Source organism: Rhineura floridana, chromosome 12, assembly GCF_030035675.1.
Source record: "Rhineura floridana isolate rRhiFlo1 chromosome 12, rRhiFlo1.hap2, whole genome shotgun sequence".
Taxonomy (NCBI): Eukaryota; Metazoa; Chordata; class Lepidosauria; order Squamata; family Rhineuridae; genus Rhineura; species Rhineura floridana.
The window spans coordinates 11,041,925-11,163,820 of NC_084491.1; the positions used below are offsets into that span (position 1 = coordinate 11,041,925).

At 44.4% G+C, this 121,896-nt stretch overlaps 1 protein-coding gene across 5 annotated transcripts; it reads right to left on the bottom strand.

Annotated features, from left to right (window-relative positions):
• Positions 1 to 11,727: 11,727 nt before the first annotated feature.
• Positions 11,728 to 121,668, bottom strand: PLEKHA2 (pleckstrin homology domain containing A2). 5 transcript variants are annotated; one of them, XM_061592955.1, is made up of 12 exons: positions 121,584 to 121,668; positions 85,525 to 85,746; positions 73,600 to 73,656; positions 69,732 to 69,780; positions 62,244 to 62,341; positions 49,138 to 49,245; positions 38,828 to 38,968; positions 37,187 to 37,255; positions 33,220 to 33,290; positions 30,245 to 30,308; positions 22,873 to 22,950; positions 11,738 to 18,920 (listed from the first exon to the last, which is right to left on the bottom strand). In XM_061592955.1, the coding sequence occupies exons 2-12, from the start codon at positions 85,663 to 85,665 to the stop codon at positions 18,573 to 18,575; spliced, it is 1,224 nt and encodes a 407-aa protein (XP_061448939.1). In that variant the 5' UTR covers positions 85,666 to 85,746; positions 121,584 to 121,668; the 3' UTR covers positions 11,738 to 18,572. The 5 variants fall into 5 exon arrangements, with proteins under 5 accessions (XP_061448944.1, XP_061448939.1, XP_061448942.1 ...); XM_061592958.1 differs by lacking the exon at positions 121,584 to 121,668 and adding an exon at positions 99,341 to 99,444 and having other exon boundaries at positions 85,525 to 85,688; XM_061592956.1 differs by having other exon boundaries at positions 11,739 to 18,920; positions 85,525 to 85,688; positions 121,584 to 121,667.
• Between the last annotated feature and the right edge of the window lie 228 nt (positions 121,669 to 121,896).

Genomic DNA, 121,896 nt, shown 5'->3' on the forward strand with positions numbered 1-121,896 from the left:
GTTTTGAAATGTTCAATAGCACACATGTGTACAGTTCCAACAAGCAACCTTGACACCCCTTGTACAATCTTTTGTTATTATCACTTGAATACATTCCAGAATTTGGGCACCCAAGCGTTAGCCAGGAAAGCAAAGATAAACCCAGTGTTCATTTAATTATATGAAGAGGGAATTAGCATACATATCTGAACATATGTTAATCGACAGGCACAGAACTTAATAGTGTTGTGCACACCCTTAATTTTGTGGAGGGTGAGAGACTTCCAGGGGTTCCTGCACTTACCCTGGGTTTGTGGAACAGGAACAGGTTTTCGACAGCTATGCACAAAACAATAATCAAGCTATGTAGAAAATGCATAAGGAACTGTGGGTTTCCACCATCAGACATGCTTTGGGCACTGCAGGTCATACACCCCTTCATTCTGGAGAGGTATCCCACCCAATTCAGAATGTCTTGTGTCTGTATGGCACAGACAAGGGCATATATGTACTAGAAAATATAGCGAATATGTACAGGAAAAGAATAAGGAAATGAAGTGCCCTTCACAAAAGATGGTTTGGGGCACCATAAAACATGCTTCATTGCATCTGGGAGAGTGTGTTTTGTATTTGATTTTGTAAACATCTTTTGTTTTTAAGATGTTTTTAAAAGACGGGGGGGGTATCACTTTTTTGCCACCCTGGGCTAAAGCTGGAGGAAGGAGAGGATAGAAATATAACAAATAAACAAATATATACATATGTACATACAAGCATACTTTTAGACGTACTTTTTTGTTTACTATATATACATTAAAAAATTAACAAGTCAGTAGTGTTGTTGGCTCGACTATTCAAAGAAATAACCATCTTGTTTATAATCAAAGATAAGTCTCCAGGTGGGAAACAACACCCAGGGGCCAGGGTTGTAGGTCAGACTCTCAGCTGATTGCCAAAATAGCCATCAGTTTGCTGTGTGTATCCTGAAACACCAATCGTTGTTTCATGCCACCACACCTAACTTGGCTGCAATTGAAACCTAACTTTAGTCATCATTCCAGTTCACCTTGCCTAATAGTTAGCACCACAGTTATATTTGCAAATGTGGAGATTTCCTTTAAGATGTCACGGAAGTATTTAAGTTCTGCATTAGATGCTCAAGAAGAGATAATACATGCTTTCATTCAAAAAGTGCAGAATTTGGACAAAGGTTACAGAAATTAGACGTCTTGTTGGGGCAGAATTGTTGGAAGTGGGGCAAGAGGAACTCCCGTTTTGTTCTTTTGTATGTGCTCCAGAAGGAAGATAGAGCTAGAGTCCTCCAGATGGATAGGCTTGTTTACCTTTTACCTGTGATGCTCTGACTGACTTCCTTCTGTTGCTAGACTGTGACGCCTTTAGGGAAGCTTACCTGCCCCTCCTCCTTCCGCTCTTTCCATTCCATTCTTCTCTGGCTGTCCCTGAGAGAGGACACATCTCTTTGTCTCTGCTCTCTCTCCGAGCATGGGGCTGACTCCAACTTAGCTAGTTAGTAGCTTTTCTTATTTTACTTAGTCTACAGTCTCAGTGATGCTGTTGCAGGGTAAAAGCCTTCTTTCTTACGCAAACGCACATACACGCTAGCACACTCGCATTTCAACATCTGCTGTTACTCTGCTGTTGTGGTGCTGCTTTTAAACGAAATTAAGCAACACAACTACACACAGCGCAACTAAACTTTACAGAAACACAGAAATGTAAGAAAAAGGTCTCCTGCTCCCCTGGTGCATTCACTATAGCTGTCCAATTTCCCTGCTTTTTAAAGTTTGATAGAAATATCTGTGGGCTATTGGTACATTCTAAAACCGCAAGGTTTGTTGCCTATGAGTGAATAAACTTATAGTACAGCAGCATGTATGTCTATTCAGAAGTAGGTCATTTCGTGTTTAACTCCCAGGTAGGGATTTATTTATTTATTTATTTATTTATTATATTTCTATCCTACCCTTCAATAGGGCACTCAGGGAGGCTTACAATAGGTATGGAAAGATCTCTCAATTTCTCATATTTTCAGTCTTAAATTCAGTCTTCCACATTTCTGCAGCAATTTGCAATATTTTTAAAACTAGGAGGGCTTCGCCCTCCTCCTGGCTCGCTCACCAACCCCGTGCTTGCTCTGCTCACCAGTCAGGGACTCAAATATGCACACATGGACACCCAAACGCACACACGCTCAGGGACTCTCAATTCCCCGACTCTCTCTCTCTCTCTCTCTCTCTCTCTCTCTCTCTCTCTCTCTCTCTCTCTCTCTCTCTCTCTCTCTCTCACACACACACACACACACACACACACACACCTCTATATCTAGGCAAGTCCCAAAACAGACCCACCCCCAAATAGGGATGGGGGTTTCTGCCTAGTTTTGATGTTTGTATTTTGATAGTCTGTTGTTCGATCCCGATCCACCCTTTTTTTGTTTCTGCTTGCTCTGGCACTTGCTGATTCGATATGCTGTTCAATATCCAGGTATAGAGCCCACCACTTCCTTAGGTAATTAGTTCCATTATCGTACTGCCCTAAAAGGAAGTTTTTCTTGATGCTCAGTTGACATCTGGCTTCCTGAAACTTGAATCCATAAATTCTGTGTCATGCAGTCTCCGATGATCAGGAAGAGATCCTGGCCCTCCTCTGTGTGGCAACATTTCAAGTAATTGAAGAGTGCTGTCATATCTCCTCTCAGTCTTCTCTTCTCAAGGCTATATGCACCCAGTTCTTTCAGACTCTCCTCAAAGGGCTTTGTTTCAAGTCATCCTTATTGCCCTCCCCTGACCCTGTTCCAGTTTGTGCGCATCCTTCAGAAAGTGCGGTGTCCAGAACTTGATGCTGTAATCAAGATAATGCAGCCCAAAACAGCATATCAATAAATGAAAGGACATATCAATATTTTGAAAGGAAAGTGGCTTTGTCTCTTTCTCTGCTATTACAAGCTTGGTTTGCTTCCTCCCTGCTTGGAGATTGAATTATTTGAATGGAGGGGGACTGGCAGAGGAGAGTGCATGCTGTACTGCGCATAACATCAATAAAAAAACAATATATTTGAGGGAATATTTGAGGGGGGAAATGTGCTGTCGGAAGAAAGCTGCTGAACTTCAGAGCAAACAGGATTGCTCTGCAAAGTTGAAGAATATGTAGATCAATTTTTAATCTGGTGCTAAATCCAAATTCAGCTGAATTCTCGCCCATCCCTATAAGGAGGAAGAGAAGAAAATTTTATTATGGTCAACCGGCCATTAAAAACTACACAACTGAATAAATACACAATCATAAAATCAAAACAGCAAAGGATTTCAAATGGACTGCCTTCAAGTTGATTCTGACTTATGGCAACCCTATGAATAGGATTTTCATGGTAAGTGGTATTCAGAGGTGGTTTACCATTGCCTTCCTCTGATGCTGAGAGGCAGTGACTAGCCCAATGTCACCCAGCTTCATGGCTGTGTATAGATTTGAACCCTGGTCTTCCAGGTTGTAGTCTAGCACTCTAACCACTACACCACACTGGCTCTCTGGATTTAAGAGCTAACAATCATTTAATGTCTAAGAGATTATATAGCCACAAGAGTGGCTGTATACTATAGTCTGCATGGATTGTTCGCATTCGGCAGTGTTAAATTGAAAATTCTCCCCATACCATTCTGATGCTTCCCATAAGCTCATTTCAAAACAAAACCTTACAAAGCTTAGTCCTGAAATCAGAAACGCTTAATCAACCCTCTAAATTTTCATGGCGATACACAAAACAGTCAGAAGGAACCGAGAGTTCAAATTGTAAAAAGAGAGAAAAACCAGACCCCTTTTGGACTTTTTTCTGTCAGAGTTCTCATAATGTGTTGAAATTAATTAAAAATCAGCCATGTTCACAGAGTACCTGTACCTGTAGCCCACAGATATTTCTATCAAACTTTAAAAAGCAGGGAAATTGGGTGGCTGTAGTGAATGCACCAGGGGAGCAGGAGATGTGATCTCCTCTCTGAGATATTGGACTGCCCTACAAATTGGTCAAAATGCAAACACCATTTGGGTTGGTCTTTCACAGTCCAATCCGCTTCCTGTGTAGCTTGGAAGAATTTGGTAACGTGCCTCTGAGCATATGGTGAGTGGTGGCAACACCTGCCATCTCCAATCACTGAGACTTAAAATAAGAAAAAGCTACTTTATTTATAGAAATACATAGTAGATAGGAAAGGTGTACCTAATTCTAACTAAGTTGGAGGCGCAATGCCCAGGCTTAGGTATTGCCCTCATGGTTCAGGAGAGGGAACAAAGACAGAGATTTCTCCTGGGAGAGCTGAGAAAAAAAGACAAAGGAAGGAGGGGCAGGTCAACTTCTCTGAGCATATCAGTTTACAATGTAAGGAAGTTAGGTAGAGAAGAGCACAAGTAAAGATAAGCAACCCTAGCCAGCTGGAGGACCCTAACTCTTATCTTCCTACTGGAATACAAACAAAAGAACCCAAACTGGAGTTGCTCTTACCCTACTTCCAATGCCCTTCTCAACAAGTGTTTGGTTCAGCCCACAAGGTTCATCTTGTCTCACAGCTTGCACTATCTGACTTTGCCCAACACCTTTGTCAGAGTGTCTGCAGTCATGTCTTCTGTTGGACAATACTCCATCTTGAGTAGTCCTCTGCATTGGTATCTCTAATGAAATGGTACAGTAGGGCCCCGCTTCTCGTCGCCCCCTTGTTGGCGTTCCGCTAATATGGCGCCAGCGGGGTGATCAGCTGGAGGGGGAACTGGAGCTCCCTGTTCTCCAGCTGATCGCACCAGAGGAGGGGGAAATCAGCTGTAGCATGCTACAGCTGATCTTCTCTTCATGCGATCAGACTCCCCCACTGGAGCTGATCGTGCTGGAGGAGGGGAAGATCAGTTGTAGCATGCTACAGCTGATCTTCTCCTCCTCCGGGGGACAGACTCACCCACTGCAGCTGATCACAGGAGGGGAAGATCTGATCTTCTCCTCCTCTGGTGCAATCAGCAGGTTAGGTTTCAGACCCCCGCACTACAGCTGATCTGCTTTCTGGTGGTTTTCGCTTTCCGATGGGGGTCTGGAACCTAACCTGCCGAATGAGTGGGGCCCTACTGTATTTCATGTCTATGTGCTTGGTTTGTGAACTCACCCCTTCTGACTCCTTGGTTGTCTTCATGCATCACAACAGGCCCAGCCTAATTCTTCAAACAGTTCAAGTAGCCATGTCAACTGTCTGCTTCCTTCAGAAGCTGACACATACTCTGCTTCTGTGATAGAGAGTGCTACAGTCTCTTGTTTCTTACTTGCTCAGCTGATCACTAAATCTCCATAGTAGAAGATGTTTCCACTGGTGGATTTTCAATCTGTAGTGTCTTCAGCCCAATCAGCATCAGAGAATAGTATTGGGCAATTGTCTTTTAAACAGCATGGGGGGCAAGATGGTATCTGTGGCTCCCCACAGCACAACCGCCAGGGGGACAAAAGACAATTGCCCAATACTGTTCTCTGAACACGACTCTGTAAAATAGTGTCTCCCATACCCATTTCACCAAGTCGGCCCAGAAGGATACCATGGTCACTGGTATCAAAAGCCACCAAGAGATCAAGTAAGAATAACAGGGTTGCACTCCCCCTGTCCTTCTCCTGATAAAGGTCATCCATCAGGGCTCCCAAGGCCAATTCAGTCCTGTAACCAGGCCTGAACCCAGACTGGGATGGGTCAAGATAATCTGTTTCATCCAAGAGTATTTGCAATTGCTGCGCCACAACCCTCTCTTGCAATTCTCCCTTCCCCCTGCACAACTTTTAAAGATACAGAAGACCTCTTGGTTGCCAGGCCCAGCCTCCAAGAGGTCTTCTGTTATCTTTAAAAGTTGTGCAGGGGGAAGGGAAAATTTAACCTTGTGGTTTTTCTCATTACAGTGTTGTGAAAACCTGCACTCGGCTGAATGTTCTCCTCTTAAAGATACAGAGTCATTCTCAGGCTCTGAGCCTGGCAACCCTATATAGGATATAATTAGGCAAGATAAGGTCTGGTTGCAGCTGCACCAATTTGTGTGCGGGAGGGGGGAGAGAAAAAAATATAACCCTTTATAGTACAAAGATGCATCAATCTGGTTAAGGCAAGTAAAATGTGATGCATGTAATACAAGGACTCAGTGGCGTCCCAAGAGGGGGCGGGGGACCCCCGCCCCAGGTGTAGTCAATAAGGGCACCCCTTATATAAGGGTGCAAGATGGAGTAGGGTTACCAGGTGTCCGATTTTCAGTGGGAGTTTCTGGTTTTGGGGGTGTCCCCTCTGGGTCTCCGGCTAACGTACCTTAATCTCCAGACTCTCTGCTTCAATTAAAAAAAAAATTAGGTTTCTAGGTGGTCTGGTTCCTGTGATATACACCAAAACGTCAGCCACCCCCCACAACTGTTTAATCTGTTTATTAACGGATCTGTATAGCAGCTCTTAGCAGAGCTTTGAAAATTTACTTTTTTAAACTACAACTCCCATCAGCCCCAGCCAGCATGGCCACTGGATTGGGTTAATGGGAGTTGTAGTTCAAAAAAATAACTTTCCCAAGCTGGGGCTCTAACCCCGCCCTTTCAGGATTGTAGCCAATAAGGGAAGCCAGGGTTGTGATTTGTTGACCCAGGCAGTGCTTGGGCTTCATTGCAACGTCAGAAAATGGTGGTTTTCAGATCTTCAGTTTCAGTAATAAGTAAGAATATGGCTTATAGTATTTTTTCTCTTGTGTGCCCCAGGCTGACCCTGGGCTGTTGGAGAGGGCAGTGCTTTGAAACCTTGGCAATATGGAAGTATTTAATCCGATACTTGCTTTTAATGCTAATCCCATGTACCTGGAGTAAGCCCCATTGAATTCATTAGGACTTACTTTTGAGTAAACATGGTTAGGATTGTGCTGTAAATTAATGTGAGTAAGCATAACAAAGAATTGTGTTTGTGTTGTTAATCTTTCCCTCTCTCTCCAATCCAATTTTTAAAGCAATTAGGCAGGGTTTATCTAGGTATCACATTTTTTATTATGTAGGAAACTAATACTGATCTTTTAAAAAAATGTTCTGCAATGACCAACTGGTTTGACAATAAGCTATTATATGGGGTGTATTTTTACAAGTGTGTGTGTGTATGGAGTCTTTCCAACAATCCTGTGAGGTAGGGTTGGTGATTGGAAACCAAGGCAGCTCACAATAAGAAATAAATCCCTTTAAAAACCAATAACCATAAAACAAGTATAAACAGTTGCAAAACAGCTGAAAGTGGCATGATTCTGAATTTTGGGTTGGGTGAATGAAGTTTATTTATTTATTTTGCCAGGGCGGCAAACAAAAGCACTAAAACACTTTAAAAATCATAAAGACAGACTTTAAAATATATGAAATCAAAACTTATTTAAAAACATTTTTAAAAGCTGTGACTCCAAAAATTATTTATGTATTTCATTTACAACAGTTATATCCTGCTTTATTGTAAAAAATCTCAAAGCGGTTTACAGAAATAATTAAAACAATAAAATTATTGGCAAAAACAAAGACATGTATTGAAAAACATTCAAATTAATAAAACCAGCAATGAGTTAAAAACAGATTTAAAAACACAATAGCTTTTACATGCGTGGATAGGCTTGCCTAAAGAAAAATGATTTTAGCAGGTGCTGAAAAGGAGCGTTTGCCTAATGTCAATAGGCAAGGAGTTCCAAAGCGTAGGTGTGGCCACTTCGTTGTTGTTGTTATGTGCCTTCAAGTCAATTTTGACTTATGGCGTCCCTATGAATCAGTGACCTCCAAGAGCATCTGTCATGAACCACCCTGTTCAGATCTTGTAAGTTCAGGTCTGTGGCTTTCTTTATGGAATCAATCCATCTCTTTTTTGGTCTTCCTCTTTTTCTACTCTCTTCTGTTTTTCTGTATTGTCTTTACTAATGAATCATGTCTTCTAATTATGTGTCCAAAGTATGATATGTGTCCAAAGTCAGAGGAAGGCAATGGTAAACTACCTCTGAATACCTCTTACCACGAAAACCCTATGAACAGAGTATCCAAAACGCTGCCACTTTACAGGACTGATTTCTTACAAGAGCAGAACAAGTACTATGTGGCACCCATAACATGGAAAGCACAGCTTGAACTTGGCCTGGTAGCAAATCAGCAACCAATGCAGATTTCAGAGCAGAGGTATTATGTGCTGATAGGATCTCACGCATGTCAGCAATCATGCCGCAGCATTCTGCATTAACTGAGTGGTTACCACACCAGGATTTTTTTAGTTTTGGTTTTCGGTTATGAATCCTGACTGGTTGTGGGATGCTAAGTTGTCTGCCTTACTCATAGGAATCTTGTTGTGGTTGGTATGGTATTGCATTTAGGAAAGCATCACTGTCTTTTGTTTTTCATTTTCTGTTTGCATTTCATTTACCTTTAACCTCACTCCCTTACATCCATCGAAGCAACAGCAGTGGTTGAATGTGCTCAGCTCAACGCCCTAAAACCCACTGATGATGCACCTTGTCGGTTGCATGGCAGTTTGTTTCTGGCCTAATAGTGGTAAAAGAGAATTCACATATTTGAAAGTGTGGCTGCAGTTGTTGTTCCCAAGCTGCTGCCTGTTTTCTCTCTGTCCATTATTACTCACTGGAATTGGGTTGGCTGTCAAAGTGAGTTTATAGCAGCCCACAGGGTAGGCAGAAAGGGTAAGAATCTTCTTACTCTCACTCATTTCTCAGACCTCTTTCTGAAGTGAAGGGTCAAATCTGTAAAGAAGTTTGGAGCAGCCACATTAAAAGATAAGGGCAGGGCATTCCAGGCAGGGGGTTGCCAACCCTGCTTGGATACGGATCTCTTTGCAAAGGATCCCTAGTCAAGCTTTACCAACAGCACAATCCAAACTGCTCAGAAGTAAGTCCTGTTGAGTTGTATTGGGCTTAGTCCCTTAATGCGTGAGCTTAGAATTGCAGCCTTCAGGGGCATCCATCTTTATTCCCGAATGCTCCCATCTAACATCTCCACAACACTAGGCTCCTTTCTTCCTACAGTGGCCTTCCGGTGACTGGCCTGGCCTGAAGGCAACTTAAACCCTTCTTGCCAAAAGCAAGTAGGCTAGATTAAATGTTCCCTACCCAGGCTCCATCTTTTAGCTAAGATTTCTAGCTTAATTTCCAATCAGATATTTTTTTTAATTGTATGCTCCAAGCAACTGTGATTGATGCTTAATGTATCATGCTTAATGACATCACTTGGGCCCGCCATGTGACATCAGGCCCACCCCCATGACATCACTCAGGCCCGCCCCTAAAAACTCAGTTTTGGGGATGCTTCTGACCTGGCAACCCTAAGATGGAGTGTTCATTATAAAGCTGGACGTGCAGCTATGGAGGCTGAGCCGGGTGGCGGTGGCCTGAGCCAAGCTGTGTGCATCGTGACAGGCGCCTTGTGGGGCTTGGGCCGGAGCCTGGCATGCCTGCTGGCCCCGTGGCTGGCGCCCGGCTCGGCCCTGCTGCTGGTGGCTTGCTCGGCCAGTGCCCTGGGCGAGCTGGAGGGCGAGCTGCATGCCGCCTGCCCAGCACTGCACGTGTAGGGCCTGCCTGCCAGCCAACCTGACCTCGGATGAGGGGTTGCAGCGCATGCTCCAGGCCGGGTGGGCGCTCTGCGGCGGGCTGGCCGGCTCCAGCGGCTTCTTCTCATCAGCAACGCTAGTGAGCGCCCTCCCATTTGAAAGAGGCGCCTCTGAGGCTGAGCGAGTGCAGAGTGCTTTCGCTCTTCACAGTTTGCCACTCCCCCCCCCCGCAAGTTCCCTTGCCCTGCTGTAAGTAACCCTCCATGGGGTGCCTTCTGCTTCCCCAGCCCCTGTGGAAGTTTTAGATTGGAAGCTCCCAGGGGCAGGGACCTCTCTTCTTGTACCCTGTAAAGCACTAGGCACAATGATGCCATCATATAAGCAAATAAAGTACCCCCCCTGCGCGCATGGTTTAAGTGGGATGGGAGCTTGTTAAATAAATTCCAAGACAGTTTTGAGGTCGGCGGCAGGAATCGCATTGAGGTTGTTACTGTGGGAATGCCACAGTATTTGCCACAGAGTCAAATGTTTCCACTTTTCAACGTGTCTGTTTGTAGTTCATGGGGGGGAAATCTAGCGCAGAGGTTCCCAAACCTTTTCCCCCAAGGACCACTTCAAAATTGCAGAGGGTCTTGGTGGGAGGGGACTATTAAGAGGAGGGGGGTGTTTAAAATGATCCGCCCCGGGTGTCAGATATGCTAGGTACACCACTGCAAGGACTGACCTGCAATCCAGTGCTTGTTTACTCAGAAGTAAGTCCCATTGGGTTTAATGGGACTTACTCCCAGGCAAGTATATATTACCTGGGAGTAAGTCCCATTGAACCCAATATAGCTTACTTCTGAGTAGACATGTATTGCATTGCAGCCTTAGTTTCCTTTCCCCCTATTTTAATTCTGCCTTCTGTATCTTCACAACAGCCCTGTGAGGTAGGTTAGGCTGAGAGTTAGGGACTGGTCCAAGGCAATAAATAAGCAAAACCAATGATGAGTAAAAATTTAAAATGTGAAAATGCTCATGCTCAGAGTATTTTTGTCGGTTTTTGTCAAGGCTTTGTGCATGGGTTTCATGTCTACTGTCTCATAACTTCCTTTTGCCTGAAAATGTCATATTTCATACTGTTACAGATGTTCTTTTTTTAAAAACAATTTGCCCAAATTCTGTGATCGTTGGTTTTTTTTACTTGAGTTCTTCGCATGGTTTAGGGGTGGCATTGCAAGAGATCAGACTCTTATGGACATCTGTGGGGCAGGTAGAAATTAAATGGAGTAAGCCTTTTTTGTATGAAAATACAATTATGGGGAAAGCTTCACTTGTGACCATTCTATCTATCAGACATCTTATTACTTGTGTGTGCCCCCCTTGCCAGACTTATTTTGATTTGTGCATGCCACGACTATTGCCATTCCCTCCCCCTATTTATCTTTGTAACAACCCTGTGAGGTAACTTAGGCTGAGACAATATTAGGGTTGCCAGGCTCAGGGCCTGAGACTGATCCTGTATCTTTAGGAGAAGAGAAAGTCAGCCAAGTGTAGGTGTTCTTGCAGCACTGTAATGGGAAAAACCACAAGGTGGAATTCTCCCTTCCCCCTGCACAACTTTTAAAGATACAGAAGACCTCTTGGTTGCCAGGCCTGGCCTCCAAGCAAGACTGCCTCAGCGGTGATGGACGCTGTAGTCCAGCAGCATCTGGAGAGCCACGGAGTGGCCACCCCTGAAATAGAGCATCCAGAGCTCATAAAAACGCTCCTTGGAAGCCATAGCTCAGCATCACTCAGCATCTTCACTCCATCTCCCGGCGCTTCGCTCATCTGCACTGGGTTCCATGACATGGCATCAGCCAGCAGGCAAGCGGGCGGGCAGGCTGGCAACATTGCATGCCGCGGGGCGGTGAGTGGCTCCTCCGAGCGCCCCTCCTCGCCCTCTCCTCCAGCATGCTGGGGGCAACGGCCAGCAGTGTTGACCACTGGCTTCAAGCTTCAAGCCCTCTGTTAGCAGCTCCTTCAGGCCAAGGTAACAGTGCATGAAAACTCACCCAATATTTATTTATATTTTATTATATTTATTATTTGATTCATATCCCGCCCTTTGTCTCAGGAGAAGCCCAGGGTGGCAAACAAAAACACTAAAAACACTTTAAAACACCATAAAGACAGACTTTAAAACAAAACATATTTAAAAACATTTTTAAAAATGCTTTAAAAACATCTGTTTAAAAAGGTTTAAAAACATTTTTTTTAAAAAAAAGGTTTAAAAACGTATGAAAAAACTATTCCAACCCAGAGGTAGTTCCCACTACCCTTAACAAACTACAGTTCCCATGATTCTGTGGTGGGATTCATGTGCTTCAAATGTATGTTGAATGTCCTTTAAGTGCATGGTGTGGATCTACCCTAGGTATGTTGCGCATTCATTAGTTAATTGAAAAGAGCAATTAAAAGAGATAATTTTTAAACAGAGCCAATGCTAATCCATGTCATCAGTACTGAGCTACATGGTACCAAATGGCCTGAGCCGGTATAAGGCAGATTCCTTTGTTCCTAAAAGTGGAAAGAGACCCAAGGGCCACAGGGACTCCAAACTTTATTTCTGTATTTTATTTACATTTATATATCACTTTATTGTAAAAAATCTCAAAGCAGTTTACAGAAGGAATTAAAACAATTAAATTATTGGCAGAAACAGTTAAAGACAAGTATTTAAAATTCAAAATAATAAAACCATCAATGAGTTAAAAACAGATAAAAAACACAATAGCTTCTACATGCCTGGGTAGACTTGCCTAAATAAGAACGTTTTTAGCAGGTGCTGAAAAGAGTACAATGGCAGTGTCTGCCTAATGTCTATAGGCAGGGAGTCCCAACCGGTAGCTGCTGCCGCACTAAAGGACTGATTTTTTACAAGAGTAGAACAAGTACTATGTGGAACCCATAACATGGAAAGCACATCTTCAACTCGGCCTGGTAGCAAATCGGCAATCAGTGCAGAGGTATTATGTGCTGATAGGGTCTCACTTGTGTCAGCAATCGTGCCACAGAATTCTGCACTAACTGCAGCCCCCAGGTCAGGGAGGGGCAGGGCATTCTAACCCTGCTTGGATATGGATACCTTTGTGGAGGATCCCTAGTCAAGCTTTACCAACAGTACAATCCAAACCATATCTACTCAGAAGTAAGTCCTATGGGGGTAAGTGTGTTTAGAATTGGAGCCCTCAGGGGCATCCATCTTTACTCTTTGACTGTTTCCATCTAACACCTCCACGACGCTAGGCTCCTTTCTTCCTACTATGGCCTTCTGGTGACTGGCCTGGTCTGAGGGCACTTAAACCCTTCTTGCCAGAAGCAAGTAGGCTAGATTAAACGTTTCCTACTCAGGCTCCATCTTTTAGCTAAGATTTCTTCATTTCCAATCAGAGAAATGTTTTTGTTTGAATTGTATGTGCCAAGCAACTGTGGTTGATGCTTAATGTATCATGCTTAATGACATCAATTGGGCCTGCCCCTGTGACATCACTAGGGCCCACCCTTGAAATCTCAGGGTTTGGGATGCTTCTGACCTGGCAACCCCAATACCCTAACCCTGGGCTCCTGCTGGGAGGAAGGGCGGGATATAGATCAAATAATAAATAAATAAATAAATAATATGCACACATATGAAAGCAAAAGTGGAGATGGAGTGGTGGGGTGAGTTCAGCACAGAGACACACTAGCCTGCTGTCTCTCATGGCTCACTTTGCAGACTAGGTCTCAGTTGTGAGCAGCTGGGCAGGAAGGCCCAAAGAGGGGCTTCTGAAACACAGTCACACACAAAAAGACAGGCAGAGGGAACAGATGTGGAGTCTACGGTTTATAGGGTAAGGACCTCCAGAAGACAGAAAAGGAGCAAGATGTATCTTTCCTAGCCCTGGTGGGCAATCCTGAAGAAGTAGAGCACGGGTGTTTGAAACTCCTGGGTCAGGTAGGAAAACAGCAAATGCAGCAAACAGGAAGAAACCCTGAAAATGGCTTCTTGGATCTCAGCTTCAACTAACCAAGGATCCAGGGGAAGCAGGAACTGTAGTGGACTTTTGATGCAGATGCAGCAAGCAGGAAACCAGAGACAGTCAAGGAAAAGCAGGGAGGTCAGACCTCTGGGTTCTGGCTGCCTAAGTGATTCAGCAACAGACTACAGTTCCCAGGATTTTGGGGGGGAAGCCACAGTTGTTTAATGGGCATGATATTGCTTCAAATGTATAGTGCAGTTGGGGCCTAGAAGAGAATTCTTAGCTGAGATAGGCACCCCTGTAATTTTGACACCTCAGACCATTGCTTAGTTAGTCTCAATGTTAGATTGGCCCTACACAGCTGCAAAAGGCTCAGAGCTTTTTCAAAGCACTGCATTAGTAATATTTGGCATATCTACTGCACATCCCTGAAGTCACCCTACACAGCCATTACATTATGGGTTGGGTTCTTAGACAGGCCACCCACGCGTGGTAGCAATGGGTGTCATTTAACAAAATTGTTTACTTATTAATGCAATCCTAGCAGGGATTTCTAACCTAAATGTTTTTGCTTCACATTAAATGAATAGATGCAAGGAAAGGCAGATGACAGCCTCTCACTGGAACATGCTGATCCTAAGCAGGTTTACTCAGAAGGAGGGTGTACTGACTTCAGTGAAGCTTTCTTACTTAGTGTGCTTAGGATTGCAGTTTAGGGCTACCAATCCTATGCAAGCTTAACACGGGAGTGAGCCCCGGTGAACTCGTTAGGGCTTACTTCAAAGTAAACACACAGAAGATTGGAGCGTAATATGCTTTAGGCAGCCTTCCCCAACCTGGTGCCCTCCAGATGTTTTCAACCACAGCTCCCATCATCTCTTACCATGGGCCATGTTGGCTGGGGCTGATGGGAGTTGAAGTCCAATATTTCTAGAGGGCACCCAGTTGGAGAAGGCTGGCTCAAGGTTTCTCCCTGACATTCCAACCTAAGAACATACGAAGAGCCCTGCTGGATCAAGCCAGTGGCCCATCTAGTCCAGCATCCTGGTCACACAGGGGCCAGCCAGATGCCCATGGGAAGCCCACAAGCAGGGCCTGAGTGCAACAGCACTCTCCCCCCCTGCAGTTTCCAGCAACTGGTAATTGGCATACTGCTTCTGACAGTGGAGGTGGAATGCATAACATCAGTTCCAGTAACCACTGATAGCCTTAACCATGAACTTGTCTAATCCTTTTAAAGCTAATCTAAGCACATTTAACATGATAATAAGAGAGTTCCACTGAAAGACATCAACAGGATTTCAAATTAAGGATGCAAGCCTTACTCCACTGAACACAGTGGGATTTGCTTCTGAGTAAAAATGCACAGGATCACACTGCACGTGTGTCTGGAACACAATACGGGCAGGAAAAGCATCAGACTCGCAAGCCTGTTGCAAGGTGCATATCTACATATACATGTGACAGACCAAACAAAAGGCAGCAAGCTATGTTCCCCCTAGCAAAGTTGTAGGGCAGGCTGAAATGGAGCAGGGAAAGAAGGGGTGGGCAATGCTTTCCCTGTTAAACACCCACCTAGTTATCCATCCATTAAAAACAGACAAGGACTTCCAGACAATTATTGGCAACCTTGACAAGTTAACCAGTGTTAAAAATACTCTGGCGATCATATACGTTAGTGCAAACAAAGATATATATCTTTAAAAAAAGAAAACAATACTGGTCAAATGTACATTTTCATAAGCAAAGAAAAATAAAAATGTCCTGCTGGTTGAATACTACTCCCATTCAGTCTAATGGATTTTCATATTTTCCAGCAAGGTCCACTTGTTCCAGCATAATTCTCTTTTAACAACTATTTTACATGTATTTGTAAGAAATACGCAATACGCAAGCCTTCTTTCTCTCTCTTTACACAAGAGCAGGAAGTTAAGGTGCAGAATCCCAAAGCATTTCCCATTCTGATCCTTAGGCCAGATTCCAATGTGAATTTAATTTATCCATTATTTTGGGGACAGGGGCCCATAGCTTGGGAGTAAATTTTGCTTAGAGTGTTTGATTACGCTTTGCATGCAGAAACGGGCCAGGGCTGTGGTAGGCATGCTGAGATTCTGCAGGTGCACAGACAAAGCACAAACGTGGCACTAGGATGCACAATTCAGCTTCCTGGGAAACTCAACTTTCATTTAAAAAAATGAGAGCACGATTTTGACTGATGCAGCTGCCAAGTGTGTTGGCAACACCCTGCCTCATTCCTTGTCTTTCTCTAGTCTCCTTCACACATTCAAAATGAATGGGGGTAGGGGAGACTGGGGTCGCACACGTTAGCTTTGCCCTCAGGATCCACATCTCAACTGGTGGAAGCTTCAGGCCAGAGATGAAGAACTGGTGGCCTTCCAGATGTTGCTGGACCCCAGCTCCCATCAACCCTGACCATTGCTAAACTTGGAGTGGTCTGACAGAAGCTGTAGTCCAACATCATCTGAAGGGCCACAGGTTCTTCCACCCAGCTTCAGATTGTTGGGCGCTGAATGTGAAAGTCTGAAGAGACATTCTAAGCGTAGCCAAACAGGCATACAAGCAGTGGCAGCTGGTAGCTCCATGTCAGTGGAATCCGCTCTGGGTTTTAGCCTGAACTTTCAAGGAATACCTAAAACCCGGAGCAGATTCCACTGCCCCCGGACAAGGAGCCACCAGCGCCAATGCTTCTAGCCTCCCTGCAATCGGGAATGCTGCCTTATCAGGCAGGCTCAGAGAGGCCTCAAAGGTAGAGCTGACATGTGCAGAGAAACTGGGAGCAGGGCTTGCTTGTGCCCCCCCCCTAAATTCAGCCTTCAAGCATCCCACAAAATGCCTGAATATGTCTCCCACGTCTAGGACAAACAGAATACATCGTGCAGATAGTACATAAATTTCAAAATAAGTTAGGCAAATGGCTCACTTTGTATAATTTATACCAGCTGCAATCCAGCTTTTCATGGCACAGAACGTTGGTCAAGTTTTAATTTAGTTTTAATTTTATTCTTTTACTGCGGCACAGACACTGCTCTAGTTATGAGAGTTCCTGAATTCTCTGTATCTTATTGCTTCACATCCCAACTTGAAGCTGTTGCAGGTTAATGCTAGGCATTAAAACAACATCAACACACACACATATACAATCTGTCTTGATGCAAGTTCTTACATCCCATTAAAAAAGAAACATATTTTGTGTTTCTGAAATACTAGCAATATAAAAAGGCTGCATACCTGAGTATATTCTTACCACAGACATTTACACAGTTTGTAAGAGTTTGTCCTTGCACAGTTGAATGTAATGTTTAATATTGTGCCCTGATCCTGATCTAGTTGCACTCACAACAGATGCCTTAAATGGGGACACAGATCCCCAATCACATCAAAGGATGTTTCCAGACAATTGAATGGGGTCCAGATAAAACATGAATTTGGATGCACATTTATATCACATCTGCTCCACATGCAAAATCCTGCTTGCTAAATGTTCCTTGCTAGACTGGGTTGTTTGTTCGTTTTAGTCAGGCACCCCTAACAACTTAGAAAGAAATGATTACAAATCCCCCCTTTCTTAGGTTTAAGGGCAGAATATTTTGAATGGCACACATGATTTAGATTACTATATTGTTCAATGGAAATATGCGAAGAGGCAATTTTTAGAGAGAGGAGCTAGTATTCACAATGAAACATAAGACCTTTCTTGTGCCCTGTACTCACCATTCAGAGACAACAAGTTCATTAATGCAGATAAGCCATACCACACCATGCATTTAAGGCACTCTTATATCACTTTAACAGTCATGGGTTCCCCCAAAGAATCCTAGCAGCTGCACTTTGTTAAGGCGGTCTCCTAATAACTCTCAGCACCCTTAACAAGCTACAGTTCCCAGAATTCTTGGGGGGAGAGGGTCACAGGTTGCTCATCCCTCGTGTATGTTTAGCCAGTTTAAGACTGTGGACCCCCAAAGGTCCCCAGAGCAGAGTTTGAGAATCACCCTTCTAGAATTATTAATCCAGAATAAAAACCTGCCAGTACCCTCTATGCTACTGTATTTGATGCTGATGGTTTTACTGTGGGAAGGGCCATGGCTCAGTGGGAGAGCATCTTCCTTGCATGAGAAGGTCCCAGGTTGAACTCAGGATAAAGCAGCTTGTGTTCCTTTCTGCAGAAAACGCTACCGTATTCCATTGTGCCCTGAAAAAGGGCGTGCATGGACTCCCCATATCAGAAGCATGCCTCACTGATGTCTACTATAATTGTGCGGCAGTGTTATGTTTTCTGAAATTGTTGAAACCCCATCATTATTCCATGCTATTTCTTAAGTCAGTTTTGGAAGAACCCTAAAGGTCGTTTAGTCTAACCTTCTGACACAAAAGCAGAAGTCCTCCCCTTAAATCCTCTGCAGATCAACCATGCAAGCCAGACTACCAACATGCTGCTATCAAAACAGTGGGGTGCAACTGGGCACATTGCAGTCAGGTCTAGATGACTCCAGTAGGCGAGACATGCCCGCGCACACACACATACAGAGGCCACACTTGTAAGTACCATGGTTTCTAGCTAAATTTGGCAAATGTGGTCTCCCCTTCAACTAGAAGGAAAAGAGTCCCAGTGAAACAAACTGCATTGCACTGAGAACAGGCAAGGTTCCTGCTCCTGGTCTCCATCTAATGGAGGGGAGGGAGGGAAAGTCTTGATGAATTTCTACCAAGTTCAACGGGGGTCAATGATGGATCACACTTTTGCATTTCTTTTGCAGACTTAATGGACTGGTAATGGGGATGAGTCTAACCCCCTGGGCATAGTAAGTTCATTGGTGCCTTGGCCTTGAGAAGGCCTCACGGCTTGTGGTCCCATTTTATGTCTTTTTCCAACTTTAAGATCATGGCGTCGCAGTGGCTGCTCCAGTCTCAGCTTCCTGAGCAAGTGCAAGCTAGCTAACTCTCACAGGATGTGTCGAGGATCAGGGAATCTTAAGTGTCGTCGTCTGTGCACCTGTAAGCACCGTTCTGTTGTGCATGGTCACACATCTGAGGTCCGGATGCTCTCGTCATCCAGATCAAATGGAAAGGGGTGCTCTTTAAAGTTCTGGGGTTCCGACCTGTGCCGAAGACGGCCCCCCTGCGTGGCTCTGGGGGGAAATTCCGAGTCTTTCAGTTGACTGGCCTTCTCCTCTGTTGAAGGCTGCTGCTTGCCTTCTGACTGTGGCACCGGCATCCAAGGCAGCCAGCATGAAGTCGAGGGGCTTTTGGTGGTGGCCTTTGCCTCCACTCCCAGCTGCTTCAGCCTCTCGATGGAAGGCATGGCTGAGCTGGAAAAAGTGGGGCCTCTGCGCTTGTCCACTGACCCAGATCTCACAAAGGGCAATTCCTGTGTGGGGTGGGGAAAGTGGGAGGGAGAGAGAGAGAGAGAAGAGACACATGTTGCAGGTCTTATTTTAAAAGGAATATATTAAGAGTTGCCAAAGTAGTGCCCATGGGTGCAATGGCACCCATGAAGCCTAGAAGCAACACCACCACCGCTGCCCCCTTGGCCACATATCGTGAGAGTGGTTATCTTTCTCTTCCTTGAAAAGTACTGTTATAGAATTGGGGGGGGGGCGCAGTTTGGATGATGTCTGTGGGTCCCCTCCAGCCTGTGATCTGAAGAGATGCAATTTGTATTGGAGAGACTTGCTGAACTAGTTCCTTTCATAAGTTAATAGTTCTGGCCAAGCCAGTCTATGACTTAATGGGCTTGTTGAGTGGCTGACCTACAGTATGCCAAAGGATGTGGTCCAGAGCAATCCTGTTGCTAGAGGAACTCTGGCAGGAGAGCGATTCCCCCCCACACACAAATCTTGGGGCCAGGAGGTGGTCTGTGTGTGTTTGTCTGAGGCGAGGCTGGAAGCTGGAAAGACACAGAGGTTCTGTGCTGAATCCAAATCTATAGCTTTGAGGAATCCTTGAGAAACCTAATGGGGAAGCAAGTTCTGTTGGCCTATTGATGCTGAGAACCCGTCCATCTTACACTCACATTGTATATGTGTGTAAATAAAAACATATATCCTGAAGACACCATAGTCCTTGCTGACCTTCATTCTTAGGAAACTGAACTCTGGGTAAGCGCAGGAACTACTGGAAGTCCCGCACTGCTCAGAGATTGAGGTGTGTGCAACAGTACATAGAACTGAAGGAGGAAGTTAGAAGAGTGACGCTGTTTCCAACTTTCAGCTCTCATTCTAATGGACCTGACTTTTAACCAGATCGCTTGGAAAAGTGAAGTGAGAGAGTGTGTGCACTCTCTCTCTCTGACTATGGAGCTAATTTGGGGGGGAAAGTACGCATGGCACTCACTCAGAAATGCAAGGGTCGCATCCAATGCTATTCCTACTCAGAGTAGACGTATTGAAACTAATGGACATGATTAACAAAGGTTCATTACTTCAGTGGGTCTACTCTGAGTAGGACTTAGTTGGCTACAACCCCAAATGTGTCCATGGGCCTTAAAAGGTGGCAACCCTGGATATTCTACAACTCTCAGCCAATGTCAACATCAGCGTTATCCTGAGCAGCCCTTTCAGGAGGCAGGGACCAGAGGAAGGAGAATTTTCTGCTAAGCCTCACTGAACTCGTGCCATTAAATAAAAATGCATGGAAAAGGGATTTCATTTCGGCTTTTTTGTTTCATGTGCACATCAAAGCCACTGCAATAGTCAGGGTGGCATGAACACTACGATTCCACAGAAAATCCATGGCACTAAGAGCAACATTCAGCTGCCTGAGAATCTCAGCTTTTGCATTTTAAAAAGAAGCAAATTTGTAACCCTCATTATTGCAAAAGAATAAATGAAGGTGTGCGAACAATGACTGGTGAATCCCAGAAACTAACAGGTTAGCCAAGTAAAATATCAGGTGGCTGGGGATGACTCAGGCTTCAGTGCCCCTGCAAGCTCTTTGCTCTTCCCAAGGTCTAGCAGAAACAAAATTACACTGAGTTTTAAAAGTGCACAATAAGGTATGCAACATCATGCAAAAGTTGCTCAATCTGCATTATTTATGCAGGTTGCAAAATTCAGCCTTGTATTCATTTATTTTTGTAAAAAAATTAATATATTTCAATGCAGAGTAAACTCATCCTTGGCCCTACTGAAGCTTTTCTGCAGTGAGGTTCCGTTATGAATGCTCCTCCATGCGGTCAGAACGCATTGCAGATGGTTGAACCAACCTTCTTCAGATTGTGTTTAACATGGATCTGACCTTGTAGAGATGCATTCATAAGAACCCTGCAGAGTAGGAAAGTAAAAAGGGAAAGTTATTTTATTGTCAAAAAATATTATCTACATCAGGGGTGGGTAGATTTCATCCTTGCAGGATCTACTTTGCTTTTTCCTACAACCCAGAGTTCCAGAAGCTGGAGATAAGTACAAAATAGTGCTTAGAAAGAGGTGTGAACGGATACTTGGAATTAAAGAACAGGACACCTCCAAGTGGATCTCAACCTAGGAAACCTTTTTGTACAAAAATCCATTAGGAACATAGGAAGCTGCCTTATACTAACCAAGTTAGACTGTTGGCCCATCTAGCTCAATACTGTCTATGCTGACTGGCAGCAGCCTTCTAGGACTTCAGGCAGGAGTCTCTCCCAGCCCTACCTGGAAATGCAGGGGACTGAACTTCTGCATGTAGGACAGATGCTCTACTACTGAGCTATGTCCCTTCCCATTCCTGATTTCCCTCAAGCTTTTTTCATTTCATCTGCTAAATCTGGGGGGGGGGGAGCTGTTGCTATTGTTAAACAATGAGGAGTGAGAAATCCTCAGTGATCACCAGCAAATCACCCAGAGATTTGAGTAAGGGCTATCGCTCCATGGTAGAACCTTTCCTTGGGCCACAGAAGGTCACAGGTTCAATCCCCAGTGTCTTCAAGTAGGGCTGGGAATGTTCCCTGCCTGAAATCCTGGAAAGTCACTGCTGCCAGTCAGTGTCGACAATACTGGGCTAGAGGGATAAATGGCCTGACTCAGTATGAGGCAGTTCCCTGTGTTCCAGAGATCTACTAGTAGATCCCAATCTATCTTCTGCCCACGCTTGCTGTACACATTCTACGCTCATCTATAGTAGAAAACAGAGCTGAAGGTTGATTTCCAAGATGACTTTGATTTTTTCCACTTATCTATCTCATCACCTTGGCTTTTCCAGGAAACTCGGGTGAGGTGAAACAGTCTTCTGAGTGTACCAGAAAGGAACTGCAACTGTGGTTTTGATAATGTGGCAACGTCAGTTTGGCCAGTCACTGCCAAATCTCTCTTTACAAGCACCCCAAAAACTGCCAAAATGACTTGTGAACTCATGCTGATTTTGTCATGTAAAACACGTTCACCTTCACTGGAATACTCCAACTTCCAGAGGCCAAACATTAAGCAACTGTTTTAAGCAAGAAGAGTTTGAATGCTGCAAGGCCATGGTTATGCCATAAGTTGTAGAATATGACTTCTCTGATCACAACAGTCTCTACTTCTATTACTTCCTTCTGCAGAGCAAGTCACTAGCTCTCATTGATTATGAAGGGCCACATATTTGAAAGGCTAAAGTGATGCATCTAATAATGGAAGCCAGAGGTGGATTGTGTGGGATATCTAGGATAGGGCATCTCAAGCGTGGTCTCTGAGAAACAGACTTTTTGATTGGGTGATTTGTATGGGAGATGGTCATTCTCTGGTCCCACCTGAGGCCCTGACTAAAGACTACTTGCACAGCTATCGATCCTGGGAACTAAACAAAAGGAAACATATTGAATGAAGTTATGCCAGTGTGCTTTATCTAGGCAATTTATTTCTTTGTGTAAAAAAAGAGAAAAATACAGTATTCCAAGTTCTAGACGCCAATTTATGCTTAATTTCTAGGCCCCTAAATAATCCTTTATGGATTGTATTCAATGCTTGTCTTCTCAGAGCAGACCCATTGAAATTAATAGACATGGCTAACTTACGTCAATTAGTTTCCATGGGTCTGCTCTGAGCAGAAGCTAACTGGACACTGTCCAATGTCCATTTTTCAAGAGAAAGCTAAGCAAATTCTGCCAAGTCCCTCGTTGCAGCTCTAGGGAGGTGCAGACAGCTCCATGTCTCCCATCACATGATCGTTATTACTTTCTCCAGTCTCCCCCGCAGCCCATTCCAGGTTTTCTGTGGGAAAAATCCGGAGACTAGAAAGCCATCTCCTGGAAGTGAGCTATTTCTCAAATGTTTGGCCAAGACATTAGAACAGATGATGTCTGCTTAAGAAAACAAACACGAAAAGTTAATTGATGCTGCACTCAAGGCAGAACGGATATGACCTACCCTTGGGCAGCTCTTTAGGGCCTGCACCGCCCTGGTGATCTCTTTGATCCAGCTGTGCATGTCCGCAGGGCTATAGGCCTGCAGAAAGAAAGAACAAAGACATCAGCCAAAACCAAACCAAAACATGACGCTCCTGTCCATACACATCTCTGAGCTGGGCAATGCACTAGAGCAACGTTTCGGAATTAGAAGATGGTCTGCTGGTGATTGAGTTAGGCAGTCCCATCCACCTGTCAAATTTGACCTCTAGTGGATAGGAGATTGTAAGGATCTGGCCCACTGGCCGCATCCAGTTTCCCAGTTCTGCTCTAGATGGAAGCCAGGCAGCTGCTTGGCTCTGACCAGCACCGGGTGGCTACCATGTTAAATTTCCTTCTCACCATGTTAAATGTGGGGGGGGGGGAGGCTGGTTTGATGTTGAAGTCATGAAGTCTGTTGAGGAGACAGCAGACCTAATTAGATTAGGCTCTAATAGGTACTGTGCAGGTTTCAAGTTGAACCTGGGGAAGCTGAAAAACATACAACAGTTGATCTCCTGTTTTAGGACCCCTCCAATTGACCCTTTTGATTAAACATTCATCCTGATTTGCTTGCAAAAGGTTTACATGGTGGTTAGATTATATCCAGTTTTTACTGAGCATCTGTTCTGATTTGTTTGCAGGGCGGTTATACAACAAAGAGCATTCATAGTGCATTCATCCTCATTTGCTTATAGGACGTTTACAGGGTCAACCTGTCAATCATTGGTTCATTCCACTCTCTTCAATACATTTTTGCTCACTTTCCAAACCACAAAAAGTCCATGTGTGTGTGTTTTTAACTGGATTTGTTGCAGTAGAGTGACAGAGCACTTTCATCCACGTTAAACGCAAACCTAGATTTTCCAGTATTCACTTGAATCCCTCCTGCAAAATAGTGACAGTCCACCAGTTAACATGCTAACTTCCACCAGAGGGCAGAAGTGAGACTTAAATTTTTTTTTAAAGCACACATTCCCAAAAGTAACAAATCCCCAGGAGTTTTTGATAAAGCTCTCTGAGCAGCGGAGACAGTTCCCATTCAGATAAGCAGCATGTTCTTCCCTGTGACTGGCAGCTGAATTCCATGCGTAAGCCCCACTGAAGTTAACTGGATTTGCCCATAACTAATAGCCAGATCACATCACAAATATCCAGGGAAGGGAAAGTTTGTGTCACTGACCACTACATATCACAGCAAGGGGGAAACAAAGCACTGAACAATAGTGGGCATCCTTGCTCTGGCCTTGAAGGATTACACTGGAGAACCACCGTGGTGTAGTAGTTAGATCAAGGGTTGCCAACATGTACAATGATGCCCCTGATGTCATCTGCTGATCATGAAGTGGTGAGGATGGTTCCTTTTTTCTCCCTTGAAAAACACATAGTGCTGAAAAAGGAAGGTGGAAGAATGACACTCTTTCCCATTTCAACTCTATGTGCCTTACAAGGCTCAGTTTATTGCATTGAATTTTTACACAGATCACATGGTGTCTTCCAGATGTTGTTGGACTACAACTCCCATGATCCCCAGCCACAGACCATACTGGCTAGAGCTGATGGAAGATGCAGTCCAACAAAATCCAGAGGGCACCTTGTGGGCTACCCCTACACTGCAATGTGTCAGGCCTACTTCCTGTTGATAATATTATGTAATGGGAGATGTCAAGGCAGAGATGAAGAGGTTCAGGCAAGCGCAAGAATCAGCAAGAGCAGAAGCCCCCTTTTGTGTACAGACCAGAGAGCAAGCTGGACCCACTCTCTTATATCTTGCCTTTCCGCCAAGGAGCTCAGGACTGTGTTACTTTAGAAGGCTTAATAGTAAACACATTCCTATTCTTAGCTGCTTGCTAGGGGGGAAATCCCCAGCAGTTCTGCTCAAGGGGCTGAGTTCTGGCAGACACCTGGCCCTGGCATTTTCAGACCTTGTAGGCCCATCATCTACCATCTAGCTCAAGAACGGAGAACCCTGGCCCAGGAGCTGAATGCGGCCCTCCAGGCCTCTTTATCTGGGACTCTCCTCAGGCTGCACTGCACACAGGTCCTGCTTTGCACCCCGAACGTTTTTGCCTGGGTGGAATGTGTCATTGAACTCTTTACCCTGGCTTTTGACACCTGAGATGTATGTTTTCAGGACCCACCCTATTTCTGTGGCTGTAATTTGTTTTAATTGTTGTTAATATTAAATTTCAGACTGTTCTAACCTGCGCTGGGATCTGCTGGTGAAGGCTGGGTGGTAATAACAACAACAACAATACCACCACCTCTTGAGTATAGAAACTACCCTGTGGTACTAAAGTAAATTTTAGATTGCTTGCTCGGTCCACTTTTGCCTCTGACTCTGCCCACCACAGTCATGTGGCCCTCGAAAGGATGCCCAAAAGGGAATGCAGCCCTCAGGCTGAAAAAGGTTACCCACTTCTAATCCAGCTCACCCAGGTGTGGCAGAGCCTGTCCCAGCTACTTACTTTTAAGACAGCATTTGCTCTACTGGAACAGAACTTCCTCACACAAAATGTCCCCAATATCACCAGGGGCTGACAACATTCTTTCAGCCCATTTCAACTGCAGATTTGCTACTCAAAGGCGTAAAGCAGGGCTGGGCAACCTGTGGGATGATGGGAGTTGTAGTCCAAGAACCTCTGGGGGCCACAGGTCCTCCATCCCTCTTGCAAATAAACAAACACATTTTATTCACTTATTCTAGCACACATAAATCCTCCCTTTCCTTGAAGGAGTTCAGGACAGTACACATGGTTCCCACCTCTAATTTTATCCTCACAACAGCCCTGTGAGATAGGTCAAGCTGAAAGAGAGGGGGAGGGCTAAAGAACATCCAGTGAGCTTCATGGATGAGGGTGGACTTGAACCCAGGTCTCCCTGGTCCCAGTCTGACACTCTGACCACTACACCATACTGGTTGAAGTGAATTTGATAGTAGTTATTCCAGGATAACATCTAAGTATCTCCAGGGTGGCTCTTGGTTTGGACATCTATTGCTAGAGCAGGCAGGCTAAACCTCAAGGCTCTTAGAGGGCAGATGGGCAGCAGACAAGATAGAAGGAACTGACTTGTATCTTAAAATCAAATCGCTGGTCCCTATAGCCCTGTAGCACCTGCTCCGACTGGCAGCTGCTGTCCAAGCCCTTAGCCTTGCTTCCCAAAATATATATTTTTTAAAAAACTTGAGGTCCTGGGGGTAGATTCTGTGAACTTGTACAGACAAAACATGTGCTCTGTTACTGAGCCATGGTGCCTCCCCAAGGTGATGGAGGTACGCTGCCTTGCACCAGGCCTTACCACATCGTTCTGTGACTGATAAACAGAACTCAGCCAACTGTAACTCCTTGACATGTGCACCAAAACAGCAACCTGCTTTGCAAAAACCATTCTTAAAAATATCCTGCCCTTCCCTTCCCCACAGCCCCTCCCCATCCCATATTATTCTGCTCTTCCCTCCACTTCAGTCCATCTTCTTTGCAGCAGAGCAGGGGTGAAGAACCGCTGGCCTGTGGACCACATTTGGCCTGCCAAGCCTCCCCATTTGGCCTGCTCGCCAGGCCGTTCTGGGGAAGCACCCCTACTCGCCCTATACCTGATATTACACATGACATCAGTTGTGGGGCAGGGCTTCAAAGTAATAATTGGGAGCTTAAAGTGGGTTCCTGATTGTTCCTTTGCTGGAACAAGGCACACGTGCCTTGCTCAAGGGAAAGGAAGGAGGAGCACGCCTTGAAGCCACCCTGCACACCTCTTTCTCACTTCTGGGGATGGAAAGGGGAGGCTTGCAAAGGGCAAGGATTTTAACAGGCAGGCAGGACAACCTGCCTATCAGCCATGTGGCCCATGGAGCCAGAAAGGTCACCCACCCCTGCAGTAGAGCATCTGAAGGTCCCAGGCTCAAGCCTTGGCACCTTCAGGTAGGGCTGGGAAAAATCCCTGCCTGAAACCCTGGAGAGCTGCTGCCAGTCAGTGCCAACAATACTGAGCCAGATGCACCAATGCAGGAGTTTCTAGGCGACAGCAATTATTTAACAATTTAGCAATTAACCTTGGAATACCAGTGTCTGGAGAACCCAAGCAGGAGATAACTGTCTGTGTGAGCTTCCCATAAGAATCTGGTCAGCCACTCTAGGAAACAGTGTGTGGTATTCCACTAAGTCCTACTTAGGGTAGACCAACTAAAATCAATGAACCTAAGTTAGTCACATCCATAGGAACATAGGAAGCTGCCTTACAATGAGTTAGACCTGGCACCTTCGCTGTATAGCTTCTGTCATATGCTGAAGACACACCTCTTTGCCCTAACCTTTGACATCTGAGGTATAAATTTTCAGAACCCACCCTATTCCTGTGATTGTCATTTGTTTTAAACTGTTTTTAGTATTGAATTTTACATTGTTGTAACCTGCCCTGAGACCTTAGGGTGAAGGATGGTAAGAAATCAATCAACCAAACAATCAATCAAATCAGTCAATCAATCAAAGATCCCCCACCATTTTATCCTCACAGCCCTATGAGGCAGGTTAGGCTAAAAGAGAATGCCTGGTCCTACATCACCCAGAAAGCTCCATGGTTGAGTAAGGATTTGAATCCAGATTGCCCCAACCCTGCTCTGACACTGTAGTCACTACGAGATGAAAGAATAACCACAGGTTCACATGCAGACAGCTGCAAGCACATGAATACCAAGGAATAATGCAGAGCACAGCTTGCCATTCATTTCATACAAGTGCCGCTGCTGACATCTCCACTGTTACATGTTGCTGAAGGCTCTAAGCCAAGGAAAGGGGAATCTGGTGCTTGCCAGTGCCTGTTGGACTACAACCATCAGCCCCAGACAGCATAGCCAATGGTGAAGGATGATGGGAATTGTAGTTCAGCAACATCTGGAAGGTCACAGGTTTTCTCATCTCTAAACCGTCAATTTGTACAGTTCTTGTGTATGGCTCCCATTCATTTTATTGGGGTTTGCGCAGGATACATTTCTGGTTCAGAGGTTCCCAAACTGTGGCCTGTGGACCACCAGTGGTCTGTGCACCATAAAATATTCATATTAATTTTTAATTGTATTTTATTGCTTCTTTTATTGTATAAAGTACAATATAGGAGAGTGAAAAATCATTAAGTGGTCCGCCAGGACCATTAGAAATTTTCCAGTGGTCTGTGGGGAACAATGTTTGTGGACCACTGTTCTGGTGGATCGTGTCCAGCTTCTTTAAGATGCTTCCTCCCAACTGCATAGCCTGAACACAGGAAACATAAATGGAGAAGTCCTCTCCAAAGATGACCCTGGCCAGCTCTACCACACACCCCGCATGTGAACAAACCTCATCCTTATGGTTCTCTATTGCACCTGTACAAATAACTTTCACTATAAATATGATGAAATGGAGAAGTGAAATAGCTGCAAAAGCAGGCTCCCCTTGGTATGCGGGGCCCCCAGAGGCCAAAAAAAAGCTGTGTACGAAGTCTCACCTCACTCATCCTTTCTGCTTGAAGGATTGTTAGCAAAGCATCCTGCTTGGCAGGGGCAAGACCAGCGTTAACTGTCAAGAGCTAAATTTGCTGCCTAGAAAAATAAACTCAAAAACAAACACAAACACACCCCACTAGGAATCCATTTTGAAATGGCACAATATATACGGATAACTTGAAGACCAGTATATGCTGATATATACTGATCACTTGAGGAATCTTCTGTGTCCATAAGCAGGGATGGACAAATTTGTCAATTTTGGTTTCTTTCCATTTTTCATTTTTTCAGTCTTATGTTCAGTCCTCCACATTTCCACATCAGTTTGTGATTTTAAAAAAAAAGTCCTCAAGAAAATACATCAGCCTTTCCGTGCAAATTTCTCCTAATTTTCACCTTTAAATGTTAATTGAATTTCTCACCCATTCCTAGTTGATGGTTACAGTGGAGTCTTCTGCGGAGATGGTCAAGAGAACCATGACTCATCAGCTGATGACGCAAATGCACCACAGAGAGATTCTGGGCAATGTTTCACGATAGGGGTTCCCAAACTGTGGCCCGTTCACCACTAGTGGCCCATGAAATTCATTCAGGTAGCATTAAATATTCATATTGATTTTTAGTTGTATTTTTATTGCTTCTTTGATTTCTTATATTGTATTTTCTTGTATTACAATTTCAATTCTACAGAATGCAAATTGTGATACAATAAAATGTAAGAAATAAAAGAAGCAATCAAAATGCAATTAAAAATCATACTGCATCTAACACAGCACAATACAATTGTGGCAACAGGCAGAAAAATAATTAAGTAGTCAGCTAAACCCTTGGCAATGTTCAAGTGGTCCGTGGCAGAAAAAGTTTGGGAACCAGTGATCTAAGGCAACGGTTCTCATTTCCCCCCCAAATAGTCTGGGGGAGGGAGAAGTTTGGGAATCACTGTTCTAAGAAACACAGTCAAATTCTGGCTATGTGTGAACAGTAACTACATGTAAGTCAGGTTCTGATTGGTGGGAATAATAAGTTTCCCCTGAAGAGACAGCCAGAGAAAGCTGAGGAGGGACAGAGTTCCTGGCCATCTTCCCTCATTCCTGCTTTATCTATGCCAGCTTTCCTTAACCTGGTGTCCTCCAGATGTTTTGGACTACAACTCACATCTGCCCCAATCAGCGCAGTCATCTGACTTATGGCAAGTCTCCACCCTGCAGTGGAAGATGAAGAAAGAGAGGCAAGGAGTCCTGCACTGCGCAGGGGGTTGGACTTGATGGCCTTATAGGCCCCTTCCAACTCTACTATGCTATGATTCTGTGAAAGGCAAGACTGATGCCATGATTGATCTTTGCTTTAAGGGAACCCCAAAAAGCTTCCAAATAATTGCTTCCCCCACTCAAAAAAAAATTCCTGGAACTTAGTTGGGAAGTGACTGTTCTACAAGTAGGGTGTATTATTATTATTAATAATTCATTAATTAAATCTATGTTGCCCTTTCTCCCAGAAGGAGCCCAGGGTGGCAAATGAATGGCAAAACACTAAAAATGCCTACAAAACATCTTAAGAACATCTTTTTCGTTGTTTTAAAAAACCACATCATTAAAACATCTTTAAAAACAATTCCAACACAGATGCAGACTGTCTAAAGGTCTCTGCATAAAGGGATTGTTGAAAGAGGAAGGTCTTCAGTAGGCGCTAAAAAGACAGCAGAGACGGTGCCTGTCTAATATGTAAGGGGAGGGAATTCGAAAGGGTAGGTGCCACAACACTAAAGGTCCACTTCCTACATTGTGTGGAATGGGCCTCCTGATGAGATGGTATCTCCAGGAGGCCCTCAACTGCAAAGTGCAGTAATTGACTGGGTATATAAGAGGTGAGACAATTTTACCTGGATATAGAAGGTCCTGTAGCTTGTTATGATTTCAAAGAGATTGTCCCGCATCAGAAGATCACTAGAAACCACAGAAAGAAAATCAACACGGGATTCATCACAGACACTGAGAACTTTTTTCTTCTTTATGCCAGTTATTTAGCGATAAAGTATTCTGTAACTGAGACTTGAAATGGCTAATGCGTAATATAGCCGAAATAAAATACATTTCCCTCACCCAGTCTTTCCTGGGAATTCATATTACTTCCCCCTCCCCACATACATGCCAATGGAGAGATCTTTGTTGTATCCCCAAAAATCCATGGGAGGGGGTAGAAGCCCACCCGCCCACACACACTGCTAGCTTTTGGGGTAATATAGTCATTGCTGGGGGGATGACATTTTCCCCACCATTGTCTTTCCTAGGGATCCAGCTATCATTCTGCAATTTGTCAGAATTCATTTTCTCAGAAGAGATGAGCATGCCTGCAAATTGCATCTAATTCTGGCAGAAAATGAAAACCTTACTGTTTTCCTTTGTTTGTTTTCTCGTTTTTTTAAAAAAACCTGACTTTAAAGATGCTCTGAATGAAAACTGCTGGATTTATCTGCCTACAGTTGGCGGCTTAATCCACTCTGGAGGGGCTGATATGCCTGCAAATTTCATCCACTTCTGTGAAGGGGGGGGGAGAGAATTATAGCTGTTATTAGATTCCCCATTACAGTGACTGGGAGGAAAGCAAAGCTTAGTTTTTAACACATCTAATAGTTGGATTGGAAAACAGAATGGCTCCAAAACAGATTGGGGACTTTTCCAGGTGGCCAATTTATTGTGCATTCAACCTGATTTGCTTGCCCAGTGCAGAGGTAAGATTATATCCGGTCTTTCCTGTGCCTGTGTTCCAATTTGTTTGGGGGAGGTTATATAACAATAAGCATTTCTCCTGCATTTATCCCAATTTGCTTAGGGGTGTTTACATGTCTTTCCACGAGTCATTTGTCCATCCCAGTTTTCAACAAATTTCTCTGTCCCTTTCCTAGCCACGTGAAGTTTCTTTTTTTTAAAGTGGATTTGTTGACAGAGTGCTTTAATTGCTCAAACCTACATTTTTCAGTATGCTCTTGAAGCCCTCTCACCAAACACTAGCTATTGGGAGGTTTACTGGGCTGCTTCCCAAAGCTACAGATACAAGTCAAAGCTTGCGTCTGGTGCACATCCCTAATGAATATATCTCTGACATCTTTTGGGGAGGGGCTAAAATCAACCAAGGGCTCCCCAATTTGAAGCAGGGCAAACTTCTCTCACACACCCAGGAGCTGCTATTAGCTGCAGAGCGGGAAACATACAAGTCACCAGTATTGTACGGGGTGGGGTGGGGTGTGTGTGTGTGTGTGTGAGAGAGAGAGAGAGAGAGAGAGAGAGAGAGAGAGAGAATAAATAAAAGTGAGACAGAGACAATGGCCTAATTTCCATGTCATGGCAAGCCAAGGTTTATGACTAACTGAAGCTATCCTAAAGCACAATTTGGAGCAAGAAACCATGATCCTTGGCTTAGAGTTATGTCCAAACTGGGGGTTCCTAGTTTGGATACGCTAACCTAAGGATCAAGGTTTGCTGCTCCTACTCAAACTAGGAGAGGAATGAAGTAGGAATAATCTGCTTGGCTTACCTTACAAATGAGCCCCCCCCTCTCTCTCTCTCTCTGAGAGAGAGAGAGATTTGGGTTGTGGGCACACTAGTCACTTCAAAAGCAGTGAGAATGATTTTTCTGGCTACGTTTTGAAGCAATTCTGCTCCTGTCTGCACACATCTTCCTTCCCCGCTGCTGACTTCAGACCTTTCAAAACTACCCACATCAAAGCGTTGGACCAATCAATGTCTCTGCCTGAGCCTGCAGCAAAGCATTTCCATTGGCCACATATGGAATGGTAGTGGGTTGATCTAGCAATCAGCTGTGAAATCTGTCTGAAGTAGAATTTTAAAAAAAACAACACCCTGGAGCTGATCCGACCAGGTTTTAAAGTAAAAAGGGGTGGAGTCTGACTAGCGTTGTGTGCCCCCGTTTTCAGAAAACAGAGGTGGAGACGCACTGGAACCGGCACAACAGTAAGTGTGTCTCTATCCCTAGTTCAAGGCCAGGATGTGTGCGAGAGTGTTAAAATGTCTATTCCTTCCTTATCCAAATCACCCACCCTTGCAGTTTATATCAGAGAGAAAGAGGGAGAGATGTTTAGTTTGGTCTTGGGCTATCCCATTATCAGGAACTTGACTACGTAAGTTCAAACTACTTTTGAGTTAGGCAAGAGGAACTGCAAAGGAATACTAAAAAATTTCTTAGCAATCTTAGCTACAGTTTTGTTTTGTTTTAAAAAACTCCTACTCAGAGTAGACTCACTGAAGTTAATGGATATGACTAACTTAAATTCATTAATTTCGAGGGATCTATTCTGAGAAGAGCGCAACAAGGATTATCAGGGGACTGGAAACAAAGCCCAATGAGGAGAGACTAAAAGAACTGGGCATGTTTAGCCTGGAGAAAAGACTGAGGGGAGATATGATAGCACTCTTCAAGTACTTGAAAGGTTGTCACACAGAGGAGGACCAGGATCTCTTCTCCATCATCCCAGAGTGCAGGACACAGAATAATGGGCTCAAATTGCAGGAAGCCAGATTTCGGATGAACATCAGGAAAAACTTTCTGTTAGAGCGGTACAACAATGGAACCAATTACCTAGAGAGGTAGTGGGCTCTCCGACACTGGAAGCATTCAAGAGATAGCTGGATAGCCATCTGTCGAGAATGCTTTGATTTGGATTCCTGCATTGAGCAGGGGGTTGGACTTGATGGCCTTATAGGCCCCTTCCAACTCTACTATTCTATGATTCTATAAGAACATAGCCGGTTACATCCCTACAGCTATATACTGCTTTTCACCCCTGTGCAGCCACAAAGCAGATAAAAGATAAAATCCAACCAAAGAGAACAGTCATACCCAGATTTCACTAGACATTCGTGAGTCTTCAGCACATCTTTCAGGAGGATTGAACGCAATGGCTCTTTATCCTATGGAGACAAGTAGAACAGATATTGGGGTGGTTAAAATTGTCAGTAATGACAGCAGCTGCTACGTTGGCAGATAAAATCCAGGAAATAGCACTTAAGGGACCCACTTAGTTGGCAGGTTAGCAAGCTTCCAGATCGCACCTGCCTGAAATATTCTTTGCTTTCTGGAAGCTTGCTATCCTAGCAACACAATTAAGCCAACAGACAATTATATCAGCATGTTGCTGTTCATATATGCTAATGTGTATACATTTTATTTGTTAGTTGTCTAACAGAAGGCAGTTTCTGAGTGACTTACTAACAAGTTTAAAAACATACAAAATTGTCAACCAAGAGCAACTCAAATATAGCTTCAGCCTTGACACAGCTGGATCATATTCCATCAAATATCTGGGAGAAGAGGAAAGTCTTAACCTCATGCTGAGAAGATGGCGGTGGCTGGTGCCAGGCAGGCCTCCACTGCTGCCACTTGAAAATTAATGTAAGTATGATGAGCTGGCATGTATCTGCTTTGGGGTTTCTACTGCTCAGATGGTATTCCAAACTTCCCTGCTGGAATGGGCTGATTTTGGAATTCCTTTTTGATTCAACACACGTCATTTAAATTTTGCAATGTCTGGGACCCAGTTCCAACATTTGAAAGAGAAAATATATATATGATGGTGATTAGTTAGCCAGATAGCACATTTGTAAATAGTCTTTAAATGCAAGAATATTTTGCATACTAGAGTCCACTCTATCAGATGGATGAATATCAGAAGATGGAATCTAGTCCACTTCAGCAGATGCAATAACAAACATGTTAGTCCTTAAGATGCCACAAGACTTTTACTTGCTTTTGGTGCAACAGACTAACATTCCTATCACTCTGGAAGTTGTCTTCAAGCACAGTGTTCAGCACGCAACTATGTTTGGTGCATAACAATTTGCAAATTTTTAACTCTCCAAATGTTCACAATGATTGGGCTAATTAGTAAATATTAAACAAATCATCTTGTTCCCAAACCATGTATCTCCTTCCTGAACCTCCATTTAGTGCCCCCCATTTAGTGCCATGGCAGAACACAGCGGGTGCAGTGGTTGTGTTGTGGTCCAGAACTCTCACATCTCACCTCAACTATAAACTCCTTAGGAGAGGCTTTAGGCAACAGCCACACTCTCACAGCTTCAGTATGTGACCTGCAACCTTGGGGATAAAAAATACTGGCCTACCTTACGGGGCTATTTTGTACAGTTTATCAAAATTAATGAACATGAAGCCATTTGAAGACTTCAAAACATGCTACAAAAAGTTAATTATCACTATTATTGTTACAAACGCACACAACACTTTCCTGAGTGGTCAGTGCTTTCCTGGACTTGGCTTCCATAGAAGGAAAGACTGCAAGAAACTGTAGCTGGCCAGATCCTTATCACCTTCATCCCTTGTGGGCCACATTTTTACAGGTGAGTGGGGCAGCCTGCCTATCAATAACTTGACATCACAATGATCTAGGAATGTGCTAGAATTCGGATTCAGATTTGGTACCGAATTTTCTATCAGCTTGCTTCTTCACTATCACTGCAGACTGGATTTTTATGTAGTGATTTTCTGCGGCTATTTTCGGAAACTTTTTTTTAAAAAAAACTATGTCTAAAATATTGATATTAGCATCTATATTTGTACTGATATTCCCTTCAATTTATCAACATTTCCTTTCAATATATTGATATTTCCTTTCAAAATATAGATGTGAACATCAATTTTTTTCTTGGGGGGTGGAATGGACTGGTAAAAGCAGTGGCTAGCAGACAAAGGACAAACTCAAATCAATAAAAGCCTGTTTAGGTCGATGGATTGCTTTCAAACTGGTTGAATTTGAAATCAAACTGTGTGGGCAAAGTGCAGGGCTTTGTAGAAACCTCTGATCAACTGATCAGCACTACCTGTAAACCCTCTTTCAGCAGAGTTGTGTACCTGCCCACCACCTGGACAGGTGTGTGTGTGTATACTGTATATATATATGAGATCAGATGTAGGGCAGGTCTGCCACCTGGCAGTTTCTCACCACTGATATTAGCAAATTCACATCATCATTGCCTCCGTTTTCTCCCAAAAAGGGAACAGTGTGCAACCTTGCATCGGTAGCAATCTCAGTAAGGGGTCGGGATTGCAGTTCAAGATTGATAAGGAGATAGTCAGGAAATACCTAGTAACCTAAATGAGTTCAAATCTCCAGGGCCTGATGAACTGCATCCCAGAGTATTGAAGGAACTTGCTGATGTACTCTCGGAACCTCTTGCTATCATCTTTGAGAAATCCTGGAAAACGGGAGAGGTGCCGGAGGACTGGAGACGGGCAAATGTCGTCCCGCTCTTTAAAAAGGGTAAAAAAGAAGATCCGGGGAATTACAGGCCGGTCAGTCTGACTTCACTACCGGGAAAGATATTAGAACGGATAATAAAAGAGTCCATTGGCAACTATCTAGATGACAATGCTGTGATTAGTAGGAGCCAGCATGGGTTTGTCAAGAAATCCAGTCAAACTAATCTCATCTCTTTTTTTGATCGGGTCACTAGCTTAGTAGATGGTGGAAATGCTGTAGATGTCATCTATCTAGATTTCAGCAAAGCGTTTGACAAAGTCCCCCACGACCTTTTGATTAGCAAACTCGTCAAATGCGGACTACATGGAAATACTGTCAGGTGGATTCACAACTGGTTGGAAAACTGTACTCAAAGAGTGGTCGTCGGTGGCTCTGCTTCGGACTGGAAGGAGGTTTCGAGTGGAGTGCCACAGGGTTCTGTCCTGGGGCCGATACTCTTCAACATTTTTATCAATGACTTAGATGATGGGGTGGAGGGAAGCCTTATGAAGTTTGCAGATGATACAAAACTGGGAGGGATAGCTAACACAATGGAAGACAGGAATAAAATCCAAAGGGACCTGGATAGACTAGAAAATTGGGCTGAAATTAATAAAATGAAATTCAATAAAGACAAATGCAAGATTCTGCATTTAGGCCACAAAAACAAAATGCACGGGTACAGGATGGGAAATACCCGGCTTAGCAGTAGTGCGTGTGAGAAGGACCTTGGAATTGTAGTGGATCGCAAGTTGAACATGACCCAGCAGTGTGATGCTGTGGCAAAAAAGGCAAACGCGGTTTTGGGCTGCATAAACAGAGCTATAGTTTCCAGGTCGAGGGAAGTAATAGTCCCACTACATTCTGCATTAGTCAGGCCTCATTTGGAATACAGCATTCAGTTCTGGGCGCCTCATTTTAAGAAAGATATAGACAAGTTAGAGCGGGTTCAGAAGAGGGCAACGAGGATGATAGCCGGTATGGAGAACAAGTCTTATGAGGAAAGGTTGAAGGAACTTGGCATGTTCAGTCTGGTGAAGCGAAGGCTGAGGGGTGACATGATTGCACTCTTTAAGTACCTGAAGGGCTGTCACATAGAGGAGGGTACAGATTTGTTCTCTGCTGCCCCAGAGGGTAGGACTAGGTCTAATGGTTTTAAGTTGCAGGAGTGTAGATTCAGATTGGACATTAGAAGGAACTTCTTGACAGTAAGGGCAGTTCAGCAATGGAACCGACTGCCTAGGGAGGTGGTAGCATCCCCTTCGCTGGATGTCTTCAAGCAGAGGCTGGACAGCTATCTGCGGGAGATGCTCTAGCTGTGGATTTCCTGCTATGAGCAGGGGGTTGGACTCGATGGCCTACAAGGCCCCTTCCAGCTCTATGATTCTATTCTATTCTATGAATTCTATGAAAATCATCACTATTGTCATTATTATCCGCCAACATCATTATATCCTTTTTTTTTAACTTAATGGAAAACAGGGATTTGTCCCAGAGGACACGGGATCCTCCCCAGTCATGAGAGAAGCTGAGAGCAAATGGCTTACTTACTTGCTCACACTTGAAGTAACTGATGGAAAAGTCATCCAGGGTGAAGTATCGGCGCTTCCAGCTCTTCCTCTAAAAGACAAGAAACAACCCCTCTGTGATGTTGATACTCAACCAAGGTCTTCTATTGCTGTCCTAAACACTCCACATTTTACAAGGGCCCGTGGCTGCTCTTCATACAACACATAATTAACCTACGGAATTCACTGCCACAGAGTTAGATGGCTTTTAGCAACAACAAAAACCAGGCCAAGGGTCTATCTATTCAGAGGAATGGGGCAGTTTACCTTTGAATACTTGGTGTCAGAGAGAAATAACAGGAGGAAGGATTAGAAAGAGAATGCTGGACAGGAAGACCCTTGGCCTGATCCAGCAGGGCATTTCTTATATCAGGCCTGAGAAAATCTGCAGCCTTCCAGATCTTGCTGGACTACAATTCATATCCATCCTGATTGGTGGGAATGCTTGCTGATGGGAGCTGCTCTGGAGGGCCACAAGTTCCCCCACCTCTGCCTTATCTGCAAGCAAGCACACTGAAGTGGTGGCAGCGGCTCCTACATAAGTCCTCATCCGGTCCAGATAAACTAGGCCACCCTTTTCCATCTTGCATCTTTCATATCAATGCAGGCATGTCAAAGCTGCCCCAGTGGCACGGAGAGTAAGGCACCTGCATCCTGCTGCCACATTCCTTGGTTCAAGCCTCTTGCTCCTTTAACTTCTGCTTCCTGCCTGTGGCTCAGTGGTAGAGCAAATGTTTTGCATTCAGAAGGTCCCAGTTCAATCCCCAGCCCCTCCACTTAAAAGGATCTTTTGAAAGTCTGGCCCTATTATTAGGCAGAATGTGGCAGCTGCCTCAGGCAGATTTTTTTTGTTAAGAAAGGGCAGCAAATCGGTAGTTATTTTAATTTACTACTGATGTATTTTTACTGCCAGAGATGGGGAGAGGCACTTGTGAGTTTTTCTGCCTCAGGTGCCAAAATAACTTCGGTGCTACGACCATAAGCTGAGGATGAGGGGTTGGCATAGGGATGGTGTATCTGTCTTTTTTGGTTTCTCTCAGTTTCTCATGTTTCCCATCTTAAATTCAGTTCCCCACATCAGTATGTGATTTTTTTTAAAAAAGTCCTCATGAAAATTTATCAGCATTTTAATGCAAACTTCTAACATACCCATTTTTGTATGCAATTCTGCCTGATATACACACTATGTTATTTTCACTAATATATGTATTTCAATGCACACTTTACACCAGTATATGCATATTCGTACACATTAATTGGCTGGAGAACTACATTGCAAAATTCAGAGACGTGTGAATTTCAAACGATGTCTGTGTTTTGGCAAGTGCGAATTAGGTACGTTTGCTTTTAAATGGAAACAGAACTGAATTCCTCCCACCACTCCTAGGCAGGCAGCATCATTTGCTGCTCCACCTCATGCACCAAACTGTGGTGGGCTAGTCCTGAATTCTCTTAGGTACCATGGCTGCCGCTACCACCATCCATTTCAGTCATCCCCCTGGGCCACACTGAGTAATTTACCACCCACAGCAGAAGCATCAGAAATCAACACCCACCTACCCACCCCCACTAGATATCCAGGAGCACCACATCACCACAAAGGCAGGCCAGTACAGATACCTACCACATTCCCCTGCTTTACGCAGTAGCCGCTCTTGAGGATGGGTGGCCCAATTGGCGTTTTGGTACTGGGGACATAACTGTGGGATCGTTTCAAAAGAGGGTGAACTGCTGGCTCGCCGCCTTCGGAGCCATCGCCTCCATTCTACGAGAGAAGGAAAGAAAAAACACGCACAGTCAAAGTACTGCATAGGGGGTGGGTAACTGAATGACTTTGGTCCTGACACTCTCTGTCAGCATAACCCAGATGTGAGAATGAAATGGCACAACCTCACATGTTGTAGTCTGTTGGAGATTGGATAGGATGGGATACAAAGTGATATCCAATAATTCCCCAGCTCACTAAGTTGCCACCAATGGTATGCACTCAACCCTCGGAGCCCTCTCTAGGCATGGAAGGGAAGACAAGCGTGCAACAGTGATGGCCACCAACTTGGATGGCTTTAAACGAGGGTTAGACAAATTAATGCTATCAAATGGCTACTAGCCATGATGGCTATTTCTCCCACCACAGTTGGAGGCAATGGTGATGAAGATCAATAGCAAGAACTCAACAGCAAGGTAGCATTGAGGCCCATCTCTTCATCATGTTCTAGTGTGACCAAGAAGTTGAACAAGATAATTCTCTTTATTGTTGTTATACCCTGCTTATCAGAAGAGAGCAAAGTCCACTGCTGGAGGCATTGTGCTTCTGAATACCAATTGCTTGAAATCACAGGAGGGGAGAGTGCTGTTGTACTAGGTCCTGCTTGCAAGCTTCACATAGGCATCCAATTGGCCACTGTGAGAATAGGATGCTGGACTAGATGAGCCACTGGCCTGATCCAGCATTCAGGCTTTTCTTATATTCCTATGAACATCAGCCCCAGATGGCAGCAGCATGAAGCTTCTGAATTGACTGAGCCTGGTGTGAATAACCTTGCCATTTGCCTGTGCCTGGAGACAGGGATGAACGAATCAAGTTAGTCTGGCCCATGTTAGTTTCACATGTGTTCATTCATATTCCGCCCTGTTTCCAGATAGTTGGTGTTGTTTTTAAAAAAAATTTTTTTTTTTAAAAACTACATTTTAAAATTTAAATTATTTTTTCAGTAATTAAAAACCTGCACAAAAATCACATCTAAATACATATTCTCTCCCAAAGTACACATTTCTAAACATTATTTTTATCCTAAAATACACATTGTAAAATTCAGAGAGGTGCGAAATCCAAAGGACAACTGCATTCCGATATACATATTAGTCCAGAATTACAGATCAGATTAGTTTGCATTAGAATTTGCAAACAAATGAATTCCTCAAGCATCCCACACTGGTCTCAGAGGCCGTCAGTGAAAGCTCCACATTTGTCACAGTCCCAACCTGGTCCCATCATCGTCTCATGGTGGAAAGCTGAATTCTGAGCTCAGAAACAAACATGGTATAGCCCTCTCAAGGCAGTACCACTTCAGAACAACACACAATTATAAGCAGTATTGACCTGCTAAACAGCCTCCTTGCCATAAGTATGCTCCACGCTGAAACATATTCACTCAGATTCGATGAATTTCTTAATTCCAGACACGATTCATATGTCACTTCAGTCATAAACAGACAAGGTGGCCTTAAGCAAGCCACCGTCCATTCAGCCTCAGCCCTGCACAAACTGTAAAACTGAAATAGTACTGCTGAGCTACCTCATCAGGCTATTGCACTGATTACTGAACACCTGAAATGCACTATATAAAATGAAATCATTACATCTGCAAGCTTATTTTTAATGGCTCAAATTCATTCATCTATGCTACTTCCACTTAAAGATGTCAAGCAACCCCTACTCTTGTGCCTTTAACATTAGTAGGTGATAAAACTCATCACTAAGCTTTACCTGCTCATTTCTGCTGATCAGCACTTTTAAAGCCATGGGGCAGGTCAAGCTCAGTTGGCTTCTACAACTGTTCATTTCTTTACAGGTACAACTACATCCTGTATGCTGTACAACACAGAGAAGAGGCTGTATTGTTCTATCCATTGGGTCTTGCATCAAGCTGTGACATTAAAAACTGCCAATTGTGCAATTGCAACTTATTCAGCAGGTAGGAAGGGCTGTACATGCTGCACTTCCATGGGAGTTTATAGAAAACACAGAATGTGGTATTGGCTGCAGAATGCAGCTTCCTGAGAATCTCTGCTTTCATTTTTTTTTTGTAAAAAAACCAAAACCAAGCCAAGCTTCTAGGCCCTTATGACTGCAAAGATATGGTTGATTATATGTAGGCAAAGCCTGCTGAAATTTCAGAAGCCAGAATGGTGGATGAATAAAATTTCCAGTGGTCAGGGAAGGGGCTTGTCCCTACTCCTGAATTAGAAAACCAGGGGAAATTATGCAACGTAAGGGGAAATGTGCATAATTCATCCAGGTAGCGGAATTAAGTGTTTCTTGGTGAAGGGCACCTGGATTTGCTTGGGCCCAGAATTTTAACCTTTTTTTTTTTTTTTTTTTACAGAGATAAGCAAGAGCATAGGCCCCATTGCCCCTACTTGCTGGAGGTTGCACAGCTGGATGTGTACCATAATGTTTTCCCCAAGATGACAATGGCTGATCACTGACTGCAGATGCCACTAAAAAGAAAAGTGGGGAGGGGAGAAAGAATGTTGTGGTGGTGGCATCAGTGGAAATGGCACAAGAAATGTAATTTTCCACCCACAAACAATTAACAGAAATGCAGGAAAATAAGCTTGTGACAAAAATGAGGCCTTCAGAAGCTCCTCCTGGTTAAAGAGAGAATGAAGCAAACTGTTCAATCGATGCAACTTTGACTTCAACCAAACGAGCACCAAAGGCCTTGCTCTTCAGATAAGAAAATGGGCTTTTGCTCACTGCATAAATTTCATGGGTGAATGCCTGCCTATTGCTTCTTATAAGTACAGTCCCCAGTAACAAAAGGGGGCAGACACAGTGTGCCATTGTGTGGTGCATTTTGGGTAGCCACTTGCTCTGTCGGGGCATCAGGCTTCCTCAGCACGGAGGGTGCACAACAAAGCTATGCAGTGTTTGTGCCAGGTTAGAGAAATATGACCTTTGTCCCTCTTTGAGCATCAGGCATTTTGTCACAATGAACAAGCACCACATGCAGGTTGGCAGGAACTAAACAGGGAAGAAAATTTCTAAACAGAGATAATAAAAAAAGGCTTGGCAAAGGAAGAAGAAAAATTCCCATGTGGTAAGCATCCCTGAGGCTCCCTTGAGAAAGTTCCTCAGAAATTTATGGCACAAATTGGCCCAAGTTTAAAAAATGGTCCCAAGTGGAATCAACAGCTGTCAACATTCTAGAACCCAAGGCAACTTTAGGCTGCATACAGATGATACATTAAAGGTGCATTCCCACCCCCAAGAATCCTGAGAACTATAGTTTACCCCTCACAGAGCTACAATTGCCAGCACCCTTAACAAGCTACAGTTCCCAGGATTCTTGAGGGAGGGGAGAACGTGTTTTAAATGTCCTTTAAATGTGTGGTGTATTCACAGCCTTATTTTAAATAGTAATAATAATGAAGCATCCTTCTGGAGTCTGAAGTTGCTTCACCAATCTCCAGAGCTGGGTCCAAGCTCAGCTCTCCCAAAAGTTTTCCAAAACATATGAACAAAAAAGAGTTCATTGGAGGGATGGAGAATTTTGTTTGGTCTGCATTTTTAAGCGAACCAACCTAATTTGCACTCCTAATACCTGGATTGAAAAGTAATTATCCTTTGGATTTTGCAAGTCTCCAAATTTTGCAGTATAGTTCTTAGATCAAAAACTTACATTTAAAAAATGCCTATTTTTTTTAAAAAAAAAAAGTTTGTAGAAATGCATACATTGGGATAAAGTATTTATTTAAAAATGTATTTTGATTAAAATGCATATTTAAATACAAATGTTCTTATGATTTTGAAAAGATAACACAGATCAATGTGGAAACAGGATGGAGTAGACTTATGAATGGACACATGTGAAATTCAAATGGACTGGAAACAGATTGTTTTGTCCATCATTAGTTTCTAACGTACAAAGTGCCTTTTTCTTACCACTCAGTAACCAGAGCCAGAGGCTCTACAGGGTTTTTTGTTTTGTTTGAGGGGTGGGGTCCAGATGAAAAGATGGAACTTCCAGTCTAATCAGATGTCATTTTAATTGGCTATGCTTAATTGCTCTTGCGGCCTGTGCTGAGCAATGGGGATTTCTGTTCCCTGCAATTCCACAGCCATGTCAGCCAAACCTTGACAGCAGAGCTGGGAGGGGAGGAAACATCTGTTTACAACAGTATATAAAAACAGTGGGGGGGGAACAGCAGCAATTAATAAAACATCTTCTACTGCAAAATTAAAAACCTGGAGAAATGAAAAAAATAACAACCTCTGCCTGTCACTGGAAGGGCATCAAAGTAGGCATCAGGCAAGTCCCTTTTGGGAGACCATGTCAGGTATCATTTTTGAATGCTCCCTTGTGTAAAACCATCCACCAATGGAAATCTAGCACTGGGTCAGAACCTCTCTGTTTGAGGTGACTTTGTTATTATTTTCTTGCAGGGGGTTACCTCAGGGTGACAATGGCCATATTGCATGGGCTGGGTTGCTCATCTGTTCCCTTCACCCACAGGTTTTGTGATGTTTCTGGTTCCCAGATGAGAGAGGGGGTGGAAGTACAACTGTGCAATACAGGCATACCCCACTTTAACGTTCGCAATGGGACCGGAGAGTATACTTTAAGTGAAAATCTACTTTAAGTGAAGCAATTGTCTTCACTTGTACTGCACACAATCACCACTAGATGGCAGCGGCGTCATGCCAATAAAATGTACGTTACTGCGAAGTGCGCAAACGTTAAGTGGGGTATGGGGACGTATGGAGCATATACGTTATAGCGAGGCAATGTTAAGTGAAGCAACGTTAAGCGGGGTATGCCTGTATTTGAAGGGCTGGACGGTCAACTCTGTCAGGTCTGCTAAGCCACCAGCTCTGTCAGGGTTTCCCTTTCCCTCAATTCTCCTCTTGCTACAGCCATTCCATCAGACGCAGTAGAGGAGAAGATGGGAAGCAGGGGCACTCCATCGGCTCAACTGAGAAGCCAGCTCTATCAGACACCTCTCTCCATTGAAGTCACCTGACAGCAGCCATTCCATCAGGATGCAGCAAGGGAGAGAAAGGAAGCTGGGCCACTCCATCGGCTCAGCAACGTTTGGCTCCTCCATCCCAATCCAGATAGACATTACGAAGAACTAGCACCTTGAGGTTGCTTTTTCCACCTCTCTCCCAACAGCTTTCCCTTTTGTGTCATGTCTTTTAGATTGTAAGCCTAAGGGCAGCGACTATTTTATTTATTCATCTTTTAAAGCCAATTTGGAGCTCTTTTTACTCAAGAGTCGGTAAAAATGCTTTAAACAGATCAATAAATAGTTTTTAAAAGGCATTCCACTGCAATCTAAAGTGGCATAGTCCAGTCTACCACCTCTTTCTATTGTTTGTGTAAACTAGTCCCAGGTCAGCAATTTAACTGGGACTGCTAATTGTGTGTGGCAGCTCAGGATACCCCCTGCTTGTTCTCCTCAACATGGAGCATATCACCTAGAGGCTGAGCAAGAGGGTGATGTGTACAGCCAAGCCATTTAATTAAACATGCAGGGCCAAGCCCTCACTATGGGAGACTCTCATAAAACATGCCACATGTTCTAATGAAAAGCTGGCAAGACTTCCTTCTTGTAGTTCAAGTGCTCAACACCTAGCATGTTGGTTTGTACAATTTATTTCATTCCCTAGCCTGCCCCATCCTGAGGGCTCAGGGTGGATAACAGCCCTAGAACCACAGCCCCACAAAGCCAGTAATTAGGATTCTGGGATATAGGACAAAGACCTGATCTGTGTTCTGCAAAAGTACATGGTATAGTCTCTCCTTGGACTGCACCATTTGTTTGAATACCAGGGTGGTGAGAAAAAAAACAAAAAAATGCACAGGGCTTGTTCCTGCATCTTTAACCAATATGTAGCAGTTCTCTACAGTTTCTGTAATTTTGCTTATGTTGTTTTGATTTATTGCATTTTAATTGTACTTTGAGTGTACACTGCTATTGCAGGGGTGCCAACGTTTTAGGTCTGTGGGCACATTTGCAAATCAGATAAACTGTTGTGGGTACCACATGTGTGCCACAACTCCCCAGCTGTAACCATCCTGAAATCACGCCCTGCAATTAGGGTTCTATTAACTATTTTATTATTTATAAATAAAGCCTAACTTCACTGTGGAATGGAACCCTGTGGGCACCAGGGGAGGTCTCTGCAGGCACACATGCCTATATTTCCAGAGGTGGCACACTGGCAACCCAGGTCTCATTGTTTTAATAAGCCATTCATCATTTTGGGGGCATGGAGCCAAAATGCAATATGTAAGTAAACCATAATGATGATACTAATAGGAATAGAAGGAGTTTCAGCAGATGTGCAGCTTGACATGCAACAACACCTGCTTAAATTCCCTCTCCTACACAACTATTAAAGGTGCAGAAGCCCCATCCTCTTCTGAATTGTCATCTTCTACGCAACTATTAAAGGTGCAGGAGCCCTATCCCAGGCCAGTGGACCTCAAATGATGTCTCACTGGGGGGGAGGCTTGGGGGGAAGGAGGAGAAGAGAACTAGTGGGGAGGGGAAGGAAGGGAGTATTCTGGAACAGGGCATGGCTGCTTGGCTCCCTGAACAGAAGCACTATCCAATGCAACATTTTGTTGCAGGTCCCACTGTGTTTCACTTATTTGTTAGCCACTTTTCAAGCCACAGCTCTCAGAAAAAGCCAGGCTTTTGCTCCTCCAGCAACTTCCCCAACCTTCTATTTATTTATTTATTAATTAATTAAGCTTATAAACCGCCCGACTAGCAATAGCTCTCTGGGCGGTGAACAAAGTATCCCTGCATTGCAGGATAAGCAGCTTTCCTTCATGCGTGTGTGCGTGCATGCACATGTGTAAAGAGCAGACTATTAAAAGGAGGAGGGTGGCACATTTTCTCTACCAAGTTAATATGGCATGATGGGCCAATTGTGTCAGCAAGGAGGCTAAGCAGCTGCTACACCTCAGATTTTGTGATGCCCAAGGGTTGGGCAGGGTGGCGTTCTTGCTATGATGCTTTCATTTAATTTTAATTTTACCTATGCCTAATTGTAGCCAGGATTAGATGGCCAGTGGTAAGGAAGCAGCTGTGGCCCTCCAGATGTTGCTGGATTCCCAACACCCTTCAGTCCCATGGTCAATAGTTGGGGAACTTGTCAGAAGCATCTGGCTAGCCAATGTGGGAAACAGGCTGATGGTCTGGGCGGCCCTTTGGACTCATTCTTTTGTTGTTATATGCCTTCAAGTCAATTATGACTTATGGCGATACTATGAATCAGTGACCTCCAATAGCATCTGTCATGAACCCTCCTGTTCAGATCTTATCAGTTCAGGTCTGTGGTTTCCTTTATGGAATCAATCCATCTCATTTGGCCTTCCTCTTTTTCTACTCCCTTCTGTTGTTCCCAGCATTATTGTCTTTTCTAGTGAATCATGTCTTCTTGTGATGTGTCCAAAGTATGATAACCTCAGTTTCATCATTTTAGCTTCTAGTGATAGTTCTGGTTTAATCTACAGGGCTTTTTTTGTGTTCTCATGGCAGGCATAGCTAACCTGTGCACACACACCCAGCATGGCTGAACTAAAATTGACATAATCCCTAACTATTGGCCATTTGAGGCAGATAGGAATCTAGAGTCCCAACAACACCTGGAAAGCCACCCGCACTCTTGATGCAGAGCAAAAGTGGGGAACCTTTGGCCCTCCAGATGTTGCTGAACTACAACTCCCATCACCATTGGCCATGCTTGCTGGGGCTGATGGGAGCTGTAGTTCAGCAACATCTGGAGGACCAAAGGTTCTCTACACCTTATGTACACCATATATGCCAGGAGGATGCACTGATAAAATCATCAATCATACTGAGTGTTTTATCACCCTTCACTGCTGCTGTAAAAGGTTGCTGTGCTTATCTAGCATACATCCTTGCTCACCGGAACTATCACTATCTGTATTTTGTTTGCATTTTGTTGCCCTCTGACCTCTCTGCTTCTCATCATACCCCCAACTCACTCTCTTTCTCACGCGCATGCATGTCTCTCTCCCTCTGCCTGCAACTGAGGGTAAAGTTTCATAGGGTTGCCATAAGTCGTAATGGACTTGGAGGCATATAACAACAATCAGATCTTAATTAGGGCCAATAAACCATTGTCACAACTAATCATGCTTAAGTGCTATATGTACACCAGGCTTGTACATGCACTCCATGGGCTGTTGCAAGACCCCTTGTTGGTAAGGATCAAATCCTTGGAGCTTTTTGGTGAAAACAAATAACTCCCCATGATTCTGTATGTGACTTTTTGTCCCCACCTCTACTAGAGATGGAAAATTATGCAAATATTTGTTATCTCAGTTCTCATTTTTCCAATCTTAAATTCAATTCTCCACATTTGTGCAGCAATTTGCTAATTTAAAAAAAAATCATCAAGAAAGTTCTCCAGCATTTTTGTGCTAATTTCTACTAATAAAACACATTTTTGTAGGCAGTTTTGACTAATGTACACATTTTTGCAAGCCATTTCTTATCATATAATGCATTTTTGCATGTTAATTTCACTCATATATTATTTTTTATGCACACCTTCCCCTAATATATACATTTTTGTAATCACTGCTTGATTGGCAAACTGCATCACAAAATTTGAATGTGTGAACTTCTAAGGGTGGCTGTGTTTCGGTTCTCATATTGTTCTGGAAACTGCAAATTTGATAGATGCGGCTTGAAATGCGAATGGAATTGAAATTCTCACCCATTCCTAACTACTATAATAGATCAAAGCAGACATATAACCTGTCAGTTTCATGCCATCACCCAACTAAACATTTTCTCCCCTGCTTCTGGAGGCAGAAACCCGCTCCTTTGAACCATGGCAATTCTGAGGTCTCAAGTTGCTGCCTTGTGTATTTTCATGCTAAAACAGCTTCCTTCACACCACAAAATGGAAAAACCAAACTGCAAGGAATGTCTAAATATTGAACGGATAGGGCCTGGTGTTTGCAAACATCCACAATAAATGCAAAATTCCCATGAACGTATGAAGATGCCTCAGACTGAGCCAGACTACTGACCCATGTAGCCCAGCCTCTTCTGACCTGGTGCCCTCCAGATGTTTTCAATTACAACTCTTATCATTCCCCAGCCAGCAGCCAGGGATCATGGGAGTTGTAGTCCAACAACATCTGGAGAACTAAGTCTGCAACAGGCAGTAGCCTTAGGAAGAGGTCTTTCCCCAACCCCGCTATCTGAGATCCTTTATCTAGGAAGGTCAGGGACTGAATCTGTGACCTTCTGCATGCAAAGCGTGTGCTTTACTGATGAGCTATGTCTCTTCCTTAAACAGAACCTGAACACTATCTGAAGTTCTATGAAAGAAGATCACTGCTTATTCCAGAGTCCCCTCCGCCCAGCTCCACCTTGTCAGGATCATAGATACACTAGTGGTATCTATGACTGGTGTGGCAATTCAGATATTCTGCATCACATATTTGTTTTCTCAAGGCCAATGGATTGTTTCCCTGTTCATAATTAAGTGGTTAGAAGAAAATGTTGGCTGGATTAATAAAATCTTAGTTGGAGGGGGCAGGCCGGCCTGACACCAGCACACAGCCAGGTTGGTCCCTCTTTAGGGTGGGAGGGTGGAGCCCACTCTGCAATTTGCAGCAGCACACACATACAGCGTTTACAGACGGAGTGTGCTGAAATAAGCCGCCTGCCTCACTTACTTGTTGTGCTAGCGCATCAGTGTGTGCGCTCCACACAAAGTGTGCACATGCCTGCCATCACCGAAGATGGTGGCAGAGGCATCCCTAAGGGGTTGATGCCCCCGCCACCATCTTGGGTGATGGCAGGGGTGTGTATGCAGTATACAGGGCATGCACACTGACTGTATAAGCCCTGCGCCACTTGTATTGGAAGGGAGTGTTGGGGCAAATGGCGCTATAGGCCCGGGCAGGCTTGTGCCCAGGGGCCTAGTCACCAGTCCTGGGAGGGGGTCTGGTAGTCATCTTGCCCAACCCCTGCTCCATGCAGGAAATCCACAGCTAGAACATCCCACCAGAGGGCTGCCCAGGGAAAATCAGGGACCACTGGTATTCCACAGACCACAGTTTGGGAACCCCTGCTTTGAACAAACATAACTTTTTATCTGCATCTCTCCTCCCCAGCAACAAATTTGGCTAACCAGCATTCCCTTCTCACCTGGCTGACTGATATTGGGGTCTGCACAACTACCCCACCAATGATCTCAGTCTTGTACGGGCGTTTTACAACTTCTGTGCTTGAGGGCAAACTTCCACCCTTTGGTACCTAAAACAGAAAATAGGCCAAGTTATGTCTGGCACATGAGACTAATCAACTGCCCACTCAGAACCTGCTAGACTCTTGCTACCAGAGACAGCATCCTTCTACATCCCTGCAAATGCACTATTTTCTAAGTGCTTGTGCCAATAACTAGAGTGTTCTGACGCAAATGCAAGTACTATAAAAGTTCTAGAATATGAATGACAGCTGGGAATGTATAGGAAATCCATTGGGGACTTCCTGTGGTACTCCAGTTTGAAATATTGGTGCATAGTGAATATGACAGCCTGCATTTATTTACCTGCTTGAATACCAACTTTCTTGCCTTAGTATAAGATCTAATAATTTTGCTAGTATATATTGACACATGGACTAGCTGGATTTTCATGACATTAACAACCCCCATTCTATCCCAAAATTTTGGTATACATTTTTCAACTCTTTCATGGTATGTATGGTATGGTATATCACCTTTCTGGTACCAGAGAAAGAAAAATTTATTCTCCCATACATTTGGATAATGCTAATGGTCAGGCTTTTGGTCATTCAATTTTGGTGTCCATTCTTATGTGGACAGGGTGGTTATTTTATGTTGCTGAGTGATTTTTGTGGATGAGCACTTTTAGTATTTTTGCTCCGTTTTGCTGGATGTTTATTGTTTATTATCCCTGGAAATCACTTCTGGGCTCTTTATGTGTGTATGAAGCAATTCATAAATTGAATAAATCTAATCTAATAATTTATATGTTTGTGTTCTACCGCCACGTCATGCAATTTTAGAACATGGTAAAGGGACAGCCTTTTTTTGTTTGTTTTAAAAGAGCAAGTTTCTAGTTCTTAAGGCTGTGAGGAATGAATGCAACATCCACAGGTTTAGTTAAATGTGTCTCACACCACCTGCATTTTTTCCGCGTGGAGTCCAGTCTCAGCCCTTTGAGACCCACAGCTTGTCTTTTTCTAAGTACAATAATTATTGTGTAAACCTTAAGCTACTGTGTTGTCATACACTGTTTTTACACATCAAGCATGTACTAATTAAGAGATAGATAGATAAAAAATCTTGACAAAAAAAATGGAGCAACCAGTTGCAAAGCATTTTAACATCGAGGGTCACAGCCTGTTGGACTTTTCCATTACAGTGATAGAGATGCCAGCAGATCCAGCAGCATTGACTAAAAGGGAGAACTTTTGGATTTACTCTCTGGACACATTGGCACCACATGGCCTGAACCTGGAGGACAGTACCAGCATCACTTAGCTTCTGCAAATGAAGCCCCTCTGAGCATTTCATCCTCAAAGCGCTATAACTGCCACCTTGGTAACAGCATTTGTATGTTAGCAGCTGATGAAGGCGGAACCTGAAACGTTTCGTTAATACAATAAAAACCTCTGTTTGGTTAATCACAATTACGTTCTCACACACACTGATAAACTAGTCTTGCAAAGAAGTCCACAAAAAAGGTTACATGTCTATATATTACTCCTATCTCACATGCCCACATATATCCAGCTAGATGAGATACGATTTCATGCAATTAGCCACTGTGTGATGTCTTTTTAAAAGTAAATAGCAGGCACGAGGTGATAGTGATCCTTCCATGCTAGGGTCCTAATCTGGTATGAGCTTATTAATTTATAAAAAATGGTGTTCTACTTTTCAATGAACTTCCTCTACAAAGTGCCTTACAATCTCCAATAAAAACAAGCTCCACCTGACAACAAAAGATAACAAAATGCAACTAAACAGTAAGTCACCATACAAATGCACATGACAGACCTAGCAATGACCCTTCATTAAAAGACAAAGTGAAGAGTTAGGTTTTTAAAGGGTCAAAGAGATCCTTTAGCCCAGCTTTCCCCAATCTGCAGAGGTTACAAACAACCCATAATCCCTGACCATTGGCTATGATATCTGGGGCTGATGGAGTTGCAGACCAAAACATCTGGAGGGCACCAGGATAAGGAAGGTTGCTTTAGCCCTTTGCTGCCAGCTGAGGTCCCAATCCAGATCAAGCCCACTGTGCCTGCTGGGCGAAAAGCTCTGACTTGCACCAATGGAAGCCTTTCTTCCAATGCAAATACTGCATTGCAATGCAAATAACAATCCAGACTGGGACCACAGCAGGGAATGAAAAACCAACTGCGTTCTAGCCAAAAAACATGGATACCAGGCAAGTCTCTCTGAGGAGGACATTCCATAAGGATGTTTAGACGTGAAGTTCAAAATCACAGTGGCCACAATCCAACACAATACTTATTTAATTCCACTGCTTTCAATGGGCTTATCTATGCTTACTGTGCCTTTGTAGAAGTAGCTCCCCACTTACGGAACTCTCTCCCCAAGAAAACACACCCATTGTCAGGTTTTAGGTGCCAAGATTACACACTGCTGTTTACCCAGGTTTCTGGCATGTTCTTGTGTCTTTCCATCTTTTAGTGAGGTGAGGCAAGATTTCTCCTTCTCATAGTTATTGTTGGATGAGCACTTTTTAAATATTTGGTTTATTGCTCTTTTCTGTGTATTTGATTTGCAATTGTTTATCAAGGTTTTTCTGTATTCTATGGATCTGTAAGTCATTTTGATACATCTTTTTATGAAGAGCAACATGGAATAATAATACATTGCTAAATAAATAACTTCCTCTAGGATGCACACCTTAATGTGATGAGGGGTTTGAGTGTGTCAAAGAAGCTGAGAGCAATGCCATCAAGAGTCTAGACCAGCCTTTCCCAACCAGTGTGCCTCCAGATGTTGTTTGACCACAATTCCCATCTTTCCTGACCATTGGCAATGCTGGCTGAGGCTGATGGGAGTTGTGGTCCAACAACATCTGGAGGCACACTGGTTGGGAAAGGCTGGTCTAGACTAAGAGGCTAGACTCCTAGCAGGGGCACCCAAGGCGGAATGGTCAAATCTGAGACACCAGACTAAGATGCATCCAAACTTAGAGGAAGGCAATGGTAAACTACCTCTGAATACCTCTTACCACGAAAACCCGATGAACAGAGTATCCAAAATGCAACACGAGATAGTGCTGGAAGATGAGACCCCCAGGTCAGATGGCACTCATCGAGCTACTGGGGAAGAACAATGGACAACCATGAGTAGCGCTGTGACTAATGACGCAACCAGGTCAAAGCCAAAAGGAAGCCCAGAGGCTGATGTGCACAGATGTGAAAGGAGAGTCCAGAGTTGTATGACATACACAATAGGCACATGGAATGTGAGAAGCGTGAATCAGGGAAAGTTAGAAATTGTCAAACAAGAAATGGAATGCATCAACATTACAGTACCTAGCGTAAGTGAATTAAAATGGATGGGAACTGGACACTTTCAACCAAGCAACTACAAAGTATTTTATGCAGGAAATTAGAAATTAAGAAGAAATGGGATTGTTTTAATAGTGAGAAGTGATGTAGCAAAAACAATTAAGAGCTATAACGCATGGTCTGAGCGAGTTATATCAATGAGATTTAATGGGAAACCTATTAACATAACCATCATTCAAATCTATGCTCCAACAGCAAATGCAGAAGAATTGGAGAGATTTTACGCAGAAGTACAGAAAGAAATTGATCACACACCAAAACAAGATGTTCTGATAATCATGGGGGACTGGAGCTCAAAAGTAGGGAACAGAGAAGAACTAGAAATTTGTGGGGAAATGGGGCTTAGGAGATAGAAATGAAGCAGAAGAAAGACTTATTGAATTCTGTGAAGCCAATAATTTGTTTCTTGCAAACACATTTTTTGAGCAACTGAAAAGATGACTGTACATGTGGACATCACCAAATGGTCAATACAGGAATCAAATTGATTATATAATTGGTAGTAGAAGATGGAGAAGTTCCATACTTGCTCCTGGTCTTGTTTTCGCAGAAGACTGTGGTACCAATCATGAACAGGTAATATCGGAAATCAGAGTAAAGCTAAAGAAGAACAGCAAAGCAATCATAATGCCAAAATACAATCTATATTACACCCCAGAAGAATATAAAGATCAAATAAGGAACAGATTTGAGGCTTTAAACTTAGTTGATAGAGAACCAGAAGAACTATGGATTGAAGTCAGAGACATTATCAGGGAAGAATGCAAAAAGACAATACCTCTCATTAAAAAGAGAGAAAGATCTCAATGGATGACTGACAAAACACTTAAAATGGTTAAAGAAAGCAAGAAAGCAAAAGAAGATGGAAACATGGTCAGAACCCTAAATGCAATACAGCGACTAGTACGTAAGGACAAAGAGAACTATTACGATAGTTATTGCATAGAAATAGAAGACCAAAAAAAGGTAGAACAAGAGCCCTATTCCAAAAGATTAGAGAAAGGGAAATTTAAAAGAAGAGTAAGGATGTTGTTTAATCAACAGCGGAATGCACTGACTGACCGAGATGAAATAAAAGGAAGATGGAAGCAATACACTGAAGAACTCTATAAAATAGATGCAAGGAAGACAGATTAATTCATGGAGGAACAATATGATGAAGAACCAGAAATTTTAGAATGTGAGGTGAAAGCTGCTCTTAAAATACTTGGAAGAAACAAATCATCAGGAACAGATGGCATACCAATGGAGTTGCTACAAGCTACTGAGACTGAATCTGTCCAAAGTTTGACAAAAATTTGTCAAGAAATATGGAAAAGAAAACAATGGCCCACAGACTGGAAGCATTCAATATACATCCCATTCCAAAGAAAGGGGATCCCAGGGAATGCAGTAATTATCAAACTATTGCCTTAATATCCCATGCAAGTAAAGTAATGCTCAAGATTCTACAACAAAGGCTCTTACCATATATGGAGCAAGAAATGTCAGATGTCCAAGCTAGATTTAGAAAAGGAAGAGGTACCAGAGATCATATTGCAAACATGCGTTGGATAATGGAATGGAGCAATGAATTTCAGAAGAAAATCACCCTGTGCTTTATAGATTACAGCAAAGCATTTGATTGTGTAGATCGTGAAAAACTATGGAATGCTTTAAAAGAAATGGGGGTGCCACAGCATCTGATTGTCCTGATGCACAACCTATACTCTGCACAAGAGGCTACTGTAAGGACAGAATATGGAGAAACCGATTGGTTCCCCATCAGAAAGGGTGTGAGACAGGGGTGTATCTTATCACCCTATTTGTTTAATCTATATGCAGAACATATCATACAGAAAGCGGGATTGGACCAAGATGAAGGAGGTGTGAAAACTGGAGGGAGAAATATCAATAATTTAAGATATGCAGATGATACCATACTACTAGCAGAAACCAGTAATGGTTTGAAACGAATGCTGGTAAAAGTTAAAGAGGAAAGCACAAAAGCAGGACTACAGCTGAATGTCAAGAAGACTAAAGTAATGACAACAGAAGATTTGTGTAACTTTAAAGTTGACAATGAGGACATTGAACTTGTCAAGGATTATCAATACCTTGGCACAGTCATTAACCAAAATGGAGACAATAGTCAAGAAATTAGAAGAAGGATAGGACTGGGGAGAGCAGCTGTGAGAGAACTAGAAAAGGTCCTCAAGTGCAAAGATGCATCACTGAACACTAACGTCAGGATCATTCAAACCATAGTATTCCCATTCTCTATCTAAGGATGTGAAAGTTGGACAGTGAAAAAAGTGTGTAAGAGAAAAATCAACGCATTTGACATGTGGTGTTGGAGGAGAGCTTTGCAGATAGCATGGACCACGAAAAAGACAAATAGAACAAATTAAACCAGAACTAACTAAACCAGAACTATAATTAGAAGCTAAAATGATGAAACTGTGGTTATCATACTTTGGACACATAATGATTCACTAGAAAAGACAATTAATACTAGGAAAAACAGAAGCGAGTAGACAAAGAGGAAGACCAAACAAGAGATGGATTGATTCCATAAAGGAAGCCACAGACCTGAACTTACAAGATCTGAACAGGGTGGTTCATAACAGATGCTATTGGAGGTTGCTGATTCATAGGGTCACCATAAGTCGTAATCGACTTGAAGGCACATAACAACAAATAAATAAATAATGTGGTGTTAAATTGTGGACCAATACATAAAGTCCTTTAATGTATTAAGTTAAACATCACTGCCAAGACCTGTGATTTCTACAGGTGTTCTTCTCAAGTAGCATCTTAGTTTGTTTCCAGTTTTAATATTAAATAACAATTTTTCTTTTCTCTTAGGGATTAGTACCATCAGTTTGCTAAACACAGCACCAAGGCTTCTCTGGAGATGCTGCAGCATATATAGTCATTTGCCCATCTTTTGCCACCAACACTGACATTCTCTAATGACTGAACAATTATACCAGGCACCTCCCTTTACCCTTTCCAAATGCTTACCGTACACAAGAGCACAAAGATGCTCAGACATCCTCCCACAGGTTACAGCAGCATCTGCGTGGCCCTCCACATGCCCAATCACACAGAGACACCTAGCAGCTCTCAGCATTCATCAACGCTTGTCTTTCTCCAGTACATAAGCATAAAAGCTGGACCTGTATCAGATTCAGGCTGACCCTGTGGCTTTCAGGATGCAGGCCCTTCCTGCATTTCTCCTGTCCAATAGCAGAAATTCTTATCTACAATCTGGTAGCAAATCCTGGGCGGATTCACTTCCAATTGAAGAGGTGAAGGTACTCTGTGGGCTGGGCAGGCAAAACTGGCTTTTACGAGGCTAACACCCAACTGGCCTAGATCTCTGCCTCAACTGGTCCAACATGCAACATTCTGGGGCTGATCTCAAACCACTGCATTCACACAAGGCAAAAGCGTGTTAAGCCCATATGTGAATGGAGATTGCAGTGGCTCTCTCTGTACAAAGAGCTACCCAGAAGATTTTAAGAAGAGCCCTGCTGGATCAAACCGAAGCTGCCATTTAATCCAAGGCTGGTTTTCCCATAGCGGTCAACAAGAGACATCCAGAAAACCCACAAGCAGAATATGAAGGCAACAGCCTTTTTCTGATGTCCCTCCAAATGGTGGGAACGGGTACCAAGTAGATGTGTTGATTCTTGTTCACCTCTGCATATGGATTCATGCTGATCCTTTGCTTTTTGACTTGTTAAACATGGTGGCTATTATCTTTTTACTTAATGCAAGGTTGTGTTACATGCTAGACATGCAAATAAATCTGAGAAGAAAAGGGCGATTGGTGGAATGACTGCTGATAGTTGCTAGCCATCCAAATAGGTCTGGTATGAAAGTGGGGACTGGTGCAATGACTGCTCATGTCTCAAAGGCACTGATTGCTCCCTAAAACAGCAATATTGTCCTATACCATACTGGGGGAATAGAGGCTTTTGAAGGATCCTATCCAGGTGAAAAGACACAGGTTATCCTCAAAAACGATACTCTTTCCTCCTCCTCAGCATTCTAGCAACACCTCTCCTGCCCACGCTGGTAAACTGATTCAGGTGGAGATGCCAGATTTATAGATGTGGGGTGTTATTGCAAACGATCTGTAGACATCTTCAAAAAATACTAATCACTTTACGTTAATCTTTGAGACTGTACAGAACTGCACAAACAAAAGAAGCTAGGAAGTGTATGCGTGGGCATGCACACACGTGCACACATTTACCTCTCTGTTTGAAACATAAGATCAGTAGCAGTTGGCAGGGTGAAGCAGCATTGTGGCTTCCCAGGAGAGGGAAGGCAAGGCGGTAGCAGGTTCAGTACAGTGGAAACACTGTGCTGGTGTATCTTCACTGTGCCAACCTTGCTGCCACCTCGCCCCTCCCCTTCTCTCTCTGCAGGTAAGCCACAATAATGCCAGAGATGGGAGGTCAGGTAGCCATGTGACTATGCCCTGTTGACTGCTTACTGCATAAGATGTAAAGTTCTTAGAAGAGAATTTTTAGCATGAGGTGGGGTGGAAGAAGGAAGGACAGGACACAAAGCACCACACTCCCTTATTTTACTAATATATCCAATGCTAGCCCTACTCAGAGCAGACCCATTAAATTAATGAACACAAGCAACCGAAGATGATTAATTTCAATGGGTCTACTCTGAGTAGGACTAGCATTGGAGACAACCCATAGAGTGATATTCAATGCTAGCCCTACTCAAAGTAGACCCAATGAAATTAATGGACTTGACTAAGTTGTGTTCATTGCTTTCAATGGGCCTTCTTCGAGTAGGACTTACTTGAGTACAACCCATAGGCTTCAACAGCTACTGTGTGCCATGTAACTTGCAGGTCTGATTGAAGTCAGTACGTTGTTCTTATCTATTGCTGCAGAAGCAGTGATTCGTAATCTACAAAATGCATTAATGTGATTGCCCAGGAAGGACCCCTTTTGCACCTGCCACAGAAGCAGAAGGATTCTCTGGGTCACAATTTAAGGTGTGTTCTCAGGTAGAGATGGAGGAGAAATTCAATTTTGTTGCATTTTAACAAGCTACCTAATTTGTGCTTCTTGAATTAATATGCAAACTAAAACACAGCTATTTTTTTGAAATCCATGCTTCCCTGAATTTTGCAATGTAGTTCTCCAGCCAATCAGTGAGCATGGAAAATACATTATATTTGGAGAAAGAGTGCATAGAAATGCATATATTTGTGAAAATAACACACACAAATACATTATGGAAAACTGCCTACAAAAATGTGCTTATTAGATTAAATGCACTCTAAAATGCTGATTAATTTTTAAGAGGATTTTTTTTAAAAAAAAAATCACGAATTGCAGCAGAAATGTGGAGAACTGAATTTAAGACTGGAGACATTTGAAACAAATTGACAGATCTGTCTACTGCTACTCTCAGTCCATGTGAAGTATCCTGACCAGGCCTGTGAGCCTCTCCATTGCTCACCACAGAATGAAAAGATGCCCTTAGGCTTCCAAACACACCCAATCCTCTCCCTATGGGTGCACAATGCAGAGGAAAATCTAAAAATGGTAGAACAGCTGCCTTTTAGAACTTTCTACCCCTGCTGATCTTCCCATTGGGGAGCCACTGGTATGTTTCCAAGGAACACAGCTGGAAAGAAATCACTGGCTTAGATCATTCGAGCTGCAGCCTGGTACTCGGTCTAATATAAACCAAGCTCCCACAACAGCCACACAGTCAGGAGCATAGTCAAAGACAGCAGGTAGGGACATTTGATCTTCCAACCACAGGTGTTTGTAGTGGCACAAGCTGCAGCACACACACACACACACACACACCCAAATGCCACACAGCCATCACTACGAACAGCAAGGCATCCTCCCCCACAGGCTCCTTTTGATGTGGCGAGAGTCTGCCGTCACTGAGGGAAGGAAATACATCCATCTGAGAGGGCCTCTAAAGCAAGATGTTTCCTAGGTTTGGTTTGAAAAGTTTTAAGTCCCACATATGTTTCTACTGTTAAAAGAAAATAAACTACCAAGGGAGGTAAATTTGCATACAGCCTCCACTTCTAGGTGATCATGCACACACACAGAGAAATGTGGGTAGTTGCTTGTTGTTGTTGTTTGAAAAAAATAACCCTTAGAGCAGGAATGGGGAACTGGTGTCGCTCCAGACAACTGTAGGACTCCAACTCCTATCAGCCCCAGTCAGCATGAGCAATGTTCAAGCATGATAGGAGTGAGAGTCCAACAGCATCAGGAGAGTCCCAGGTCCCCCATCTCTGTCTTACTGGGAAGAAAAATTTGTGTTTCTCGTGTCCATGTCATGAATTATGGGGACAAGCTTGTTCACATTCTGTAAATCAACATGAACCATGTAAAAGGAGGCGTATCCACAGCAGCCAGTTTTTATATGATATTCACTAACAGGCCAAAAACACTTGTGGTTTAAGAATGTTCCTAAAGCCAACAGATATTTATAGCAAACTTTAAAAAGCAGAGACATTGGACAGCTATAGTGAATGCACCAGGAGAGCAGGAGACCTGACCGCCTCTCTGAGATATTGTGCCTACAAATTTGTAAAAATGCAAACACAATTTGGGTTGGTTTTTCACAGTGCAATCTACTTCCTGTGTAGCTTGGAAGAAATTGGCAATGTGTGCCTCTGAGCATATGGTGAATGGTGGCAACACCTGCGATCAGGACTGTATCTCCAAAGACGTAGAATTACATTTTTTGTATGTTTGATGGTGTATTTTGCTCGGGGAGGGGGGGGTGTCTTTACTTTTTAAAGCCAGATGGGAAATGTAAAGGGGGGGATCCACAGTATTAACAAAAGAATAGTGAAAGAATCCAGGGGAAGAGGAAAGGCAGAAAAGCACACCCTGTGCCACAACTGTAAGCCCCTCTCCTTCCTCCTAAATTAACTGACCCTGCCTTCTCTATTTTGTTTCAAGGTTCTGGCCAGGAGAACCCCATAATTCAACTGGAAACCCCAAGGAAATGAAAGACAAGCCCTAAGGTCTACCAAGGTCATGTGTATCAATTTTGTACTGGCGAAATGCTTGATATTCACAGATATTCCTGTAGTATTTTCTGTAGTAGTGTTGACATCAACTTGAGAAAATGGAGTTTTAGACCCTTCGGAAGCCCACTGTGAATTGTTTGCAAGGCACTTGGAGGGTAAAGTTGGTCGCCTCCATAGCAGTCTTGATACCCCCCCATCCACATCTACTGTAGTCCCCAATGAGGTGTCCAGTGCAACGTCTGCTGCAACTTCTTGGGAACGGTTTCAGTTGATGCGGCCTCATGATGTAGACAAGGTGCTTGCGTTGATGCAGCCAGCAACATGTCGCCTCGACCCTTACCCTTCTTGGCTTATTAAAGCTTGCCGAGGGGGTTTCACCAAGTGGATCCATGGTGTGGTCAATGCATCATTGCAGGAGGATGTGGTTCCAGCTGCCTTGAAAGAGGTAGTGATCTGATCACTCCTGAAAAAGCCCACCCTCGACCCATTGGTTTGTGACAACTACCAACCGGTCGCAAATACCCCCTTTTTAACGAAGGTGATTGAGAGGGTTGTGGTGCAGCAATTTATTATTTATTTATTACATTTGTATACCGCCCCACAGCTGACGCTCTCTGGGCGGTTTACAACAATTAACAATTGCAAGTACTCTTGGATGAAACAGATTATCTTGACCTGTTCCAGTCTGGGTTCAGGCCTGGTTATGGGACTGAATTGGCCTTGGTCACCCTGATGGACCTTTATCGGGAGAAGGACAGGGGGAGTACAATCCTATTATTCTTACTTGATCTCTCAGTCGCTTTTGATACCATTGACCGTGGTATCCTTCTGGGCCTACTTGGTGAGATGGGTATTGGAGGCAGTGTTTTACAGTGGTTGCGATCCTATCTCCAAGGTCATTCTCAGAGAATAGCATTGGGTGACTGTCTTTCAGCCCCTTGGTAGTTGTGCTGTTGGGTGCTGCAGGGTACCATCTTGTCCCCCATGCTGTTTAACATCTATATGAAGCCCTTCGGAACAGTCATCAGAAAATTTGGGGTGAGATGTCAGTAAGTATGCTGACGATACCCAGCTCTATTTCTCTGTAACATCTGAATCAGGAGAGACCGTGCAAGTCCTGGACCGCTGTCTGGACTCGGTGGTGGACTGGATTCTAGCAAGACAGAGGCGCTGTGGGTTGGTGTTTTCTGAGTTTGGATAATTGGTCAGTTGCCTGCTTTGGATGGGGTCATGCTCCCTCTGAAAGAGCAGTCTGGGGGTGCTCCTGGATCCATCTTTGTCGCTAGAGCCCCAGGTGACCTCAGTGGCTAGGAGTGCCTTTTACCAGCTTCGGCTGGTAAGACAGCTGTGGCTGTTTCTGGACCAGGATAGCCTGAGCACTGTTGTCCATTCACTGGTAACCTCCAGGTTGGATTACTGTAATGCACTCTATGTGGAGGTGCCCTTGAGGTTGGTTCGGAAGTTGCAGCTGGTGCAAAACGCAGTGGTGAGACTGTTCACTGGGGCAGGGTATCGTCAGCATGTCACCCCGCTGCTGAAAGAATTGCACTGGCTGCCCATTTGCTACTGGGCCAAGTTCAAGTTTCTAGTTTTGGTGTACGAAGCCCTATACAGTTTGGAACCAGGATACCTGAAAGACTTGTCTTATCCCTTATATACCCAGTCGATCACTGTGGTCTGCAGGTGAGGGCCTCCTGCAGACACCATCTTATCAGGAGGTCCATTCTGCACAACATAGGAAAAGGACCTTTAGTGTGGTGGCACCTGCCCTGTGGAATTCCCTCCCCTTAAATATTAGACAGACGCCACCTCTGTTATCTTTTCGGCGCCTATTGAAGACCTTCCTCTTTCAACAAGCCTTTTAAGTTGAGACCTAGTCCATGCGTCTGTGTCAGAATTGCTTTTTAATATGTTTTTAAACCTTCTTTTTTAGAAAATGTTTTGAATCTTAGACAATGTTTTGAAAGCTTTCTTTAAGAAACGTTTTTAAAGATGTTTTGTTTTAATGTGTTTTAAAGTTTTTAATGCTTTTGTTTGCTGCCCTGGGCTCCTGCTGGGAGGAAGGGTGGGATATGAATCAAATAATAAATAAAATAGTAAGGGGATTAATGGCAGGTTGACCAAATTGAATTTTTTTGAAGCTCTATGGTTGCCAAGAGACTTATTGTTTGAGCCTGGAAGTATAAACACCCACGCTCTATTACACAATGGTCTGAGGACCCTATTGCCCTTGTTATATTGTATATATTTCTTAAAAACATCAACTTCGTGTGGATACTTGTCTGGACATCTGGACGGCATATACTGATTTAAATGTTTAAATAAAGATGAATATATCAACGGTTGTTGTATTTTTATTATTTATTTATTAAATTTGTATCCTGCGCATCCTCCAAAAGGAGCACATTTTAAATATGGTCTGATTTTTTTCCCTTCTCTCACTTTTTTCTGTTTTTCTTTGTTAAATTTGTTATAAAAAAACCAATGAAAAAAGATCTATCCAAATAAAAGCTTGAATCAAGGGAAACCAAAATGCCCCCTTCTTTCCCATCAAATATAAAAAGCCACCTAATGATGCCCAAAGGAGCTTTGCTTGACTTCTTCCCATGAAGGTTGGAAGCTGCACACAGTGCAAACCTACCGTAATCTTGCTGGCCCGATTTAGCGCTTCCACCCAATCCTGCAGATCATTTTGGTCATTGGCTTGCAAGACATAGCGCTGGGACAATGCATTAATAACTGCGGACACAGAAATCAGTGTCAGAGTTTAGCATCATTCAAGGTAATAAGCATGTTTGATCTCTGCAGCAACCTTTCAGCTTTTGGAAGGAACCCCTTTCTCCTGTTATCTCCCCCACCCTTCCTGCCACAAGCTGAGATCCTCTGAATAGATCCTGTTCAAAGGCCTCTGCCATCTGGGTCCAGTGGATGACTGCAAGATCTAGGGGCATCTCCATGGTGGCATCCCAGGCATAGAACACCTTGGCTACATCTATACATTTAAAGCATCCCCAGCTTGGGAACTGTACTTTTTAAAGAGTGCTGAAAATTTATTTATTTATTTATTTTATTACATTTTTAGACCGCCCTATAGCAACAAGCTCTCAGGGCGGTGTACAACAGGGTAAAAACAGATTAAAATACATGTGGGTATGAGTACAATACAATAGAAAACATTTTTAAAAACAAAATTAAGACAAAAGATTAAAATTAAAATAAATGAAAATTAAATTTAAAATAATGACGTAAAATTTAAAATTTAAAATTATGGAAAATTGAGGGGTAAAACACAATTCCTAGGATTCTTTGGGGGAAGCTCTGTGCTTTAAATGTACGGTGGGGATGCGACAGTGAGGGTCACCTGGACAGCTCTCATTTCACCTTCTCTCAATTGGTAAAAATTATTCTTTTCTGGAGTGCATCTGCCCACTCAGAATCTAAAGATTTAGATCTGGTCACTGACTCAGATCTAGTCACTGCCCTTAGCAGTTATGTTTGAATGGAAGTTTAAACCAGAGAATTTGAAAATGAATTTAGCGTTAAAGCTCTTGCTTTGGATTTTATGGTTGGGTTCATATATTCTACAAGTGGGACCCGCTATAAAAAATGGAAATTTTACTTACTGTGAATTTCTATTTGTAGATAGGGTTGGAGGACATTCCTGATTAGGGATGGCTCCTCCTACTGGTTGTGACAGGCAGGGTCTAGAAACTTCTTAGTCTCCTCTCCTGGGGGAAGAGTCATCCCGCTCTCCAGACCGAGCTGACAGAGCAGGAACTCCTCGACCCCATCAACGCCAACCATGCAGACGTTTATTAAACAGACACCTGTACAAAGTAGTAACTAGAAAAAGGTAATAACCAGAGACAAAACAGACAACTGGAGAAAAACTTCCCACAAAATGAGATACACGCAGTACTAGACATCGTGTGAAAATGTAAGACGCTAGCAGAATGCTTCAAGCTCCCAAACCCTCGCTCCAGAAGGCCATAGCAGAGGAAAGAGAGGTGGGTGGAATGTCCTCCAGCCCGATCTACAAATAGAATTCACAGTAAGTAAAATTTCCATTTTTGCTAGATAGGGCTGGAGGACATTCCTGATTAGGGATATAACATAGCAGTATCCACATCCCCAGGGTGGGCTTCCTCTGTGTGAAACTAGTGATTTAGCCCCTTTTGGAATGCCTTGCTACCAAACATGGCATCGGCTAGGGAACAGAAATCTATTTTATCATATCTGATGAGGGTGTGTGGAGAGGCCCACATGTCCCCCAGCAGATGTCCATGATTGGGAAACCGCCCTTGTGTGATGCAGAGGCAGCCGCCCCTCTAACAGAATGTGCACTCAAACAGAATGTGCTGCAGGGTCCTTACCCAAGCCTCTTAGGCCTGAGCTATGGCTGCCCTGAACCAGAGAGAGATGGAAGAGGTAAACACCTTCTTTCTCTTAAGAGTACCCCAGGAAAGATACAAATGATGATTCGGGATGTCTAAACTCCAGTGTGTAGCACCCCCAATGTCCAGAGAGCTTAGGCTATGGGGCGGTATACAAATGAAATAAATAAATAAATAAATAAATAATGTCCAATAGGTGCCACCTATGCTCCTGAGTGTAGGAAGGAGATTGTCGGAAAAGACGGTAAGTCCATTTCCTGAGACCTATAAAAAACTGATGTGGTGGCCACCACAATACTGTCATTTAAGACTAGGGGTTCAGAAGGCAGGTGGCCACAGGGTCTAAGAGTGAGCCTGCTAGTGCCAACAACATCCAGTTTAGGTTCCAGGTTGAAAATCTGTGAACTGTCCGTGGAGAAACGAGAACCACCCCTTTAAGGAAACGCTTAGAGCAAGCGGTTTGAAGACAACAGGGAACCCCCCAAACTAGAGGACATACTACTGAGGGAAGGTGCTTGGCACCTGAAGATGGCTGCACTGAACCCTTGGTCCAAACCTGAGTGTAAAAAATCCAGGAAGGCCTGAACGGTTCAGGACAATGGATCCACCCAGATTTTTGAGCACCAGCTCAAAAATACCCTCCAGGTGGGAGAGAAACCCCTATTGGTTGACTGTTTACGTGAGGCCAATAATATATCCAGGACTTTCCCTGAAAAAACCTTGTCCCTCGACCCGATCCGCTCAGCCACCAAGCTGTCCATCGTACACTCCATTAATTGGAGAGCAACAACTACCACTATAGCTCCCTCTAAGGCATGTCTGGAATGGACGTCTTAATTCTTCCCTTTTCTGGAGTGGGATCTTGGAATGGAAGCAGAAGCTACTGAAAGGACTGGGGGACGAGATTCACCCATCAAATTATAGCCCGACACCCCCCTCCGATTAAGTGAGAAAGAGCATGCCCAAAGAACACTTGTAAAGGTCATTATTTATATGACAGAATGATTTGACCTTATACCAAACTCTGAGGCAAAAGCTTCTGCAGCTAGATGCAGCTTCTCACACTTGTGTGTGGTGGCAGATACTGGCAATGTCACATAGAACTGTGCAGAGCCAACCATCCCCATAATCAAACTGTGATTAAAGGGACATAAAAGAGTAGAGAGATAGGGGCTGCTTTTCCTCTTGATTAGACAATATAGAGGCAAGCATGTTCTGCTCCCTGATTCTATTAAAACAATCCTCGGACAGGGATTATCTATGAAAGAGAGGAATAAAGAAATTTATGTTACGTTTAACACATAAAAGGAAGTGGACTGCCTCCAAGCCGGTTCCGACTTATAGTGACCCCATGAAACCTTTGGTTGAGTTCATAGGGTTTCTGTGGTAAGCGCTACTCAGAGGTGGCCCACCACCACCCTCCTCCAAGGCTGAGAGGCAGCGACTGGCCCAAGGTCACCCCATGATCCCCATGGCCATGTGGGGATGTGAACCATGGGCTTCCATGTCATAGCCAAACACTCCAGCCACTGTCCCACACTGGCTATCATTGAAAACGTACATTTTAATTAATACTGAACTGCCAAGGCTCAGACAGAAAAACCAGAATAGTCTCTGAGGTTGAAGGGGCCATTATGTGCAGGCCGTTACACCTATGGTATAGAAACTGAGCTTTTCTGAAGCTGTGTATACCATAAGCCAGTATACTGAAACCCTGACAACACAGAGGCAAGTGGAACTTTTTCAATGTCTAGGGATATAGCCTCATGAAACCAGAAAAAGAGACAAGCCCATCTTTCAGTTTCATCCACCAGGACACTTAACCACCATCCTCTGGGGGGTGCGCTCAGGCTCCACAAGGGTTCCTAAGGTCGAAGGGGGTTGCTTTCAAGTTGATTCCGACCCATGACGACCCCATGAGTAAGGCCTCATGGCAAGTGGCACTCAGAGGAGGCCCACCATTGCCTTCCTCTGAGGCTGGCAGGCAGTGACTGGCCTACACCCCACTGGCTCTTCATAAGGTAATTATCTGAATTTATTCCAAACTGTGGCTATAGAGGTAAGACAACTGTTCTTGCAAATACTACCACATGTAAGGGTTGTGGGCCTTCTCCTGGGGGGAGGGGGTGTAATAACCTTTTGAGGCCTCAAGAAAGGCTTTGAGGCTTTCCATATATATGCTTTCTGGCTGTGGCTCCCTAGAGGAGCTAACAAGCTCCTCTGTTGTCCCAGCAACGTTCCCTGGGCCTACCATTTCAGGCCTTTGAGAGAATCACCTCTCTAAATGTCTCAGCCCAGATTACACATGTCCCTGTCTGTTCTGAGGAGGAAAATCTAACGTTTCCACAGGAACAAACCTGAAATACATAAGGTTTCTTCCCAGATTATTTCACCCCTTATGTTTCTGAGGGAGGAGGGAACAGACATAGCCACCCGGAAGGTTGACTAGGAGACTTTGTGTAACCCTTCCACATAGAAGGAACACACTTTCTCCAGGGAGTACACTACATGTATGCACTGCCCCCCTAAGCACCTGGTGTCAGGGCTAGAACACAGGGAAGTGGGAATAGCTTGTCACCTAAGCTTAGGCATCCCCAATCCCCCCAAAAATCTTGATAGGCACCCTTTGTTCCAGCTGACAACCTCTGGGTAAAGGGGCCTCACATCAACCATCAAGGCAGAAACCAGGGAAGCTAGACCAATTCAAAAACATTGTGAAGAGAACCCACTTGGATCATCCAAATCAGACAATGCCCCCTGTTGGCCATAGACCTGCTTGGGCAACTGTCCTTGTACCTGCAACCCCTGGACCATAGTGGGTGCAGGGTATGAGTGTGTCTGGGTGTCTGATCAGTCCTGTTGACTCATAGCGCACTTTACCAGTGAGATACTTGTCTCCCGCCATGGGCGCTGTCTGAACCCCCGTCCTGCACAATATGACAGGGAATAGGAGTAGGACACCCAGGTTGATGTCGGGGTGTGTGCCACCCCAGCTGATGGCTAGGGTACAATGAGAGGGGGATCTGGTATAGCTGTATTGCTATGGCAAACTGCTGTATCACCTCTCCCTGCGTGAGTCTCTGGAGTGATATCTGCGCCTCTGTTTTCCTTTATGGGATCACCTACTTGAGGGCCTGTCCTGCTTACTTTTAAGGGCATGGTAAATGGGGCCCCTGATTTCAACAAAGATAAGCTCCTTGATGCCAGACAAGAACTTAAGAAACTGAGAATGGGAGGGGTGGAACGTCCATACCTTCAGCAGGAATACTCACCCCCCCCCACTGCCCCCGCTTGGGGTTGGGTAGAGCGCAGGCTGATAGCTTGTTGAGCCCTGCGCTGGCAGCTCTCGAGAATCCATCACATCTCCCGTGTAACAGAAGTCTTGGGGGAGAACGAGGAAGAGGCAGGCAAAGCCATAAAGTGGCAGCCGCAGCTGTTCTGCACTTAGGAAAAAAGTGCGGGAAACTGCTGCAATGGCAAACCGCCGTAGCAGGCGCCGCTCAACCCCCTGCTGCCATGCACAATAAGATTTTGGGGTAGATACCCCCAGGAAGCACACCTCACTGGTTCTTCTCCTCAGAAAGGGGAGGGGGGAGCCGGATCCTGCGATCTTGCTCAGCATGAGTGTGGACTGAACAATCCTCCCAAGCCCCCAGACCCATGATGTGAAGGCAGGCGGGGGGGAGAAAACAGTAAAGGATGGAGACAGAAGAGAGAAATAGCTGACATTAAGGAGAGAAGAACGACAAAAAGCAGAAAAAATGGAAAAAACAGCAAAAAAAACACAGAAGTAAAAGGAAGTTCTGAGCAGAGAGAAGAAAAGACCCAACCTTCACAGGCCGCAGGGAGGGCCGGTCTGGAGAGCAGGATGACTCCTCCCCCAGGAGAGGAGACTAAGAAGTTTCTAGACCCTGCCTGTCATGACCAGTAGATGGAGCGATCCCAAATCAGGAATGTCCTCCAGCCCTATCTAGCAAATGTTGCAATATAACCTCACCTCCTGTTCAGGGTTCCGGCCAGCCAACCAGCTGCATCCTCCTTCAGGAGAGTATAAACTTTTAGGACAGAGGTAGTGAACCTGCATACCTCAAGGTATTGTTGGACTAAAGTCCCATCAGCGTAAGCCAGCATGGCCAAAGGTCAAAGATAATGGGAGTTGTAGTTCAGCGTCATCTGGAGGGCCACACGTTCTCCATCCCAAGTTACAGTCCCAAGTAGACCATTCCATCCTCTCGCCATCCCAGGTTTTCTGTTTTACTTTTCAACTTGACACTCCACATTCTGTGGTTACTGAGCAAGCTCAGTGTTCATTGGGCTGTTTTGGTATTTTAAAAGGTTGTGGGTTTTTTTGGTAGGAAGTGTGACAAGAACAACTGTCTGAGTTCTCTTTGCATACTAAAGGAGAGATAGAGAGGGGGTCCTCCAGCTAGCTAGACTGCCTATCCTTTTTTTCCTGTGTTACTCTGCCCATCTTCCTTCCATTGTAAACCGATATTCTCAGGGAGCTGGCCTCACTTCCATCCTTCCTTCCCCATCCAGCCAAAGGAGAGGAGAAATTTTGTCTTTGTTCCTGTCCTTTAGCATGGGGCCAACGAGCATTGCTGGTTATTGTGCCTCCAACTTAGTTAGTTACCTAGAACTAGTTATGCTTTTCCTATCAACTATGTACATCTATAAATAAAGTAGCTTTCTTATTTTACAAAGTCTAAAGTCTCAGTGATTTGAATGCAGGATAAAAGCCTATTCAGAATGCAGCCCGACATTCTACCTATGCTATCTAACTGGCATAGTGATAGTTCTCCTCTGCAACCAGGAAATAGAATCAGAATGCTTTTGTGGACACTTGAACAAAGCAACTTAATTATTATTACAGCACCATTGATGTCCAACTTAAGAAAGACAATTCAATACATCCACGCCCATCATCTGATGGCTGCAAGCAACATGCGGCAAAAAAGGCAAACGTGGTTTTGGGCTGCATAAACAGAACTATAGTTTCCAGGTCGAGGGAAGTAATAGTCCCACTATATTCTGCATTAGTCAGGCCTCATCTGGAATACTGCGTTCAGTTCTGGGTGCTTCATTTTAAGAAAGATATAGACAAGTTGGAGCGGGTTCAGAAGAGGGCGACGAGGATGATAGCCGGTATGGAGAACAAGTCTTATGAGGAAAGGTTGAAGGAACTTGGCATGTTCAGTCTGGTGAAGAGAAGGCTGAGGGGTGACATGATTGCACTCTTTAAGTACCTGAAGGGCTGTCACATAGAGGAGGGTACAGATTTGTTCTCTGCTGCCCCAGAGAGTAGGACTAGGTCTAATGGTTTTAAGTTGCAGGAGTGTAGATTCAGATTGGACATTAGAAGGAACTTCCTGACAGTAAGGGCAGTTCGGCAATGGAACCGACTGCGTAGGAAGGTGGTGGGATCCCCTTCGCTGGATGTATTCAAGCAGAGGCTGGACAGCTATCTGCGGGAGATGCTCTAGCTGTGGATTTCCTGCTGTGAGCAGGGGGTTGGACTCGATGGCCTACAAGGCCCCTTCCAATTCTATGATTCTATGACTCATGAGCCATACATATTAAAAAGCCACACATAACACATTCAGCATTGCTTTGTATTTTCCAAAGGAGTCAGTTCATACGTAGCTGCTAGTTTTCAAGTGTAACATTAATCACATGACATACATGCATGTGTGAACAAGATTTTCCCTCTCCCACTCACAGTAGTTTCTACTTACCAAAACAGAAAGGTGTTTTTGGCTTTTGTTTTGGGGGAGCCACGCTGACCTGCAAGGAAAGAGTGATGGCAATAAGATGGTAGATGATGCAGCCCTGAGTAATTTTGTTATTGTTGAGATAAGCTGCCAAGTTTTTTTCAGGGAGACTGGCAGGTTTCTTGTGCCTTTAGATGTATAGCAGGCAAACTCTTAGCAGCTGGAACCTTTTCTCAGACATAGACATGACAGGCAGAAATCTAACAGGTAAAGCCTTTCCTATCACACCATTTTAAAAGCAGGGGCAGGGAACCTTTTCCAGGTCAAGGGCCACATTCCTTTCCAAGCAACCTTCTGAGGGCTACATGCCACTGATGGGTGTGGCCAGAGGCAAAAGTGAGTGGAGCAATGGATGTGACCGTTACCTTTATATAGCAGGCTACATTCCAGCCATGCAAAAGCAGATGTTTCTATACACATTTCATTCATTCTGTTATTTATATTATTTTAAATTGTTTTTTAGTATTTTAAGTGCCTGTTTCGTGGTTTTAAGGTTGCGTATAGTTTAATTGTATCTTAATTGTATATTTTTGTATGTTTTTAACTACATGTAGTTTTATTTGTAAGCCGCCCTGAGTTCCAGTTTGGAAAAAGGGTGGGGTAAAAATAAAGTTTCATTCATTCATTCATTCATTCATTCACATACCTCCCCATCATCCAGCCAGCCAGCCAGGCAAGAGGCATTATTATAGGTTAAGGACACATTCAAGCCAGGAAAAGTGCTCAAGAAAAAGCATGGCTGGTGAGGAGCATGCAGTGAGAGTCTGAAGGGACAGACAGAGAAGCCTCCAGGGCTACATCCAGGCCTCACGTTTCCCATCCCTATTTTAAAAGGCACACGAGCCCTATCAGGAAAAAAAAATAGCCATACAAGGAAGGGGGAGCAATGCTGTACAAAATCTAGGGTCTGCACTCAACTCTGCTGCTTCCAAAATCCCAACCACAATTGCTCATTCACCAAGAAGAGATAAAGTTTTGTCTAACCTATACACTGCTGCTGACTGGCACATACAGCTGATAGCTGTTCCATCCAGTTCAACATCTGCCCCTTAACACTGTAATTAGAACAGTGTATAGATGAGAAGATAAAGTTAAGTGGATTTGCAGATCATTAACTAGGCAAAAAAGGTGACCTAGCACCTTCTTCCCATCCAATTCCCACTTCTTATCTAAGAGCGAATGGGCGGAAGTCACCCAGGAAGCATCATGGCTGGGTGGGGATTTGAACTTGGTTTTGCTCAGTCCTAGGCCAACACTCCGACCGCTACACCAAAGTGACACTCCAGTCTTATCTTTAACTTAAAATGAGTTAAAGGGCTGGCATTCCTTTTCTCTCTCTCTCTTCCTCACTCCTACCCCCAAAGGAAACCACCTGCCAGCCATCGTCAGTTGCCCCAAGCTTCCATTCCTTCAGAGGAAAAAATACCAAGAATCCTCTGGCCTCTGATGCTGGCCAGGAGAACAAGAGCCACTAGGAGGTTACACGTTCTCCATCCCAGGAACCACACCATGGAAAGAGAAAGATTAACCTACCTGGCCTCTCCCATCAGCCAAAGATGGAGCAGGTGCCAGAAGTTTGCTTTCCTTCTCCCCACAGCAGGGGTGGGCCCTGCCATGCCCACCTACCCTACACCTGATGTCATAAATGATGTCAGGTGTGGAGCAGGTAAAGACATGACTGGTCCAAAGCAAGTTTGCAGGTATTGCCTGCTGATTGCTGGCACCTAGAAAGCCCTGTGTACAATGCACAGGCAAAAGCAGGTCACCTGATGTACCTGTGACATCAGGTGATTGCCAGGTGGGTGGTCCTCACTACTTGTCAAACTGAACCCCCAAGAGGGAGCGGGAGATGAAGATCTGGCTCGCTATCTGAACTCAGTTCTCCACCCCTGCTCTCCAGGAAGAAGTGCCAATTGCCCTGGGGCCTCACTCACAAGGGGGCGGTCTCTTTGGACCTCTGTCACCAGCCAGAGGACTAACGCAGAAGTGGATGGGTAACCCATAGGTCTTCACTGGATGTTGGACTCCATCTCTCATTAGCCCCAGCCAGCATGGCCAATGGTCAAGGATGATAGGAGTTGTAGTCAGCATCATCTAGAGGACCACAGGCTCCCCATCCTTGGACTGTTGGGTAACTGCAACCCAAGCAAGAACACCAGCAAAGAGAAAATCAGCCTGGCCTCAATGGGATCCAACTGGCTGCTAAGCCTGGCATCCTCAAAATGAGCTCTAGTGTGCTTTGTCTTTTATTCTGCAATCCTGAGAACAAGGCCTGTGTGTCTATTATTTTCATTTACGTGCAGCACCTTCTAGCAGAACTGTGTACCAGTGATAAATTTTAAACTGCTGTGAGCTACTTTAGGAGACAGCTTTATCTGAGCACAGGAAGGGGCCATAGCTCAGTGGTAAAGCATCTGCCTTGCATGCGGAAAGTCTCAGATTCAACCTCAGCATCTCCAGGTATGACTGGGAAAAAGATCCCTGCCTGAAATGCCTGGACAGCAGCTGCCAGTCAGTGTAGATTGTACTGAGCTAGACGGACCAATGGTCTGATTCGGTATAAGGCAGCGGTAACTCAGTGGTGAATGGGCGGCAGGAGGGATGGAGCGAACCCTTATGAGAAACTTATCCTGTATCATTGTCCAACCTTGACTTTTCTTAAATCCCTTATGATTCTTCATACATATTATGTACACAAGTCAAACCAGACGCCCATCAATACTTTGTCTACAGATGTGGGTCATCCAATGAGTGGGCAATTTGCATCCCCAGCATGATGCACATAGGCAGAAGAGCCCTGATGAGCCCAGTGCTCTAATGTGCAGGGAAGGAAGAGATCTCAGTTGCACTCTGAGGAACAGCTGCAAAGACAAGGGGATGCAATGACCTTCTGATCCTCACAGACAATTTTTTCCTGGCCTTTAACAGCTGCAAGATAGCAACATGTCCTCCTCCTGTTGAGTGCCTGAGGATAGCCTCCCTCAGTTTTTGTCACCCTTGGACTAGAAACTTGGCTTTAATAAATGGATAAAGCTGACATTTTAGAAATGCCACACTTTGCAACTGGCCCTGGTGCCCAAGTGGCACAGAGCCAGATTCCACTCCTGCAGCAGCGCATAACTCTGCCTTTTTCCTCCACATTAGGTAAGAGCTTTCTCTTTCTTCTGAAAAATGATACTTCCCCCTCAACTGATGCCAGTGTGAAAAGGATTTGTGATCACTGCTGGGCAACCGACAACAGGTTTTTCCCCCATGACAGAGGTGGCATTTTATGTCCAGCTATGGATACCTTTACTACTGCTGCTGAATGCCAACTCAGCAGCACTGGTGTGTGCAAAGCCCTACAAAGCAAAAAGGAAAGGACACTATCCATGCCAAGGGGGCTTATAATAGGAGGCTGCCTTTACTGAGATCAAATCCACACTATTCATTTATTTCACTATTATTTATAACAGTCATGGGCTTCCCCCAAAGAATCCTGGGAAGTGTAGTTTGCAAAGGGTGATGAGAGTTGTTAGGAGACCCTGATTCCCCTCGCAGAGCTACAGTCCCCAGAGTTCTCTGGGAAGAGGGATTGATTATTTATTTATTTATTAAATTTCTATCCCGCCCTTCCTCACCCAAAAGAGCCCAGGGCAGCAAAGAAACAACAGAACACTAAAAACATCTTTAAAACATCATAAAAACAAAACATCTTTTTTAAAAACATCTTTTTTAATATATATGTAAAAACATCTTAAAAACTATTCCAACACAGATGCAGACTGTTAAACCACTCTGAGAATTGGAGAAGAGCATTGGGGCCAGCCAATTTCTTGGCAACTGTTCTTACCTTAGAGATATAGGTCAGCTGCAAAGATCCAACTGCTTTTGCCCCTACAGCCAAGTTCTGAAATTGTTTTTTTAAAAAAATCAATCAAGAAGCAACCAACAAATTTATTTATTTATTACATTTATGACAGAAACCCAAGGTGGCTTACATATGGTTCCCAGGCGGTCTCCCATCCAGGCACTGACCAGACCTAACCCTGCTTAGCTTATGTGCCTTCAGACCACAGCCTGGGACAAATGTGTTGAATCCTCATCTTGGTTATTTAGAATTAGTGGCACCTACTGATAAAGATGCTAAAATCAAGCTTGTGGAGCAGGCTTCTCCAGCCTGGTGCCCCCCAGATCTCTGACCATTGGTCTTGCTGGCTGGGGCTGATGGGAGTCCAACAACATTTGAAGGGCACTAGGTTGAGGAAGGCAGGTCTGAAGGATGTGGCTCAGTGACTAGCTTCCCTGGAGCATGGCCTTCCTTCCTTCCTTTATCTATACCTCATCCTTCCTCCAAGGAATTCATGGTGCCCCACATAGGATCCTCCCCACTACCCTGTGAGGTACATCAGGCTGAGAGAAACTACCTGGCCCAGCATCACCCATTATGTTTCATGGCTGAACACAGATGAATGCAGCCCACGATCAGCTTTGTTGCCCATTTTTTGTCTAATTCTTCCACACATAAGGGTTAGGGCAGAAGGAGCATTTATATACCACATTAAGAACACAAGGACAGCCCTGCTGGATCAGGCCAAGGGTCCATCTAGTTCAGCATTGTGTTTTTACAGTGGCCAACCAGATGCCCCAATGGGAAGCCCGCAAGCAGGACCTCAATGCAACAGCACTCTCCCCACTTGCAGTTCCCAGCAACTGGCATACTGCCTCCAACAGGGGAGAAAGTACATAGCCATCATGGCTAGTAGCCACTGACAGCATTAAGCATTATCCTCCATGAATTTATCGAAACCCACTCTAAAGCCATGCAAGTTGATGGCCATCATTACATCTTGGGGTAGCAAATTTCATAGTTTAGCTATGCGCTGTATGAAAAAGGCTCCTGCTGGGAAGAAGGGCGGGATATAATAATAATAACAATAACAATCAACATCATCATCATCATCATCATCGCTAGGCGCTGTCCTGAATCTGTCACCATTCAGCTTTATTGGATGATCCCTTGTTCTAGGACTATGAGCAAGGGGGGGATCTTCTCTCTATCCATTTTCTCCACACTGTGCATAAGCCAATCACAAATTAGCAACCATGTTATCAAACGAGGTGGTTCTGCTAGCAGAGAGATGCAAAGACCCCAGGAAAAAACACTGGGGGGGGGAGGTATTTGGGGTTTCACAACCCTATGCTAGCATGGTTGGCAACTATGTGACTTTTTAAAAAATATAACTCTGTACACTAAAGTCAGGATCATTCAGACCATGGTATTCCTGATATCTATGTATGGATGTGAAAGTTGGACAGTGAAAAAAGCGGATGAGAGAAAAATCAACTCATTTGAAATGTGGTGTTGGAGGAGAGCTTTGTGCATACCATGGACTGCAAAAAAGACAAATAATTGGGTGTTAGAACAAATTAAACCAGAACTATTACTAGAAGCTAAAATGATGAAACTGAGGTTATCATACTTTGGGCACATAATGAGTAGACATGATTCACTAGAAAAGACAATAAGGCTGGGGAAAGCAGAAGCGAGTAGAAAAAGAGGAAGACCAAATATGAGATGGATTGAAAGGAAGCCATAGACCTGAACTTACAAGATCTGAACAGGGTGGTTTACAACAGATGTTATTGGAGGTCGCTGATTCATAGGGTCGCCATAAGTCAAAATCGACTTGAAGGCACATAACAACAATAACTGGGCGCAGAAGGTGTAGACCAGCCTTTGCCAACTTACCTGAGCAATGTGGGAACAATCCCAGAGGTTGCTGGCAACCACAACTATGAGCATGTACAAACAAGGTCTTGTGCAATAATATCATCCTTTTCCTTCTCAAAATCACAATTAGTTAAGGAGTACTTTAGGTGGACTTTATCTGCTCATGCAGTGCATGTTTATGAGTGGAGAGGAATAAACGGGAAGGGGGGAAAATAAAAAATTTGCACCTGGGCAATCAGTACATTTATTAGTATCAACTGAAATGTCACAAAGTAAATGTCACAAATGGGAGCAAGCTTCCCAGTTCCCCAGAACTCTTCTTCAGGCTGGATGTACAGCAAAAGAACTCAATGAACAAAGGAGGAGGGGCTTCCCATGGGCATCTGGTTGGCCACTGTGAGAAAAAGAGTGCTGAACTAGATGGACCTTTGGCCTGATCCAGCAGGATGCCAAGAGATTGCTGCTTGTGGCGGTGAGGTGAATGAGAGAGAAAGACAGAAGGAAATGTTTGAAACACCTCTAAACACCTACAGCTGCCCCCCATTTTTCCTGTGAACCTTGCACCTGTATCCAATTGCCATCTACCATCAGGCAAGCTTCTCACCATCAGGCAAGACAGCCCAGGAGCTGAGAGCAGTGACACTTGAGGACTCTGCAACTGTAGCTAATTTACAACTCACAGTAACAGAGCCAAAAAGCAGAGGTTTGCTTGACATGGTGGGCTGCTGTCTGGCAGACTGACCCAAAGTGGTGTCACCAAAGGGAGGCAACCCTACTTTGTTTTTTCTTCTCTCCACCTGTTGGCACTATATGAGATTTGTTTATTGTATGTGGCATGTATTTGGGGTATGTGAGAGGGTGGATGCATGACATACACAGGTTTTATGCTTTTTGTGGTGCCCAGTGTGAGAGACTGTGTTCATAACAAACAATTAATAACCTCTGGGTGTAAGACATGGGTAAAATAGTGGCTCTTCATACCCAAGGTGAGAGATGGGGTAGAATGTCTCTATTGTTTTGGTTTGGTTTCTCAGCTGGAAGGTGGCCATATTTATGGTGGGCTGTAGTTTTTACATGGTTTTTCTGTATGTGTATGTATGCATATGATTGTAAACTGGTTTTATTTTTTAATGAATAGAGCGGTATATAAATATTTTTTATAAATAGAAACTCTGTAACAATATTTAGAGTGCAGTCTGTGTTATGCAAATATGCAGCAAAATCCTATGAACATCTACTCAAAAGCAAGTCCCTTTCAATGTAAGTGCATCTAGAATTTTAGCCTTACTTAGATCAGGCCATGCTGGGTGCAGAAAGAGGTTCCACGCTGCACCATGACAACCAGCTAACAACAGACAATCCTACTAGGAATGCTTGAGGAATGCAATTTCTGCGTAATCATCCTTTTGATTTTGTAGTTCTCTGAATTTTGTGATATAGTTCTTGGCTCAAAAAAGTACTAAAAAAGGTACACAATGAGATAAAATAAAAATATGTATGTATTGTTTTCTGATAACCTTTTGTTTATTGTTGTAAACTGCCCAGAGAGCTTCGGCTATGAGGCGGTATATAAATGCAATAAATAAATAAATAAATACAATTTCCCCATGCACTGTTCTCTTTAATTTTTTTTAAATATTAATGCAGAAACCAGACAGAATTGATTGATAAATACATGCATGCAAAATCAACACAGGCAGGAAATAGAATGAGCTATTCATCCCTACTTTCCACTTTGAGTTTTATAATTACTGAGGCTTGTATTTGCAGAGGGAACAGCCGTGACCTCTTTGTTCCAGCAGCAGCCTGAAATTTAAGAACATAAGAAGAGCCTGCTGGATCAGGCCAGTGGCCCATCTAGTCCAGCATCCTGTTCTCACAGTGGCCAACCAGGTGCCTGGGGGAAGCCCGCAAGCAGGACCTGACTGCAAGAACACTCTCTCCTCCTGAGGCTTCCGGCAACTGGTTTTCAGAAGCATGCTGCCTCTGACTAGGGTGGCAGAGCACAGCCATCATGGCTAGTAGGCATTGATAGCCCTGTCCTCCATGAATTTGTCTAATCTTCTTTTAAAGCCATCCAAGCTGGTGGCCATTACTGCATCTTGTGGGAGCAAATTCCATAGTTTAACTATGCGCTGAGTAAAGAAGTACTTCCTTTTGTCTGTCCTGAATCTTCCAACATTCAGCTTCTTTGAATGTCCATGAGTTCTAGTATTATGAGAGGGAGAAAAACTTTTCTCTATCCACTTTCTCAATGCCATGCATAATTTTATACACTTCTATCATGTCTCCTCTGACCCGCCTTTTCTCTAAACTAAAAAGCCCCAAATGCTGCAACCTGTCCTCATAAGGGAGTCGCTCCATCCCCTTGATCATTCTGGTTGCCCTCTTCTGAACCTATTTGTTTTCTATCTGGCATGACCCAACTTAATTAAGTCTTCACAACATCTTCTATACTCCATTTCAAGAATGTTACAAACTTTACAATTCAGGATATTCCCAATCTTGTCTTCTAGGATTTCCCCAATCTTCAATCCCTCCCTCCCTTTTTTCCTTAACATCCAGCCTGAAGAACTGTGGGGAACTTGAAAGCTTGCTTAATACTTTGTGACAATTCAGTTGGTCACAACTAATAAAATGTATTGCTCTTCTGTTCCTTTTGGATTTCATTTTTCCTAATGGGCCAACAGAGCTACCTGACATATTTACTACATGGATAGGTACTGAATCAAAATTGCATTTATTTAGAGGTGCAGGATCAGGCATATGCATCAGCTTCTAAACTGCCTTTCTTCAGTGCAGATCACAGCTTGCATAGTCCAATTGCCCACGGGGGTTTCCCACACAAAAGGATTTGTTGTGGTTTCCTTGCAAAGATACCCAGACAGAGCAAGGCATGATATGAGTCAGAGCAAACTGCCGGGTCATATTTCCTCTTTGAGCTCATAAAGCTGAGCTTTATGATGGCGTGTGTGCATGCGTGTCCACTTTGATTCATGGTTGGTAGCATCCAGAGCTGAGATCCTTCCTGCAAGAGTTCTGCCTGGTGCTCTGGTGAGCAAGACAGGACCTGAGCCTAGTGAATCACCACAGACAGTGAGTGCTCAGGCCTTAGGAGAAAGGACAGGAACAGAGGTGTAAAACATCAATCCCTCTCATTGCCAGTATCAGGGATGGGGGAGAAATCTGATTCAGTTCACATTTAAAAGCTAATTTGCACTTCCCCAAACACTATACAAATCAAAACACAGCCATCCTTTGAAATTCACACTTCTCAGAATTTTGTAATGCTGTGCTCCAGGCAAGTAATGTGTACAAAAATGCATATACTAGAGTGTGCATAGAAAGGGAACAGCTCCAGCACTGGGGGACTGGAGGAGACCTGCCCTAGGAGTGAGTATCACAGCATCTGGGTGCTTGCTTGCTTGCTCCTCTGGGTTGTTGTCTCTTGAGACAGCTGAAGTCTCTGGTAAGTGCAGCAAGGACTTGGACCCCCTGACTGACCTAGACTCCAGAGAGAGGCTGCAGTCAAACTTGCAGCCTCTTTCATCAGCTCCTGGCTGGGTCAGCGGGCATAAAAGCCCAGCCGCCCTTGGGCAGTGGGTCTACTGCCAGCAGGGTCGCCACTGAAGGGACAACACCAAAAGGGCTCAGCCCTTGGGAAGTCCCGAGGACAAGGGCGCTACTCCTATTTTTTTAAACCAACCTAGAGGAGATTGGTAGTGGCACATATGTAGTTCCTGCACAAGGTGAGAGCCTGTGCAGTGAACAATAGGAGAAAGTCGCCGGATGCCTTCAGAGTGAGTCTGTAACTGGCAGAAGGATGGGGGGGAGAGTAGATGTGACCTGTGTAAAATATATTGAGTGGCTCTGACTGTTCCCAATTCTCCCAATCCCCTACTGGGATAATTGGCTCAGGTAGGTTTTGTTGGTGGGCCCTTGTTGGGTCCATATCAGGTGTTTAGGAGGAGTCTTAGTAAGGAGGAATATGGGTGATGCCACCCCAATTTCAATGATCATGGGTAGAGGGAGGTAAAGCATGGAGAGGTGGTGAACTACCATAGAAGACGAGGGCAAGGCTATCTATGCCTTATTCCTCACTCCCACTTCTAATTGATGGGTTCCTCATTACTCAGCTGCTGTGCCCACTGGCTTGTATGTGCTGTTGTTTAACACCAGATCGGTGAACAATAAGACCACACTCATCCATGATTTGATCATGGATGGAGGTGCCGATTTGGTGTGCATTACCTAGACCTGGGTGGGTGAGCTGGGAGGAGTTGATCTGCAGGGATGAGACTGTGCTGGGACCATCAAGGGGCAAGCATTTCCACCTGCCTTGCCCCACCCCTCTGCCTGGGCCTTATCAGGAGGAGCTGCAGGCTGAGTCGTGCTGCTGCAGGGATGAGACTGTGCTGGGACCATCAAGGGGCAAGCATTTCCACCTGCCTTGCCCCACCCCTCTGCCTGGGCCTTATCAGGAGGAGCTGCAGGCTGAGTCGTGCTGCTGCAGGGATGAGACTGTGCTGGGACCATCAAGGGGCAAGCATTTCCACCTGCCTTGCCCCACCCCTCTGCCTGGACCTTATCAGGAGGAGCTGCAGGCTGAGTCATGTTGCTGCAGGGATGAGACTGTGCTGGGACCATCAAGGGGCAAGCATTTCCACCTGCCTTGCCCCACCCCTCTGCCTGGGCCTTATCAGGAGGAGCTGCAGGCTGAGTCATGTTGCTGCAGGGATGAGACTGTGCTGGGACCATCAAGGGGCAAGTATTTCCACCTGCCTTGCCCCACCCCTCTGCCTGGGCCTTATCAGGAGGAGCTGCAGGCTGAGTCATGTTGCTGCAGGGATGAGACTGTGCTGGGACCATCAAGGGGCAAGCATTTCCACCTGCCTTGCCCCCCACCCCTGCTCTTACTGACATTTTTCTGGGGACTGCCCTTTACCAGGAAGATGAATGCTTTTGGTTTGCTGTTCCTGTTTTTTAGAGATGTTAGGACTTCGTTAGTTTGATTTTTTTTTTTGTAAATTGTATTGTTTTTATTTGTATTTTGTATTTGTATTTTTTTTGTGTGTAAGCCGCCTTGGGGGCCTATTTGGCCGAAAGGCGGCCTAGAAATAAAACATTACATTACATTACCCAGCTTTATCCACCTGGATACTCTGTGCAATACCAGCACAGGCTGCAGAGATGGGGGGGGGAGTTGCTGTGCTCTACAGAACTTCCATCTCTGTCACCAGGAAACCACTCTGTCTTGGAGCTGGCTGTGAGGGCCTGCACCTGCTGTTGGGCCAAGGATACAGGAAACTAGAGTTGCTGCTGGTGTACCAGCCACCTTGCTGCCTAGCAGATACCCTGAACGAGCTAGCAGAGGCTGTCTCACCTGTGGTATTGGAGGAGCCCAGAATGATAGTCCTGGATGATTTCAATGTCCATGCTGAGGCTACCTCTAGTGTACTGGCTTGGGACTTCATGTCCTCCATGATGACCATGGGGCTGTCTCAAGTTGTCACCGGCCTGACGTATAGGGCAGGGCATACCCTCGACTTGGGTTTTTGCTCCAGATGGAGGAAGGGATGGTCTCAAGATGGGGGTGGTGGATGTCACCCCATTGTCATGGTCAGACCACTTCCTGGTGAAGTTTAGACTTATAGCTCCAACCCTCCCCTGTAGGGATGGTGGACACATTAAGATGGTCCGACTCCAGAGACTAACAGAATGGGGGAGTTCCCAGTAGATAGAGCAGGTGACCGTGTTGAAGCCCTTGTCACTCTGTGGAATAGCGAGGCGGGTCGGGCTCTTCACACAGTTGCCTCCGAGCGCCCTCTCCGGCATTGTGGAGCCTGGTTTGCAGCCTGGTACACCAGTGAGCTAAGGGCAATGAAACAGGCTGGACAATGGCTAGAGTGCAAGTGGCGAAATACATGCTGTGAGGCTGATCGGGCACAAGTAAAACATCATAACCGTGCCTTCTGTGTGGTGGTGAGGGCGGTGAAGAAGGTCCACTTCTCTGCCTCCATCGCATCCTCAAGTGGACCTTTTCTGTGTTGTCTGAGGTCTGTTGACATCCACTCCAGGAAATGGAGTCTCAGACCCTTCGGAGGCCCACTGTGAATTGTTTGCAAGGCACTTTGAGGGTAAAGTTGCTTGCCTCTGTAGCAGTCTTGATGTCCCCTCCACATCTACCGTAGTCCCCAGTGAGGTGTCCAGTGCAACATCTGCTGCAACTTCTTGGGAATGGTTTCAGTTGATGCGGCCTGATGATGTAGACATGGTGCTTGCGATGATGCGGCCAGCAATGTGTCCTCTCGACCCTTGCATTTCTTGGCTTATTAAAGCTTGCCAAGGGGGTTTGACTGAGGGGATCCATGGTGTGGTCAATGCATCATTGCAGGAGGGAGTGGTTCCAGCCACCCTGAAAGAAGCAGTGATCTGATTGCTCCTGAAAAAGCCCACCCTGGACAATTACCAACAGGTCGCAAATACCCCTTTCTTAGGAAAGGTGACTGAGAGGGCTGTGGCGCAGCAATTGCAAGTACTCTTGGATGAAACTGATTATCTTGACCCATTCCAGTCTGGATTCAGGCCTGATTATGGGACTGAATTGGGCTTGGTCATCCTAATAGATGACCTCTATCGGGAGAAGGACAGGAAGGGGTCAACCCTCTTATTCTTACTTGATCTCTCTGCAGATACCATTGACCATGGTATCCTTCTGGTATGCTGAAGATACCCAGCTCTATTGATTGATGGATGGATGGATGGACGGATGGATGGACGAACTGATTCCCGCCCTTCTTTCCAGCAGGAGCCCATGGCAGCAACATCTGAATCGGGAGAGGCCATGCAAGCCCTAGACTGCTGCCTGGAGTTGGTGGTGGGCTGGTTGAGGGCCAATAAACTGAGTCTGAATCCTAGCAAGATGGAGACGCTGTGGGTTGGTGGTTCCCAAGTGCGGATAATTGGCCAGTTGCCTGCTTTGGATGGGGTCATGCTCCCTCTGAAAGAGCGGGGGGTGCTCCTGGATCCATCTTTGTCACTAGAGCCCCAGGTGACCTCAGTGGCTACGAGTGCCTTTTACCAGCTTTGGCTGGTAAGACAGCTGCAGCCGTTTCTGGACCGGGATAGCCTGACCACTGTTGTCCATGTGTGGTCAAGCTGCCTCCCGGCTGGATTGCTATAATGCGCTCTATGTGGGGTTACTCTTGAGGTTGGTTCGGAAGTTGCAGCTGGTTCAAAATGTGGTGGTGAAACTGCTCACTGGGGCAGGGTATTGCCAACATGTCACTCCGCTTCTGAAAGAATTGCACTGGCTACTTATTAGCTACCGGGATAAGTTCAAGGGTCTAGTTTTGGTGTTCAAAGCCCTATACAGCTTGGGACCAGGATACCAGAAAGACCGTCTTATCCCTTATATACCAGGTGAAGGCATCCTGCAGATACCATCTTATCAGGAGGTCCATTCCACACAGCCTAGGAAACAGACCTTTAGTGTAGTGGCACCTATCCTATGGAATTCCCTCCCCTTAAATATTAGACAGGCGCCATCTCTGTTATCTTTTCGGCACCTACTTCATCCTTTCCTCTTTCAACAAGACTTTTAAGTCGAGACCTTATCCCAGTCCATGTCTGTTTTATTTTAATGCATTTTAAAGTCTGTTTTTATGATGTTTTAAAGTGTTTTTAGTGCTTTTGTTTGCCGCCTTGGGAGGAAGGGCGGGATATAAATCAAATAATAAATAAAATAAATATTAGTGTACATAGCATGCAAGCATGCATCATATTATTTATTTATTTATATTTATTATTTATATTTATTTATATTAGGGAAAACTGCTTTGCAAAAAATGTGTTTATTAGGCAAATGCATATAAAAATGTGTATAGTTGGAGAAATTTGCACAAAAGTGCTGACAGAATTTTCATGAGAACTGTGAACCGATGTGGAAGTGCAGAGAACTGAACTTATGACTGGAAAATTGAGAAGCTAAGAGAAAGGTGTCTTGTACAAGAGCCCTCCAAAACCTGGAGCTGATATTGATGTACAACAAGCAATTAAGGTTAGAAAGCATCCATTCCACATCTAGATTTGGGTATGGTAACCTGGCCCCAACACCATGAGCACAGAGCTTTATAAAGAGGCAGCCACAGTACAATAGATTCATAACCCTCAGACTGGAAATGATCTGAGAAATCACTGAGTTCAACCAACTTGCTCTAAGGGAGATACTACATGTATGCACACTAGCACAATATTCCAGAAGGGAGTGAGCAAAACACACAGAGCATCACAACATCAAGGGCACAGCTGCATTTAGGCTACCAAATGCCACTATTGCATCCCATTAGCATCTTAAGCCCCTTTATGAAAAATATCTAATTTATTAAGCCCACATCCATACCTTAAATTTAAAACATTATTATACCATTTTAACAGTCATGGCTTACCCCAAAGACTCCTGAAGCGCAGTGTGTTAAAAGGGCGCTGAGAGTTGTTAGGAGACCCCTATTCCCCTCACAGAGCTACAATTCACAGAGTTCTGTGGGAAGAAGGCTGACTGTAAAACTACTCTGCTGAAGCACCTTGGACAGGTCCTTGAAAGTTTGGACTAAAACCCGGAGTGGATTCCACTGCCCCACAGACATGGAACCACCAGCCACCACTGGTTCCTTGGATTCTCTGGAGAAGCCATGACTGTTAAAGTAATACAATACTGCTTTAAATGTATGGTACAGATGTGGCCTAGGAGTATTTTAGCCTGCCCTTCACCATGTGACCCCAGGGAATAGTACAATAAAAAATATAACATTAAAATACAACCAAGTTTGATAGAGCTAAGAGCAGGTAACAGCATAGCACATCACTAAAAATGTTGGTCCCAAGGAGCCCGGTACCTATCATGATGTGTACACATTAACACAGAGAACAGCTTCCCCCAACCTGGTGCCTTTCTGTTTTGGACTACAAGTATCCCATAATCCCTGCCCATCAGCAGTGCTGGCTGGGGCTGGTGGGAACCGAAGGAGGGCACCAGGTTGGGGGAGGCTGGCTTATTCCACAACACGCACAAAGGAAAATTGAAACTAATGGGAGAAAACAAAAAAGTGAACCCTCACTGCTAGTGCCAGTCTTGCTGCACTCCAAGGGGCCACAGCAGCCTGACTTAAGTACAGTTCAGAGATCTAGACTCTCCAACGCCAGATGGTTTGCAGGTGGCTCCCTCATCTCTCCACCAAAGGAGGCAGGCAGGAGCACAAGGGGAAAATGCTGGGAATGGCAGTGATGGTAGCTCCACTTGTCTGGCTTCCCAGGTGTTCTGGCTGCTAGCGCTGGCCTTACTACTGGATTTAGGTTTAAACTAGCCATGACATGGATTGTGTGAAAGTAACAATGCCGCCCTGGGCTCCTGGTGGGAGGAAGGGCAGGATATAAATTAAATAATAAATAAATAAGCGAACAAATGTACACGGGTGTGCTTTTCAAGTGTAAACAACCACTGGAGCCACATGCACCCCTTCCCCAGAAAAAAAAAGAGCAGGGTCCAATGGGAGCTTCTCTTCTGGAGCTAACGGCACTGGGTAGTGTGTGTGTGTCAGGATTTTCACGGGAGCATGGGTGGGGAAGGGTTAACCCCCCTCCCTGCATTTCACATTCCCGATCCTCTTCCTCCCTGTGGTAGCTATTTGCATTTTTAAAAAGAATTAAAAACATGTACATCAAACTGTTTTCATGCAATTAATGTTGCATCTAGTTTGGGATGAGCTCAGCGGTAAGCCAGTTTTACAAAATGGCATCTGGGGTAATGCAAAAAAGAGGAGGGGGTCTTTGTTTTCCACTTCTTGTATTTCATATAAGACTTGTATATAAATGTAAAAGGACTTAAATTGGAGAATATTTCTAAGCTACAAATGGACTCCAGGGACATCACAGAGGGGCTGTGGTGTGTGCCACAATGTCTACCTCCAAGGGACAAGAAGAAAGGGCATAGACAATTGAGGTTCCTCCTGGGGACTGGTTGCATGCTCCTTAGAGGAAAGGCCTCACCTGGGGATTATCCATGTACCACAGAAGGCTGTTGGCCTGGGTATCCAGGATGAAATACCTTCGCAGGAACTTCCCACAGGCCTCATTATCCTCGATATCCAGGAACCCACAGATTCGGTTCTGACGATCCACATAAGGCATTCCGGGCTCCTTCTAGCATCCCCCTGTGAAGCACAGACACACGCAGAGATGTGAGCCAGGCCTTTTGCATGCCCAGGTGCCCTATGCAAAAATAAATAAATAAATATAAAAATCCATTCCTCATGATTGCTCCAGTGTTGTAGTTTTGGACTACATCTCCTCATCTAGTGACTCAGTCAGGTGACAAACCCAGCCCATGTAGAGCAATGCTGCTGCTTATCTTGAGACTAAAAAAACAGCATGGCTGTCAAGCACCTAGCAGGCCATGATCCATGGCTGTGCTTAGTTTGGTGGGTTTACAAATTGTGCATGACACTCTAAGCAGCCTATGCATCCCAAAACTGATGTAATTATTTGAAAGTGCACTCTACACCCATATGAACCTTCCCAGCTCTAAAACTGGCCATAAGAGGCCCAGCTTACAGGCCTAATATAAAAATCTATGAGGCCAGAGAGCACAAAAGAAAGGACCTTTTCAGTGGTGGCCCCATCCCTGTGGAATTTCCTCATGCGGGTGTGTGTTTGGTTTTCCCCTTGTGACTGTTTCTTAATGAAATTTAAAGAACTGGTTATTCCAATCTGCTTTTGACTGAAATAAGCTTGCTTATATATAGTTTTAACTGCTGCTGCTTCATCTCCATGTTATGTTTAAAAATTTTTAAATGTTTTTAATTGTGAAGCTGCCTTGGGAATCCCTTTCGCCCTGAAAAGTAGTCTAAAAATCAATAATAATAATTTTAAAAATAAACACATATGCAACACATTTCAAAAGATGCATTCTTTTTAGTTTGCTTGGTTTTTTATCGTTTACTCCATGCACACATCACAAACACACACACCTTCTGCAGCTTCCCACTGAGCGTACATAGAACAAAATCCCATGTGTAAAATAATGCATTACATGTGTGTTAAGATAATTTCACACGCATTGGGAAATTCCTTCCCATTAAGAACTGTCTAGCACATGGAAGGGTTTGTCATTGCGTGCAACAGTGCAAGAAGTGGCGCTTGGAGGGAAAGGCATCCTTGCTACAGGCGGCACATTTTGGATGCATAGAGGAGAGCTGACCTTGGGCACAATCCATCAGTAAGTTCTCCCGCACAAGTTTCCTTTACTGGGCTCTTGCTCAGCTCTTGATCACTTTAAGAAGATTTGTGCAGAAGCAGAGGCTATTGCTGCCTCATGTGAGGCAGCAAGTGGTTCCCTCTTCTGAAAAAAAATCAAGGTGCACTGCAGAGTACCAAATTATTTTGACACCTAAGGCAGGAATATTCACAAGTGTTTCTCCCCATCTCTGGCAGTAAAAATACAATTATAATTTCATGACACTCTGAATCAGCAGCATGAGGCTCCCGTCTCAAGGAGAATGCAACATAAGATCCAGTCTTATATCCAACCCAAAATACAAGATAAAAGAGTTACGTTATATTACAAGAAGGAAATGTGCAAACCAAGGACCTTCTGAAGAGATCACCACAAGATACTGTTTTATTCTTTGTACTTCTTTCTTTGTTTAATATTTCAGTTGTAACCTGCCTGAATGCCCTCAAAAGCATTAAATGCATATAAATGCATTAAACACATAATGCAACAGGTAAGTTAGAGTAAAACCATTAGAGCTGCCAAAATCGAACTATTCATCTACATATTTAATTATTTCAAATTTGTAAGCCACCCTTCCTCTCCAAAGTATTATTTATTTATTATTTAATTTCTATCCTGCCCTTCCTCCCAGTAGGAGCCCAAGGTGGCAAACAAGAACACTAAAAACACTAAAATCATAAAAACAAACTTTAAAATATATTTAAAAAACATCTTTTTCAAAAAAACTTTAAAAACATCTTAAAAAGCAATTCCAACACAGACGCAGACTGGGATAAGCTCTTTACTTGAATGGAAAAGTAAGACCTTCTACATTTTTAAAAATTGTAATATTTTATTTAAATGTCAAATACATTTGATTTCAAACCAAATATAGTTTCTTGACAACATTCACAATTTATGCTGAGATTAAAAATGGGATCTCTCTCCTCGCATGGATATGTGCATTGTGAGTCTATCTTAGGCATCCAACTTTGCTGCATTTCTTTTTTTAAAAAAAATAATCTTGGTTTGTCTACTAACTTTTCTAAGGGTCATGCCAATTATTTAGATGACTTGACTGTTCCCACATATCGAATATTTTCTAGGGCTAGATTTAATTGCCTGCCTTTTGCTGTGCTGGACGGCTGTGTTAGGTTATTCCTTACAATGCACAACTCTACCCCTGCAGGGATAGAACGACAGAAAAACTACATACTGTATTGTTTTGTATATAAAGTCGATTATTTACTCACATCTTACTAAAATAATGAAGGTGTTTTGAGCGACATTTGGCCTACTTACTGGCTGATTTGAACAAAACAGTAATGGAAACAATTGCTCAGTTTCTCTTTTTTTGCTGCAAAGATGCGTTAAGGGATTCTGTTAGTTTAAATATAATTTGGGTTGTTTTTCTCTTTCCTATATATATTAACTTATTTTATGTTAGAAATTGTACTATTTTGTTGTATTCTATTTTTAAAAACAGGTCTGTGACTGCACAATAAAATCTGGATAACAATTATTTATTTTAAAAGCTATATATTAAATGTGGCGTTGAGGTTCTAAATAGATATTCTGCTTAGAGATCCCTGCACAGATCCTATTCATTTCAATGGGGATTGCTGCAAAAGAACTTCCCAATGGATTTTGGGCCCACGTTGTGAAGGACATTTGTTTTTTCTGCTTCTGGCACCAAAATATATTGGGCCAGCCCCATATCTAGGAACTATGGAGAATAGCATGTAACACAATAAATAAAGCCACTGAAGTTACTAGCCCATAAGAAATTGAGCTATTAATATATTTATAAGCTGTTTTTTTAGCATCAAAGATGCTTCCCAAGACAACTTCCAACAATATATATCATAACATAAAAACCATAAATAAATTTAAAAGCAGATTTTTTTTAATCTTCTGCTACTTTCTGCATTTTTAAACTGTTTTTAACGGTTTGTATTGCATTTTGTACATCGCCTTGAGATGCATGTGGAAATGATAAATAAATAATGCAACAATAATATTGACAAATAACAGTTGCCACCAATCACACTTAGCCCAGTAAAACCATTTCATCATGAAAATAATTAGAAATAAAACAACACCAGAAATACATCAGCTCAATTAAAATCTGTAATTATGAGAAAGGCACAGGAAACAAAACAGGAACAGAAGTGTATCTAAAGGAGCGCCTCCAGCATCACCAAGTATGCCGCCTGATGAGATCAGCCTCTCAAGACCTTCTCTCGGTCCCACCAGTTAGAACAGTTAGACTGGTGCGGACCAGAGAGAGGGCATTCTCGGTTGTGGCCCCCACCCTCTGGAACTCTCTGCCATATGACCTACGCCATGTCCCCTTCTTGGTAGGCTTCCGCCAAGGACTAAAAACATGGCTGTTTCAGCGGGCATACAGAATCACTAGTTAATTTTAATTCTATAGTGTACAGATGTGGGTAAATTGAATATGTTATGATTGTATTTATATGTGTATTTTAAATTTTAATTATGTATGCCGCCTAGAGTGGCTGTTTATTCAGCCAGATAGGCGGCCTAAAAATAAAATTTTATTATTATTTATTATTATTATTATATCTGCACTATACAGCTCTGAACTGTTTGTGACCAGAATACCTTGAAAAAAACACCTTCACCCTATCAGTTGGCCTGAACTTTGAGGTTCCTTTCAGAGGCCTGACCAATTAGACTGGCAGGCACTAGGGAGAAGGCCTTCACGGCGGTGGTTCCACACTTGTGGAATTCTGGCCCCATCTGCACTATACATTTAAAGGAGTGTTATACCACCTCAAAGAATCATAGCTTCCCCCAAAGAGGATGCTGAGAGTTGTCTGGCGACCCCTGTTTCCCTCACAGAGCTACAATTTCCAGAGTGGTTTAACAATCAATTCCTCTTCCCAGGGAACTCTTAGGATTGTAACTCTGTAAGGGGAATAGGGGTCTGCTAACAACTCTCAGGACCTCTAACAAATTACAGTTCCCAGCATTCTCTGGGGGAAGCCATGACGGTTTAAAGTGGCATAATACTGCTTTACATGTATAATGCAGATGGAGCCTAAGTATTCACCACAGATGACTAGGTGAGAAGATATTTTACAAACCAAGCAAAACCAAGACTGGTTCACATGAGCTTCTTCAAACAACCACATTACAAAAGAGGAACCATCCCTATATCCACGGGAGACTGGTCTGCTTTCTTAAGTTTTGAAATGTTGTCCCAACCCACGAGATCATTCCCTTCTCTCCACACCAAAACCAATCCCGTCCCCCACCCACGACTACCACAGGCCAGGTCCTGAAGAAAAGTCATAAAAATCCCCCTCCTAAAGGGAAACTTTGAACAACATATTTTGAAACCACCACAAAAGTTTGGGGAAAATGTGAATTAATCATGTTTGCTTTCCCAAACAATGCAACAGTGGGAATTTTTACCTGGGTGAGGAAGTTTTCAAACTTTTTGTCAAATAAACTCTGTGTGGCTCCTATGGAACCCTAGTGCACTAGGAGAGAATTATACAGCCACAAGAGTGGGTGTACACTTTAGCCAGTATGGATTTCTCACATTCCGCAATGTTAAATTGAAAATACCCCCCATGCCATTCTGATGCTTCCCATACGCTCATTCAAAACAAAACTTTACAAAACATATAGTCCTGAACTCAGAAACACCTGCTTAACAACCCTCTAAATTTGCATGGTGATACATAAAACAGTCAGAGAGACTAAGTCAAAGTCTAAAAAGAGAGGAAAAAAACCCAGACCCCTTTTGGACTTTTTTATCTCAGAGTTCTCATAATCTGTTGAAATTCATTAAAAATCAGTTATATTCACAGAGTACCTGTAATCTGTTACTGACCTTGCCCCATACTCTGACCTTCATCTTCTGCAGTTTAAAAGTTTAAAAAATGCCTGGCTGATTTTTAATTAATTTAAGAAATTTTGCATTGAACTGAATGATAGTGTTGGGCATGCTCAGTAAGAACCAACTGTCAGTGTTCTAAAAGCCAAACTCACAGCTGCCAGGCTTGCCTAATCAGGGGGCCACACCCACACCAGACTTTGATTTCACTTTAAACAGTCCTGGCTTCCTCCAAAGAAACCGGGGAAGTGTAGTTTGTGAAGGGTGCTGAGAGGAAACTCCTATTCCACTGACACAGCTCCAGTGGCCAGTCTGGTTTAACAGTCAGCCACTCTGACTGAAGCTATGTGAGGGGAACAGGGCCTCTCCTAGCAATGCACAGCACCCTTCACTAACTACACTTTCCAGTATTCTTTGAGAGAAGCCATGACTGTCCAAAGTGAAATAAAGGTCTGGTGTAGATGTGGCCAGGGACAGCTTTGGTTTAAATTTGGGTGGGAGGCTACATGTGCCTGCTGTAGAATAAAAAGGTGGGGGAAACACAGAAAAGCGTTCCCAATGTTTTCCTTTTGGAAAGGAAAGGGGCTTCCCCTCTGCCCAGTGCCCACCCACCCAATCTCCTCCCCTCCCCCGAGTCAGTGTTGGACTAGGACCTGGGAGACCAGGGTTCAAATCCCCACACAGCCATGCAGCACACTGGGTGACCTTGGGCCAGTCACTGCCTTTCTGCCTCAGGAAGGCAATGGTAAAATCAACTCTGAATACCGTTTACCATGAAAACCCTATTCATACGGTCGCCATAAGTTGGGATCGACTTGAAGGCAGTCCACTTCCATTTTTAAACATGATTGCACAGAAATAAATCCCATTGAACTGAAAAAGTATGCAAATGATCAAACATACCCTCCCTTCTCCTCCCTCCTGCTCCTTCCCTCCGCCTTCCTCCTCACTCCCTCCCCCTCCCCCATTGTCAGTTTTATCTATTCTAACCATGATTGCATGGGAGTAAATCCCATTAAACTCAGTAAGAATGCAAATGATCAAACCTGCCCTCCCCTCCCCCTTCCTTTGCCCCCCTCTAATCTGCTCCTTCCCCCTACCCTCCTCCTCCCCAATGGTCAGTTTTACCTATCCTAACCATAATTGCATAGGAGTAAATTCCATGGAACTCAGTAAGCATGCAAATGATCAGATCTGCCTTTCCCCTCCTCCCCTCCCCTCTTCCTCCTTCCCTGCCCACTCCAGTCCTCCATCCCACCCACTGTCAGGCCCAGGATGAGACTCATGAACCAGACCAGAGGTTGTAAGTAATTCGTGTTTTATTAGGGTAATGTCCAAGCAAAGACTGCGTCTTCTCATGAAGCAATACAGGAATACAGGTCCTGCGGCATTGGGAGAAAGTTGACAGAGCAAGGGGCTGCTTCCCGCCTGTTCTTTAAGAAGGGGCCAAACGGGCGCGCAACCTTTCGCTCCTCCTTAACTGCTCCTCAGGTACTGCCCGCCTTCCCCCCCTTCTCTCCTGTCTTTTCAGCTGTCTACGTGTGCGCGGTGAGGGGGGAAGCATTGGCCCCTCCTCTTCTGAAGTTTCCGATTCCAGTATGGGGGATAGGGGAGGGGCTGATGGTAAACTGCCTCGCCGCTTTTCTGCTGTGGGCAGCCCTCCCTCTTGCTCTGAGCTTTGGAGGAGGGGAGGCGTGAGAATGTCCAGGGAGGATTCTGAAACTTCAAAGCTCTCAGGCTCCCCGTTGCTAGGCGACCCTATCACTGGCATTTCCTCTGTTTCGTCTTCACTCCAAAGGGGGGAAGTTCTTCCCCCTCCCCTCTGCCATCCGTCTGAATCCTCTTCTCCCAACTCCCCGGGACCCCAGCTCTGCCTCTCGACACCCACCCCTGGTCAGTTTTCCCTATCCTAAGCATGATTGCATGGGAGTAAATCCCACTGAACTCAATAAACATGCAAATAATTAAACCTGTCCTTCTCCTCCCCTCCCCCTCCTGCCTGCTCCCCTCCTCCCCTCTGCCCTTCCTCCCCTCCCTCCTCCTCCTCCTCCTCCCCTCCTCATCTCCTGTGGTCAGTTTCACCTATCCTAAGCATGATTTCAGAGAAGTAAATCCCATTGAACTCAGTAAGCATGCAAATACTCAATCCATTCTGTGCAAACTTGTACAGGATCCCACGTCTTACCTCCCGGATTAAAAAGCAGAGAAATTCACTAATAGGCAAAAAAACTTGCGGTTCAAGAACATACCTATAGCCCACAGATATTTCTATCAAACTTTAAAAAGCAGGGAAATTGGGTAGCTATAGTGAATGCACTATATGGAAGAATTTGGTAACATGTGCCTCTGAGCATATGGTGAGTGGTGGCAACACCTGCAATCAGCTCAAATAATAGAAAGAAGACGTGCTGTGCTGATCTTGTTTTAGCAGAGAGGAAGCAACATTATTAAAACAGCAATTTTGTGTAGTTTCCTATAGGAAATCATTTTCTTTTGTTTCTATTTCTGTGAATATGTGAAGTACAGCAACACTTTGCAAAATTTACACTAAAAAAACTCCAAAAATAATTGTGGAATAATGGCACTGACTATTCTGCAGAATAGTCTCCAGTGGACATCAGGAGTGTCTCAGTTTGCACAAGATAAAACAGTGGGAGGTGAAATATATTCTAACAAAATGCTAGGTGTGCTCTATGTTTGAATTGACCATGCCCACCTTGCCTTAAATGAAGTGGTTTAAACACAGCAGGCTGAAAACATGCATCCTCTTTTTTCCAACAGCTAGAGTCATTGCTGAAGTAGCAACATACTGTAATCAGTCTGATTTTACCTCAAACTGCAGCTTCAGATTCAACTGTTAATACACCCAAAATAGAAATAGAACATAACCGCCAATTTGAAACACAAAAGGCTGTCTTCAGCATCATATGACATTGACCAATAAAAACGCTTTGAAATTAATAAAATTAAATTTGGTACAGCTTTATATGATGAATAATGAGGGAAATAAAATTTTCTAGATTAGATTCTCTGTAGAAACAATAGTAACACAGGAAAGAAGCAAAGTAAGAACACCAACAAACATACAAAAATATAATTCTCCATATTTGGAGATGGCAGGTGTTGCCACAACTCACCATATGCTCACAGGCACGTTACCAAATTCTTCCAAGCTACACAGCAAGTGGATTGGACTGTGAAACACCAACCCAAATTGTGTTTGCATTTTGACAAATTTGTAGGGCAGTACAATATCTCAGAGAGAGAAGGATTCCAGGCAAACCAAAACACTAAAAACATCTTAAAAGCAAAGCATCTTAAAAAACAAATCTTCCAAACATCTTTTTTTAAAAAAATTCTAAAAACAGTTCCAACACAGATGAAATTAAAAGGTTAAAAGGCTTGTGGGAAGGAAAGACAGACTTCTCTGAGAGGTGATTTTTCTAAAATGCAAGGAGTACTCCCCCCCCGCCATACCACTACCGCACTACCTAAAGCGGGAATCAGCCAAGGGCCACATTCTCTTGTGGGCAAATTTCCAGGGGCTGCTTGCCAGAGGTGGACAGGGTCAGAGGCACAAAGTAGGTGGAGCAACCGCTGTAACTCTTACCTCTCCAGTCACACAGAAGCCAGAGGTTTCCACAACTTCTTTCCATTCCGGCAAGCAAGAGGTCTTTGCACAGTTCAAGGACGCATTCAAGCCAGGCAAAAGCACTTGAGCAGAGCACTTGAGGGGTGTGACCCGGAGAGAGAGTTCTAAGGGCCAGACGGCCACATTCAACTCTTGGGCCTGAGATTCCTCACCCCTGATGTAAAGCCTGAGGTGGCACATTCCAGGAACATTCCTGGATTCTGCTAAATGTATGCGCTTGGCTTCCTGAGGACAATCCCCAGCGGCCTGGCTGAAGAATTGGGTATTAAGGCTTTGGGAATGTCTTTGTGTTTCCTAAAATACTATTCTTGAACTGTGTACATTTTCTCTCCTTTTGATTTAGATCTCAAGAAGCACATCAGCCGGAGACTGCAAGGTAGATTTTTACACTTAACCCTACACATGTCTACTTTTCTTTGGCTCTGTTGTGAAGGGCTCTAGCTCCAGATTGGAGCACGTGATTTAGATGATTGCAAATTGTATGCCCCCCTTTTCCCCACAGAACTGTATGCACAGTGGCTCACAACGCAAGAACAGCAGCACAACAACCAATATACATATTGATACATCATTACAACAAGCCGTCTAATAGTCATTCATTTCAAAACACAAAATGGAAATGGACTGCCTTCAAGTCGATCCACAACCATTTAGATAATTCATTTCAACAATACCAACATAATATTTTAAATTCATTGCAAAATTTTTAATTCATTGCAAAATAGGCCAGACAAATAACTAATATTGATTGTTATTGGGTTTTAATTACCAGTTGTTGGCCAGCATCAGACACCATAAAACAGTGCAGTACAGTCAGGTATTAATAAACAATCCATAAGAAGAAAGTAGAACCTTGTCATGAATGAAGAAAGTAAAAACAAAGATTCAAATATAAAAAATAGAGTGCACATTTTAAACAATACCTGTTTAATACAGAAACTTGAGATGGCTAAATGAGCTGCAAAAATATAATAATAATGTATCCATAGCATGTCGAAAAAACATACAACAATATGAGTGAGAAAGAAATGGCTTTAAAAGAGGATTAAGCAAATTTGTGGAGGATAAGGCTATCAGTAGCTACCAGCCATGATGGCCATGCTCTGCCTCCTTGGTCAGAGGCAGTATCTTCTGAATATCAGTTGCTGGAAACCCTAGGTAGATCCTGCTTGCAGGCTTCCCATAGAGGCATCTGGTTGGCCACTGTGAGAACAGGATGCTGGACTAGATGGGCCACTGGCAGGGCCGGTGCCAGAAGCTGGCTAGGTTGGGCTCTGGCTGAGGGCCCCTGTGGCTCAGAGGGGCCACTGAATGGCCCATGCTTAGGGCAGGAGGGTGCTGCTGCCGTTCTGTGATCTGCAGTAGTGTCGGGTTCTGTAACCCAACCCTGTCGTGGATTGTGAAGAGGGAGCACCCAGGCACCCCTCCAGTACAGACCGCTCTGACTTCAATAAGCCTGCACGTACACCCCACCTACCTTTCCCATCAGTATGAATGCTGTGCGCGGATGCCTGCCATCACCCAAGATGGCAGTGGGGGCTTCCCTAAGGGGCTGATGCCCCTGCTGACATCTTTGTTGATAGCAGGCATGTGCACTACACACACACGTCATTCACACTACACAAGAGGTAGGTGGGGTGCGCAAGAAGGCTTATTAGAGGGGTGTTGGGCTGCGAGCCTAGAGCAGGTTGGTGCCCAGGGGCTCAGTCATGCCTGTTGCTGGCCCTGGCCACTGGCCTGATCCAGCAGGTTCTTCTTATGTTCTTATTAAAAACACATTGCAGTACATGAAACGTTGTCAACATTCTTCAGTGGAGGACTATGAAAACATATAAAATCAGGGATTCAAGGACTTCAAACAAATAAAAAATGAGGTCCAGTCCTATAGGTCCCCTTGTTGCCTTGCCCCTCCCTTCTCCCTCTTGATAACTGGCAGCAGCACACGGTACTGGGAAGCTGGGAGATAGATGCAGCCCCGGCTGCTCCTGCTCCTTGGTTTCTAAACCGTCCTGGCTTCTTTGCCTGTATTTTTCCTCTGTCCAGTCCCCCCCCGCCGACCAACCAAAATTGTGTTTCCATTTTGACAAATTTGTAGGGCAGTCCAATATCTCAGAGAGGAGGTCAGGTCTCCTGCTCCCCTGGTGCATTCACTATAGCTGCTCAGTTTCCCTGCTTTTTAAAGTTTGATAGAAATATCTGTGGGCTACAGGTACGTTCTTAAACTGCAAGGTTTCCTATTAGTGATTCACTCTGCTTTTGCCAGGGCCTGCCGTACCTTTAGGCAGAGTGAGGCTAGTGCCTCAGGCACCAAATCCTAGGAGGTATTGGCAGCAGACCCCTGGCTCTTTCTCCTGAATCCCTGTACCTTTCTGTTACAACAGTGGCTTCCAAACTTTCCCCCCCACAAACCACTTGAAAATTGCTCAGTGTCTTAGCGGATCACTTAATGATTTTTCTGCCTGTTGTAGCAATTGTAATTCCATAGAATTCAAATTGCAATACAATAAAATACAATATAAGAGATAAAAACAGCAATAAAAATACAATTCAAAATTAATATGAATATTCAATACAATACATCAACCAATCTTCAACCACAAATCCATATACCACCTTGGACCACCTGAATGAAGCTTGCAGAACACTAGTGGTCCATGGACCACAGTTTGGGAACCCCTGTATTAGGAAGAACCCCTGTGTTAGAAGACTAGAGCTGCGTGTGCCATGTGGCCTGTCCCACAACCCCACAACTACCCTATTACTCTCAGATGTGGTGAAGGACACACTCCTCTTACCAGCATTAATATAAGATTCAACAATATAAGGATTCCTCTGAACATAGAAAGTGGAGGCACCATCTTATCCTTTGCCTCAGGCACAAAAATACCTTGGACCAGCCCTGACTTTTTAAGGCACTTAGGGAGGCCTGCTGAGCCTCACCTTTACCGCACCTGAACAGAGAACATCATCCAAAATTGCACATTTCCCTGTGGTTTGGCTTTACAGGGGAAAAGTCAATCACAGTGGGCAAGCTTGTCTGCTATTACTGATCTTCTAACTGAGACATACCCAAATGACATATGGTTATGTCACATCCACTATCCAAAGAAGATTCCTCCAATATTGGCCACCAACTTGGATGGCTTTAAAAGGGGTTAGACAAATTTATGGAGGAGAGGGCTATCACTGGCTACTAGTCACAATGAGTGTATACTGCCACCAGTATCGGAGATGGCCTGCCTCTGACTACCACTCACTGGGGCACACAAGCTGGAGAGGACTACATTCCTCATGTTCTGCTTGTGGGCTTCCCATGACCATCTGGTTGGTCTCAGAGAAAGGGATGCTGGAATAAGACAGGCTGCGCTTTTGGGGAGCAGAGGCAGAGTGGACTGGCATAGGATGCCATCAAAGGCTACTGGCCACGATGGCTATGATGTGCTCTCCACACTTGGAGGCGGTGTATTTCTGAATACCAGTTGCTGGAAACTACAGGAGGGGAGAGGGCGGGTTTCTCATGGGCATGTGGCTGGCCACTGTGAGAACAGGATGCTGGACTAAATGGGCCGTTGGCCAATCCTATGTTCTTATACCAGGAAGCACAGCTGCATTTCCCTTTTATTTGTGTGAAGCCCCTTCTGATCAGTAATGTGTACCTGGGACTCTCGATAGTGCAGAGGTAGTACAGATATAAAATGTCTTCAATAACGCTAGACAGCCATTTGTCGGAAATGCTTTGATTTGGTTTCCTGCATTGCACAGGGGGTTGGACTTGATGGCCTTATAGGCCCCTTCCAACTCTACTATTCTATGATTCTACGCCAGCCTTGCTATCTGTCGCATGAGCTGTTTCACTCCAGAGGGTGGCAAGTCAGGGAGAAGGACCTAAACTGCGACAGATGGATAAGGGAGTGGCCTGAGGGGAGCAGCCAGCCAAAGGACAGAGGAAGAGCCTGTGGAGACCAAGGTTCAAATCCCCATTCGGCCATGAATCTCACTAGGTGACCTCAAGCCAGTCATTCTCTTTCAACCTAACCTACCTCACAGGGTCATACTGGAGATAAAATGGGGGCAGGGGGAGAACAGGCTACTCGGTTTAAGCAAAAAGAAAGAAAAGACAACAGCTGATATTCATTTTTTTGAGAGCAGAACTTAAATTCTATAAAAAGGTTTTCTTAAAAAAAGAGTTGGCATGATAAACATGCATAAGAAAGGAAGGATGTGGGATTACTCTGACAGACATGAGTAGCAGAAGTCAGAGCTACTGCCCACGTCCCTGACTGGGGCACCATCCTCTTCTCAGTTTCACATGCAACAGCGAGAGGACACAAGCTGAAGGGGGAAGTGAGGGGGAGCACCAGCTACAGCCCCAAGGCTGTCAAGGCATCCACTGCCCTAATAGTGCCACCTGAATCACTCTGCACAGAGAGCACCCAGAAAGTTCAGAAGCTGCACAAGAAAAAGTAGTTTGCTTACTCTGCCCTTTCCAGGTGAAGTCGACCCCCCCCCCAAGAGCCTTGTCCAGGAGCCCCCATGTTCCTGGACCCAACTGTGGCAAAAAACAAGAAGCCAAATGTGAGAGAGAAGCTGAGATGCCACCTGTAGCTAGCCCAAAATATACCCCAAAGCAGATACGTAATATTTACGGAACCCCCTGGAGGAGGGTACAATTTATTCCTCTCCATTTTAGATCAGGGTTGGGAGACCTATGGCCCTCCAGATTTTGCTGGATTACCACTCCCATCACCCCTGACCACTGCCCATGCTAACTATGTCTTTCATTTATTCCCTCCAACTGATGTATTGTACATTTCATTATTAATTTTATTATTAATCATTACTGTTATTTAATACTGTTATTTAATATTTAATAACATTCATAAATAATAATGCAGTAGTAAATCTCTCTGGAATAAATATGATAAGGGGCGGGATATAAGTACTTAGATAAAGGAAAGTAAAATGCATTCACTCCTTCACTTCTTCCTGTGCCAATTGGCAGAACACTGCATGCCCACACACTTCCCTACTTATAATTTATAATTAAAAAACCAACAGAGACACATACCTTTTTTGATTATCGTTCAAATGAAAACTGCAAATTGAAGGAAAATCCAGGTGCCCCACAAGCCTCTCCACGGCTGGAGTTTAAGTATGCACTGTTGGTACAGAAAGCTTGCACAGCCCATGCACATTATCACAGGCAAGACAAACCCTCAAGAGGGAGTGCATGGGGGCACCAGGAGGTGACTAGCCAGCATGTTTTGGGAGTACATCACATACTTAATTCTGTAGCCAACATTATGGGCGGGGACCAGTAACCACCTTCTGACCGCAAAGACTCAAGCACAGAGTGTTCTGAAATGCACAGTGTTCTGAAAGACTTTTGGTGCAATTGTTATCTCCTCACGTGGTAACACCACATTTTCCTGTGTACAGGGAGCTTGGTTAAGTGTGAAAGATTTTCATCAATCTCCTTCAGCAAAGCCCAGAGACAAAAGCCTAGGCACTATGGCATTGGCACCTCCCCGCCTTGCTTTATAGCACCTCTTCATTATCACCACGGCTGCATCATACTGTGGAAACAGCACTTCTGAGCAAGATGGAACACAGAAATGCAGAAACAGCAGAAGCCTTGCCTGGGAGGGTTGCAGCATCAGGAATGTCAGGTCTTGAACTACGGCCTTTGTGATTTGAGGTTGAGGTCTGGTCTAATAGGGGCCAAGTTACAGATTACGTTGTGTGTATTTGCATTTGCATGGTTTGGAAAAAAAAACAGCTGCAAGGAGAGGAGGATCAGGATTCAGATCTGGTAGGACAGGGCAGAGTTAACCAGGGCCTGCTCCTGGTTTGACGGGGCCCTTCATGTGGGGCTTTCTCCTGCTGAGCCCTGTCAGCGGTTCCCAGTCCCATTTCAGCAGAATTTTAGTGTGAACTACTTCTAATATATAGAGTAATTTGACTGATAACGAAGAAAACAGTTGCCAGCATTATTCTTGTCCTTGGCTTGTGGACATGTATATACAAGGATTTAAAGTAACACTTGCTCAATAATTTGCTTTAATAATGTTGTTATCTAATTTTGAGAATTGTTATTTAATTTTGAGAATTCTATTATTTTATTGAGGTATTATGTTCTATTGATGTATTGTTATGTTCATTTTCTTTTGTAAGCCACCTTGAGGGCCTTTTGGCCATAAGGCGGGATATAAATTTAATAAATAAATAAATAATATATACACATTTGGATGCAATTTTGCCTAACATATACATTTATGCAAATAAATTTTCCCTCAAATAATGCATCTTTGTATGTTATTTTCAAGAATACATGCATTTGTATGGACCCTTTGCCTGATTATATGCATTTTTGTACACATTTCAGGGCTAGAGAACTTCATTGCAAAATTCAGAGAAGTGTGAATTTCAAAGGATGGCTGTCTTTTGGTTCGCATCTAGTTTTGCAAAGTGCAAACTAGGTAGGTTCGCCTTTAAATGTGAACTGAATCAAATTTCTCCCCCATTCCTGGGGCACTGTGGCATTTACAATGGTGGCCACCTGGCACTCGTAAAAATGCTAAAGGAGGTGGCCCAGGGCAGCAGCATCCATAGCCCAAGGCTGTTGGCAGCTGCACAAGGGTGCCACTCTGGACCACCCCTTTCTCCTGTGCTACTGTCTCATGAAAATCCCCCTCCAGAAACTGCTATTTGCTCCAGCAGAGAAACTGTTATTGGCACCAGTTGGGGAGCTATGGAGGAAGCAATTTCTGTTAACACACCTTTATTTGTGCTGCAATCCTGAACTGGATTGGGTACCACCTACAACTTTCACTTTGAAACACACCCACACTTGCATTTAATGTTAACATGGAGTTTATCTGCACATCTAATTTCTTATTTTATTTTTGCAAGGTTCCATGGCAGCCTTTCCCACCCTTTGGATCCCCATATGTTGTTGGACTACAACTCCCATCAGCCCAGCCAGCAGGTCAGGAATGATGGGAATTGTAGTCCAGCAACATCTGGGACCCCAAAAGTTGGGAAAGGCTATTCTCTGGCAAATTCTAGACTGTCATGTCCCAGATGCATCTTGGATACCCATTGTGGAAAAAGAGAATGTCGGATCAGATAGACCTTTAGGAACATAAAAAGCTGCCTTATAATGAGTCAGACCATTGGTCCATCTAGCTCAGTACTGTCTACATTGACTGGCAGCAGCTATCCAGGATTTCAGTCAGGGAGTCTCTCCCAGCCCTACGTGGAGACGCTGCCGGGGACTGAACCCAGGACCTGGCAAGGCAGATGCTCTACCCCCATTCCCCATGTGTGCCCTCTTCAAGTGTCAGAGCCCTCTGCAGATGCAGAAGGAAAATAGGTTTGTGCAACAACAGGTCCCGAAGTTGACAGGGATTAGCCACGTTCACACATAATGGTAAGCAAAGAACCTTGGCTTAATCATGCATAAGGCACGCTCAGTCTGATCGCTCCTGCTTTGCTACTTCCCTGGCACAAGTGGGTAAACAAACCAGTAAGGGGATAGCTTAGTGTTACATCCAAACTTGGCATTGTTGTTTGTTTCACCCTAACAGGCTAAAATGGTTAGCCAGCCTTAAACTATGGTCTCTTGTTGGATTACAAAACCTAGGTTGCTAGGGCAGAACAAACCACAATCCCAGGTTTGGACATAAACTATCCCTTTACCTGCTCGTGCCAGGAAGATGAAAGAGGGAGTGATCATGCGTGCAGCTCATGAACAATATGTGCTATTAAGCCAAAGGGTTTTTTTGTTTACCAATGTGTGTGCATGTGGACAGAATGAAGCCTCTGGATTGGCCAATCCCAGTATAAACATTTGGAGCCCAGCGAAAAATGCATCATCTTCCTCCTTGCTGCATTTCCACTTCCAGCTCAAGCTGCTGATTTCAGAAAACTTGAGCTCATGCTGCAGCCTACAGCCTTGTCTAAAACTGTTCATAGACCTTGGCTGGCCTGGCCCAAACATGCAGCCTACTGACTTAAAGCTGAACAATAAGTTCAGAAAAATAACATTGCATAGTCCTCTCAAGAAGGCACAGTTATAGAGCAGAAGGTGGCAAAATCATACAATTGGCCCTTTCCCCTTATACGCTCCATACCACTGTAGGGCAAAGCAACAACTGACACTTATATAGTACTTAGCACAGTCTCTGAAGTCCCCAGGAGAGCTGTGATGGATCTGAATATGCCTCCTGACAGGATTGGGAGAAGGGATTGATAAGGAAGAATGAGAGAGAGCGGTGGCTAAGATTTTTTGCTGTCCCAACAGGAAGCAGCAATTTTTCAGGGTTCTCACCCCTGCAGCAGCCACTAAAAGCTTTCCCACCTACTTAAATTTTGGACCCCCGAGAGAATTCAAGGGATTTGCATACCCTCTCCCAAAACAAAAGCAGGCTGCTATTTTTAACATTGTGAGGCTTCCTTCCCGTTGCAAAGGCTGAAGAGCAATGCATTTCCCGTTTTATTTTGCCATCTGGCTTATTAAGGGGCCAGCAGAAGACACGGTTCAATCAACCACAAAGACCAATGACAGCAATTCCCTGGGAATTTTTGTCAGTACAGTGTTTGTGTGTATGTACTCAGATGAAAATTATGCATCAAGAGTTCAATTGTACAACCCACGGGTGGGATGCAAATTAAGAGAATTTGTATGCATTGTTTTAATTTGCACAGGCCTTTTGTGTGTGTGTTTGCTAGTCATAGATAAGGTCAAGGAGCTAGTAGGACACTTTGACTATATATGATAAACCCTGTCACTCCTCTTTGACAGAGCCTGCATTACTCTCACTTTCACTGTCTTAAGGGCTAGAAATGTATGGTATGAATGTTTAGTTCAGCCTTTCCCAACCAGTGTGCCTCCAGATGTTTATTTATTTATTTCTTTATTTATTACACTTGTATACCGCCCCATAGCCGAAGCTCTCTGGGCGGTTTACAACAACTAAAAACAAATACAATTTAAAATACATCTTTTAAAAACAATTTAAAACACAATTTAAAAATTTAAAACAATATAGAACACATGCTAAAATGCCTGGGAGAAGAGGAAAGTCTTGATAACACGTGTTATACTTGATAACAGTGTTGGTGCCAGGCGCACCTCGTCATAAATATCATTCCATAATTTGGGGGCCACCACTGAGAAGGCCCTCTCCCTTGTTGCCATTCTCTGAGCTTCCCTTGGAGTAGGCACCCGGAGGAGGGCCTTTGATCTTGAACGTAGTGTACGGGTGGGTTCGTATCGGGAGAGGCGTTCCATCAGGTATTGTTGTTGGACCACAACTCCCATCAGCCTCAGCCATTGGCAATGCAGGCTGAGGCCGATGGGAATTGTGGTCCAAAAACATCTGGAGGCACACTGGTTGGGAAAGGCTGGTTTAGATTCTCAATATGCTAAATCCTTTGTTCAATATCATATTGCATTCTTGATCACTGAGCTGCAAAGCACACACTGCCCTGGATAAAGTCAGGCTGACAGCTGACAGAAACCTATAGGAAACAGCTTCTAAGCTGATGATGGCAAGTCCAGCCATGGTATTTAATTTAGGGATGGAAAGATTTCGGTTCTCTCAATTTCTCATTTTTCCAATCTTAAAATCAGTTCTCCACATTTGTGCAGCAATTTACTAATTTTAAAAAAATCATCAAGAAAGTTCTCCAGCATTTTTGTGCTAATTTCTACTAATAAAACACATTTTTGTAGGCAGTTTTGACTAATGTACAAATTTTTGCAAGCCATTTCTCATCATATAATGCATTTTTGCATGTTATTTTCACTCATATATTCATTTTTAGGTACGCTTTCCCCTAACATATGCAATTTTTGTAAGCAGTGCTTGGCTGGCAAACTGCATCACAAAATCTGAAAAAGTGCAAATTTCAAAGGATGTCTGTGTTTTGGTTCTCATATTGTTTTGGAAAATACAAACTGAATCGAAATTCCCACCTATCCTTAATTTAATTGACTGAATTTGTGCCCTACCTCTTAAACAAAAGGATTCACACAATCCACACAATCTGTGGGGATAGGTTATTAGGAGGCAATGGCTTGTATCCAACTAGGCTGCAATCCAATACACACTTACCTGGGAGTTAGTTCCACTGAACCCAATGGAGCTTACTTCTGGGTAGACATGTATTGGATTGCAGCCTAAGTCCTACTCAGAGTAGACCCACTGAAATCAATGAACCTAAGCTAGTCATGTCTATAAACTTCAATGGATCTATTCTAAGTGGGACTAGTAGTGAATACCACCCTTGACTTCTGTCCTTGTAAACCAATCCACACATTCTCAGGCTTTTTTCTTCCATTCCTTCGGTCCTTGAAGAATTAAAAGTCATTTATTCCAGACTGGAAGACACAAAAAATAAGCACGGCTATGAAAAACATTATTTCTAGATTCTGATCTGGTTACAGAATTGGAATTACCTGTGCTGCAGAATCTAGATCTAATGCGGATATAACGCTCCCTCTAAAAAGAAGCACAGAGGGCCACTGTCTGAGATGAGGGCCACCCAACACAAGCCTGGCAAGAAAGGGTATGTTCTCCAGACTAGGGTCTCCAAGGTCAGTTGATGAAGTAGAAACTTGATTCTTGTCTTGAGCTTAACTGGGAAACTGGAGCCCAACTAGGGCTGCCAGGTCAGAAGCATCCCAAAACCTGAGATTTTAGGGGCGGACTCAAGTGATGTCATGGGGTGGGTCCAAGTGATGTCATGGGGCGGGCCCCAGTGATGTCATTAAGCATGATACATTAAGCATGATACATTAAGCATCAATCACAGTTGCTTGGAGCGTACAATTAAAAAAAAATCTGTCTGGAAATTAAGCTAGACATCTTAGCTAAAAGATGGAGCCTGGGTAGGGAACATTTAATCTAGCCTACTTGCTTTCGGCAGGAAGGGTTTAAGTGCCTTCAGGCCAGGCCAGTCACCAGAAGGTCACTATAGGAAGAAAGGAGCCTAGTATTGTGGAGATGTTAGATGGGAGCATTTGGGAGTAAAGATGGATGCCCCTGAAGCCTGCAATTCTAAACACACGTACTAAGGGACTAAGCCCCCATAGAACTCAACAGGACTTACTTCTGAGTAGATATAGTTTGGATTGTGCTGTTGGTAAAGCTTGACTAGGGATCCTCTGCAAAGACATCCATATCCAAGCAGGGTTGGAATGCCCTGCCCTTATCTTTTAATGTGGCTGCTCCAAACTTCTTTACAGATTTGACCCTTCACTTCAGAAAGAGGTCTGAGAAATGAGTAAGAGTAAGAAGATTCTCTACCCTTTCTGTCTGCATAGATGCCCTCATCCTTCCCCTGCGCTCAGCGGAAGCTCTGGGCCAGGCGGGACGCAGTGGCATCTTGTAGAGGACACCCTCCCCTTTCCTGGGGTATATGATTTGTCCTGGCCCAGAGCAGATTTTGGGGTGGGCACCGCCAGTTACTTATTTTTTCCTGTATGTTTTGATCTGCTTTGATTTTGCATAGATGCCCTCATCCTTCCCCTGCGCTCAGCGGAAGCTCTGGGCCAGGTGGGACGCAGTGGCATCTCGTAGAGGACACCCTCCCCTTTCCTGGGGTATATGATTTGTCCTGTCCCAGAGCAGAGTTTGGGGTGGGCACTCCCAGTTACTTATTTTTTATGATTTTATGACATCATTATGTATTTATGATAATCTCAGAAGCCTGATGGTTTTGATTGCATAAATGTATTGTTATTCTTGACGGGGAGAGTCCCCCGATCACAGTGATATATCACACAGAGTACCCCAAGGTTCAGAGACATGTTAAATTTGGTTTGAAGTTGCTGTAGTTGTCAACTCTTCTTTTTCAGTGTTTTGAACTTTCAAGCAAATGAGGAACTGGGAACTAGGAACCAACTTCAGCGTCGTATCAGTTAAATACATTAAACAGTCGTGGGTGTTTTGGTGTATATCTCGGGAACCAGACCACCTAGAAACTTTATTTTTTTAAAAAAATTGAAGCTGAGAGTCCGGAAATTAAGGGGTGCTAGCTGGAGAGCCCCCCAAAAACCGGAAACCTGGTAACTCTAAGCCCAACCCCTGAAGGCAGAAGACCACATGGCTCCCAGCTGAAGCCTCCCAGTCCCTTAAAGCCACTTGCTGCATGAACAGCCAGTATTGTTAACATCTTACCTAAGAGAGAAGCCCAGTGATGTCCCTGGCCAGTCATTCCCAAAAGCTTTTGGTCTGCAGATAAGCTTTTTGAGTTAATAGTGAAACAGACTACAGCTTTTGACATTCGGGGGGGGGAAGAGGAACCACATATTGTGCAAACCAGTTGCAAGTAAACGATTTGTCATGCTCGTTGTGGGATTCATTTTCTTGCTCTGCATACTGAGAGAGAGAGTTTGGGAACAAATGTATCCAGAAATGTCTCCAAGGACATATTATTTAATAATATCTACTACTGTATCTATTTAGTGTCTTTCAAGGGATGATTCTAATTTTTTAAAGGCAACCTTGACATTTACGTCAAATGAGACAGTGTGGTGTAGTGGTCAGCGTTCTTGACTCGGGACTGTGGAGAGTCAGGTTCAAAGACCTATTTTGCTGCAAAGCTCAATGAAGTGTGATCCTATGTGTGTTGATCACATCATCACTGAGCTTCCCACTGCGTTCAGTAGGTCTTACTCCCCAAAAAAGTGTGGTTAGGGTGACATTGGCTAGTTTCTCTCAGCCTACTTTATCTCGCAGGGTTGTTGAGAGGATAAGCAGGTAACCACTTAAAAAAAACTAATAATGAAACAACAGCAGCAAAACTGCTGGACTATTGACAAAAAGAACAAATGGAAAGGTGACAAGACACAAAGTTACAGAACATCACAGAATATATCAGGGTGGATCCAGACTGAATAACAGAACCATAAAAGTGACAAGATGCAAATACGAAATACCATAATATCTGGGCCATCTTGAGCTCCATGGCTGGATACAAATGTCACAATAAAGTTTTCAAGAAAAAAAGAAATTAAATTCAGTCTCAGCAAAATTACAGCAGCTTGTTGCTTTGGCCTCACCCATCACTGGGATGCAGCCCCCGGAGATTGACCATGAAGGGAAGTGGCCTGTGGGCTGAAAAAAGCCCCCTCCCCGATATATGTGCATGGATGAACCAGGTCCCTTTGCCTGGAGCAGGCTGCTCCAACCACATCTGGGGCCTGCACAGACAGTGCAAGGTCCTTAGTGCTGAAGGAACTTCTCAAGCCTGACCTAATTTGCACTGAGGTAGCAAAGCTGTTTGTTGTCTGTCCCACTTCAGGCTGCAGGTGAGGGTTCCCACGACTGAATGCTCTGCCATGCAAAGCCTATGTGACAAATGGGTTCAAGCACCCTCCATCCTGCAAGGTAGGACAAACTGCAAGGTGTCCTTTGTCACTTACTCCAAGGTACAGTTGCCTTTGCCTGAATGCACAAAAAATCCAGGATTATGTTTTATATTTCTAGAGGAGGACAGACCTTTAAAAAAATCAGGCTCCAAGCCAATATGGTCAAACTAAGCAATGGAGGCTGGTTCATTATGACGAATGAGGCCTTGACCCACCAACCTGTTTGCCCTCACCCACACACCATCTGCCAGCCTTCTTTCTTATAATCAACCCATGGGGTATTCCTGGCTGTCAGCTTCCTCCTCGCTTTTGCCCTTATAGAACTCAGCAGGGAAGAGAACAGGAACAAAACCAGCATTAGTTGGCTCTGGCTCTAACTACTGTTGGCTTCTCTGTCTTCCACCTCACCAGTCCCAATGGGCACCAACCACCACTGACACGGTCCCCAGGAATCAGGATTCAAATCCCCAGTCAGCCATGAAGCTCATTGGGTGACCTTGGGCCAGTCACAACTCTCAGCCTAGCCTACCTCACAGGGTTGTTGCAAGGATAAAGCGGAGGCAGAGAACCATGTATGTCGCCTTCAGCTCCTTGGAGGAAAGGTGGGATATAAATGTAGTAAATAAACAAAACAAAATAATCCCAAAAAATCCTCCCTCTTCTCCCTGACACACTAATTTTCCAGAGGAAGGCAGCAGGAGATTTTTCACATGGAGAAGTAATTTAAATCATGTGAGCCTGCACTTGCAGGTCTGAAGTGGAACAGCCTGGACACAGGACCATCCCATGAACAGAACAGGTTTCCAGTGTTCCTCTCTCAGTAACTTTGCTTATTACATCAGATTGTATTCCTTTTTGGTGGCTGAAGAGGCCTAGATCTGCAGGCCATGCCACAAGTACCACAACCATTTGGCGATTAAATCATGGCCAAATCATTATGCTTCTTGTAATCGGCTCTTGTTGTCAATGAGTCATCGAGGCCTTGGAATCACCCTGGAACACAAGTCCAACCTCGCTGCCTGACCTGGGTGAATCACTTGTCTCTCTCTCCCATCTGTAAAATGACTGAATGATTCAGGATGGAATAATACTCAGAGTACATACATGCCACTTTCAAACATTCTCACAACAACTCTGCAAGGTAGGTCAATATTATTATGTACTGCAGATGGAGAGGTACATGTGGCTGAGAGAGAGCGACTTGCCTAAAGCCATCTAGTTAACTGATGGCAAGAGGCGATATTTAAAGAGACTTCCCGATTCAGTGATGAACCTAGGCTGCACCAACTTCATATACATTATCTCAGTAATTCTCCACAACAACTCTGTCAAATAGGCTAGTACTGTTTTCATGTTGCAAACTGGGGCTACACCAGATGTATTTTTCCCCTAGTCAGTTGGCAATCCTGCATGAACCACAATCCTGCCTTCTTCCAACAGCACATGGGAGCCCTGATCACACACACCCCGCCCCAAGATATTCCCTACTTCTGTGAGGCTGTGTTTTAATCTTTCTTTTGTTCCCTACTTTTGTGAGACTGGGTTTTAATTCTTCAAAAAAAAATTAAAATGTTATTTAACAAGAAAGGGGCTGGCTTGTGCAGCTGTGGCAAGCTGAGCACGCACTAGCCAGCTGGGGAGGACTAGCCTCAGAGGGAGGCAATGGTAAGCCCCCTATGAATACCGCTTACCATGAAATCCCTATTCATAGGGTAGCCATAAGTCAGGATCGACTTGAAGGCAGTCCATTTCCATTTTTCAACCTGGCTTCAACTCTTACACTATAGCGATGCTGTCAGGGTTCCATATACATATATATGGAACCCTAACAGCATCGCTATAGTGTAAGAGTAAAATTAAATGGAAATGGAAATGGGCTGTCTTCAGGTCGATTCTGACTTATGGCGACTCTATGAATAGGGTTTTCATGGTAAGCAGTACTGTATTCAGAGGTGGTTTTACCATTGCCTTCCTCTGAGGCTGAGAGGCAGTGACTGGCCCAAGGTCACCAAGTGAGCATGAAGCTGCAGGGATTCGAACCCTGGTCTCCCAGGTCGAAGTCCAACACCTTAACCACTACACCACATAGGCACGACTAATTATTAGCTTAATACCAGTTTTGAAAGACTAGGCTGCTGAATACTTAGACTGAGCAAGGATAAATGTATTGGTGGGGAGAAGGAAGCCGCACTTGGTTTGAAATAACTAAAAGGCTAAAATTAATAAGTTCTCAAGTCCTTTCAGCAAAACATCAACACAGACGCCAGAGCACCATAACTAACACTATTATTAGGTCATCCATCCTAGAGGGGGATGTTGGTTGAGAACACTGTGGTATTACTGCATTTGCAAATTCCACTTCCGTTTAGGAAGCTTTGTTGCACATGCATGCACACTTTTCCAGAAGATTTAACTTGCAACACACCAAACTAGGTAGACCATCAGCTAGATGATGGCAGCCTGCCAAGGACTCAATGAACCACTTAATCTACTGCCCACCTGTGACTGCAGAAACGGGAGGAGGAGGGGAGGAAGTGTTATAACAAACCACAATATAGAGGATGGGCCAGGTTCATCTTGTTTGGTAAGAACTTAAAAAAAGCCCTGCTGGATCAGGGCAGAGGCCCATTCAGTCCAGCATTCTGTTGTCAAGCGGTCAATTAGATGCCTCTGGGAAGTCCATAGGCAGGACATGAGGCTAACATCACTCTCCTACTTTTGTGTTTCCCTGCAATTGGAATTCAGAGGCATTCTGTGTCTGTTCCATACCCACATTGTGATTAGTGGTCACTGATAGCTTGTAGCATAGTGACAAATTCAGAAGCGCAGGGTCCCTTCATGATACTCATGGCATGTGTCCTCACAACCATGCCCCCTCACTCGTTTGCTGTCCAACGTCATCTCCACACTCCTCAGTCTTTCCCATGTGTGCCTTGCCCCACAATGAATAAGAGGAAAGCAATAGAGGAAAATAGAGGAATAGAAAGCAATAGAGGAAAGCTGATTCTTTCCTGAGGAGTTTCTCCAGGGCATCTGGCTGGTCAGTGTGGGATGCTAGATGCAGCCTTTGTTTGATCCAGCAGAGGTCTTAACGTTATTTCCACTGCCCATACAGACTGCCTCTGGGACTTCCAGTGGGGTTTTTGGAGGGGATGACATTGTGTCCCGTCCAGAGCCGAAAGAATGAGGCTGGAGTGTGTGTGCAAGTAAATCTCGTTTTATTAGAGTAACGGATACATCAAAGGCATTGCGCTTCATAGGAAACCCTACGCTAACTCACTAGAGTCCCTAACTATACTCTAGACATGCTCTGCAGCGTGTGAAGGAAGTTGACTCAACGACCCCCCACTGGGAGCAGCAGGCTTATATAGGAAATGTTTTCGAACGTAATCTCTGACTCCTTCGTAATTCCTGTTTTTGCCCTGTCCGTTTCTCGCGGCGACGGGAACGAGGAGACAGGGGACGCGCATCCAACAGCTCATCTGAAGACACCTGCTCCCGAGCAACAGGCTCGAGGTCAGGGGGCGGTGCCACACTGGAATCCTCCTGGGAACTGCTTGGTAAAGGAGGAGCTGGCACTGACTCTGAAGCTTCCCCCCACAAGTCCTCTGCATCAACTTGGGGCGATGCGCTCGGCTCCTCGGAAAGGGCGTTACTCGTGGGAACTGGCTGGAGAGCAGGCTGCCCCCCTCCCGCACGATCCTGCTCAGACACAACAATCCCCAACTCTGCTTCTTCTGGCTGCGGAGGTGCCTGAAACTCATGCCTCCCCCCTTCCTGTCCCTTCTGAGTTGGCTGCAGCGCAACACATTGTCTATTTGATCTGGGATGCCAACTGCACCCCTATATGTGCAAAAGATAATAAAATCTATATATGTGTATGCACAGACACACCATTCTCACTTGCAAAGCACAGATGAAATGGATTCTAAAACAAGCAAAAAAAACCTGCAGTGACTTTTACCTCAAAGTCCCTAGCACATTTTAACATCTAACTAGTTCTTATAGCAAATTGGAAGGTTGATCATTAAACCACTTTCTTTATCACTCTAATTAGTCATGGGCAGGTATTTTATAAGACAGGCTGCACAACAGGACTGAAATAGTTGCTCATCTGGTCGGTTGTCTATGGCGAGCTAGAATTACCTCCAGGTGACCAAGGAGGGAACCTCTATAGAAATTGGTTCTTCTTATTCTATAAGGCTCCACCTGAGTCCAAAATGAGACTACCAGGGCTGGTATCTGCTTGTGTCATTCTCAGGCAGCTACCAGGGTCTAGTGCCCAATGCACATGTACAGACTACGGAACTGCTTACACTTGTCCTGCCTCCCATAATGCACACCAGGCAGCGCCCAATGAGGGTCTGAGAGCCAGCATTTTAATTCTCCACAATGCCTTCCATGTAGCCTCTCTCCAGGGAAAATTTAAAAGGTGGCCTCCAAAGTTTGGGGTCTGAGTGTCAATGTTTTCATTCTCACCTGGCAGCAAGCATTCCACGAGGCTGCAGCAGAGGGAGAGAGAGGGCTACATGGCCTCTCCATTGGCTCAGCGCAATATCAGCAACTTTTGGTGCCTCCTTTCTTTGGGCTCTTTCCATTGCGGCTGGTCATTATAAGAACTTTGTGTCTATGAATGAATGCCTGAGTTTGTTTTTCTCCTCCTCGGTCCCAGCCCCTTCTCCTCTCGTGTCATGTATTTTAGATTGTAAGTCTGAAAGCAGAGTTTATCTTATCACTGATATTTGTAAGCTGCTCCAGGAGCCTTTTTTGGCTAAAGAGCAGGTTCAAGGTGCTTTGAATAAATGAAGTACTCCACAACTCCCTTCAACCTGAGACACTGTGGGAAATTAAAATGGCAGCCTCCAGTTAGGGGTGGTGGTCTGAGAGCCAGCATTTAAGCTTCCCACAATGCGACTCAACACAGCATTTTCCCAGGACATTATGGGTAATTAAAATTGTGTGCCCCCCCATATATTCAGCTTTCATCTGACTACTACTGCCTCCTGCTGCTACCCCCCCCCTCCAGATTAGCCTACCAGCTTAGAGGGGGGACACCACTTTTCTGAGGGCACCCTCAAACCTGGAGCAAGGCCCAAGTATAGATACAGGTTTACCATCTCAGTGTGGACAAGGACAAGACTGAGCCATTCCTACAGCACACGTTGCTAGTTTGCTACAGACCTGACCAGAACAGACTGCTACCCAAAAGTCTAGGGCCAGTTCACACATGCATATGTACAACCCCTGATTTCTGTGACTTGGCATGCACTTTCATGGACTTACATTCAGTGTTAATGCTAGGGGTCACCAACCGAAGGCTTCCAGGGCAAAGCCACCAGGCCCAATCAACTGGCAACCCTAGAACAGAGGTTCCCAAACTGTGATCCACAAGCTCCATTCTGGAGGGCTGCTGCATGTCTGTGGACTTGTTGCTGAAGATGGGAAATGGCACATCCATCACATTGATTAGTCATATTGATTTTTCACTGTATCTTCATTGCTTCTTTCATTTCTTATATTGCATTTTATTGTGTTACCATTTGAATTCTGTGGCATTACAACTGCTACAACAGGAAGAAAAATCATTAAGTGGTTCCTCAGCAATTTTCAAGTCATTCATGGGTGGGAAAGTTTGGGAACCGCTGCCCTAGAGCAGGTGTGAGGAACCTTTGGCCCTCCAGCTGTTGCTGGACTACAACTTCCATCATCCCTGACCACTGGCCACGCATGCTGGGGCTGATGGGAGCTGTAGTTTGGCAACATCTGGGGGGCCAAAGGTTCCCCACACCTGCCCTAGAGGAAAAGAGTGAATGTGGATGAGCAGAAGGTGTTGTACTGGGGCTTGGCTGCAAACCACTTGAGAGCCCTTGACCCAGTAGATCCCACTCAACATAGGAAGCTGCCTTATCCTGAGTCAGGCCATTGGTCTATCTAGCTCAGTATTGCCTGCACTGACTGGCAGCAGCTGAAGAGCATGTTCAAAGGGGTCTCTCCCACACTTACCTGGAGATGCCAAGGACTGAACCTGAGACCTTTTGGGGGCTGATCAGGGGTACATACATACACAAGCAAATAAACACACCTGAAGGAACAGAAAAGTTTGTTCACTGGTGAGGCATTCATCTTATGTTGTACACCGCCCAGGGAGCCTTTGGCTAAGGGCGGTTTATAAATTAAATAAAATAAATAAATAAATAAATAAAACCACCAGCTATAGAAGGGAAGTTTTGTATGAAGCATACCAGCTTGACTGACCCTTACTTTTTCAAAAGTTTCTATACTTTTTATACTCCCAGGCATTTTAAAGTGTATTTTAACAGTATTTCACTATTATTTTGTATTTTGGACGTTGTTTAGTTCTTTTATTGTTTGTTTGTTTTTGTTTCTTGATTTATTGTATTTATTGTATTTATACACTGTGCTTGTTTTATCTTTTTGTACACCGCCCAGACAGCCTTCGGGCTTAGGGCGGTATATAAATTAAATTAAATAAATAAAATAAATAAATTCAGAACTTCATCCCCTGGGAAGCCTGACAAGTTCCTCTGTGCTTGCAGTCTACAAAGCTTCCTCTCTGGGTGTTCACAAAGCACATGCTGACTTTAATTATGTACAAGGAAGGCACACACACACACACATACAACGCACACACACACAATAATCCCTTTTCAATAAAATGGGAACAAAAGGAATGGGATGAAGGTCACTGTAGCAGAACAGTTCCAGACAACTGACCTTTCTGAGGCCACATCCGCATTATGCATTTAAAGCACTTTTATACTACTTTACACAATCATGGCTTTCCCCCCCTCCCAAGAATCCTGGGAAGTGTAGTTTGTTCAGGGTACTGAGAACTGTTAGGAGATCCCTGTTCCTCTCATAGAGCTACAGTTGTCAGGAATTCTCTGGCAAGAGGGGCTGACTGTTAAACATCTCTGGGAATTGTAGCTCTGTGAGAGGAATAGGGATCTCCAAAAAGCTGTCAGCACCCTTCACAAACTACACTTCCCAGGATTCATTGGGGGAAGCCATCACTGTATAAAGTGGTATTATAGTGCTTTAAATGTATAGTACAAATGGGGCCTGAGTGTCTTGCAAATCAAAATAAAGAAAGTAAGAGGTAAAGCTAACTTTGACTCCTCTGCTGCTCAATCCCAGCTCATGCCCAGACATGTTTCCAAATTTGTGGCGTATTCAAAGAGGTGCTGATCCATGCTGAGGTTTACTGATTCTGTATAAGTATTTTGGGTTGCTAAGGTTTTTTTATGGCAGGTCTCTTTTGCCTGTAACAGGCTCAAGATACACAGAGGTTTAACAAGTGAAGCTTTTGTCTGACATGAAGATAACATTGACATGAGCTTCAGCTTTCTGCCTGTAATGTATAGACAGAAAAGCCCTGCTAGGAAAAGGAGGGTAACATTAATAATGTTTTATAAGAAGCCAAAGGAAAGAAAATCCACTCTTGTGGGGGGTTGCCCCCATGTTAAAGCTGTTATAGCATAATTGCTAAGAGCATGACATGTGAACCACACTATCTCCAGTTCAAAATTCCTCTCACTAGATGGCTCTAGACGTAACAGGAGCTTCCCCATCTGCAATAGAGGAATAATAATACTAATATTAGCCTGTGGCCTACCTCACAGGGCTGCTGTAAGAATGGCCGAGAATATTATATAGAGCAGCTGCTTTGAATATTTGAGATGAACTCACAGAAAATTAATTCTGAAGCAAGTCATACATTCTCATTCCAGTTCTCCAATTATTCCAAGGTATAATGCATGTGGGTTTCTAACTAAAATATAAATGAGAGTACAAATAGCACCTGGCCCTGGAAAATAATAGGAAAAAAACTCTACTGTTTGTAATCTTCTGTTAGCCACAATAGATGCAGAAGCCCACCATGAGATTGGGTAACCTGTGATATCAGGCATTTGCATTCAAGCAGCCACCTCTCTCTCTCTCTCTCTCTCTCTCTCTCTCTCTCTCTCTCTCTCTCTCTCTCTCTCAGGATTTTGCAGTTATCCAAAACAAGACCCATATGCAACTCATTCTAATAAGAGTCCAAAACACATTTTACTCCTGTGTGGCCAACACACACGCTAATGATTTGTAAAACTGCGATGCTTAAGTGTCCACAGTATCTTTGCAAAAGAAAATTGAGAGAAAACCAAAACAACTTGGCCTGTGACCTCATTGGCCATGCCTCCTGTGACCTCCTAGCAGTCCTACCAATGGGTACAGTAGCCATTAAAAAGAAAAGAAAAACCAAGCCTTCTATTCTTTGGTTAACTCCACATATGCAGCTTTCCCCAACCTGGTGCCCTCCAGATGTTTTGGATTACAACTCCCATCACTCCACATCAGTATGACTCTGCTGGCTGTGGCTGATGCGAGTTGTAGTCCAAAAAATCTGGAGGGCACCAGGTTTGGGAAGGCTTGCTTATAGTTTGCATGGCAGCCCTCTTACAATATTCAACTTCACAAATAAGTTGCGGGGAGAATCCATCCTAAGACATATGGAAGCAAACTGAGAAAAGTGCTGAACATTGACCAAGGAGGTCCTGGTCAGACTTCCGACAGGCATCTGGATAGCCATTGTGAGAACAGGATGGTGAATTTGATGAGCCTTTGGCCTAATCCAGCAGGGCTCTTCCTAAATTCTTAAGAGGGCAGAGTTCAAACCCCCATGCAGCTCAGTGGGTAACCTTGGGCCAGAATCGCTCTCTTTCTGTGCTTAATCTAGGTGCAGATAAAATGGGACCACGAGTACTGCTCCAAGCTCCTCAGAGGAAGAGTGGAATACAAATGCAATAGATAAACAATTACTGGCAGGTTTCAAGGTACAGCCGTTCTATTTTGGTGCTATCAGCATCCAGTGCAGCAACCTTTCTTTCAGATACAGAGCAGGAACAAAGCCAGAGATACAAATGGGAACAGAGAATACATTTTATTGAGTAGGCAAATACAAATTGCAATGGATTTCAAGTATTAGTATTTCTAATGAAGACATGGAGAGATCCTCATTTAAAGAGTCTACTTTCTTTTGCTCTAAAGCAGGTGTGGGGAACCTTTGTATTTGTCCCGGGGGGGGAGGGTAGTGTGCTGAAGTTAGGGGCTAATTCTTTTACCCCTGTGTCATGGTCAGACCACTATCTGGTAAAGATGGATCTCTCAATGCCGCATGCCCTCCGCAGGGATAAAGGTCCTATTAGAATGGTCCGCCCCAGGCGCCTGATGGATCCAGACGGTTTCCTGACGGCGCTAGGGGAATTGCAACCTGCTGAAGGTCACTCCATCCTGGTGATGGAGTGGAATGAGAGGATCGCCGGGACGTTAGACTGAGTGGCTCCGAAACGTCCTCTCCCCCTGAATAGAACTCAAGTAGCACCATGGTACACACCACGGTTGCGTACTTTGAGACAGGAGGTGAGACGACTAGAGCGCCGGTGGCGGAAGTCGCGCTCCGAAGATGCTCGGACACAGGTTAGAGCAGCAATAGCTGCCTACCAAGTGGCGGTAAGGGCAGCAAAGAGGGAATTCTTTGCTGCCTCTATTGCATCAGCTGAGTGCTGTCCCAGGAGGTTGTTCCAGGTGGTCCGAAGCCTGGTCGGTCCAGTTGCTCAGGAACCCTTGGAACAGTCTAAGGCCTCCTGTGACAAATTGGCAAAGCACTTTGCTGATAAAATCAAACACCTGAGGAGCTCGATTCCATGCGCCGTGGATACAGTGAGTGAGCTAGAGTTAACCAGTTGCAAACCGGTCAAATGGGATCGATTCCGGCCTCTTCCTGCTGAGGATGTGGACAAGGTGCTCTCATCTGTAAAGCCTACCACTTGTCTAAATGACCCTTGCCCATCGTGGCTCCTTATGAGCTGCAAAGAGAGATTGGGTGAGGGGATCAAGGCAATGGTTAATGCATCCTTGCAAGAGGGTGTTATGCCGCTAGCCCTCAAGGAGGCTATTATTAAACCCATCTTAAAGAAGTCCTCCTTGGATCCCCAGATTTTAAACAACTTCCACCCAATTTCAAACTTACCATTCTTGGGCAAGGTCATTGAGAGTGGTGGCAAATCAGTTGCAGACACACTTGGATGAAACGGATTATCTAGATCCATACCAATCGGGTTTCAGGACTGGACATGGAACTGAAATAGCCTTGGTCGCTCTGGTAGATGATATGAGGAGGGCAATGGATAGGGGAGAATTCACCTTCCTTGTCCTCCTGGATCTCTCAGCGGCTTTTGATACCATCGACCACGGTATCCTTTTAGATCGCCTGGAGAGTTTGGGATTGGGAGGCACAGTTTTACGGTGGTTCCAGTCCTTTCTCTCTGACAGGCGCCAACAGGTAGCATTGGGTGACGAGGTTTCAGACCCTTGGCCTCTCAATTGTGGTGTGCCACAGGGTTCTATCCTCTCTCCCATGCTATTTAACATCTATGTAAAGCCGCTGGGAGAGATCATCAGGAGATTTGGGCTGCAGTGTCACCAATATGCGGATGACACTCAGCTCTATCTCTCATTTAAATCTTCACCAGAGAGGGCTGTGGAGACCATGTCCAAGTGCCTGGAATCCGTGAGTGGATGGATGGGCAGGAACAGGTTGAAGTTGAACCCTGATAAGACCGAGGTACTACTTTTGGGAGACAAGGGAGGGTTAGGAGATGTTGACCTGGTGTTTGGTGGGGTGAAGTTGCCCCTACAGGACCAGGTCTGCAGCCTCGGGGTTGTTCTTGATTCCAAGCTGTCCATGGAGGCTCAGATTTCGGCTGTGAGCCGGGCAGCTTGGTATCAATTACACCTTATACGTAGGCTGCAACCCTACCTCCCTGTTCAACAGCTCCCGCTCGTAGTGCATGCCCTGGTCACCTCTCGATTGGACTACTGTAATGCGCTCTACGTGGGGTTACCCTTGAAAACGACCCGGAAATTACAGCTTATACAGAATGCGGCGGCGCGCTTACTTACCAACAGCCGCCGACGGGATCACATCACGCCAGTGTTGTTTGACCTACACTGGCTGCTGGTTGTTTTCCAGGCCCGATTCAAGGTGTTGGTTTTAACCTTTAAAACCCTGTACGGTTTCGGCCCAGCTTACCTGAAAGAGCACCTCCACCGCCACCAATTATGCCGCCCAACTAGATCAGCCACACAAGGCCTTCTCGCAATCCCTCCAACCAAAACAGTTAGGTTGGTGGGTACTAGGGAGAAGGCCTTTTCTGTGGTGGCCCCCACTCTCTGGAACTCCCTCCCATATGATCTTCGACATGCCCCTTCCCTAGATGTATTCCGCAAGGCCCTGAAGATGTGGCTATTCCAGCAAGCCTTTGAGGTCATTGGGTAAATCACCATGATTCTGTCATTTATCGTATGTTGTTATTATAATTGCTTTTATATGTATTGTTGACTGTCCAGTATTTTATCTATTGTTATTAATGTGATTACATCTGTTATTATTGTATTTTATCTCTTTTAATGTACGTCGCCTAGAGTGGCTAATTGCCAGATAGGCGACAAACAAATTAAATATTATTATTATTATTATTATTATTATTATTATTATTATTATTATTATTTGGCCTTCCCAGATATTGCCAAACTACAATTCTCATCATCCCTTGCCATTGGCCATGCTTGCTGGGGCTGATGGGGGTTGCAGTTCAGCAACGTCGATTGATTGATTAAATTTATATCCCGACCGCCCTCCCTAGAAAGCCAAAGATTCCCCACACCTACCCTAGAGGACCCTATTCTTTACTAGATGCCTTAAAACTCTCCATTGGCAACAGGAGCAATCATGCAGCATTTATGTGGCTCTTTCTGGGTTGCTTCCAGAAAAGTGCATAATATTGCAAATAGGTTCTTCAGATACCACAAACAGGTCACTGGTAACAGGTTTTTGTTTTTTTAAAACGAATTTTCAGCAGAAAGTGTAAATCTGGATTGGGGCCATTGGAGTGGGGGAATGTGGACTAGCATCCTGATGCCAAAAACATCATGTGGGCGCTGCAAAAAACTTGCAAGGATGATCCCACAATAAACACCAGTCTTTGAGCACCCTATAATTGTGTCTGTTGTTTTTATCTCCTTGACTTCCATTTTTATTTACTTTTTCAGAGATTGTTTCGTATTTATGGCCAGGGGAATTTTCCTCTATCAAAGCATGTATTAAAAAAACAGGGAAAGACTGCGGCTCAATGGCAGAACACATGCGCTGCATTCAGGAGGTCCCAGCTTCAATGCCCAGCATCTCCAGGGACAACTGGGCAAGGCTCCTGTTGGAAACCCCGCAGTCAGTGTGCAGTGTTCATCCTTTTCAGACCTGAGATCCACATGCTCAAACATGCATTTCCTCCCCTACCCCAATATATTTGCAAAGGCAACTGTTGCAACTCACTTCAGGTCAGACCCACCTGCTAAAGACCAATGGTTTGATTCAATATAAGGTAGCATTCCACATTCCTAAGAATATATTTTTTAAAAACAAACATATTTAGCAAAGTTCAAAGAATTTTGGCATGCATTGTATGAATAAGCCTTGCAATAGCCCCAGAATGTAGGCCAATATTATCATCTGCCCACTGCAGATGAAGATGCTTGAAAGGAGATGATTCTGGATGAAGCAACCCAACAGGCTCATGGTCAAGTTAAAATCTGAGCCTGGTCCCTCCCAGCCCTCTTTGCTGTTACATTATACAATATCTATTTTCAGCTGGCCCATAAAGTCAAACAAAGGGGGCGGGCAGAGGTGCTGAGTGTCCTTTCGATTTTCAAGGCAAGATACCCCAGGAGCATCAACAGTGTTTTCCCACCTCAGGCTGGGCTCAAAAGAACCTTTCTGACGAAGGACGCACACCAAGAGTTAAAAAGATCTGGAGAGAAAGTGCGGCGGCTGTTTCAAAAGGTCACCCTTCGCCTTGCATAAGGGCCACCGGAAAGGGACACAACCGCCTACCGACACACCCTGACGCAAATGCACAGCAAAATCGCTGTTACTGGATTGACAGGGGATGGAAAAGAGCTGACACCTAGGCTGTAGTCCAGGTGTGGGGAATCTTTGGCCCTCCGGATGCTGTTGGACTACAACTCCCATCAGCCCCTGCAAGCATAGCCAATGGCCAGGGAGCGCCCAGGTGGGAGTTGTAGTTCAGCAACATCTGGGTGAGCCAAAGGTTCCCTACATCTGCATGTAATCCTACGCACATTACTTAGGAGGGGAAAGCCCCGCTTAATTCTGTGGGGGTTGCTTCTGAGGAAAGATGCATAGGATTCCACTGCGCCATTACAGCTCCTTCGCACGCTGACGACAGTAAATCCGCTTCGAGGGGGTGGGGGTTATCACGGGATTACCAATTGTCGTCACACTCCTATGGACGCTTCCTTGGGGCTTCGAGCCACTGGCGTGATGAAGGCTCACTTGAAAGTCAAGAACCAACGGGCCAGAGCACGAATGGGTGGCTGTCTGTTTAAAAGCAACGCCGGAATCTTTCCCCGTCTATTTGACCTAGAAAATCCTTCTACGCTAGTCCCAAAAGTTTGGAAGGTGGACCTGTCGTTATCTAATATGGAAAGAAAAGTACCCAGCACATGATCAGAGGTCCTCTCGCTTCTTGCACCTCACATCCCAGAGCTTAGCGCCTTGGCAGCCCAGACAGGTTCCGGGGCTGAGTCCGTGCGCGTGGGTATCCGCGCGAGCATTATACTAACAGCTCCAATCGTCCCCGAAAAGTCCCTCCCCAACGACGGGCACGAGCTCCCCCGATTCTCGCCCTCTTCCCAGCGCAAAGCCACTGCGTCCTCCTCCGGGAGGGCACAATCCGCCCCCCCTCTCTCAACCCCCCAACCAGCGTCTCCCTCCCATTGCAAGGCTCCTTAGCCTGTTGCGCGCCGCCGCCTCCCCGGCAGCCCGTCGGCGGAGTCCTCGACTCACCCAGCTGCGTCTCTGGCCCGCGTTGAAGGCTCGGGCGGCGGGCCCCGGACATAGCACCGTCCAGGCTGCGAGCTGCTCCCGACGGCACAAGTGGGATCGCGCCTGTGCCTCTCCAGCGCCTCTTTTTTCCGGGTTTGTTGCGTTTCCCCTGAGCCAAACCCAGCCCCGGATGTGAGTGCAGGGCGCGCAGAGAGCGCCCGCAGAGGCTTGCCGTCGCCTGAGTGTCTGGGTGCAGCCGCGAGGCTTCTCGGAGCGTTGCTGTAAAAGCGCCCAGTCGGGTCGGGGACGGCCCAGGCAGGCGCGTCTGGATATG

Coding starts and splice junctions, on each gene's coding strand:
- PLEKHA2 (XM_061592955.1), bottom strand. CDS start 85,665: ATGCCTTATGTGGATCGTCAGAACCGAATCTGTGGGTTCCTGGATATC. Junction 73,657..85,524: donor GGTACATGGATAATCCCCAG/GTGAGGCCTTTC, acceptor AAACAATTTCAG/AACTTGGCTGTAGGGGCAAA. Junction 37,256..38,827: donor GCGTAAAGCAGGGGAATGTG/GTAGGTATCTGT, acceptor CTTGTCTTTTAG/AGGAAGAGCTGGAAGCGCCG.